The following is a 144179-nucleotide window of genomic DNA, read 5'->3' as shown; positions in this document are numbered from 1 at the left end:
GATCTCTCCAACCCCTCGGCCACCACGGAGGGTGTTGAAGACAGCCACACGGGAAATATGCTCTTACCTTCCGTCATATTGATGGTGTGGGGCTGTCTCGACGCGCTGACCAACGCGCACCGTTCTGCAGGACTGCAGGGCTCCGCGTGCAGCTCTCACGCTAGTGCAAACAGCTCGGGCTCTTCGTGTCCCGTTTATACTTCTACGGTCTCTACGTGGCGCTGCCTACGGCGTCCCGAGGAAATAAAGGTAGAGGATGAAATTGAGGGCTAAGGGAATTTGATAAAACAAACGAAAACTGCTTTCAGGAAAGGAAAGCCCCTTAAGTGTCTCACTTTTCACTGGAAACCAGAACCACGCTATGAAAGAAAGGATGAAGTTAATAAAAGAACCAAGGAAAAAAAATTAAAAATTTGTTTTGGGGAAAGGAAATGGCGCAGTGTCTGTATCGCACATCAGCGGACACCTCAACCGCGCCGTAAAGGAAGGGATAAAGGGGGGAGTAAGAGAAGAAAGAGAAAAAGCGGTGCTGCAGTGGAGGGCTCTAGAATAACTTCGACCCGCTGGGGATCTTTATCGTGCACTGACATCGCACACCACACTGGCACGTTTGTGTTTCGCCTCAATCGAAAAGACCCGCCGCAGTGGCTCATTGGTTAGGGTGGTGTTGGTGGGAACATCTATTGCCAAATACAGAGGGGGCAAACCCCCTAACATGGCACGAGGCAACCCTTAGGGGGCTGCCCTTACAGGGCAATGGACGGCCCTTGGAGGGCTATCTGCTGCAGGGCAGATCTGCGTCGGTAATTTTCCGGCGCTAGTCAGCAGCAGCGGAGCTGGCCAGGAGAGTCTCCCAGTATGACTCCGCCGTGGTTGGGAATGGAGGGTGTGGAAAGCTAGGACATGTGAGGAGGACATGAAGGAAGTCTCCCGGTTTCCCGCAGAGCTTACAAGAAGAAAGGAATTGATCGAGGTAGCGGGCATGAATAAGAATAGGGTAGGGAGCAGTTCGGGTCTGGAGTCGGCGCCAGTAGGAGGCTTGGATTAAGGTTAGGGACGGAGTCGGCGGTGTGTAAACGCGCGGAGTATCTCGGTAGTAGTTAATAATATCTTTGAACGTAAGCAAATGTTCCTGCGATGGTGGAGGAGGTCTAACTCCGGCCCGGAAAGTGAGACCCCGGGTGAGGGAGTGGACCTCCTCGTTACCCGGGAGGCCTGCGTGTGCGGGGGTCTAGACAATGGTTACGGGGCGGGTGTGGTGCCAGAATCGTAGAAGCGGAGCCGCGGTTCGAGATATCAGGCTTTTGGCGAAATTGGATAGGACGGATTTCGATTCGGAGATAATTTTGGTGGCAGAGGCGGATATGAGAGCGAGTGCAATGGCCGCTTCCTCTGTAAATTCTGATGAGTCTGTGGTGACGCATCCTGATGCAATTAGTCGGTCCTCAGAATTAGCGACGGCGAGAACCATGGGGGAGCCCGATGAGTACGCTGCCGCGTCCACGTAGGCTACCTCGGAACTGTTGGCGTACAGCTTGTGCAGGGCTTTGGAGCGGGCTGCCTTGCGTTCTCCGTCGTGCTCTGGGTGCATGTTCTTAGGGATTGAAAGGATGATGAGATAAGAGCGTAGGTCTGGATGTAGGGGAACACCCTCGGTAAGATGGGTGATCGGGGTATTACCTAGCTGACAGAGTAGAGTTCGGCCTGCCGCTCTACTCGGCAGGCGAGTCAGCAGTGCTTTTAGGGTGGCTTCTGCCAGTAGAGCGCTCGGCTACTCATTCGGAGTTCCCGGGTTCGAACCGGACCGCGGTGGCTGCGTTTCCAGGACCAGGCAGCAATTCACGCAGAACAGGTTGCCATTGCCCTGGCAGCCTCCGACTCCTCCTCCAAACGCATAATAACCGACTCTCAAGGGGCTTGTCGAAACGTCGAACAAGGCTGGGCTTCTCTCCTGGCTTATGCCATCTACCAAAACTGTACTGTGGCCAAGACTCGGATCCCACGCACCGATTTCTTGTTTGGGCTCCAGGTCACAAAGGCCTCCACGGAAACGAAGCAACTGACGACGCCGCCTGCGCGCTCTCTCTCCGGGCATTTCCCACGGGACCCGACGCTGACCAGGACTCCGATTTTAATCCGGTTTACACTTTTGAGGAAATATGCGATTATTACAAATCCACGCACACAACTCTTCCCACCCCGTGCGAAGGGCTGGGGAAGGCCAACGAGCAGGTACTCCTGCGCCTGCTCACTAACACGATGCTGTGGCCGGCAACCCTAAAGCATTTCAGTCCTCAATTCGACGGTCGGTGCTCGCACTGTGGGAGGTGTCTGATACCTACCACATGGTGTGGGCTTAACAGAAAAACCCATCCCTACCCCCATCCCAAACCCCACCCTGGAGGACTAGGAGGCGACCCTGTCCGGCAGCTGCACCCTCGAGGCCTAAAGGGCCTTAGCGCAGCGCGCCCGGGCTGCGGAAACAGCCAGTGCGGTGCCTGACTAGGCTTCCCACCTAGTAGTTGTAAGGGTGTGACCCTTGAGGTCACGACCCCCAACACCTCTTTATGATTAATAAATATTTTCACCACCACCTGCGTTTTTATGGAGGCAAACGCTAAGGCGCCCGTGTGCTGTGCGATGTCAGTGCACGTTAAAGATCCCTAGGTGGTCGAAATTATTCAGGAGCCTTCCACTATGGCACCTCTTTCTCCCTTTCTCATTTCACTCCCTCCTTTCCCCCTTCCCTTACGGCGCGGTTCAGGTGTCCGCCGATGTGTGAGACAGATACTGCGCCTTTTTCTTTCCCCCAAAACCAATTTTCCTCCATCGAAACGCGTCCGCCGTGATAGGATTCGAACCCGGGTACTCCGGATAAGTAGCCTAGCGCCCTAACCACTGAGTCACCGCGGCGAGTAAAAGAAAGAAAAGAGCAAGAAAGAAATAAATAAAAAAAGAAATAAGGAAGGAAACACGGAAGGAACAGAGATAGAAAGTTGAAAAGAAAGGAAGGAAAAGAAACAGAAAGAGAGAGAAAGAAAGAAAAGAATAAAAAGGAAGAAAAAAGATGGAATTAAGAAAAGAAAGAAACAATCAAATAAAGGGAGATTGGGCATCCATGGAGACCTGTGTCGAGCACTGATGTCGCAGAATCCACGGGCGCCTTTTGCGTTTTGCCTCCATCGAAATGCAGAGTCGACAGGCGAATTTTTGGTTCACTCAATAAACTAGTGAGGGTGCTAACCGGACTCAAAGCTTAACCCTTGGCGCCGTCCCCATAAGGCAATAAACCGGACTCGAGCAATTGAGCCCCAATCGTACAAGCAGCCGCCGTTTGCAGTTAAGGCAAGCTTCCTTGAAACGAAGAAAAACCAGCAGCAATGTTTCTGACGAGTCCTAGCGAAGTACTGTTAGCTCACAGGAAACGTATCACAAAGTGTTTGCGTTTATTCCTTTGAATCCGCCGCAGGAAACGGTTTGTATTTTCGTAAACATGTATATCATGGAGCCTTTGACACAAGAACCAAGGTGCAATTTGTCTGGACATGCATATTCATTCGAATGCACTGCGGCAAGAGAATTTTCTATAGGAATAAGAAGGTGCGTAGCAGATGTCAGTGCTCTCCTATTCTTGCATTGCAGCTGGTACTGGGGCAAGTCATAGCCCCAGCCAACACAACAGGAGTGGCAGGCTATGTGTACCCAGACCTTAAGCCACTACTGCATAAACAAATAATACTTTGCGCATGATTTTAAGACTCAAAATTATTTCAAAGACTGAGCCTTCACCTATTGTGCTCAGTTTTAAGGCAACTCACTCATTTCTGTGTAACCTTAAGGGTTTTTTTGTACCATACATTTACCATGTCGAACTTCTGGAGTCGAAGCCACATTATTGTTGTAGTAGATGTTTGGTTTATGGTTTATGGGGGTTTAACGTCCCGAAGCGACTCGGGCTATAAGGGACGTCGTATCGAAGGGCTCCGGAAATTTTGAGCACCTGGGATTCTTTAATGCGCACTGACATTGCACATTACTTGGGCCTGTAGAATCTTGTCTCCATTGAAATTGTGCCGCCGCGGCCGGGATCGAACCCTCGCCTTTCGGGTAAGCAGCTGAGCGCCACTGACACTGAGCCACCGCGGCGGCCGTAGTGAAAACGAGTGAAGCCCACAAACACGTAATGTTACTGGCACATCTTATTAATCCGCAGAATTTTTCACCGGGTCATCTTAGTTATACCACCAGGGTTTACGATCAAGGCAGAGTTCTTCCTTCGCCAGTGTTTCTCATACCGATCGCAAGCACACTAGAGATATTCATGCGCACTTACTACCGACGTGGACATTGCTCCTTTATTTTGCAGAAAAGATCGGTGTTTCAGCACAGTGGGAGTGTCTTGGGCATTAGCAACACTGTGCCTGGCACCTGTGTTCGTAAGAAGTCCCACGGGCTGTCGTGGTGAAGGGAAGGTAGCCAATGTCGACGTGATCGGCACATATTCAGTGTCTATGGTAGAGAATACGCGCCGTCCATTTAGTCCTCATCTTTTGCGCCTTGTATAACTCGCTGCAGCATCTGTAGAGACAAGGAGCCCCGTCTCAGAGGGCCTCCAGTGGTTCCAAGCAAGGTGGCAATGCAGCTCTGCAAGGACCGAAGGAAACCGAGTAAGAAGAGGATACGTGTGCAAAAAGCAACATGTACTGAGTAAGCACCCTACTTTGTTTCTGCGTTCGAATATTCCACTAAGCGCTTTGTACCATTTTGATAAGACTTTCGGACGTGTTTGCTTGCATGCTATGTCAGTTAGGATAGAGAAAGTAAAATCAACATCGCCGCCACGATTAGGACCCTGGTACAATATGACTATTCCGCTGCGAGTTGTTTATTGTAGCGTGAGCTACACTGCCCGAGGTTGGCCAGTTTCGCGTGGCTCCTGGAGAGCCGTGCTGCGCATGCGCCAGGGGCAGTGACGTCACACAGCACACAGCTGGCGCGCCGGAGCCGCCGCCGCAGCGCGCGCCTCGCCGGTCTGCGCATTCCAGAGGAGTGAAGTCACAGCCGCCGCAGACGCACTGGCGCCGACACGTGGCCAGCAGCCCCAGCTGCGCGCCTCCGTTGCGCAGTAGCCAAGTCTGACGCTGCGCCGGAGCCGTTTGATAGCCTCTCATTTTGTGCGCATGGGCCGAGGTATCAGCGGGGGTATACATACAGCGGCGCGTTTGCCAATGCGGTATAGCCATGGAGAAGGAGAGCGAAATTGCTGCTCATCGGCACGGCATAGCTCACACTACGTATATCCTGGCATAGCCGAGCTAAGCCAACGCTAATATTTCTTTTTTACAGTTTTTCGTAACTCGCCTAAGAGACTGCATTCGGTATTTCAGCACGTCAAGGTACAGCGACTCATTTCTTGTTCATTCACACGCCGTTCTCGTCAATTTCTTACAGCAGTGTCTTGTTCCACTGCACGCCAGCCATCTTTGTTCCGTTCACAAACCACTACACTACGAACCAAACGTAGCATTCATCATGACCGGACATTTTGCATAATCTTCGTAAGTTGTTCTAATTATCTCACCGAGTACTTTTCTAACAACACAGCGGCATTATTTTGTTTATTTTTATTTACATGATACTGCGCTGGAATGGTTTACTGATATATACATCATAAAAAGAAAAAAATACAGCTATAAAAAGACACGCCATTGCATGTGCTAAGCCGAAGGAATCTGCGGTGCACTGGACTACAGTGATGAGAGACTGAAATCAAGCCGTTCCTCGAGAAACCCACTGTAATGATTATCCCATGGGGCAGGAATTATCCAGAGTCTGTATGCTCGATTCTGGGGTACCCAACAGGCAAACTAATCTTATAAGCGCTTGGGTTCACAAAATTCATCCCATATTTTTTTGCCTTTTTATAATACGAAATCATTATGGTCCCATTACAAGAAAAGCCAGCGACGTGTGTGTGTTACTAGTACAGAAAAGCCACACGATGGCAAGAATATAGGGTGACGTACGTCATCAAGCAGCCGTATGACGCACACAGCAAGCCAACCACCGCCGCTTAATACTTAATACAATCGAATGCTCTCCTCTTGCTGACCTCAATGTGGCGCCAGTTTTCTCGACTACATCAGCGCACAAAAATGTGATGCAACACTTTTCGTCGTACCGCATTCCAGATGGTGTCATAGGATTTCTCGCGGCCTATTGCTTATATGTGACAGTAAAGTTGAAGACGAGCTTGTGACAGGGATTCGAGCCGATAACATATGCACCTTTGATTGTTTCTCTTTCGCAGACTATCGCTTTCCTTAAGGCACAGTTGAGGTGTCCAGAATTGTGACGCAACCGTTCGTCGTACAGCGCAGCGGGTGATGTCATATGCATGCGTGTGTGGGGGTGGTGTGTTTGGGAGTGGATGAGAATGCACTCAGGGACCGTCTTTGACTAAAACCAAGAATGTGACCTTTTGCACTTACGGCACCGCTGCGAAGAGGTGGCGCCAGTCAGCTCACGCAGTTCAGGTCAGACAAGGCGACGTAGGGTGCCAACGCTGCCTACGTTGCACATCTAAAGCGCCGATGGCTGCCTGCGAAGACAACAGGTGCACACTCTCAAGTGCATATCACATTAAGCGATGCAGAAACCAGCTGCTTCTGCTCCTGCTCAATTCCCTGCGTTTTAGTTGAAAATACAGCACAATATTATTAAACGCGAATAATTTCAATTCTTGCAAGTTTTCCGGTCGGTGCTCTTATTCATCGCATTCAAGCCGCCGGAGTGTCAGTTGAAGACAAAGCAACAGAGTCGCTCGTTATTAGGTGTGCTGGCCTGTTTAGAAACGGCTGAGCCGATTACATTTACAATTATTCTACCTTAAACGTAATTAATTACAGTGCTCAATTAGAGGCCCAGCAAAGTAACTGAACAATGACAGGAAGGTAATGGATTATTATTGCGTATATTTCTCCTAGCTTTTACTGCTATGACACAAATTTACTCAGACTACAATGAATTATCGCGGCCTGCTTGATGTTTTATTTCATGCTATTAATTTTCAATAGGCATTGTTTTCAAAGTCGTGCCGCTAATTTAATATCAGTAGCTACACTAAACACTGTCTCAATGTATCTGCTGGTGGTAAGGGCAGTACTGTAACTTATGAGCACTTTCTGCACCAGCTCATTGTTGCGAAACACTTCGTTGCTAGTGTCCAAGTCATCTAGTGTTGCTAGTGTCCAAGGCCTCAATGTTGCCCCGCGCTTTGTGTGGAAGGCGCCAAGATGGGTGCAGTGGGAGGAAAGTAGCGCCTTCACCTGACAGACGGTGGAAGGGGTACCTACAGAGCGGCAACATGATATTTCCTGGGACGAGAAATATACCCTAGAAAAACGGGTCGAACCGTTTTCGCGGTCCGGACAAGAATGTCAGCTGTCGCTCGTTCACGAAAGAAATATCCCCGCTAGCCCCAGCGTTTACGTTCAGGTGGAGGTTCTCATAGCTGCATCTTTATCACATCTTTCCTTTGGAAAACAAGAAACTAATTACCAGGAATCAGTTGCTGAAAAATGTAAGTGCATTAGCCGCAATGTTACCGTTTTCAAGGGCAATCAATTAGCTGCTACATCACAGGGAATTGTAATTGATTACAAGTAATCAATTGCTATTAACGCCTCACGCACAACTCTGGTCACGTTCTTGTAGACTAAGCCAACGCCGACATAGCAAAATCCATATCTAGGCTCAGACGCCAAGTGGGGCTGCACGTCCGAAATTTACCACCACTTGGCGTCGCTCGCCTTCTTTATTCGGAAATAGCTCATACGGGTGTCACGTCATGCTGGCTATAGGTAACAAGCCACACAACTTGACCAGGAATGAAACCAAATGGACCGTTTACTTTTGAGGAAGAGTGTGGCTAGCGCGTTCTTAGTACCTCGTAAGAAGAGCGTCCTTCGTTTGAGCAACCATGTTCAACATTCTTGGACAAAAGTTTCGAATACTGAAAAATTGTAAGTTATTTTTATGGAAATACTGAAGGTAAAGGTCCATTCTTCCGATGCGCAGTAAAATCTTCTACCACTCGCATGGAGCACTTAAGACTGCCACAGAAAACCAATGGTGACTGCTTTTGAATATAGCAACGATAATAGCAAAATTTAAAGCCTACCGATGGGACATCTGCTGATGTATTGATTGTTGTAGTTGTATCTTACAATATATATAAAAAATGTGGTGGTAAACACTTAACCGTTCAAAACTGCTTTTGTCCAAAATTATTGGGTACGGGTGAAGAGAAGAAACCTCAGAGCAAAAAGAAGCAAGCCAAGCCTAAGGTCGGTTGCACCCGGAGTGTGCTCCAGCAGAATTCCGCAGAGATGAGTGTAAAGAAGGGTTTTTAATTGGAACAGTGGTCAGTGCGTGACAATTAATGGACTTACAGAATGAAGGAGCGTCACGTTTCCTTTGTGCTGTCAATGCTAAGAATAAAATGATTGCTTCGGCGCATGTAAGCTGTGTAGCATTGGGGGTCTGAGATGAAGTAGCCACAGAGTGGTAGATTAAATGACAGCAGGACAACGCAGCAAGCTATGGACAAGATAATGATAGGTGTGATGCTAGGGCACAGTGAGTGAGGGAACAAACGATGGTTAATGACATCCTACACGAATTTCTACGATTTGCCTGGGAACCACTGACCGATGCTGGAACATATTATGTCACTAATGCTGAAGAATTCTTTAGTAACTGACACTGCCATTGATCTTTTAGTTGCAGAGAGAGTTTCCGATCATGAAAACAATTATTTGTGCGCAAATTCGTTCTCCAAGATTATGGCTGCAATTCTTTGAGCGTTCTAAAAGCTTTAAATCAAGCAAGGCGCATTTGAAGAACGAATTGCATGGTGCTGGGCTAGAAGTGGATCAATGTTCATATTGCCACTGACAAAACGTAGCAGGACGCGGGAAGTACAGCTGTTTACAGGGGCAAGGCTTGCCGAACGGCCACGCTCATTGAAGACAAAAGAAGACGTTTTGCCCCGCGCTGGGAGACAGGTTCGGCTACCAGATGGTACCGGCAGAATGTCAGCAGTGTGGCAATATTCCACTGCGGCATAGTAGTAAGTGTTTTTTTTAAGTAATAATAAAAAGAAGGATAAGATTTTTGCTAGCCCAGGCATCTGCCATCGATACTGAAGCACCTGAGCTGGGGCAGCGCAAATAAAGGATAGCAGGCATAATGGAGAAATGAAATGAAAGAGGTGAGGGGACAGGAAGAGAGGATATTGGGGATCAAGCTGTGTGGAAAGTTTTCAAACCCGCGGCGGGTTAACGAGCTGTACGCGCTGTCGTGTGAAAGAGCGCTAGAGCTTCCACAGGTTAACCTCCGTTGGACACCTCTCTGACCATGCATTCGGCATTTTGTTCTACCTTCTAGAGGCCCTTCCCACGTATTTTAATCGCTGCACAGCCATATGGCAAAAACAATGCACTGTAAAAAAACACCTCGCGGGAAAAATACAAGGCTTGGGAGCGCAGGTACGACGCGCCAGTATAAATGGAGCAGCTGCTTACCTTGATGTTGTCAGTTATGGACTCGTCCGGAGGAACGTTGTCGCCGATGGATACTCGGAGATCCTTGTAGCCTTCATCCGAGGTGTCGATGTCGACAGGCGCCGCAGTGCTTAGCAAAAGCAGTAGAGCAGGTGCAAAGCCGGGCAGCGTGCCCATCTTGATGTCTCCTGCGTGGGGCTGTAAAGCATAAAGCAATCGAAGATTTAAATGCGAAACAACTGCAGCGTATCCGTTCGCACTGGGTAGCAATGTTCCAAAAATGCAGAAAGGATCGCTGCAATAATGATTTTGCTCTGCACAGAGGCGCAAAGTGACGTTATTTTGTGCTCATGTTCTTCCAGTATGCCCCAAGAAAAAAAAAACTCCAGCATAAGAACCCAATTTTGGACTCATTTTTCAGTGCTACGAGGCAGATATGCAGACGTACATAGTGTCCGGACACAACTCCACAGGATATACACCGTTGGTCGCCTTTCCGTGTGCACCGTTCATTTAATTAAATTAGTTTCTCTCTGCCTCAGTAGGTTTTACTCCTTTAGGCAGCTTAGCCTTTTATAGGATACAGTCTCTAGGCACAGCACCATGCACAGTGTGACCTCCCAACGTTGCCTGGTTTTAACCGGCACTGCGATGGCAGGCAGGATTCCAGCCCCCTTTTAAAACCAGAAAACTGAGAAGTGAAGATTGAAGTAGACTCCGTAAAACGAATGCAAGATTTGTTGTAGGATTAAGCCTTCCGTTCACAATACCTTTTTCTGCCCAAGCTTATCATAATACCAATTTCAGCTCGCCAAACATACGAGTTTGTAGAACAATGAAAGCGTAATGATGGCGCCTTAAAATGTTATTACATGAGTTTTTTTTTGTTTATACCCCTGCAAACGTGAACATCGGGCGCCCTCACACCGCTGTCGGTTCTGCGTCTCACCTTTGACACCTCCTCTGGTGCCGGCAGTGACTCCCAGAGGAGGAAGTCGCACCCACGTGACAAATGCACCGTGCCGGCTGCAAGCATGTGCTCGGGATGACCACAGGCGCTGCTGAGAGTCGAGAGGAGTACACAATTGCACGGCGGCTTCAGTTACTGGATTGCGCAAAAGCTTGACAACTTTCCTGTAAAGGCCACATATAACCCTCATCGCCGTGTCTGACCATGTCCAGAAGCAACACTGTGCACAAGAGGAGTAAGGCCAATGTGGCCACTGACTGCTAGAAAAATGGGCCTTGTACACAAACTCGCACGGGTCGACTGGTCATTAGATGGTTCAAGAATGACAGATCTAATTACGAATGCCTTCTACCGAGGATCGAGCAGAGGTGTGATGCTCTAGAGAACTAAACAAAAAACCCTAGCAAGCATCACTAAATCAGATCTCCACACAGCTTTTAGAGCTCAGCTGTTCAGCTGAATTCCTTTCCTAGAGCTGAACTAGAATGAAGAAATGTGCACGGAGCGTAAAACCAAGTGCAATACATTTTTTCTTTTTGTTTCTCAACTTTTGTACTCAAAAAAAAAAATAGGCTGTTTACTGTGGGCTTGTTACCATATCTTCAACAGAGGTTTCACTTGGGTTGTGGTTATGAAGCAGTGTGTGCCAAATAAGAAAACGGCATAAAATTGCTTCGATAAAATTTGTTTGATTATCACCATCACTGCCGTCTTCTTAAAGCGCTTTTCACGCGGCCTATTTTATTGTGTACTTTCTTATCCCGTGTAGCCTACGGTTTATATTTCAATTTTCTACACAGTAACTGCGAATTCTTTTAGCACACGCGTTCTTCCATAATTGTGCCTGGGAAAGCTTGTATGGAGCACATGCGCAAGGCTCATTGAACCTTATGCATTCATAACTCTGGATTCCAGCAGAACATTGTCATTTGTCCTTGTGCAGTGCATCGACATGGCGCCCGCCATGACTGCTATTAAGGGTTTGGCTGCACATGTCCTGAAAAGCATTTCGGGTCCCCACAAAGACAAACATGAAAATGCGTATAACAGCACAACCACAAAGCATAAGGCAATCTCTCTCACCTGTTAAACCCTCCAGCGTCTGTCACAGGGGTGTGTTGAAGCCGCAGGCAGTGGTTGTTGATGTGGTGGTCGCACCTACATGACGAAGACACAACCGAAGCTGGAGGCTGCAATATAGAGAGGACCGTTAATATAGTTAATATGGATAGCAATAAGGATAGGATAATCTTGCCAAAAAAAAGTTACACATAAATCTATACAGTAGCCAATGTAATCAGGACGTCAATGAGAAAGACAGTAGCCTAGAACCAGTAACAAATGAGGAAGTAAAGTAAGCCTTACGAGCAATGAAAAAGAAGAAAGAGGCTGGTGAGGGTCAGGTAAAGGTAGATCTGTAAGGCCGGGGGTGGGGGGAGATTATGTTAGAAAAATTACAGGATTTCCCTTAAGTCTGCTTAAGAGCAGAAATGAGAAAGCCTTTCTCTGTCCAGTTTCTCTCTCCGTTTTCATATTTTTTATTTTTTTATTTCACTTACCCCAAGAGGGCGAAATAGGTGGAGCCCTTCACTATGGTGCCCCCCATTGCCTGAGTCGCTTTCGGGCATTAAACCCTACAAACCAAAGCAACCTTATGACCTCGAGCAAACAAAAATCCTCGATGCATGCCAACATCTTAACCCATAAAAAAGGGACAACAAGGGTTTCACAAATTCCTGTTCGATAAACTTACCGTTCATTGCCTATAAGGTGTTTACTAAGTTAATTTGATTAGAATCAGGGCAACCTTAAAACATCAATCAAGCAAATGATCGGGCAGGCGTTTGTAAATCCTACTGTACAATACATTATATATATACACAGTCGATCAGGGGACAGTCGATCAGTCAATCAGGTCAACCGACCCCCATATACAGCCTTGAAAAGCATATACAGAAAGCATATGACTCAGTCGAAATCTCAGCAGTCATGAAGACATTACAGAGTCAGGTTTTAGATAAGCCTGACTGTGTAATGTCACCATGTAATGTCACCATGTAATGTTTCTCCAGAAAGTAAGCAAAACGACTGCAAAACAGGGAAGGTACCAGGCAGGAAGACGATCTCGACAACGGTATTATTCTCCGCTGTTTACACGAGGTATACAGAGGCCTGGATTGGGAGCAATTTTGGATAAGACTTGATAGAAAATACTTCAGTAATCTCCGAGTTGCTGATCATATTGCCTTGCTAAATCATTCAAGTGATGAACTCCAAAACATAATCAGTGACACAGAGACGCACAGCAAAATGGGCCTAAAAATTCGTATGCAAAAATGTTCAGCAGTTTCGGCAGAGAACAGCAGTTTACAATTGGTAGCGTACCTGCCGCGGTGGCTCAGAGGTTAGGGCGCTCGACTACTGATCCGGAGTTCCCGGGTTGGAACCTGACAGCGGCGGCAGCATTTCTATGGAGGAAAAGCGCTAAGGCGCCTGTGTGCTGTGTGATGTCAGTGCACGTTAAAGATCCCCAGGTGGTCGAAATTATTCCGGAGCCCTCCACTACAGCACCTCAATTCTTCCTTTCTTCTTTCACTCCCTCCTTTATCCCTTCCCTTACGGTACTGTTCAGGTGTCCAACAATATCTGAGACAGATACTGCGCCATTTCCTTTCCCCAAAAACCAATTATTATTATTACAGTTCGTAGCAACGTGCTGAAAGTGGTAAGGTATACACCGTCTTAGGGCAGGTAGTGACCGCAGATCGGGATCACGAGAGTGAATCAACTAGAAGATTAAGAACGGGGTGGAATGCATTTAGCAGGTCCACTGACATCATGAATGGCAGTTCACCATTATTTAGCACCAGAAAAGTATATAACAGCACGAATATTACTGGTACTAGGTGTGGGGTATAAAACGCGGAGGCTAACGAAAAAGGGTTCAGCTAAAAATGGGGATAACCCATGGAGTGAGGCATGGAAAAGGAAGTAGATGTAGTGTTAAGCGAGAGGGAAAGGGCAGAGTGATTCAAGTGACAAACGTAGGTTAGTGACATCCTATTCGAAAACAAAATGAAGAAGGGGGCGTCGGCTTGTAGTGCGAAGGCAGGATAACCGGTGCTCATTAAAGGGAACGACTGGACACCAGGATAACGTTAGCGTAGCAAAAGCCGGCTCAAAGCTAGGTGGGCAGATGAGTTTGATAAGTTCTTTTTTTTAGGAAGGGGGGCCTAAGGTAGCCGCAGCTGTAAGTTATGTGTGAGAGAGTGCTTGTCCTCAAGTGGCCGTATTCAGGCTGATGATGATATGAGGATTATAAATTATGACTAAACTGCCCTCAGAAAAACAAACTGCTTGATTTCTCTTTGGTCGTGTACGTTATGATCGACAATTACGGAGACGTGCAAAAAAAGCATGTTTTAACGCGACAGCACTGAGGCTCCCGTTATGTACAAAATATGGTTTCGTAGTCATCGTGGGCACTGTGAGCTAAAAATTCCCGGAAAAACAACCTGGGTGTTTAGGACACGTGAACTTCGCTGACATCGCAAATTGTCCTATGTTGCTATCTATACGTCGACTACGTCGAATGGTTCGAGTGGTCTGCCCAAACCAGAAGCACCAACGTATTTTTTGCATGAAGTCGCCCCCTTCCTTTTCATTACCTCGCACCGTTGCCTCGCCACAATCGCAGAGGCAGGCACCCATGCTGGACATGTTGCTCGTGGTGGGCTCCGTGGACATCGACCGGGCATCGTTGCACAGATGGCGTTGCAGAGTTCACTGCAAGAGGAAATCGACTGTGCCCACTTCGTCGCTTATCTACTGATAAGCTCACGAATAACAAAGTTACTTATGCGCAATCGCAATTTTCTTAACGGCAGTTTGAGTGAGCAGGTAACAAACTACATCTGAAAATTTGGGCATCCAAGAAGCTTCAGGTGTAAGGATAGAAATAATAACCACACAGAAGTGACTGGAGATGTTCCAGGTATAAACCAATAGAAGTGTTCCCGAGCCTCCACGGTGGCTCAGTGGTTAAGGTACTAGGCTGCCGGCCCGAAATACGCGGGCTCGATCCCAACATCGGCGGTCGAATTTCGATGGAGACGAAACTTTGCTTACCCCAAGAGGGCAAAATTTCTGGAGCCCTCCACTATGGCGTCCTTCATAGGCTGAGTCGCTTTGCGGCATTAAACACTACAAATCCTACAAACGATGTAAATGCACTTTAAAGAACCCGGATGGTCGAAATTTCCGGAGTCCTTCACTGCGGTGTCCCTCATAGCCTAAGTCGCTTTGGCAAGCTAAACCGCCTAAATCAAATTAGTAGAGCTCTTTCCATATCGCTAACAAAAAACTACTGAGTTCGTTAAATCTATTTTCGTATTCCTGCTTTCACATATACTGTCTCAATGCCGCGATTCGCGTACCCACGATGTGTTTCAAGCAGTTCTCTTGCTGGTAAACCAGGTCGAAGCAGGAATGAAACACGGATTGCCATAATAAATTTCACAAACCTGTTTAGACATCTAGGAGCTAAGTACCGGAACTGCCTCCGAGAACTGCACATCGTGATTAATATAGTGCGTAGTGGTTGACAGACATAACGAGCTGTTTGTCTCGCGAAATTACTGAGGCTATCAAAATAGCCAGGTTGCCTGGCTAGTTCCGTAGAGCACTTTCCATATTGCTAACAGAAAAAAAAAGGACTGAGTTCGTTAAATTCATTTTCGTTTACTGCTTTCTCGAATACTGTCGCATGTCTGCGATTCGCATTCTCTCGAGAGTGTAAGTAGCGTGCGTCCCTTTCCAGTCACCACTGTTGAAAAGTCAATGCCTCTTGCGTGTTATTGCCCAGATCTCCTGAGGGGTTTCTGTGCTTTATTAACCTAAAATAACCACAATGCCGGAAATTCTTCAGAAACAAGTATCGCTTGAATAATTCGGCTTGGGACTTGAAAACCTGCATCATGCACTCGATCGCCATTGGCACGCTGGGACGTGTAATGGCCCTCATTAACCCCACCCTTCAAAACACCAAACAGCACGCCTCTCGGCACGAGCACTTTCGTAGTGGCTTTGTGTATGATGCCTCTACCTTCAGCAGGCCTCGAAACAGTAAGTTCTGATATTTCGGTGTGTTCATCAGCACAACACCCCGCAAAGCATTCTGGAAATATATCTATAGTTTGGTATAACTCTCCAACGAGGCAATAAACTCCCCTCAAAAGAGGCTTCCAGCCAATGGTGTCGGGCGGTTCTCACCGTTGAGCGATCCGAATGAAACAGCTACCGTGAAATCGCTAGTTGTGCCAGACAACTGGGGAATAATCACGGCTTAGTCGGATCAAATGCGGCGTCATAGAAATTTATCGACGCCATTGGCTTGAGCGCCTCCTCTTATGGGCGTTGGCCGCATCGCACTTGGGCAGCAGCCGACATCTGCACCGAAAATTGCCTGCAACAGCGAGCCTAAGGTGCATTAGATGGCTCTGTTATCCATGCAATTGCGAGGCTTGTCATGCACATCACATGCATCATGCAAAATGCAAGAGTGCACAAATATGAAAAGAGGCAGGTATTGAATTCCCAGGGTCACAATGTATTTGTTTCCATCGTGGTGATGTAGGGATTCCTAAAGGCATTTGCACTTAACAGATAAACGCCCTCTGACAGCGTCAAGTGAAGTAAGTGCGGAACTTTTGCTAAGTGTTAAAAGCAGTACACATGCTCTTTTCTGAGCTGAAGAGCTAAAATGGAGGAGACTTCTCAGTGCGAACGTGGCAGCCAAGTTTGATGTCTGGTTACATTCAAGTGGTAATGAACAATGTACTAAAAAGTCAATATTAGCAGTAAGTATGATTTCCTTGATTTGATTTGATTTATGGCGGCTTAACCTCGCAAAGCGACTCAGGCTATGAGGGCCGCCGTAGTGAAGAGCTGCGGAAATTTCGACCACCTGGGTTTCTTTAACGCACACATACATCGCAGAGTAAACGGGCCTCTAGAATGAAATTACGCGAGTAGGGCCGACATATGATATGGAGAACGATACAAAAATTCATGTGCTCTCATGTTTTCCACGTGATCGCCCAATCTGTTCTGCAGCATCACACTACACAAATTCTAAACGAATTCCAAATTATACGTGTATGGTCATAAGCCACATATGTTCATACGCGGCTAACGTCGTTGGGCTGAAGGTCATTCTCCAGTCCACGCGACGACTGCTTTAACTAGCGTAGTGAAGCTTGTCGCTTCAAAAAAAGTCGTCTCACCGACTCGCTGGCAAAGGCAGGAAGCAGGACAGCTCCTGAAGTTCAGAGTGGATGAGGCGACACCTGAAGCAATCACGTTGTGCTTATGCTCCACATCTAATGCGCCGAGTTCTTCCTGCGAAGAGCGTATTACATTGATATGTCGTAGAAACAGCGCAGAGAATACTGACGGTGGTTCTCTAATTAGTTCGTAGAATGTGGTTCCCATAAACAGAATGCAGTGGGTGTTTCTTGGACTATCCTCAACACCACAGACAATATCGGCACAATATTAGAAATTATTGGCAGAGGCCGGGCCAACAAACAGATCACAGTCAAACCAGGCATTTCCAATAATGTGCCAATTACCTGCACTGTTTGGGATTATCGACGTACCTTGTGTGGCGAGGAATAATGAGCCTGGCTGAATACAGTAGCAGCCCCCTGCAGATGACAATGACATGGAGATTAGTGGGGACAGATTATGACAAAGGATAGAAAATGCCTGCATTCCACATATCTTTGGTTTTGTAACACGAGCCACAACGACAGAGATTATTCCGGGGCCTGCTCTCAGAATTTTCTTCGTTACTCCGAAAGCCCGGACGCACCTTTTGCTGAGATGCCTATTACCTACGTTGAGCTACCTCTTCCCCAGCCAGGTCTGATGAATGAATCCAAGACACTGTAAATATGGACTCAGTAGAAGTTCCAAAGGGATAAATTGATCAGCAAATAAAAGCCGACAGACTTGCGATCTTTCTACGGCTGAATGCCTACGTATAGGCTAAGCGCCTACTGTGTCCAGCCGGATAGTAGGAGCGAGTCAATGGCAAGCACACTTTAGAAATATCGTCACGGATGGTCCAATGATGCGACACTTCGACCTGCAGCTTGTTTGCAATGCAGCAAAGCCAATGATACTAACTTAGTATTTCACAGTACCAGCGTTGCACGAGATGTGAAGCTGATGAGTACGCTCTTCAGCGACAATATGGACGTACTTTTGTGCTGTCAAAAACAATAATGAAAAGAATGAAGAAACCATAGCACAGTGCAGCTGCTTTTGTTGTAGCCATTTCAGTTCTTTTTTTTACAATACTGTTAGCCCCATGGTAGGGGCCATGGCAGAGGGGGAACTACATCAGTAGACATCGACATAGTACACAGTTAACAACAAAAATAGCTGCAACGTTTCAAAACGATGTTATGCATGAAATAATAAGCATGTGAATAGAAGTACAGGGCATTCAAAATCATTAAACGATAAGGAACAGACATGGCAACACCAATGTCCATTGAAATCTTTTAAGCGTCGCTTTAAGGGCATCACGTGAGAGCGCTAATGGGGCCGTTCAGCACATTGGGGTCCTCTTTGTGCATCACTTCACGGTCATGGACACTTTTTTCTTCACCACAACATGATGCTAGCCTACCTTCAAGACTGCAGTGCAATAGCATTAGAGGCCCTTCCCGCGAAAGCACTCCTCCATTGTGCCCAGGTTCTGTTTACTAACCCTTTCTTGTCATGCATATTAGCCTGCGTTCGGTGCTGCCACTATATGTCGCCTATCTACAATCGTTCGAGCTGCCCTGCTCCCAAAACGAAGCGATAATGTGCAAATAGCCGTATTCTGCCTGGAGTAGGTCATCGGTTACTTACAATTCAGATCGGTGCCATCGCCAGAACCACGGACGCTGCAATCGCGAAGGTTGTCTGGCACTGCGGCTCTTTCTTGGCAGGCCTCGATAGCGGACATGTTATTCGTGCTGGGCTCCGTGGATACTGACCAGGCATTGATGCACCGATAGCGTAGCAGCGGTGACTGCAAGAGCAAAAATGGTGGTCTCTTGTTAGTAGATCTATGCTCGCGACGCGCTTACTAACCATTAACACAGGCTATGATTTTTGTCATGAGATTCAAGGGGGAAGCGGGGTTTACCACAAAAAGGGCACTGAAAATTAAAATTGCAAATTAAATAGTAATACGTGCAATTTAACGTGCCGAAGCGAAATTTGGGCTATGAAGTAACAGTCTTGTTCAGGCGAGTTAGGTTCACCTTTGAACGGGTGCGTACTTGCGCGAAGAAGACGGGACATAACAAAGGAACACACACGACAAGCACCGAGCACAGCTTCCAACTAGTTTATTTTCGTAGAGGGCAGATACATTTATTTCCACGCTGGGCAATCACAAGATTAACAGGCAAAGACACGCACTGTTCATGTCAGCAGCCCACCGCCAAGTGTGCCACCAGATAGCATCACATGTAAAATTGATATAGAACCCTTTAGTACAATAATCATGAAACAAAAGAAAATGACAAAGACATAAGGAATGATGATCCATGAGGTGAACGATGAACATAGCTTTAAAACGTCTCTCAGCAAAAGCAGTGTCAAAGTAAATAAAAACAATAAAGCGGTAAATGCGTAAAATTTAGTCATGACAGCAAAAGCAGAGTCAATCAGACCTTGTTGAAAAAGCTGAAGGGTAACAAGGAAAACAACCAACCTCAAGAAAAAAAGCTGTTAAGGCCAGAAGTCGTACTTCACGTGCACCATACCTCTCACAACCTCAGGGAGGTGGCCAATAAATACGGGGCCGACGTGGTATTTTCAGCACCGCGAAAACTCGCCGGAATATGTTGACGCATTGGCAGGAAAAAAGTTCAAGAGTGCGCCACCAGACACCGAATGCCACATGTTGGTTGCAAGAAATGTGTGATATACGAGTTCCCACTTACATGCGGCAAGGTGTACGTTGGACAAACCGCAAGGTGTATTAATGAGCGCTTGCTTGAACACAAGAATTCATTAAACAAGAAAGGTGCCCATCTGCCAGACCACTGCCAAGCCTGCTCGAAACAGAGGCGTACAGTCTGCAAGCCTCAACTATAGGACTGGAAAGTGTTCTTTAAGAGCCGAGATAAGACAGAACCTGAGCTCGTGGAAGCCTTCTGTATCAAGAAGCGAGGTGGTTATTGCATTAGTGACACGCCAGTTATTCTTCCCCACAGTGAAATGCTGGTTCTTGATGCATCTCTGTGAAAGGTGAATGTTTATCAACTGTGATTAAGAGCATGGATAAGGGCAGAGGTTATATAAATGCTCTTCCTTGAATAAATTCTGTTGAAAGTGCCGCGCACGTCCTATTGCCTTACTCGTCCGTGTTGCCATTTTGCGCTCTCATGTCTTTCACTAATGTGACGTTCCCGGCATAAACACAAATTTTCAGACTAAGTTATCAGCACAACAACAGACAACATACAGAAATGCGAAATGCAGAAATGCGGTCGTACTTTCCCAAAGACAATCACCTCGACTATGCTCATTGTGTAGGCAGCCATTGTGTATACCTGTTTGTAGACTACCACTCGTAAGCACGCCTACCTCACTGTCTACTAATCTGGCGACAACAGCACTTTCAAATCGTTTAATATTAATTAGTACCACCATTAGCCCGATTGAATGTCGAGGGAGTATTCGTGCACTTTTCGTAAGCAGGGTGCACCAAAAAAGGAAAACAAAAGACAAATCTTATATATTGACGCCAACGCTTTCCCATAACCCGCCATTCTAGACAAAAGCATTTTTGAGCAAGAAACCACTTGTCAACGCAAGTTTATTCATATAATGTATGGTTTCACTATACAATTAATATATTTACAGATCACCCAACAGCAGTCTTCAAATTTTTTTTGCTAGTAACATTTTTGCTATCGTCAAAAGCGTTCCCCATTTGGTTTTCAATGGCAGTCTTAACTGTTAGATGCCACACATGGAAACACATTAAAATAAGGTTTTTGCTACATATCAGAAGAATTAACCACTGTATTCAATATTACTGTAAAACGTATGTTATAATTAAGCAATTTTCAAAATTTTGTACCAAAAATGGCTGGGCTTGCGCTTGTACTTTTTTCTACTGTGCTGGAGAAACCGGTGCAAGAACTTGTGACGGAAACACGATACGGTGCCGCGAGGAGTTTAACACAAGCTCTTCCTGCAAGCGGTCGTGCCAATCATCCTTTCCTTCACACGGACACTCTACACATGAGCGCGTGTCGTCCTGCAGCTCAACAGGCTCAAGACAAGCCGCTATATACATATACAGACGATAGTTATCATGGCGGCTGTCGTTCTCTCGCCCAATGAACTGATACGCAGCGACACGGTGGGAAGGTGGCAATCGCGTTTATTTAGTGACGTGAGCCGCCTTTTTGAGGACCTGGACTGGCAGACGGAAGATGGCTTTAATAGTGAACGGGAGATAGAATGCTACGGCGTTAAAATACCTTAACAGTTATAGTTGACTCTAGAGTGACAGAATGGCTACCGTTCTCTGAGTGCTTTTTTTTTTCAACTTTCAATGCGCTATGCACAACGAAGTGCGTATTCACCTTCCAATTCCTTCAACAGCAAGCTATAACAACGTGCTCACTACGTTAAGTTTAAAATAAATACTATACATATATGTACATTTCACATGAACCTTAGTTATTCTACGCACATTCAATAATTTGGTTTTAACTTAAAAGGCGCCCGGGAAAGAGAGCCTATGAGACACCCTGGAACCCTCTCGATTTTAGTGTCAAGCTTTCTCAACGCATGCAATGTGCTGAACAACTTCTCTTGTAGTTGTAACGCCACCCTTGGATTGGTAAAAAATGTTTGAATCTACCAGCAGCCCATAGACCTGTTAAGAAATATCACCACCATGTTTGATACTCCTTTTGGGACAAAAGACCCCTGTGTGCATACGATGTTATGCTTCCTCTGAATCTCACGATCTCACGTCAGGTAGAGGCAAGGTAACTTCTCATCTGACAGTATTCCATTGGGCTAGTGAAAAGCTCTGCCGGGAAGAAAGCTATTGGCTCGAGAACTTACCGGCTCTCTGGCAGCCGCGAGGATCGGAGCAGGGCTTGAAGCTCAGAACAGTCAAGCCGAAGGCTGTAGCACAGGTCCTGAAGTCCTGAAGCACAGTGGAGTAGTTCAGGGTTAGTTTGTTTATGGTGTTCAGGATATTAGCTTAAACTAGTGGACATGGACAGCGCATGCAGACAGCAGGAAGGCACACTTATAGAGTGCAATGATTAAGGGCTGAACTAAGGGGAAATTCATTGCAGAGTCGACAGAAACAGTGGAGGCTAATGGACATGGCGAGAAGGAGCCACACTCGTCGAGCGAAGGCAGAGGCAAAGGGTCCCTACAAGGAAGAAAACTAAACATTATAACCTAAAAGATACGCTGCGACCACCGTAGCATATTTAGAGACACCGCGACGAAAATCGCCTTGATATTTCCTCTTCACTTCGGCATCCACCCATTATTCCGTCACTCAAAATTTATTGACAAGGTGATTACCCTGCGCTGGATGCTGCCCGCTATAAGCCGCCTATGCCAAAATTTTTCGGCTGCCCCCTCTCAAAAAGAAGCAAGGATGTATGCACAAGCGCATTTTAAGCTTGGAGTCGGTCGTCTCGGTTACTCGCCACCTCGCCTCGGTCACTGCGCCAGAATCGCGACCATTGATGCCAGAGAGGTGGAATTTACTCTGAGGCTCTTTCTTGGCAGGCCCCGATGCTGGACATGTTACTAGTGCTGTGCTCCATGGAAGTTGAAGGAGCATCATTGCACCAATGGCGTAGCAGCAGTGACTGCAAGTGAAAGTAGTCTCAAATTAATTAATAGCTCTATGCTCGTGACGCGCTGCTATTTTTGTCATTAAAGTTGAAGGGAAAGGCGGTTCAACAAAAGAGACACTGAAAAATAGCATTGCAATTTGAATTGTAAATTGTAGAAATTAACTTGCCAAAAAAAAAACATGGACTATAAAGCACACCGTAGTTAAGAGCTACGGTATCGTTTTAGTCTTATGGGAGTAAAGTCCCAAAAGGACTCAGACTATGAGGGACACCGTAGTGGAGGGCTCCGGAAATTTCAACCACCTGGGGTTCTTTAACGTGCACCGAGACCGCCCAATATACGGGCCACTAGCGTTCCTCCTTCGTCGAAGTGTGACCGCCTCGGCAGGGACTGAACCCGCGTCCTTAAGGTCAACAGCCGAGCACCATAACTGAGCCACCGTGGAGGCATGATTAGGCTACAGCGAAATGCAGAGCCGAGCAGCGGTTAAGCAATGCGACACTGCCATGGCACGTAGCTATTACAAACACATCCACCTCGGAGGAGCTTATCAGACACATCCCGTGTATCCCAAGCTCTTGTAAGGCTTTTTGCACCGATATTTCTTCAGGCGGCTGTCGGTCTCTCGCCCAATGAACAGATCTGCAGCGGCACGGTAGGAAGGTGGCAATTGCACTTATTTAGTGACGTGAGCTGCCTTTTTGGGGACCTGGACGGGCGCACGGAAGATGGCTTTAATAGTGAATGGGAGTTCGCGATCGAATGCTTCGGCGTTAAAATATCTTAACAGTTATTGTTGAATCTGGAGTGATAGATTGGCAACGGTTCTGTGAGCGCTTTTTTTTCGACTTTCAATGCGCTATGTCCAACGAAGCGTGTGTTGACCTTGCAATTTCTTGTACAGCAGGCTATAACAACGTGCTCACTAAATTAATTTTAAAATACCTGGTATCCCTATATGTACATTACATATGAACCTTAGTAATTCTACCCACATTCGGTTAGTTGATTTTCATTTAAAAGGCGCCTGGGAAAGAGAGCCTATAAGACACCCTGGAACCCTCTCGATTTTAGTGTCAAGCTTTCTCAACGCGTGCAATGTGCTGAAGAACTTCTCTTGTAGTTGTAACACCACCCTTGGATTGGTAAAAAATGTTTGAATCTACCAGCAGCCCATAGACCTGTTAAGGAATATCACCACCATGTTTGATACTCCTTTTGGGACAAAAGACCCCTGTGTGCATACGATGTTATGCTTCCTCCGAATCTCAAGATCTCACGTCAGGTAGAGGCAAGGTAACTTCTCATCTGACAGTATTCCATTGGGCTAGTGAAAAGCTCTGCCAGGAAGAAAGCTGTTGGCTCGTGAACTTACCGGCTCTCTGGCAGCCACGAGGATCGGAAAAGGGCTTGAAGCTCAGATCACACAAGGTGACGGCTGAACCACAGGTCCGATGTGCTGAAGCAAAGTGGAGTAGTTCACGATTAGTTTGTGGTGTTCAGGTTACCAGCTTCAACTAGCGGACACTGACTGCGCAGAAAGCAGCAAAGGCACACATATATAAAGTGCAATGATTAATGGCTGTACTGAGCGGAAACTCATTGCAGAGTCGACAAAAACAGCGGAGGCTAATGTGCATGACGAGAAGGAGCCACACTCATCGAGCAAAAGCAGAGGCAAAGGGTGCCAACAAGGAAGAAAACTGCAGATTAAAACATAAACAAAATATACGTTGAGACCACCATAACATCTTTACAGACACCGCGACGAAGATTGCCTTGATATTTCCTGTTCACTTCGGCATCCATTCAAAATTTCTTGTCAAGGACATTAGCCTGTGCTGAATGATGCCCGCTCTATGTCGCCCATGTCGAACCACGCAGGCATGTAACGGGAAAACAAGGTAACCGATGGTCTCCGGAGACAAGGCACCAGATTTGAAGAGAAAGCGAGCATATCAGCAAGATTCAGGGCGTCTGGTGGGCGGATGAGGTTCAATAGTTTGCGGAGACAAGGTGGCCGCAGGAAGCACAGGACAGGAAAGTAAAACGGAGCAGCACTTGGCTCTACTTTTCGTGCAGTCTTTTTTTAACATGAAAACTACGGCTAACAAAGTATAGGATCTAAGACCAACCTTTCATAACGGCACGTGGGCTGCTCCCCCTGATATCAAAATTCTCCATTTATTTCAATTGTAGCGCATGACAGTGGCAAGAGCAGCTATGACGTCTCTTTCTCTTTGTCCCAATATGCACTACACAGCTATTTTGCTCACGTTATTCACGCATTATTCCTAATCAAGTGAAATACTTGGTTTCATATTTCTTCCTTCCTTAATTTTTTTCGCCACCCTAGACACTTTGGGGAGAATGCAACCACGAAAAAAGAACCGACCCTCAGTCGGGTAAAAGGCAAAACAGGGTTCATTCTATATGCCCCAAGAGTGCCACATAGCATGCAAAACTCAGCGACATTAGGATTCTTAAGATTAACTTCGCGCGGCTTTCGTTCTTTTTGTGAACGGATGCTCTCTTGAAACGAAAACCAATATGCATCATTCATTGCATGGTTTATTTTTTCATGAGAACGCACTGTGCCCTACGTTTTAAATTTGTAGGTCAAACAGAAAACCGAGGCACTCGCGGAGCTCCAAATGGAGGACTATTTGGGATCGGTAATGCCAGGTGGGAAGGAAGTTAGAACTACCTGAAGATTCTTTGGTCAACTTTTTTTTTTGCTAGCTGTAGTTTGTAACTCAATTGGTGTTGGCGGAAAGTAACTGATGAAAAGAATGTGGACCGAAAGTTTCTCTCGCGGCGACACTGACAAGTTTTTAAGCTTCCGATGTTTACACACTAAAGTGGCTGTGTCATGACGTGGTGACATAGCTGTGTTAGGGTCACGTCCCCGGCATGAAAACATTTCCAGACTCAGTTCATAGCACTACAATTGAAAACATTAAAACGTCCTTACTGATTATAGAGAAGAAATTGCGTCGGTACTTTCCCACAGACAATTACCTCAGCTATGCTTACTGTGTAGACAGCCATTCTCTTATGCCACTTTCTAGCCAGCCGCTAATATATGCACCTAATTCACTGCTGACCCATTTGGAGACCACAGTGGTATCAAAACTCGTAATCGTAATCAGTACCATCATGAAGACGATTGAACTTTCACAGTGAATTCATGTAGGTTTCATAATCAGAGCGACCCAGAAAAGCAAAAAAGAAGCTGTAAGGCACACTTAAGCTTGGCCTTAAAGGTATGATGCGATGACGTTTACGGGGCTCATACATTCAGAACTGGTCAGGTTTCTCTCTACATTAATAGATGGCTGGAAGTGCTCACACCACTTCTGGCGCAGTGGTGCAGCAGTGCAGCGGTTAAACGACGCGTCACCGGCCCAGCAAGCGGCTGTTTAAAACAGCCACCGATGGGGCTTGCGACAATGAAACCTCTTGCGACCATTCATTAACTTAAATGTATCCTGCAAAGGTGAGCAGTTTGTTTACAAGGTGGGCAGGCTGCCACCTGCCACGGAGTGCAGGTTGTGGTGACATGGCTGAATACTAGCGCTTACTTTTAGTCGTAAACTGGAACGGTGACTACAAGGAACCTTCAAATTACGGAGGCCAGCGTCAGAGTTACCAATATCATATGTGCTTAAATATGCATATAAGTCTGTATATATCAGCATATAACTATTTCTTAATTGCGCTGAGCATGTGCGAGAACCTGTTTTCGCTTTCCTCTGGCTGGCACGACTTATGTTCCAGATTTCCAGTTTGACTGGCCTGCCATTGCTATTAGCGAAGGGAAACCCTTTGCTTTCGTACCCCCCGTCCTCCTTTCGCCCTTTCGCTCCCTGGTATTTCGTTCGGCCTCAATTCTAAGTTATGTTCTAGTTTATTCATCTAAGCCCAACTAGTCATACCATGACACCATGTCGCAGCTCCCCACGTATGGACACACACAGCCCTTCAAGCTCGTGTTCGCTGTCTTCCATCCTCCCCACCATCATGATTCTTTCTATTGAACTGGCATATTTGTTTCCAAAGTTTTGAAGGTCAACTGGGTAACCCTGTTTAAGAGCCATCAGCTGGACAAGGTTCCTGACAAAATAAATTCACATGCAATAATTCCTTGCCCAGCAGTTGATCCCGCACTTCCTCAAAATTTTCCACGGGCTGAAAAGCGCGTTGCAAAAATTTTATCTCTAATACACATTAAACAATCATCTTCATTACACACTTTCAGAAAATCACTGTTTATTTTCCAGTTTGAATTATTGTTTTTTTTGTCCTTTTGGCTGTGCGATGCTGCTTATGCATGTGTAAGTGTTCATCGACAGCAGCTTTCAGCTTCTTGCATTATATCTTGTGTATTACAACCCAAATGTTGAATAATAAGAAAGAGATGGTGCTCTTAGCTCCGCCCTTCCCCCCTTTTTAAGCTTTATGGCTTTTGCCTCTGCATTTCACCGCTGTGAAAGGGAACAGGCATGCGAGACCAACCACCAACGAACAAAGTTCTTGTGCCAAAGCGACTCAGGCTATGAGGGACGCCGTAGTGAAGGGCTTTGGGAATTTCGACCCCCTGGGGTTCTTTAACGTGCACCTTCATCGCACTGTAGACGAGCCTCTAGAATTCAGACATCGGTTGCAAGGAACTCTCCTCTGTGGGATTCCTGCGTACGCTTCCCAGGCGTCCCTCTAGCCATGCATCAAAGATGTGCATGGCATTGCGTCAGTACAAGTGGGGTAGCAAAGGCTTTTGTCACGTAACAAGTACCACTGCACAGACGTGTACAAGGAGCTCAGTTTGAAGTGACCGCCACCAGGACAGCAGGCTTCGCGAAGCCCACAGTTTGCTGTTCGCTGAGACCTCTACTAGCAGGCAGCCGAGACAAAGCTCAAATTTCACAGCTGTCCCTTCACGCGCTGCGTCAGAATAACTGCACGGTATGAGTGCACTACACATAAACTGGCATTGAAAACTTATGCTACATAAACTGACGTGAAGCTCCACTGTAAATGCACACTTAAGACCATGGCAGTGCCAAATTCGGATGGTGCCAAGGTGCCCAATTCCCTACCGATTTGCAGTGGGGTGCATGGTGTGCTGTTAAACGAAGACAGCTCAGATGCCGCAGCAGTAGTAGCGGAGAATACGCGTCGAATGCAGGATGTGCGGGATTCGATATCCAGTGCCATCTGGTACCCATCGGGGGATTCAATGGGTAGAAGCTTTCGCCTAGCCGGGAGCCCGGCTTCTTTAGGGTGAAATGCTTGAGTAATGTGTCTTCGACCCTGCATTAAGACTACGAAAACCCCTTGTGCCATGGTGCTCTTTGGCCCCAGATGCCCTTGTGCCATAAAAATACACAATCATCATGAAGTTAGCTGAGAAGCCTTCCTTATGAAAGCGATAACTACTGTGCTACAAGAACTGACGGCATCGTGATACTCGAAGCGCTTTTTCTACCTTCAGATCAGACTTCCGCGATTTGCAAGTTGTTCAGTCAGGAACGATTTTATCGCAGAGACATGCATTATAGTTTTGGAGCGCGAGATTTTCGCGGACTTTATTTAGAGCCCGCGCTTCGCGACACAGATTTCGCGCCTAAATTGCAGGGCTAATGGATACAGGTTACTGCACGTCCAAGCTATCCTGCATAACGCCACTCAAGTCTTTGGTACACCGCATGAATGGCCGCGTAAAGAGCATAGGTAGGATGATGCGTAGTCCTTGCTAAGCAGACTAGCTGAGTAAATATCTCAACATGATGGTTTTGATGGGGTACACAAAGCTTGAAGGAGCAATTCGTGGGTATGCAGTTGTGCTGCATTTGCAGCGAGTGCTCCAGGTGTGCAAGTACAAAGTTTCCCATCGTCAGCGGTATCAATGCAATGAAGCACGCAGGTCAGTTATGTGCGTAATGTTATGCTATGCGTCTGGTGTTAGTTCACACTGGAGAATCTCCCTTGCCCCTTCTTCATACCTGATCACTGAGCGGGGAGCACCCACGTGATGACTGCACTCCACCCGTTGAGGCAGGATTCAAATTCCTTCCACACCGATGTCTGTTCCCGGTTATAAGTAGGAAAATAAAAAATAAAAAGGGCACACTGTTAGGAAGCTCGAGCATAGAAAATTCTTCTTAAAATCTTTTCGAGGTCATACACGTACCTGCTACATCAAGGAATGTCCGAGCCTGACAGGAGACGGCAGCGGTTGCCTGTAGTTGGAAATATAAAATGACCACCAATGCCGATCATGATGTCACTGCAAATAAATCTGATTATAGGGAGGGCTACGTACTCAGCGTTTTCAGTTTCTGCATACGTGTCTATCAAGTGTGAAAGCAGTAATCCTCTTAAACAGAAAGATCAAATGGTGTACGGCGTGCAGCCTGAAAGGGTGTCACGAACGGAAATGAAAGGCGCACAACTGGCTTCCTGAGTCAGTGGACACCTCAATCGTGCTTTCCGCTATGTGGAAGTGGTGATACAGATGTGCGCTGCTTGCCTTGGCGTTGACAACGTTCCAGAAAGAAATCCGGCACTGAAGGAATTGACCACCAACATTCATTGGCGCTGACCTTTTAAACTCTATTGATTATAAGGAAAGAAAAGGCGCATAAGTGGCTGGCTGCCTGGGTAAGTTCACACCTAAATCATGCTCTGGGGTATGTGGCGGTTGTCCACAGTGGAAAACTGTTTTCGCACAATATTTAATAATCATAATAATAATTGTTTTTTGGGGGGAAAAGAAATAGCGCAATATCTGTGTCATATATCGTTGGACACCTGAACCGCGCCGTCAAGGAAGGAATAAAGGAGGGAGTGAAAGAAGAAAGGAAGTAAAAGGTGCCGTAGTGGAGGGCTCAGGAATAATTTCGACCAACAGGGGATCTTTAACATGCACTGACATCGCACAGCACATGGGCGCCTTAGCGTTTTTCCTCCATAAAAACGGAACCGCGGCGGTCGGGTTCGAACCCGGGAACTCCGGATCAGTAGCCGAGCGCCCTAACCACTGAGCCACCGCGGCGGTTGCACAATATTTCGCGCTCAGCAATGCTAAAAAAATTGAAATTCAAAATTAGTTTTTGTGGAAAGGAAATGGCGCAGTATCTGTCTCAAAACTCGGTGGTCACCTTAACCGCCCCGTAAGGGAAACGATAAAGGAGGGAGTGAAAGAAAAAAGGAAGAAAGAGGTGCCGTAGTGGAGGGCTCCTGAATAATTTCCACCACCTAGGGATCTTTAACGTGCTCTGATATGGCACAGCACACGGGTGCTCTTGCATTTCGCCCCCAGCGAAACACTGCCGCCGCGGTCGCATTCGAACACGGGTACTCCGGATCAGTAGCCGAGGATTGCCTGTACCGAGGATTAAAGGATTACCTGATACCTGATTTAATATCTGCTGCTGGTCCTTGCACCCAAGATATTACTTATTTCTAGAATATGATGGAGTGCTAGACGCACTCTGGCACGGGTCGGCACGGTATTGCACTGCCTCCGGGATCTGCCCGGGGCCTACGCGTACCTATTAGCGCGCGGCGTCTTTTCTTTCTATCTTTCCTCTCCTATCCCTTAACTATCCTACTTTCAGCACGCGGCAGCGAGCGTGGCTCGGGTTGGGCCCGTAGGCAGGCCCCTGCCCTTTCCTTTTTATCTTCCTGTCAGCAGCAGTACAGTAAAGCCGAGCGCCCTAACCTCTGCAATGCTAAACCGGAAAGTTTTTTGCACATTACCTCCGTGGGAACGCGGTCGCCACCACTGAAACTCAATTTTGCGTCCTCGCGCTCAGCAGCCGAACGCAGTAACCACTGAGTTAACATGGCATACATTTCTGACACAAATCCTCTCGAAGGATGAGGTATTTCCATATCCAGTATTTGTACATAATTTTGCTTATAGGTTATGGAGGGAGGGGGGGGGGTAACATCTCAAAGGCACTAAGGCTATGAGGGACGACGTAACGAAAGACTCTGGAAATTTCGACCATGTGGAGGTCTTTAATGTGCACTAACATCGCACGATACACGGGCCTCTAGAATTTCGCCTCCATCGAAATTTTGGGCGCCGCGGCCGGAATCGAACCCGCGCAAAACGAGCACAAACGCTGACTTCTTTCGCAAGAGTTCGTGTTATTCCATTATGATTAACGCACTCCCTAAGGCGCCCTTGCATGGAAATAATTGCCTGGTGGTTTAAAATTGCTGAGCACGGTGTTTTTCATGAGGGCACCACCGCCACGTATCTCAAAGCGTGATTGAGGTGTCCACTGAACAAGGAATCCAGTTATGAAAGTGAAACTAACCCCACTGAACCTAATGAACGCCGGCGCCTTATTGAAAAAAAAATTAGCTGTGGTTGAAGTACTGCTAAACCTGGCTAGAGAGCGAAAGCTGTTCTTAATCAGTCCACTAGACGCGGCTTGGCGTTTTTAACGTTGAGTGCGTTCACTGGATAGGCCGCGTGTCCACCCTGGCAGGTGGCAGTTAAAGGTTGATCGCGAGAGGTTGGTCACACAATGAAGGCTACGGCGTAAAGCTGCAGTGCCGCGTGTCTGCCACAACATTGTCAGGGCTAATGCATGGAGCCCAGATCTCCCTCTCACCCCTGCCACATACCTAAAAGCGCGATTGAGGCATCCACTGTCCCAGGGAGTCAGTTATGCGCCTTGAAAATGATAATTGGTTTTGGGGGAAAACCCGCCGCGGTGGCTCAGTGGTTAGGGCGCTCGACTACTGATCCGGAATTCCCGGGTTCAAACCGAACTGTGGCGGCTACGTTTTTATGGAGGAAAAACGCTAAGGCGCCCGTGTGCTGTACAATGTCAGTGCACGTTAAAGATCCTCAGGTGGTCGAAATTATTCCTGAGCCCTCCCTCTACTACGGCACCTCTTCCTTTCTTCTTTCACTCCCTCCTTTATCCCTTCCCTTACGGCGCCGTTCAGGTGTCCAACAATATACGAGACAGATAGTGTGCCATTTTCGTTCCTCAAAAAACAATTATTATTATTATTATTATTGGGGAAAGGAAATGGCACAGCACCTGTCACATATCGGCGGGCACGTGAACCGCGCCGAAAGGGAAGCCTTGTCAACACCAACGGCAATAAACACAATGGACGCCGACAGTTCTTCAGTGCCGCGATTCTGCTACAACCTTGTGAATTCCAACGCCTGCAGCGCGCATCTGTCACTACCGCCACGTAGGTTACTGCGCGACTTAGGTGCCAATTATCCCAGGGGGCCATTTACCTGCCTTTTCTTTGCTTTCGAAGAAAATTGAAAATCAGTTTTGAAAATTGATTTTCGGGAAAATAAATGACCCAGTGACTGTCTCACATACTTTGATGCACACCCAAACCATGTCGAAAGGAAGGGATAAACATGGTTGGACTCAAGGTCGTTCAAGTTCGATCTCTAGCCCATGCGACGACCGCTTTACTTAGCGTAGTAAAGCTTTTCGCATAAAAAAAATGGTTTTTGAGGAATGACGCAGTGTGTCCTATCATGGTGGACAACCGAACAGCGCCGTAAGGCAAGGGAGGAAGGTGGGAGTGAAAAAAGAGCCGCCGGACTGGAGGGCTGCGGAAAAAATCAAGACTGACACCGCACAAGGGCGCATTCACGTTTTGTCTGAAGCGCGGATGCCGTGCCCGAGCGCCCAACCACTGAGGCACCGTGGTGAGTGTTCCACTGCCTGCCGCGTTTCTGCCACAACGTTGTCAATGCATGCAGCGCACGTCACGTACAGTACCTCAAAGCGCTGTTGAGGGGTCCACTGATCCAGGAAGCCAGTTATCTGCCTTCCCCCAAAATCAAATAAGTCTACAGCATTGTCAACACCAACGCCACTATACGCCGGCAGCCTATGGCTCTGCAGCGTTTCTGCCACAACGTTATCAACGCCAACGCATGCAGCGCACGTCTGTCACCACCGCCACGTATCTAAAGCACGATTGTGGTGTCCACTGTCCCAGGGAGATAGTTATGAGCATTTCGTTTCCTGAAAAAAAGGCTCTTATGGAGGCTCTTATGCTTATGGAGCAGGTTTTTATGTAGGCAAAGCGCTAAGGCGCCCGTGTGCTGTGCGATGTCAGTGCACGTTAAAGGTCCCCAGGTGGTCGAAATTATTCCGGAGCCCTCCACTTCGGCACCACTTTCATGCTTTCTTCTTTCACTCCCTCCTTTATCCCTTCTCACGGCGCGTTTCAGGGTTCCAACGATATATGAGACAGATACTGCGCCATTTCCTTTCCCCAAACACCGATTATTATTATTATTATTAATGGTGTCTTCGACTGGTCGCTTTAGATCGCTCTAGAGCACTCTGAGAGGCGACCTCACATTCGGCTGGTCGAAACCGGCCGCTCTGACTACATTCGGCTGGTTCCTTCTGAGCGCTCGCCTCCAGCTCAGAGCGCTCTGAGGCGCTCCGAGAAAAAAGTCGGAGCGGCTCCGAGATGAGTCCACGTGACAGAGCACTTCCGCCATTTCACCGGCGTCCCGTGCGCGTAGGCAAAAGCAAGTGTGGGCTTTTGACGCAGTCACGCTTGCTGCGTTGTGTTTTGCGGGTGCCGCGCTGTGTGAGGCAAAATGTTCAAGAAACGCCGGATAAGCATATACGCTAGGAACGCAGTCTGTGTTGCGGTCGCATGACAACAGCGATTGCAGCAGCAGCTCAGACGAGGACGACAGCGCTATCCACAAGGCGATGTTCGAAAAATGAGCGTCCCGTGGTACGGAAAGCCGGGGTAGCGATCGATACAGGCTAAGCGGTGACCGCGATGCAAACTGTGTGCGACCACGTGCGGCTAAAAGTAATCAAGGGACCTTACGTGCGGCTACTGTTGACGTATCAGCAGCGATGCCGCGTAGTGGTTCCGGAAATTACGTCCCCCTTCTGCCTCCTGCGCTTCCGCTCTAAATACTCGCTGACCATTCGGCTTGACTAGTCTCTCTATGCGCTCAGAGGGAGAGCGGCTCCCACTCTGCCAGATCATAACCGGATCGCGGGAGCGACCAGTCGAAGACACCATAAATAAAATCTCGCATAAGCTTGCAGGTCGGCGGCGGTGGGACGCAGACGGAGACGGGGGAGCCCACTGCAACTGAGCGGCGGAGTGGTGTCGGGGTGCGCGTCTCGTGGGTTCTTCGAGACGCCGAATTTGCTGTTGTTGCAGCGGAAACGAACGCTTCTCTATGTGCCCGAAATGTCGAGTTTCTGAGAAGACGCTTCCTAATCTATGTTCGACGCGGTCCACAAGGTGTCAATACGGAAACGCGAGGGAGGAAACTTGCGGCGGACGGAGCTTTTCAGGGAATGCGATTTCGGTCTTAACGAGCAAGTTCGCGCAAAGACCTATGCACGCGTACAGCATGCAGTGTAAATTTGTCCAGTTCAACGCTTTCGCAGTATTAATAATAAGGCCCACGGCTACTGCGCGCCGAGACCGCAACGACAAGCTGCATTTGCCCCGTCGTTGCGTTCTTCGCGCATCGTACGGCTTATGCCAGCGCTCACCGCCACCAAAGCTCGCGCCACTGTACGTACACGCGCGCGTTGTCATGGCACGCCATCCTCACCCACCGGCTCTCGGCCGGACTCGAGCGACTGCGACGACTCGACGGCCGTCAAAGGTGGACACCACAGTTGAATTTAGGAGGCGCACAAATTTGACCATTTCCGAGAACGCTTCCCATAGTGCAATATATTCGTGCAGACGGCCTACAAAGTACCCAATGAGAAAAATGAGCGGGCCCATGCACTCAACCCGTCACACAGCTCCATTACAGGCGCGCACGTACCTGTATAGTTGGGGTGGATGCTCTTGTTCTATTCTTGCTTCGTTTTGGTTTTGCTCTTGGCCCTCCATTCGTTCCGCCAAAATGAAGGCGCGCGAGGAGCAAACTGCAGGACTGCACAACCCCTCCCTTCGCCGGAGTTACTCCTTCTCCGGAGGTCTCCTCCGGATCTCACTGCCAATGTTGCCTGCAATCCGCGTTGACCTCCTGCATGTTTTCAAACAAACGAGGTGGCGCTGCAGCTGCTAGCGGGCTCGTGGTAGGGAAAAGGCAAGGGAGTGGCGTCGCGGAGAGGCGTTGATCGCGGGTTTCAAGGCTTGTAGGCGCTTTTGCAGTTTCTGCGAGTCACAGCAATGGTTCATGCTTTCAACTCAGTAATTTCTCGAAGTACATGAGCTCGCGTTGGCCACGTGCGGCGTATTGAGAAAGAGTTATCATAATTATTATTGCGTTATTTTCATTGCTCAAAAGCAGGAGGAAAGTTACATACAGCGATGTGTTACCCAACAATTAGCGCATTCTTGGTACGTAGAAAAATATGTGTCATGTCAGTGCTTCAAGTAGCTTCTGCGGTATCAAAACGAAATGCAAAGGCACCCGTGTGCTGTGCGATGCCAGTGCATGTTAAAGACCCCAGGTAGACGAAATTATTCAGAAGGCCTCCACTAAGGCACCTCTTTCTTCCTTTCTTCTTTCACTCCCTCCTTCATCCCTTCCCTTACGGCGCAGTTCAGGTGTCCGCCGAGATGTGAGAGAGATACTGCGCCATTTCATTTCCCCCAAAACCAATTTTCGTTTTAATTTTTATGAAAGCACAAGAAGCAGGTATTACTGGTAGATGGCTTCCTATGCACTGTCTGCACTGCCCCTTCCGAGGCCTAGTTAGAGAAAAGAATTGACAGACACCACAAAAAGTCTGGCCATGGCCCATAAAATCTTTTGCCATTACTATTTAATCATCTTTGTCACGCAACTAAATTCGTTGTTTATTAACTCAGCCCCACCACAGTCAATTCACATTACAGCAAAAATATTTCTGAGCCACAGGAAATATTTCTGACCCACACTCCCTCCTTTATCCCTTCCCTTACGGCGTGGTTCAGGCGTCCAACGATATATGAGATAGATACTGCGCCATTTCCTTTACTCAAAACCAATTATCATTGTTATTATTAGAACGCTGTCAACGCCAAAGCCAATGAACGAAATGAACGCCGGCGGCCATTCGCTCTGCTGCCGCGCTTCTGCCAGAGCTTTGTCAACGCCAACGCATGCAGCGCATATACCTGCCACGACTGCCATTTACACAGCAAAGCACGATTCAACTGGGAACTGAAACAGAAGCCGCAATTTACATGAATACGAGACAAGTCAGCTCCACCCCACTTTTTTGAGGAAAGCGCAAAAACGTCGAAAAAAGTAGAGGACGAGCCACTTATCTCCTCCTCAAAACTTGCCCTTTCCCTCAAAAAGTGGACAGGAGTCGACTTCTGTCGCATTCATGTAACTTCAGCTATGGAGGCAGTTATCCGCGCTTCTCTTCGCAACTCTCTCAGAGGCTTCACACAGGAGTACGAGGCTAATAGTGATTTCGCAATAAAAATCTCGTCGCAGCAAGTTAAAAAGTTCATTGAGTGTTAGCTGTTAGCTGCAGTAAGCGTCAAAAAGAACAGCAGTCGAAAACACGGACGATAGAGGAAAAACGCGAACGCTGCCTAATAACAAAGTTTTCAGTGAGCGTTTGTTTCTTAGTTTTCTACGATCCCCTAGCAACGTTAGCTTAACACAACGCACGGCAGCAAGAAACGTGTATAGTAAAACGCACAATACACTCCACAGAAAAATTAGCAGTACGTGTCGGCACGAAAAAACAAAGGCACGTGCCTATAGACTTCCGCCAAACAGGCCAATATCGCTGCCAGGTTCAGTTCAGAGAAATGGTCGTGAAAGACGCTTGTCGTGCCGCTGACGGGGCCTGAAACTAACAGGACCACGCCGCGTACGCGTGGTGAAAGTGAAGGGTGCTTCGAGGGTAAGAGCGAGTCTGCCATGATATCACGGACCACACAACAATGCCTGCCGGGACAGAAAACCGGAAAGAAGAGAAAAACTTCTGACCTTCTTAAACACATTCATAAAGAACGCGCACACCAAAATATTTCGAAACCCCTCAAATTTGAAAGCAGGCCTACGCCTGAAAAAGATATTAAGCCGGATTTAAGGATATTAGTGCGTTGGTTTGGTTAAATTAGTCGGATTTAGTAGGTGGATTAACGTAATTAGTGGTTTATGTTTTATGGCGTCCCAAGGAGACTCAGGCTATTAAGGGACGCCTTAGAAATTTCAACTACGGCTCCGGAAATTTCAAACACGACGGGTTCTGACTGGAAATTCGTAGGTGGAAAAGTGGATAGAGTTAGTATAATCCTATATGAGAATACATCAAAAGCAACCCGATCGTTCTAGTCCTCAGATTTTTCATATTTGCCGGTACGCACAGCTCGCGGGCGAGTCATGCGTTCCGCCGCCTTCAGAACGCGGCCTCCGTGGCCAGGATTGAAAACCCTTGTCCTCCGGATCACTAGCCGAACTCCGTAATCACTGACCTCTCACGGCGGGTAAAGCTACGCTTTGGATCAAGTGTAAAATCATGCTGCACAACGGAGCACACGCGCCTAAGCAATAGTCGCCCGCCTATGCTAAGTCCGACGGCTAGCCATCATTTCCGCTTAACACAAATAGCTTCGAATTTTACCTGCCGCTAGTCTCAGAGGTGCCCCAGTGCAGCTTAAGAATGTGCAAAAATGACGGCCTCGTGACACATATGCTCCGGGATGCCAGGCTAGAAAGGCAGCGACGCACGGCGAACGCAGCAGCCAACCTTGTCGACGCACTCTAGAACGCATCGCTCTGTCGAGCGAATCAACAGAAAAAAACCCACTTTCAACGGCGACCCGAAGCGCCTTTAGCCGAGACACAGTCATGGCGGGGTTTTTTTTTTTATGGCTTATGCCTTATGGGGGTTTAACGTCCCAAAGCGCCACAGGCTACGAGGGACGCCGTAGTGAAGGGCTCAGGAAATTTCGACGACCTTGGGTTCTTTAACGTGCACTGACATCGCACAGTACACGGGGCACTACAATTCCGCCTCCATCGAAATTCGACCACCGTTTTTTATACCTTCCGACTATCATTATGGGCACATATACACTGTCTTCATGAGTAGATATGATCGTTTAGAATCATTCGCCGTTCTCACCTTTCGTGATGCTTTGTTGCAGGGGCCTTCCTTGCAAAACTACAGCTGCCGGTTGCGTCCAGTCCGAGGCACTGCTCAGGTACTATGCCGCTGCCCCATCAATCTCTTCCAGGAGACGCGCGTCTGAAGTTCTGGCCTGCTCCTTCAGCAATGGCCTCCCTCCGAAGTGAGGCTGACGTGTGTGTTGGACAGCAGGTCACATGGGACCGAGCGCCAGCCACTCAGGCGCTTTCGCGTTTGCATGTCACGTGTCACGTGCTCCGCCTGGCGTCGTGGCCGTATTCTTCTTTAGGCTAGTGAAAAATTGGAAATGAAAATTGTTTTCTTTTGGGGGAGATAGGAAATGGCGCAGTATCTGTCTCACAAATCGGGCGGACACAGAACTGCGGCGTAAGGTATGGGATAAAGGAGGGAGTGCAAGAAGAAAGGCACAAAGAGGTGCCGTAGTGGAGGGCTCCGGAATAATTTCGACCACCTGGGGATCTTAGCCTGCACTGACATCGCACAACACACGGGCGCCTTAGCGTTTCGCCTCCATCGAATGTAGTAAGTGGTTTTATTTAAAAAATGGCTGTGGCTTAGTGCAGCTATGCCAGGATATACTTAGCGAGAGGTACGTTTCCCTGGCTGAGCCTATCATTCGGAAACTCGAATGGTGTGATCAGTAACGCGACGGGCCTTCACATCCTCTTCATGTTGGTTCCCATTGACTGACGCCTTCCGTAGTCTCCATGTCGGCGCCTATGTGCTGTCTATTATGCTCGGCAGCCTGGCATCTCCGTTTGGAAAGCCGTTGCTCTCACTGTTCGGGCGTCTCCGCTGCTCTCTTCGCCTTCTTACGCTCATTCTATCTTTGTTGAGTATCCAAGCGCCAGGCGACAACCTCAGGATCGGAAGGGTTAACATTATATTGTCTATTGCGCCGTTTAGCAGCGGCTGTACTCTCCTTCTCTGCATGCATGCCAAGCGTCGTGATACAAACGACCATTACTTCTGCGCCTTTTATATGAATTCTGCGCAAGCGACGTGCGGTTCGGGTGATAAAACGGCCAGCGGCGTGGTGACGTCGAAGAACGCCGCGCAGCTGTGGGGTCTGTCTGGTTAAAATGGTATCTGCGCAGGCGCAAAACTGCTCATGCGCGTGACGTCATTCTCGGCTCGACGGTGGAGCGGGCGCGCGGCCGCGGCGACGGCGAGTGTGTGAGTGAAAAACTTTTATTGAACATTTGCGTAGTTCGGCGGCAGCAGGATCCGCGTCGTCTTCATATCAGGCGATCCCGGATCCCTTCTACGCAAGGTCGGGCCCTCATTCCAGGGCTCCGCTGAGCCGCGCTGCCTCGTAAGCGTGCTGCACCAGGGTCCTTTGGACCGTGAGCTCGCTGCTGACGAGCCAGCTCTCCCATTGCTCCGCACTTGTGTGTTTGTGTTCGCTCACACTCCCATGTGATGTGGTACAGCGTTGGTACCGCCCCGCACCACGGGCATGTGGCTCTGTATTGTGTCGGAAACATCTTGTTTAGTATGTGTAGATTTGGAAAAATACCCGTCTGCAGTCTGCGCCACCCGGTAGCCTCTTCCTTTGTTAGTGCCTTGTGGGGCGGAGGATATTTATACCTTAAGCCCCTGTATAGGGCCATGTGCTCTGCATACCCTCCGTCGCAGGCTCGGGTGCAAAAGTCGTCCGGTAATCCCGCTCGGAAACTCATCGCTCGAGCATAGCCGTCCGCTCTTTCATTTCCCTTAACACCTGCATGTCCGGGTATCCAAACCAGGCTGTGTATGTGTTTTGTGTCTGAGACACGCGCTTTTCTGAGTATGTTCAAGGCCGCGGCACCTATCCTTCCCATAGTGTAGTTCCTGGCGACGGCGAAGCGCACGCCACACCTTGCGCCTCTCCGGTTGCCATGGTAACGGCGCATGCGCACATGAAGTACTCTGGTTTAGGCTAGTTGGTGCATAGCTTTTTGCTCCTGACATCTTCAAAAAGCATGCGCACAACTGGCCTCTCCCATGCACCGCGAAATTCTCGAGTGAATAAAAAACCACTACCGCCACCAGCCCAGTGTAGCTCTCGCTACAATAATAATAATGTCTACAATTCGAGTTTCGTCTTTATACTTCGTTCCTCCAGGGGGACATGAGGACATTTCCATAGTATGTGGTCCAAGATGGCCCTAAGTTCCCAGTCTGCGAATTTTTCTGAAAATTGCCCTGGGTACATAAGAAGCGAGAGGACCGGGTTTGGAAAGGTGTTTTTAACCGGCGCCAGTTTATGGCTTCGTATCTGGTCAAGGATCCACCCGCTGGAGTATGTCCAGCTCGTTGCAAACCACTGTGCTGTGTAGTTTCTCTTTATGGCACCATTTGATCCGTGTATGTGAAGACCACCTCGCTCGGGTCCGCCCTGAAGTAAAAGCCTCGGGCGAACTCGTGGGCCGTCTCATTACCTGGCAGGGATGCATGTGCTAAGGCGCCCGTGTGATGTGCGATGTCAGTGCACGTTAAAGATCCGCAGGTGGTCGAAGTTATTCCGGAGCCCTCCACTACGGCATCTCTTTCTTCCTGTCTTCTCTCAGTTCCTCCTTTATTCCTTCTCTTACAGCGCGGTTCAGGTTAGCGCCGAGAAGTGAGACAGATACTGCGCGATTTCCTTTCCTCAAAACCAATTTTAAATTTTCTAGATATTGTCAAAACCAACGCCAATGAACCAAATAACGCTAGTGGCCTATTGCTCTGCCATAACATTTTCAACGCGAACGCGCGTTCATCGCTCGCTACGACCACGCAGAAATGAAATGAAAACGACAATATGTTTTTGAGGAAAGGTCGATTCTATTCCTGGTAATTAATATTTATTTAATTCATTTGACTGTTTCGATTTTTTTATTGATTTAGTCTTCTCACGCCTATTCTTCCCCGCGCAAATGCCTCATTGGGATTATCTACTGAACCTTGGCCAATCCCCTGCGTGGGTATGTGCCATGCTTACTAAGTAGAAGAAGAAGAAGAGGAAAGGTAATAAATACCTCAGTAATTGTCCCACATATCTCACTGCACAATCGAAACGTGCCGTAAGGGAAGGGATAAAGGAGGAACTGAGACAACAGAGGAATAAAGGGGTGTCGTAGTGGAGGTCTCCGGAATAATTTCGACCACCTGGGCATCTTTAACATGCACCGACATTGCACAGCACACGGGCGACTTTTGCGCCACGCTGCTTGGTTTTCGTTTTTGGTATTGGGGGAAGGAAATGGCGCAGTATCTGTCTCGTATATCGTCGGACACCTGAACCAGGCCGTAAAGGAAGGGATAAAGGAGGGAGTGAAAGAAGACAGGAAGAGAGGTGTGCCGTAGTGGAGGGCTAAAGAATAATCTCGACCACCTGGAGATCTTTAATGTGCACTGATATCGCACAGCACACGGGCGCCTTAGCGTTTTGCCTCCATAAAACCGCAGCCGCCGCGGTCGGGCTCGATCCCGGGAACTCCGGATGAGTAGCCGAGCGCCTAACCACTGAGACAACCACTGAGCCACCGCGGCGGGTTAACGTCACGCAGCTCAAAGCGCGATTTAGGGGCAAGTTATGCACGTTTCCTTTCGTGGGTTTCTCAGGTTTTAAAAAATAATAATAATTGGGTTTTGGGGAAAGGAAATGTCGCAGTATCTGTCTCATATATCTTGAAAAAAATTGAGTTTCCTTTTAAGGAGAGGAAATGGTGCAGTAACTGCCTCACTAATCGGTGGACACCTCACTCAACCATGTCATTAGCGAGGGATGGAAGGTAGGAGTGAAAGAAGAAATATAAGACAGGAGCCGTAGGGGAGATTGATGCAAAACGCTGAGCCTGCGCGCTGCGCACGTGCACATAGGCACCCTACACGTGCGTCAACGCTCGTGCTGAGCTCTACAAAACAAAAAATGCGCAAAGAAGGCACGAGAAAATTGCAGAAAGTTCTCGAAAGCGAGACCACGTGCCACTTTGCGGACGAGGCATGCGGCGAAAGAAAAGAACACCGCATTCTTGAAACCCGAGCAGACTGCGACGTGTCCAGCATTCGAAGGGTGGCATGTGCCCAGGGCGGATGCATTCAACGCTGTTCGGTGCTGGTGGCAAGGCCGGCGTCGATGCTGGAGCTGATTTCAGATCTTCATCTATCCTCCAGCTTTGCAGTGATCGCCGTGCCATGTAAGCAAATTTTGACTGAGTTTTCACTTCCTACTGAAATCAGGTGTGCCGTTTGGAGAAATTACTTCTCATAAGAATAAGTCGCAATACGTTTCGGTTATTGGTTCTATATAACGATATCTATAGCCAGTCGAGTTGAATTACCGGTTAAAGTTAACCCATACGTTTTTCTCGCTTCTTTTTTTTCCGCTAACGTGCACTTTTATATCTCTCTGTTCTTCCAAGTTGTGCATCTTGAGCTGCTCTTTGTTCTGTGATAGAAGTCTTAAGCCAGTTTCAATACATGCACTCTGCTTGTTCGTCAGGTGGTGTAAACTCTATTACATACAGGGGAAATTAGGACGCGCAGATCCTTGGGCCCCCGCGCGGCCCCACTGCACTCAAACGTTCATGCCCCGGAGGCTCATAACGCTGGCAGCCCGGCCTGTGGCAACGGCTTGCTTGGCCGGGTCCTTGGAGCGCAGTAGGGTCTCCCAAGCCTCCCAAGTGGTAAGGTGCTCCAGGCCCCGCGGGGGAGGATCCGCCGGGCAGAGGAAAAGGATATGATCGAGACTGGCTTTGGGATGGTGGCAGAGGGTACAGGAGGGACTTGTGTGGACTTGGTGATAGCGCGAGCATATATAAGGGGAGGGTAAGGTACGTGTTTGGAGCCGCCTTCAAAGTGTCTGATGATAATTGTCGAGGGAGGGATGGGGTGAGGGGTACAGCCGACGCTCGGCTTTGCAGGCCTGCCTCAGTTCACTGAAGGAATGCATGCGCTCCCGTGAGAACCCCAGATCGGAGGCCGGCGGTGCCCGATTGAGAGAACCTCGGGCTAAAGCGTTGGCAGCCTCGTTTCCGGGATTTTCGGGGTAGGCAGACACTCATATAAGCTCCATGTGGCGGGGCGGGTGTGCGGCGAGGGAGTTCAATATGCGAAATGCAGGGACGTGAATTCTCCCGCGGGCGAAATTTAGTATGGCAGTTTTAGAGTCCGATAGTATATACCGGGCCTCCGTGCGCGTGATGGCTAGGGCAATAGCGGCCTCTTCAGCCTCCTCCGAAGTGACAGTGGGGGATATGTGAAGGGTAGCAATCGGTTGTAGGGAGGGGTTCGTGATGGCTACAACCACGTCGTCGCCTGTGCATGCGGCATCCACCCAAACGGCATCCGGTTCCATGCCATAGTTTTTGTGGAGAGCCCGTGCGCGAGCTCTGCGGCGCGGTTCGTGGTAAGTGGGGTGCATGTTTTTAGAAAGAGGTTTAATAAGTAGTTCGCGGTTAATGTGATGGGGGACCGGGAGCTGTGTGGGATCAGTGGCTGGTATCCTGATGCCGAGGGTGTGTAGGATGTGCCTGCCGGTGGTGGTTCTCGCGAGACGTATGTATTGTGTCGGTCGGTGGGCCTCGATAAGCTCTCCTGTCGTGTTGTGTATGCCTAGCTGGAGGTGTTTTTCGGCTGAGGTATTTAGGGGTAGGTGTAGTGCTGTCTTAAATGCTGTTCGGATCATGGCATCCAGGATGGAGATTTCTGTGGCCTGGAGTTTCATGTAGGGGAGCGTGAAGAGAAAGCGGCTGAGGACGAAGGCATGAATGAGACGACATAGGTCATGCTCCTGCATGCTCCGGTGGTTTCCAGAAACTCGGAGGATTAGGTGGGATATCGACACCGCCTTGTGCTTGAGTTTCTGGATGGTGAGAGTGTTTTTCTCGTTGTTCTGGATGTGGAGGTCCAGTACCCGGAGAATGTGTACCTCCGGGATGTACCGGTTTTCCTGTTTCACGGTTATGGGGGCTGTGGGGCAGTTTCTGAAATGTCGCAGTATCTGTCTCATATATCTTGAAAAAAATTGTTTCCTTTTGAGGAAAAAATTGAAAATTCTCTTTTGAGGAGAGGAAATGGTGCATTAACTGCCTCACTCCTCGGTGGGCACCTCAACCATGCCATTATCGAAGGGTGGAAGGTGGGAGTGAAAGAAGAAGCAGAAGACAGGGGCCGTAGGGGAGATTGATGCAAAACGCTGAGCCTGCGCGCAGCGCGCGTGCATATAGGCACCCTACCCGTGCGTCAACGCTCGTGCCAAGCTCTACAAAACATAAAAACTGCGCAAAGAAGGAACAAGAAAATTGTAGAATGTCCTCGAAAGCGAGATCACGTGCTACTCTGCGGACGTGGCATATGTGGCGAAAGAAAAGAATGCCGCACCCTTAAAACCCGTGCACACTGTGACGTGTCCAGCATTCGAAGGGTTGCATATGCCCCGGGCGGATGCGTTCAACGCTGTTCGGTGCAAGTGGAAAGACCGGCATCGATGCTGGAGCTGATTTGGACCTTCTACATCTATCCTCCAGCTTATCAGTGATCGCCGTACCATGTAAGCAAAATTTGACTGAGTTTTCACTTCCTACTGAAATCAGATGTGCCGTTTGAAGAAATAGCTTGTGATGTGAATAAGTCGCGCTACGTTTCGGCTATTAGTTCTGTATAACAATATCTATAGCCAATCGAGCTGAATTACCGGTTAACGTTAGCCCAGACGTTTTTCTCGCTTCTTTTTCTTCCGCTCACGTGCACTTTTAGATGTCTCTGTTCTTCCAGGATGTGCATCTTGAGTTGCTCTTTGTTCCATGATAGAAGTCTTAAGCCAGTTTCAATACATGTACTCAGGTTGTTCGCCACGTATTCGCATATTTACCCAACGAATTTTACAACAAAATTTAATGAAGAGGTCTTCAGTTGACAATCCCATTCATCCACGCATTACGTCCGCAATTCTTTTCTTTCCTCTCAAGCGTTCTTGCATCGTGACTGTTTCAGTACAATGCATGTGTTCACTCTCTATTTTTCGGTAAAAACTAAGCCTCGCTGCATATTAAGTGGCATTTCGTGCATCATTGTGACGCTTACCGCGTTTACATTAGTGTAGCACATAGAGGATCGTGAGAACAGAGGCGCGTTTCCACTGATCGACTGAGTGCATTGACCAGAGCCGGGTCGAACGGCATGTGGAAAGATGTTGGCAAATATGCTAAATAGCCTCTACGAAGGTGTTTAGAACGCGGGTCGACCACCCAAGCCGTCCTATTAAGTATACTACACGTCGCTACTTTTTCTTTCCTTAACAACCCAATTCCCCAACAAACAGCCCGGAACCACTATGGACTCATGGCTTTGCGCAGCATATCCCAGTCCTGGCCGGCATTTCGAAAAGCACTGGAATGCACACCATGTGTACGAAAGCAGGTTACGCAGCGGTGCGTGTGTCACTACTTTTGAGGCCAACGTGACCAGGGTTACTGCTCTTCCTTGGGAGTGACGTCATAACGCACCCAGGCGTATGAAACCGAAATCAATCAAAATGATTCAGCTGAAATAAAGCGGTAATAAATATTTACCGTGCATATATAGATCGCGGGGCACGTGTCATGCGTCCTGGGCCTAGGCAGTTTTATAACATCACACTCCAAACAAAAATTTGGTGCCTCCACACAGCAAGTTGTCTGAGTAAATAAGAATTTTTATCTGAAATAAGCATTTCATAAATCAACAGAGCTAAAAACAGGAAAACGAATGAGTTGAAACGTACACATCATGTTTCCGAGGCAGCGAGCCTTCTCTTGAAGCATCTCATTACTCACAACAGCACCATTTGGCACGAAAGATGGGAGTCCTGTGGGTCAGAAATATTTTTGCGGTAATGTGAATTGACTGCGGGACGGGGGGGGGGGGGGGGCTGAGTTAATAAACAACGAATTTAGTTGCGTGAGAAAGATGATTAAATGGATATGGCAAAACGCTTTTATGGGCTGGCCAGAGTTTTTGTGGTGTCCGTGAATTCTTTTCTTTAACGAGGCCTCGGTAGGGGTTGTGCAGACAGTGCATAGTATGCCATCTACCAGTAATAGCTGCTTGTGCTTTGATAAAAATGAAAATGAAAATTGCTTTTTGGGGAAAGGAAATGGCGCATTATCTGTCTCACATCTCGGTGGACACCTGAACTGCGCCGTAAAGGAAGGGATAAAGAGGGGGTGAAAGAAGAAAGGAAGAAAATGGTGCCGTAGTGGAGGCCTTCCGGATAATTTCGTCTACCTGGGGTCTTTAACATGCACTGGCATCGCACAGCACATGGGCGCCTTTGCGTCTCGCTTTAATACCGCAGAAGCTACTTGAAGCACTGACATGACACTTGTTTTTATACGGGCTAAGAATGCGCTAATTGGTGGGTAACACATCGCTGTATATAACGTTCCTCCTGGTTTTGAGGAATGAAAATAACGCAGTAATTATAATAATAATAATAATAACTATTTCTCTGAGTACGCCGCACGTGGCCAACGCGAGCTCGTGTGCTTCGAGAAATTACTGAGTTGAAAGCATAAACCATCGCTGTAATTCGCAGAAACTTAAAACGCGCCTACAAGCCTTGAAACCCGCTATCAACGCCTTTCCGCGACGCCACTCCCTGGCCTTTTGCCTACCGCGAGCCCGCTAGCGACTGCAGCGCTATCTCGTTTGTTTTCAAACATGCAGGAGGTCGGAGTGCAGGCAACAGTGGCAATGACATCCGGAGGAGACCTCCGCAGAAGGAGTTACTCCGCCGAAGGGAGAGGCTGTGCAGTCCTGCAGTTTGTTCTTAGCGAGCCTTCATTTTGTTGGCGGAAGGATTGGAGGGCCAAGACCAAAACCAAAATGAAGCAAGAATAGAACAAGAGCTTCCAGCCCTTCCAGAGAGGTACGTGCACGCCTTCAATGGAGCTATGTGACGGGTTGAGTTCATGGGCCCGCTCATTTCTGTTTGGACTTTGTACCGTGTGCACAAACGTATTGCACTATGGGAAGCATTCTCGGAAATGGTCAAATTTGTGCGCCTCATAAATGCAACTGTGACGTGTCCACCTTTGACGGCCGTCGAGTCCTCGCAGTCGTTCGTTTCACGCCGAGAGTCTGTGGGCGATGATGGCGTGCTATGACAACGCGCGCGTATACGTAAAGTGGCGAGAGCTTTGGTGGCGGTGAGCGCTGGCAAACGCCATACGACGCTCGATGAACGCGACTAACGAAGGGGCAAATGCAGCTTGTCTGTGCGGTCTCGGCGCAGTAGCCGTGGGCCTTGTTATTAATACTGCGAAAGCGTTCATTTGTCAACTCTACACTGCATGCAGCACGCGCGCATAGGTCTTTGTGCGAACTTGCTCGTTAAGCCCGAAATCGCATACCTTGGAAACCTCCGTCCGCCTCAGTTTCCGCACTCGCGTTCTTTGTATTGACACCTTGTGGCCCGCTTCGACAGACAGGCAGAAAAACTTTTTTGAGCAAGTGAGGTTTAGATGGCCCGCGTCGAAGAGAGATTGGGAAGCTGTCTTCTCAGACTCAGTTTCGGGCATATAGAGAAGCGTTCGTTTCCGTTGCACCAACCACAAATTCGGCGTCTCGAAGATCCCACGAGGCGCACCCCGACACCCCTCCACCGCTCAGCTGCAGTGGAAGTGGGCTCCCCTGTCTCCGTCTGCGTCCCACCGCCGCGGGTGTGCGATCTTGTGCGAGATTTCATGAAATAATTAGTTTTTAAGGAAAGTAAATGGCGCCGTAGCTGTCTCATATACCGGCGGACACCTGAACCGCGCCATAAGTGATAGAAGGGATAAAGGAGGGAGTGAAAGAAGAAAGGAAGAAAGAGGTGCCGTAGTGAAGGGCCCCGGAATAATTTCGACCACCTGGGGATCTTTAACGTGCACTGACATCGCACAGCGCATGGGCACCTTTGCGTTTCGCCCCCATCGAAACGCAGACCCCGCGGTCGTGTTCGAACCCGGATTTCAGGTAGTATAGCAGTTTCGCAGCGGCGATGAGAACGCGTTCAGTCCTTTAGGGTGCGTTCACACTTGGACTTTAAGGCGCTTTCACGCCTACGCTGCGATAATCCCGACGCTGCCACAACAGCGTGCATGTTCGCGCAAGCTATGTCTGGGCCCAAAAAGTGTTTCGGCATACAACCAAAGTGAACACGGGCATATGTAGTACATATTTCGTTGTAACAAATCTCAAGTATATACCTTGACTGGCGTCCTCCTGCGCTTGGTTTTACGTCTCGCCATATTTCCGTCCTGCGTCGGCTGTTATGTATGAAACGGAGTATAGTGCCTGCTTAATTACCGCGTTGGCCGCGATGGCCACTTCTTTGTAGCGCTTTCCGGATACAGTCCTAAAACTTCGTTTCTACGTGACGATTACATTCAGGTCACTATCTGGATCAATTGGCGACACGTGCTTCTTGAAAAAGTACCAACTCCATTCATTCGAAACGCGATGAACTAGCAACAAACGTTTGAGCTGCTCACGGCGGTAACCACGGTAATAGGGCCGCTACCCGTAATTAATAAGTGCATCGTGAAGAGTTCCCACCTACCGATATGACCCTGCGCCAATTTCCGTTTAATTAAGGACGACGGCGTCCAGTTTGAGGGTGAATAAGTGCATCAAGTCAGCCCCTGATATGAATGAGCGTCCGCGTTAGCCGCATCGTAAGTCTATCGATGAGGAGAGGCTGGCTACGACGAATCGCGAGGTGGGAGCGTCTTTTCAGTGAACACTGATAACAAGGCACGCCACAGTTCCCTTTTGCCGGCCTTATGGGCGCAGCTGCAGCCCGCATCCCGATGAACGTTTCCCACGGTTTCCTTCGTTATCTGGACAGCATTGCGAGGACCATTTGCGAGAGAGTGCGAGGGATTAGACCGAGTTTTGAAACCAAGCGGTTGGCTTGGGGCGGTTGTGGAAAACAGCAGACGGCCCCGTAGGGACGGAACGGAGGTTTCGAGGAGCTGGCGCCGCGAGCCCGCATCGCGACACCCGCCCGTGAGCCTTGTCTGACCAAGGTCACAAGTGGCCCTCTCTCTCTTTCTCCAGGCTACCAGGAACCAACTGCTCGGGATGCCCTCCTTGCTCCCCTTCCAACTGTTCCCTTTGTATTCTGCATGCGTTTTGCATTTCCAGATATCTGGACACTGTTGCGTCTGCTTCGCCTCGCGAGCAAAAATAGCCACCGTGTAAGCAATGAGCTGAACTGATTTCGTTAACTGATGTGTTTACACGGCTACCGCCATTAACTCCGAGCCAATGTGCTGTGCACACGCTATGTCTAAATAGCCCATTCGTTCATTCATGTATACCGCGTACCATGTTCAGTGAGCTGGCGTTCCAAAACGCATTTAGACGACTGGGGTGGAATTTTCTAACGTAATTAGCGTACGGCTGCTGACCCGAAAGACGCGGGTTCGATCCCGGCCGCGGCGGTCGAAGTTCGAAGGAGGTGATATTGCAGACGCCTACGTACTGTGCGATGTCACTGCATGTCAAAGAACCCCAGGCGGTCGAAATTTCTGGAGTCCTTCACTACGGCGTCCCTCATAGCCTGAGTCGCTTTGGGACGTTAATCCCCGATAAACTAAACTATCGTACGGGTTTTGTTAAGTGTTTTCGTCTGATTCATTGCTTTCTGAGCAATCCGCAATTTTTTAAGAGTGGTAGGTCTCACTACTTACGTTTCTCAGGGACGCGTCTGTGTGCAATGGTCAAATTGACCAAAGTTACCACGCGACCGCATCATTTTACGTAAGCCACTTTTATATGAACGCTACAGTAGTCGACGGCAGTCCCCTCTCTGTGGGAAAGAGCAGGTTTTGAGAACGAAAGCCTTGACTCGCCCTCTACTTGTCCCGCGATGTAGCGTCTCAATTGATACCTAATGGCTAGCTGCAATCGTCGAGTTCTCGCTGAAGTCGTCTAGATGGATCTGTTTATCTTCGAATTTTAATTTCCACCAATGCTGTCTGGCTAAGTATAGCGGCCATCGAAGTGGGACCCACAGGCACTAACATTTGCAAAAAATTTGGGGGCCACCCGTTTGACACAGAATATGTTCCCGAGGATAAAATTACTCTTTTGAAACCCAAAATATGTGGTGCATTCGCAATGACGATCTTTTTGTCCCCAAACCGTGCATGCCGAGGACTTTGAAAATTGAAAATTGGGTTTCAGGAAAGGAATTGCCGCAGTAACTGTCTCACATATCTCGGTGGACACCCCTAACCGTGCGTTAAGGGAAGGAATAAAGGAGGGAGCGGAAGAAGAAAGAAAGAAGAGCCGTAGTTTCGACCACCTGGGGCTCTTTAGCGTGCACTAGCATCGCACAGCACACGGGCGCCTTTGCGTTTTGCCTCCATCGAAACGCGTCCGCCGCAGTTGGGTTCTAACCCAGCATTTCGGCTCAGTAGACGAGCGCCTTAACCACTAAGCAATAGCGGCGGGACGATTCGAAATTGGAATCAAGCTGCCTCTATCACCCAGCGGGCGGACGTTGCTCGACTTGCAGAAGCCATTCTATGGAGGAATAAATCAGACCGGGCAACGTGCGGCGCTCAAAGTTATAGACGCCAAGCCGCGTGTACTTGCCCGATGCACCACAGCAGTAGTTAAACCGCAGCGAATTTTTTCCATAGGCCGCCAGTGTTCATAACATTATTGGCATTGACAACGTTGTAGACCACTGAGTTTAAAGAAAGTGAATGCGCATAACGAATTTTTGTATGGAAGTTTTAACACAACCGTTCGTCGTACACCTTTGCCGACGGTGATGCAAGATTTCTGGACCGCTGCATATAGCTTACGTCTCAGGTTCGAAGCTAGTTCGCGAGAGCGTATTCGAGTGTCCGAGAGTTTCGCTCGTAGTTTTGTGCATTCAGCGTTTGTGGAATCAATGTCCGGAAGTGCGTCGTTTCATTTCTCAGTGCACAAGCTGCGTCGAGGTCGAACGCTCACGATGAGAGTTTTGTGCTTCACAGCGCGTAAGCAGTTATAAGTGCCTTCTCAATTTTTTAATGTGCGTTAGCTCTTACATTCATCAAGAACGCGTCTATATGTAATGAAGGTCAAACATACCAAAAGAGCAGACTCTATTACATAGCAGCAGTCAGTGGACGCGTAGCGCCTCAGTGGATAGCTCTACTTTCGATCTCTTTTATGTGCCAGTATAGCGGCCATTGAAGTTGAACCCCCCCCCGGGACCACCATTTGCATAAAATTTGGGGGCCACCAGTTTAACGTAGAATGTTCGAAGTGGTTTTAAATGGTTTGGCAGATTCCTAAAGATAAAATTACTAATCGGGATGAAGCCCAAAGTATCTGTGGCATTCACACCGACGACCTTTTCGCCCCGAAACCATGCATTCCGAGGACCTTCAGGCGGCCATTACGGCCGAACCGTTCATCGCGGGGGGTTCCAAACTGGAGAACGATCCGTCGTGTTATCATACACACGTTTATGGTACTTATTAACTCATATAACGAGGAAGTGTGCCGGGTGTAGCGAAGGTATGACTGTAAATCGCAAAAGTACTGCAATACCCATAAGGTAGATGGCGCTGCTTGTGTCTTAGAAGAGAACATCTGCGGATGTTTGGATTTAGTCTCCTACACGTTTTCTGAGCCCACCAATGTAAACACTTGAAGCTAAAGTTCTTAAGTCGAATGCTAAGGCAGTGTTGGCGGAGAATTTTTTTTCTCGAACTGCTTCAACACGTCTGTTCTTTTGTGACGCGCTCTTTGCTGACACGTTATATCCAGCGTTTTGTTCCTAGTAGCAAGTACTGCATTATTGCATCCTTGTTCGCGCTTGCTCCTTTATTTATGTTAATGTTTCGCTCAAACTGACCCACCTATTGGCAGGGGACAATGCTGGCACGCTGTGTTGGTTAATTTGTTTTCCTTGGTTGTGTATATACTGCTTCGATGCGCCTTTGTTAATGCGTCGTGTGTTCCTTGTGTTCGTTTTGCGAAGGGCGTTCCGTTGCTGGTTTCCATTATTTAATTGACGCTCGTCTATACCTTTTTTACTTGTATCTGTGCTCACCCCTGCTTGGAGTCAAGCGACTCCGCAGTTTTAAATAAATCAATAAAACAACACAATTTATTGCATCAACGATAAGAGGGGGTAGTGCTGCCATGTTTTGTTCACTAATTATTGCTTAAATCCATGAATTTTTGTGCTTTCCTAGTCAGTCTACGTTAAAGATTGCCAAAAGGTCGAATTTATTCCGGAGCTCTCTCTCACGGCACCTCTTTCTGTTTTCTCTTCCACTCTCACCTTATTCCCTTCTGTCACGGCGCGGTTGACGTGTCCAGTAAGAAGTGAGACAGTCACCGCTCCTTTCACGTGTAAGACCTTTCCTCTCTGTGCGCGTTGTTGCACTGCTGCTTCAATTTTTTATTCAGAAATAACTGCCGGGCGCATTCCACGGATTTCAGCGGTGCCTGTGAGAACACTATGTCAGTAAGAGTAGGAATTGTGTAATTGGATCACTGGACATTTCAATCACGATTTGAGGTACGTGGCGGCGTTGTGCATCTGCAAACAACCATGCCTTCGTACAATATTTCGTACCTGACAATGTTAAACTTGCCAGCCAGTTTTAGCGAGCTAGCACTTATATTCGCCATTCCCCGCATTTTGGAGTTGTGCGTCTGTGTCAAGATGCTCACCTGCCCACCGATGGCAACATCTGCCATAGCACATGCCTTGTGGCACTGCTCACCTGCCCACCGGGTGGCTTACTTGCCAAGGTGTAGCCGGTGGTAACCAGGCGAGAACACGGGGCGCTAATTAGGCGGCACGTCCCCTAACAGCACCGAACGAAGCGGAATGAGCAGCACCGGTTAGGAGGAGAACGAGATTCGAATGATACTTGCATAGGAGCTAAACAGAAGAAGTCGGGGAGGGTGGGGGGGGGGGGGGCAGTTATTAGGCGGTAGTTTGGTACCCCCTGGTAGGTAATAGCTCTAAGCGACAGTTGACGTTATGCTAGCGCACATATCCGCATTTCTTTTATTGCCCATATCAAGTGACTTTTTTTTAGTTGACGCACAGTTTCACTGCGTCTTTGTTGGAGCGTTCTGCGTTAATTTTTGTCACCACTTTAAGTTGGGCACTCTATTACTGTCACGAGACATAGTGTTATTAGCAGGAGAGCAGAGAGGCGATGAAGCATAGGGAGAAAATGAAGCTGGAGTAAGGACTGAAACTATACAGAGGAAGAACAGGTAAAAAATTCGGCCAGAACGATGCAGGTGCTAAGGATTAGAAATAGGATTACTTGCAGTAAAAATATATATATATAGAAACACGGCTGTGAACAGGAGGGGTTGTACTACCCAGAGGAGAGATATGAAGAATCAGTACAAATTTGAAAGTAAATTTGAGCACAGGAAAAAATTATGGTGCGCACTGAATGTCCCTATATGCTGTGAGTGCGAAAGCATCCTTTGAAATACAGGCGTTTACCCTAAAGGCTCTTACTAAATAGGCCTGTACCCTAAAGGCAGTTAACCTAAAAGCCTTCATCCTCAATGCATTTAAGCTAAAGGCCTTCATCTTGAAGACCTTTACCCGGAAGGCTTACACTGTAAAGGCCTTCATCTTGAAGGTCTTTACCATAAAGGCCATCAAGCTAAAGGCTTTTATCATATTTGACCATAAAGGCTTTCAATCTAAAAGCCCTTATCATTGCCGTTGCCAGCAAAGACCCTCATCATTACTTAATAACGTCCTTTATAATTTCAAACTGCCGTGGTCACTATAACTACGCTATCCTCCAATGTCTGCTTCTTCGCCTATTATCAACCATTAGTATTGCATGCTACACTGCTCAGGTGATGTGATACCCTGCTGACACCATGAGGTTATCGGGCGGCACTTTTTGGCGGACATCGTGTGCAGCTGGTGAGCTTTTGCTTTAATGCATAATGCTTTTGGATTAGCAGTGTGCAGAATAACGTACGGCTTGAACCGCGCCGTAAGGGCGAGTAGAAAGGAGGGATTGAGAATATAACGGCGCCTCTCAGTCCCTTTTTCATCCCTTCCCTTACGGCGCCGTTCAGGTGTGCGCCGAGATGTGAGACATATACTGCGTTCTTTCCTTTCCCCAAATAATTTTCTGAATAACAATCTACGCCCGCCGAAACTTGGCCAATCCCCCAGTGTGGGCGCAAGCCATCTTTCCCAGCGTCAACAACAACAACCAAAGAGGAGACGTGGACTAGGGGCTTTTGTGTCTACGGGGTTTTGTGTCGTCTTCGTGCAGAGAACATGCACCTGCACACGCCTTAAGTTTCACAAAGCGTCCCTCATAGCCTGAGTCGCTTTAGGACGTTAAACCCCCGTCTCACTCACCAGAGCGCTCTCGTAAAAGAAAAGGAAACTACAAAAATCCATTCCTTACAATTTTATGGGGAATGCGTGCCTTTTCATTCTAGCGTAGAACTTGGAGAAGATATACCTGTTGACTTTTTCTCAGTTATAAAATTTGTAAAATAGACAAAGCTGCATATCAAGCTAAGACATGAAGCTTAAAGCTTAAAAAATTATTTAGTTCTTTCCCAGAGAGCCCACGAATCTAATTTTAGACAAATTCAGGGATGTGCTTCCCGCATAATATCTTTATGCAGTTATGCACCTACAAGACAAAACAACACTAACATTCTTACCGGATCCGACACCACAGGTATCCATCAATAGGATATGTAGTTCAATTCTGCAGCGAAATGAATAACTTGAGCGCTTAGTTTCTTCACTGAACGGGAAGTTTGCATGCGCTTCCACTTAACACCATTCTTCGGCGGTTACCTCTACCAAACCGAGCACCTTGCATTTTGACTGGCAGGCGCGACTGGCTCCTGAAGACACAATCCGGCCTAGAGAAGACAATCAGTAGCACTGGGTTGGTCACTCCAAGAAACTTAACTCATGGGAGCTGCCCGGCTCTCCCACTGTGTTTGCGGAATGCCAGACAAGATTCATGTTATCCATCTTTTCGTGTCGAAATTCGGTCACATGTATGCTCAAATTGCTACAATAACTTTATAAGATCCAAGGAAATAAGCTGGGCAGTAATTACATCATTTATTATCCTGGCACTTCAACATTGACACAGCACATTACTTAGCTTTACGAGAATCAATAAACGTACGAGGAAGGCATGATTACAATTACCGCTTTTCACACTCACGCATTAATGCGTACCCGCACTCATTTTTCTCTAAGACAATGACAGTGAATTCCTTGCCACCTGTTTTACAGAATCAGTCATTTTGTCATAATTAGAATATAGTACTATTGAAAACCTGTAAAATGCATTTTGTGTGGGTTGTAATTTGTAGTCCGGTTTGTGTAGTTTGTAGTGTAAGCTTGTTGTTTTTCTCGGGTTTTGTTTTTGTTATTATAAAGCGCGTTTTACGGCCTTTACCTACCAACAGTATTAGAAAACTTTTTCTCTCTCCAACAATATTTCGAATTCGGTGGAAATTCTCAATTGTCAGGCCTCTTAGCAATCGCGAGAAGGGTTTGTAGAATCATGAGAGTTAAAAGACCCCCTTGACTTCGAGAATGGGTTCAAGCGCTCCTACTTCCTTTTAACCTATCCTCCTTCAATCTACGCTTCCATGCATACAGTGCACGCTTATGAACACATGCGGGAATTTTTATTAACGCTATCACTTCGCACTTTATGACTATCCATTTATTACAATCATGTGATCTTAAACCTGAAGGTTATCGGAAAGGGTGCATTGCCAAATGAGTCAGTTAATGCTTCCAAGCTTTTTCACTGCACGAAAAGGTGCAGTGCGCTGAAAATTGTGCATCTATATTGGCATTTAATTGGAGTTTCTACTGGGAATTCTGCGAATGTTCGTTGCATTTGAGAACGATATGCAGTTAACATGCGGCAGAATGAACTGCCCGTATGTGGGTCCTCATTTGGTTCCACTTTGCGGTGCTGTTACAGGTACAAAAAGGGGTGCTCATACTTCGCTGTCATGGGCACACGGCCAGCAGATGCATCTGGCATTACTACACGCAAGCGCAGACCCCACAACATGTCCAGATGGACGTGCCTTGCTTGTCCATTCTGTGCCAAGGAAAACGCTTAAATGGTGCGTATTTGAGTATCTTGTAGTAAATGCCGCCATGATGGTTCAATGGTTATGGTGCTCAGCTTTTGGCCTAAAACACGCACGTTCGATTCCGGCTGCGGCGCCCGACTTTCGATGCAGGCGAAATGTTACAGGCCCGTATATTGTGTATGTCAGTGCATGCTTAAGAACCCGAGGTGGTTGAGATTAACCGAGCCCTCCGCTGCGGTGCCCCTCATAGCCTGTGTCGCTTTGGGACTTAAAAACCCCAGAAACCTTTCCATTTCCTGGTACATAAAGCGTGCCGCAGAGAAGCTGATTTCTACTCTTCAGGGTGATCTTTGCCTTAATTGATGAAGAAAAACTGGATACGCTTTCAAGATATTGCGCAAGTTGCGAAACTCGGCGAGAGCAAACGTAAAGGTATATTACATTGAATCAAGTCAGTTGCTCAGGTGGAGCTATTGCGGACAGGCAAGGTTAATCGCACTTAACCAATAACATTACCACCACAGGCAAGGTTAATCGCACCTGAGCAATAACATTGCCACCAAAGTAAAAGTCATAAAATTTCTTTTTAAGCTCTGTGTATATATTCTCTATCTTAATCCCTTATTTCACGTCACTCTGCAGGTGTGCACCCACTGTGAATGATACCATAACTTACCTTAGAACTGCTAATAAAGTCCACCGACACGCGCACTAGTCTTGCAAGAGGCTTGGCGAAGCGTTGGGCGGCGCCTTGTGACAGCGTTCCCACCCGGTGACAAAAATGATGGCCTGTAGCAACATGCCTGGGCTATATGCGCGGGGTGGTCACGTGGTCGCGGGGCACATTTACGCGTGGTCACATGATCAAGGATGACGCGCGCCCCACCCGAAAGCCAACACAGGTGGAGGGGAGGGGGGGGGGGGCGTGCGGGGGTGGTCACGGTGTCAGTATCGGTGGAAGTGCGTGACAGCATCAGGGACGTCACAACTACAGCTTTAGTAGCAAAGGTACCACTTGCTTGACACTTATTTACGCCAAGTAATTTCAACGCAGTTATACTAAAGCTCACATACTTGGTCACGTTTAGATGCCATTACTTTATTCTAGCTCTTTCCACTGGGTTTGAGTCTCTCTTAATCACTTTTAATGCGCACCACGTTCCATCAGTATCTCTCTTTAAGCTAATCAGGCATTAGCAACCCGATTTAAATGAAACGTGGTTTTGGCGTTTTTTGGCCTAAGGAGCCCATGCGTCATGAACCCTCAACCGCGGAGCAAGATAAAAAGCCGATTCTGCCACGCCGCAAAGCATAGGGCGAGCGCGATTTTTCTGCACGAACGCCCAGCACGTGTCCAGCAGTCAGCGTTGAACTTTACTCCCTACCACAGCTTCCCTCTGCTCGCCGACTTGGCTTTGTGCATGCTTCCCACCTTTCACTATCATCCTCGCAGTAATAACCTCATCCATGAGCCACGCGTTGATACTGCCGCGAAACGAAATGCTTTCACCAGGCACAGCAGATGCAGGCCACGTGCCAGTGCTCAGCCAGACAAATAACTGGAACATTTCCAGAATACCATGATTCTCTTATCCCCGCCGCCGGCTTTGGAAACTTCATGGCAGCCCTTGCATAAAATTCCCAGCATTCCAATCGCATCTGTGGTTCTCACCGTATGCGCCTCCGCAATATAGTTATCGTTGATGGCAAATTAAACTTCTGTTTGTTGGCGCATCTAAGTTAAAGATATCGTGAACGGACACTAAGAAAAAACTGGAAACTATAAGTTTTGTAGTTTGTTGCAGTAACGGCTTGCGAAGGAATGCATGCGGTCCTTAAGGAGAGACTAGGGGCATTAGATATGTGCCGCTCAGTGAAAATGGCTGGAAAATTTTGACGTTGGATGGTATGGCAGGGTGACAGGATTGCTGTACTCTCAGCCAGACTTTCTGTCTGACGACGCGACCAGATCTTGTTCGCCGCTCCTTGCAATGGAATCACGAGCATATCAGGCCCGCTGCGATCTGCGCAGCTATTGAATGCAGGAACACCATCTTTATCCTCCGCAAACTGGTTAGGGCGCTCGGCTGCTGATCCGGAGTTCCCGGGTTCGAACCCGACCGCGGCGGCTGCGTTTCAATAAAGGCGATACGCTAAGGCGCCCGTGTGCTGTGCGATGTCAGTGCACATTAAAGATCCCCAGGTGGTCGAAAATTATACCGGAGCCCTCCACTACGGCACCTCTTTCTTCCTTTCTTCTTTCTCTCCCACCTTTATTCCTTTCCTTACGGTATGGTTCGGGTGTCCAACGATATACGCGACAGATACTGCGCCGTTTCCTTTCCCCAAAAACCAATTATTATTATTATTATATGCGTGCTCGGCGCGATGGTTGGCAGCACCTAAATGTGTTACAGCCGCGAAGCAGACTGCAAACGCGACGCATTCCATGGCGCATGCTAACGCTTGCAGATTAATCTGGACAAGATACCCATCGCCGCGTAACCTGGAACCGCCGGATCGGCAGCGGTGCGGGAGCGTGCTACCAGTACCAAAGCCTAATCCAGCCGCCTCTCACATGACCTAGCGAACTTTCTCCGATAAAGCATGCTTGGTCCAATGTCTTGTCTCGTTAAAGAACCCGGGTGGTCGAAATTTCCGGAGCTTTTTACTACGGCATCCCTGGTAGCCTGGATCGCTTTGGGACGTTACAAACCCATAAACCATAAACAATCTTTGTAGAGTCTGCGCTCCAGTCTGATATCCCGTGCCTTAAACTAATGAACCAACCAAGAATTGATATTCGTCCCCATTCGTCACTGTAGCACCTAAATTAAAATGCACCGCGTTTACCTGACGTTATTTTCAGGCTTTGTCCCTCAGCAAACGTTTATCTGAAATCACAAGTGGGTTTAAAACGGTCTGAAAAACCGAGACCCGGGCAACAGGGTACGGATCCCTTCTTCATTATGAAAACGGATGAAGATAAGAATGATAACAGGGGCTAGCCGATACGAATAGATTTCTCAAGAAACTACAGCGCACAAGACTGGACGAAGGAGAAAGAAGCGGACAAACACAGCACTTTGTGTGTCGCTTCTTCCTTGGTCGAGTCTTGCCCTCTATAGCTTCGTCAATCACGGATGCGTAGTATTGAAACAACAGGATATGTAGCACAGCCAGGACTTTTTTTCGTTTTCTCTGCACAAATCTCAGAGCAAGAACGCCGGGAGGTGTCTTGGTCGTCGCCTCCTTTACATGACGCGTGCAGAGCCAGGGTCATTGACCTCTCGGCCACACGATCGATACGGCCTTATTACTAATCTGTGTAGTCAATGAACCATCTGGCACAAACATTGAATACATATACAGCTGGATCTAGGTATGCAGTCAGCTTCCTTGAGCGATCTTTTTTCCTCGAATCTGTGTGGCATCAACAGACATAAACGCAAATATTATACCTTTAGGGTTCCTTTGGGCCCTAAATTAAACTCTCAAGCCTTGCGACTGCACATCTCCCGCCTAATAGTGAACGCTTACATTGGACATAGGAGTATGTACCGAGGATATATGTGGAGGATATACGCAGCGAGCCGATAAAAATAATTGGAATACCTGCTGGAAGAAGTTCAATTCACATGGATAGAAAAAATTCGAATTAGGCACTTAGATATGTCTTAAGTGCGGGAAGGCGAAAGCCGTTTGCGACTCATTGTACTGATGTGAATTTGAATTTGCTGCGCTAGAATTCACTATCATTATCATTACTGTATATAAATCTTAACCAAACCCTGTACCAGCACCAGAGCTGTGTCCTATTTATTAAGATAGCTCGGGATACGCGTGGGAGGTAGCAGGTGGGTTGGAATTCGATGCATAAATGCCATGCACACCAGGTTGGCATTCCACCCTACCGAAAGACGGTAACTGGACACTGGCTCCCTCGCCGGGTTGCGGGTTGGGTGCGGTCCCCCTCTATCTCAGGCAACCATTCTTCAGCGGTTTTTCTGCTAACCTTTTTAGTTCCCGAGTTAAGACTTCCGGCACGTGACAAGGTCTCAAGTTTACAGGTCCGGTTGTGATCAAAGTGACAACAGACGGACACGGTCACGTGACCTAGGATGTAACGGAAGGACGCGAGTATGAGCCATTAAAGGCTTTCGCCTTATATACTTGTTGAATTCTGAAGCGGCACCGCTTATGGTTTGGCGTTATTTTCATCCTGATCCTGTCAGATAGCATGGTGAACAAAGGCACATTTGAAAGGGCTTCAGTTTAGCGTCATTTTAAATGGCTGCTACTAAAACTTGTTTGATTGTCTGTGGAACCCTGAATAACACTTTTCGTGTCTTATTTGAATCTAAACGGTCTTAGCAGAGAACCGGTCAATTTATAAGGATATCAAATAGTAACCTGAGCACAAAATGGGAACATCAACTTTAAATAAAGGTATACATGCTGGAACATCTATTTTCATATTTATGAAAAATTACGTGGGATTCACATCACTGTATTAAATCTGCATTGTCAATATGAGTTATCGAAGGGAGGCTGCGCTAAGGCTTGCAAGATATAACCCTTCACGTGAATTTGGCGATAGCTTCCTTATCTACACCAATATATAGCAGGTCCCTTTTCTGACTGACTTCGGGTCCCCCTATTGATTATGGTATGTCGGCTTGAAATAATGTTCACTTTTTATCCTTTTCAAATGTTTGAATGTTGAACAGCGCTACTTGGGTATTAACAAGGTTTTCACAATAATTAGTCTTCATAACTTACCCGTATACATTTCACTGCTTTCCTACAGCGCCGCCACTCCTTGCCGCACCTCACCGCCAGCCCCGCAGTGGCTGGCGTCCGAATATTCTCCTGCAGCAACCGGAACCTAACAGGTAAGTTTGCAGCTATATTATTATTATTAACCTTCGTTAGACAACTGCAACAGAAAAATATTTAGCTCCGGGGACACCAAGCACAAATGTAGCACACCTGTTCGTCGGTGCACACCTAAGCATTTTATCAGACATTTTGGTATTTAACTAAATAGTGTTCAGAACTTCCTATATACACAGGATTGATGAAAAAAGGAAAAGGAAGAAAAAACAATCGGTGCCATTCTGAGTTCAAACCTACGCACAGTCTAAAGCGGTAACTCGTCGATATCTTGTTCCTGGCTTGGGAGTAATCGCCGGCCATTGCCACTTCACCGTACTTCGAAGCTCTCTTAACTGGTCAAGTTTTCTGTGCGTGCGAAGCGGACTTTCTTCATTCAATAAATCGTCAGAGAAATGTGCTCCCATTGGGAGCGAGGGGCGTGATCACTTTGCTTGCACCGATCAGAAAACCGGAAGTGGGTAAGGCGAAATAAGTACTGAAGGTTTCGCCTTTTTTTTTCTTGCTACTAGCGTGAACAGCAACTACGCTTCACCAATTCGTCGGTCCAATTCCTAACCGTGCTTATCCTATTATATATGCCAAGGAAGAGGACGCAGCTTCTTCGTTGTCATGGAGACCACCGGCAGAGGCATCTGTCATCATGTGTAACGCCGCTGCGTGTTCCGGTCTCCGGTATCACGTGAGTAGAGATCGGCGGCTGAGACAGCGGTGCGGCGAGGCGTTTCCCGAAGCAGCCCGGTGCCGAGAATGTCCCCGGGTTGCCATGCTCCGGCACCGCATGTCGGACCAAGGAAAAGAGCCCATGGTAAGCGTCCGAAACTCTTTCAGACATGGGCTGTTGTCTAATTTCTAACTGATCAATACACTCCCTTGTGTCTAGTTTGTATCTATTTGTAGGGTAGTTTGCTTTGTTTTTCAGCGAAAAGTTCCACTATGCTAGGTATAGCAGTCATCGTGTAGGCAGCACAATGACCTAGAACGACCTTCAGCCCAACCAAGGATAGCCGTGTATGACCATATGTCGTGCAGTTATGGTGTCGAACCCTTAACCCCCTCACCTTGACCCATGAGCTTGAGCTGATCTTTGACCTTTGACATTGGGTGAGCTTTGTGTTGAGCTTTGACCTTATTAACAATCGACGGGCTGATGTGAAGCCTCGTGATGACATCCGATGGGGGTGTCGTAAGACCATGTGATGCCACGTCATAGCCACGTGGTCGTGCGGTTATATATAGAACGGTTGTCGCGAGCGGGTAGAGGAGCTGCTATGGACCAGCCTTAAACGCTTAGCAAGCATGCTTGCTTTTCGCTGAATTACAATGTTAGCCAAGTTGCGCCACTGCCAATTTTGTCATCGTTTTGTTTTTGCTTGTTATTGTTTTGCTTTTTTCAGCAGTTCTTGGTGACGTTTGCATGCTGATTTCAGAGTGGTCAGTGTAGACGCTGTGCTGTGTATGACGAATTTCTCACCAACGCGGTAGGAAGAAAATGCCTCTTTCGAAAGGATCACTATTTGTTCGCAGAAAGCTTATATTTGAGATTATAGACAGTCTATCCAGCTCAACGTGCTTGGAGAAAAAGTCTGAATATTAAAAACTGTAAGGCACTGTTATGAAAATTTAGCTAATGATCGATCCTATCTCAGTGAAGACTGTCATAGACAACCAATGGCGAACCCCTTTGGCGATGGCAAGAACGTCAATAGCAAAAAAATGCAATCCTGGTGATGGGAGATTTGCGGCTATGTGGATCGTTAACCGCAGAGGTGGCCAAGTGGCTGAGCATCCTCCTCGCATGCGGGAGGTGTGGGGTTCGATCCCCAGTGCAGCCGGGTACCCACCTGTGATACAAAGAAAGGGTGCAAGCTTTCCCCTGGTCTGGTGCTCGGCTTCTTTAGGGTGAAATGCTTGAGAAATGGGTCTGTGACCCTACCTTGAGAATGAAAAATACCTTGTGTCATGGCGCTCTTTGGCCGTAGATGCCCTTGCGCCATAAAAATCCATAATCATCATAAATTGATTGTTGTAGTGAAACCTTACAATATGTGAAAACGTTGCGTTCATAAACCCTTTCCCATTCAAACATGATTTCGTACAGGATTTTTGGGTGTGATTACAGCGTTTATAGACTGATTTTTTTCGTTTTTTTAGGTAAAGTGCCTCTGGAAGGGGTACTTCGTTTTGGGCGAGTAATTTAATTGTACAACCTTGCCTTTGCCTTTTGTTTGAATTAAAAATGAATTTTATTTCAAAGCACTGAGTCCATGCTGAGAAGCTACCTAGAAGGCTACATGCAAGTGGTCTGTAGAATAACCCTGTTTTTTAGACTTACTATCCCCATGTCTTAAAGAATTGTCCGGCGTTGGCATCGGCGACAGTTTGAAGTTTCGTAGCCCAAGCGCGCAAATAGAATGTGCAGCCTGTCTAATAGATCACGCGACCTTGTAACATCATGACAGCTTGCTCCCGGATAGTGAGCAAACGGCCTACCGTGGCAGGTGCCAGTTAAACAAATGATTGGTCTAGAGGCATTGCTGGATTTCGGATCGGATCGGAAAAACATTTACTGAGATCTAGACCGATCTCTTCGGCTTCAGGCGGCCTCTTCCGATGACGTCTTCCGCCTTCATTCACAGGGTTGGTGCCCTAGTCCAGGGCTCCACTGAGTATGGCCATCTCGCGAGCTCGCTCTACTAGGCACCTTTCAAGCTCACGCTGCAAAGCATACTCTCCCACTGCTCCACACTTGGGTTTTTCATTCTATGGATAGTTGGAGGCTCAATCTTTTTACAGGCCCATGATATATGGTACAAATCTGGTTTCTCTACGCACCATGGGCACCTAGCCTCATACTGCGTAGGGAACATTTTATTAAGAAGGTTTAGATTCGGGAAAGTGCCCATCTGCAGCTGTCGACATGCAACAGCATCCTCATGTGGGGGTGGATACTTCAGTCTGACCCCTTTATAATAATTTAGGATATCTGAGTAGGCCATGGGTACTGACTCGGGTTCCTCAAGGCTGGATGTGTCGGACGCCCGGTTGGTATGCCCTCGAGCTATCCTATCCGCCTCTTGATCCCCTGTTATGCCAGTGTGCCCTGGTACCCAGATTATGGTATGCTGAACTTTGTTTCCCGGGTCCCTTGAGCAGAGTATGTGGCGTGCTCTGCGCCCAATTCTGCCGTTTGTATAATTACGGCATGGTGCTTGAGAGTCCGTTTTTATTTATGGACCTGCCAGATCGGTAGCCCTCCAGTGCTGCCAGAGCTACAGCTGCCTCTTCGGCCTCGACTACCGCGCAGTCCTGTAGTGATGCGCTGGTGATTTCCTTGAGGTCCGAATTAACCACCGATGGTACTGCTCTGCTGCTTTGTCTTTCGCCTTTGTCAAACATTGCCGAATCCGTATACTTTGTGTTGTTCTTGTTTGCCAGGGTTTTCGGCACGTACTCCGCTCTTGCTTCTCTACGCTCCTTGTGCAGATTCGGGTCCATATTCTTCGGTATCGGTGCGACTCTCAGTGTACTGCGATACTTGTCCGGAATGTCTTCGGTACTTTCGATCTCTTGAACCGTGTTGCTGCCGCCGTATCTTCGCAGGAGCACCCTGTCCGTGGAGGTCTGCATCAACCTACACGCCTGAGAGCATAGTAGTGCTTCTATCAGTTCACTGAAGGTATTGTTCACTGAAGGTACTGTGCAGTCCCAGGGCTAGCAGTTTCTCGGCCGATGTGCACTGCGACAGGTGAAGCGCAGTTTTGTGCGCCTTTCGCAGTATGACGTCCGCTTGTTCTTCTTGCTTGATGAAATTGTGGTAGGGAAGGCTATACACCACTCTGCTAACCACTAGGCTCCCGACTAGCTTGAGTGTGTCACTCTCCTTCATGCCGTGTCTCTTGCTGGATATTCTGCTTGATCATACGGGTCAGCTGCATGGTGGCGGTCTTCAGCAGTGTCAGAGAATGATTGCACCGCTGATTGGACTGAAGCCACATCCCGAGGATCCGAATGGTTGTCTTCTCCGGAATGGGTTGCCCCTCGAGGTATGCGTTGAGTTTGAGCTCATCGCTTGTAGGGACCATTCGATTTTGTTTGCCTCGCCACACCCTTAGGAGCTCGTACTTCTCCGTCGAGCAGGCGAGGCCCCTGGTGAAAACGCAGGTTTCTTCGCAGGTGGCCGCTTTTTGCAGACATTCTTCTTTTTCGCTGAACGATCCCCGGTTCACCCAAACCGTAATTTCGTCAGCGTACATGGCGTGCCGTGTGCCTTCAATTTGTTTGAGTTGTCTTGCTAGCCCGATCATTGCAATGTTCAAGAGGATGAGGGAAATGACCGACCTTTGAGGAGTTCCCTTGTTTGGGGTGCGAAATTTCTCAGATCTGACTTCTTCCAGGCCGATAGTTGCTGTCCGGTTAGAGAGGAAGGCCTTGACGCAGCCATGAATCTTTCTCCCACAGTTCAGGCTATCCATTCCTGTGAGGATGGCTTCGTGGCTAACATTCTCGATGGCTCCTTTAATGTCCAGTGCCATGATGACGTGTTCGCCGTTCCACAGAACGTTGCTGAGCATCTTCTCCTTGTGCTGTAGGAGCACGTCTTGCGTCGATAATTTAGCGCGGAATCCAAACATGCTGCGGGGGTACAGCTCGTTGTCATTCATATAATTTTGCAGCCTCATAGCAACCACCCACTCGTATAGCTTGACTAAGCATGACTTGAGGGAGATTAGTTTAATATTTTCTACTTGCAATTTTTTCCCAGTTTTGGAATCATCACTGCTTCCGAATGCTTCTACTCGGTTACTGTCTTCGCTGCCCAGTGCTTGTTGAGGTAGTCAGTAACTTCGACTACCAGCTCATCACTAAGGTTGCGAATCAGCGCGTTCTTTATCTTGTCTGCGCCTGCAGCCGTATTCCTAGCAGAATTTCTTATTGCTGCATAGACTTCCTCTCTGGTTATAGGCCTGTCCAGATCAGAATTTTCTTTCCCCTTGTAGTTCCTTGTAGGCTGCTGGGTCGCCGTCCCCGAAGCACTTGTGCCTTGCTTTTTCTATGAGCTCATACTCTGGGCCCGGAAACTGGTGAACCAGCCTCTGTATGGCCTTGTTGTATGACCTTGGCATGAGTCAGTTAAACGCATGACTGGTCTATAGGCATTGCTAGGGAAGAGCAACATGAGTCTGGCGAGTCCCACCGGAGGCTGCGCTTGGAACATTAATGTTCCGGGGTAGTGGGGCATCTTGTAACCGCTACGCCACTTGGTAGTATGAGAGCACCCAGCGATCTATGCATATAAAGCAGAGAATGAGCAATTCTGGATATATGGGCATTAACTCATTAGGCTAACGTGTCATACCCTTTAAGCGGAACTTGTGTGTTCCCTTCATTTTTTTTCTCACGATTTCCAGCTTCCGCTCAACAGCACAGGTGTCACTCAACCATGAACTCACATACTAAGCAGTAGTAGTCATTCTAAGCAGCATCCAGTGACTCTAAGTAGGCGACACCTCTGAGTGCTCCCGCTCCGAAGGCCTGATTAACCTGATCAGGCCTCCTTTCTCTTGGCGATGCATGGGTCATCGGTAGACTGCGATCCATTTATACTTAAGTCGGTTAAGCAGCCGTCATTGTCGGGGCACATCGAGCAGGAACCGTGAACTAAAGGTCGGCCTTTGTATACGTGCTGTTCTGTCGCCGACTGGCTTTTGGCAGAACGCGGGTAGCACATGTTCCTCGCTTCCCAAGAATGGCGCCGCGGCTGGCGTCACACAAAGATGTCTTCCGGACTTCACGCGGCAGTTCCTGTTCCCGTTTAAAGATTTCGCTAATGTAAAGGTATTTTAAAGAAGTACGCCCTACGTTTGGTTAAAAAAAGACCAAATGTATGAATAAAGGGATAAACTAAGCATGAAGGCTTTCCATTACTCTATTGAGAAAGACCTCAGCAACATTAATCAGCCATTGCGTGCAAACAAAAAAATCTCCGGAGTTTCTTTTTAAGCACCAGATAATCAAGGCCTGTTTGATCCCTAAAAAAAAATCATTTAACATAGCAGTCTTAGCGTCGCTGCTTATTTCCTATTGAGTGAGAATTCGTCAGGTAGGATTTACCCTGTGCAGATGAGGTGAAGCCGAAGCCTGCTTCTTCGTGTGAGATACCTGCGTCGCGTGTGGATGCCCGTCCAGGGAACCTGGCCACCCAGCGTTTCTTCCACTACAGTCGCCGGGTGAGATTTTCCAACTCTTTCATCGAACAGTTAAGACTGCCGAAGACAACCAATGGGAAGCGCTGTTGACATGGCAAGAACGACGATAGCAAAAAAAAAAAACACAAGATTGCCGATGGAAGATTTGCGGATATATTGATTGTTATATTGAGGTCTTACAATATGTGAAAAAATTGCGGTTTTAATCGCTTTCCCATTCAAAAATGTTTTTGTCCAGGATTTTTGGGTGTGATTACACCGTTCATAGGCTCCGATTTGTTTTTGTTGTGTTTATTATGTAAACTGTCACCGGAAAGACTAATTTATGTGTACAAACTGGTCTCCGCCTTTTGTTCAATTAAAAGTCAGTTTGACATTCAAGCACTGAGTCCGTGCTTAGAATCTAGAGCAAGTGATAACCGCTGCCTGAAAGGCCGCATGCAAGCGATCCATAGAATTAATTTTAATTTTACTGTTACTACCCCCATTTCAGAAAAATTGTCCAGCTTCCGCATCGGCAACCGTTTGAAACATCGCAGCACAAGCACTCAAATGAAATGTGGCACCTGTCAAACATGTCACGTGACCATGTGATGTCATGACAACCTGCCCACTTCCTTGTGAGCTAACTGCCTACCTTGGAATGCGTCACTTAAACGAATGACAGGTGAAGAGCCATTGCTGGGGAAGAGCAACCTGGGTCTCAGAAGCTCCACCGGAGGCTGTGCTTGAAACAGCTACGTGCCGAGCAGTGGCGCATACTTTAACCGCTACACCACTTTGCGAACACTCAGCGATCTATGAATGTAAAGCAAAGAATGAGAAATTCTGGACCTAGGGCATTAACTCTACGCACTGTCGTGTCATACCCTTACAGCAGTCACCGCAGCGGTGGCTAAGTGGTTGAGCATCCACCTCGCATGCGGGAGGTGCAGGGTTCGATCCCTAATGCCGCCGGGTACCCACCGGTGATATAACAAGTACAAGCTTTCCCCTGGTCTGGTGCTCGGTGAAATGCTTGGAAAATGGGTCTTTGACCCCCCTTTGAGAAAAAGAAAAATACCTTGGGTCATGGCGCTCCTTGGCCTTAGATGCGCTTGCGCCATAAAAAAAACCATAATCATCACCCTAAAGCAGTCACGACGTCCAGCATCCGTTCAACAGCACAGGTGTCACTATACATGAACGCAAATGCTAAGAAGGAGTAGTCACTCTAAGCAGCATCCAGTGACTCTAAGTAGGCGTCACCTCTGAGTGCTCCCACTCAGAACGGCTGATTATCCTGGTGAGACCTCTTTTCTCTTGGCGATGGGTCATCGGTATAAACGGCGATCCATTTATACTAAAGTTGGCTAAGCAGCCGTTATTGTCCGAGTACATCATGACAGAACCGTGAACAAAAGGTCGGTCTTTGTATGCATGCTGTTCTGTCGCCCACTGGCTTTTGGCACAGCATGGCAATCTCGCACAAGTTCCTCGCTGCCCAAGATTGGCGCCGTGGCCGACGTCACACAAAGCTGCCTTCCGCACTTCACGCGGCAGTTTCTGTTCCCATTTAAAGATTTAGCTGATGTAAAGGAACTTTAAAGACGTATACCTTAAGTTTTGGTAAAAAAAGACCAAATTTATGGGTAAAAGTATAAACTAAGCATGAAGGCTTTCCTTTACTCTACTGAGAAAGACATCAGCAACATTAATCAGCCATTGATGCAAGCAAAAAATCTCTGCAGTTTCTTTTTATGCACCAGAGAATCAAGGGCTGTTTGATCCTTAAAAAAAAAGCATTTAGCATAGCAGTCTTAGCGTCGCTGCTGAATTTGTATTGAGTGAGAAATCGTCAGGTGGGATTTACCCTGTGCAGGTGAGACGAATCCGAAGCCCGCTTCCTCGTGTGAGATACCTGCGTCGCGTGTGGATGCCCGTCCAGAGAACCTGTCCACCCAGCGTTCCTTCCACTGCAGTCGGCGGGTGAGTGATCGTTGCTTAGAATGAGTGCACAGCGGCTGCGAATTGAGCTGCAGTGGTTTGGCAATGGAAGTATTTTATTCACCTCACAACTTGCCGGAAACATTCATAGCACGAACTCCATAGCATCGATGTTCAGTGGTGGATGGCCAACATAAAAACGACGGTCTGGCAAGGTGATTTGCGCATGCGGATTCGCGTGCGGACACACGGTCCTCCGGTACCGGTAAGGGTAACAAGGTACACGGCTCACTAAAGGCGTCTAATAATTGTGGCAATCGCCGTTCTGGCTCAGTGGTTATGGTGCTCGGCTGCTGACTCGAAAGACGCGGGTTCGATCCCGGCCGTGGCGTACGACTGTAGATGGAGGCCAAATTCTAGAGGCCCGTGTACTGTGCGATGTCAGTACACGTTAAAAAACTCCAGGTGATCGAGATTTCCGGACCCCTTCACTGCCCCCAAAAAAAACGCACAGTGCCTCCCGGTTCGAAATTTAGCTCTGGGGGCACAAAGCACAAGGGTAGCACATCTGTTCGTCGGTAGAGACCTAAGCGTTATATCAGGCATTCTGGTGTTATAACTACATGGTGTTCCAAGCTTCCTGTGTAAACGGGATTGATGCAAAAAAGAGGAAAAGAAAAAAAAGAATCGCTGCCATACAGAGTTCAAAGTTGGTGTTAACTAATCGATGTCTTGTTCCTATAGCTTGTGGGTATACTCTCCGCTCATTGCCACTTCGCCGTATTACGAAGCTGTGTTCGCTAACGGGTCTATTTTTCTATGCGCACGTAGCGGACTTTTGTCGTTCACTGAGTCGTCAAAGAAAGGTGGCGTCCTCGTTGAAATCTAATGGCGGGATGAATTCGCTTGCACCAACCACGAAACCGAAGGTGGTTAAGGCGAAATCAGTAGTGACGTCTTCGCGTTTTTTTTCCTTTGCGCTTGCGTGAATAGCAACTGCGCATCAGGAAACGTTTGGATTTATTCTTGACCATATTTCTCTTGTTACATATGCCGCGGAAGAGGACGCAGTTTCTTCGTTGTCATGGAGGCAAGCGGAAGAGGCATTCGGCATCGTGTGTCACGCCGCTGCATCTTTCGGATTCGGGTCTCGTGTTGGTGCGACCGGCGGTAGAAACAGCGCTGCAAGGAGGCGTTTTCTGAAGCAGCCCGGTGCGAAGAATATCTCTGCGTTGCCATGCTCCGGCAACGCAGATCGCACCAAGGAAAATAGCCCATGGTAAGCATCTGGAACTCCTGCATACATGGGCCGTTCTCCCATTTTTAGCTAAGCAATACATTCCCTTGTGTCTCCTTTGTGTCTAGTTGTCGAAAACTCACTTTCAGAAACGAAGATTTTTTGTCTCTCTGTTTCTAGTGTTGGTTCGTTTGTTTTGTTTTTTTTTGTCACGTTTCTTGCTTGTTGTTGTTTTGCTTCCGCCAGAAGTTGTGCCGAGGTTTACATGTTGATATCAGAGCCGTCAGTGCCGACTCTGCTGTATATGAGAATTTTATTGCCTATGCGGTAGGATGCAAATGCCTCTTTCAAAAGGATTACGATAGCATTGTTTGTAGACAGTCTGTCATGTCCTGCATTCTTGGACAAAAAGTTTTCAATATTAGGAAAGTGTAAGGTAGTGTTATGATAATATTGAAGCTAACGGTCCATTCTTCAGATGTGTACCAACATCATTCTCTTAAAGAATTTTCATCTCTCGCATCGAGCACTTAAGACTGCCATGGACAACGAATGGCGAACGCCTTTGACGGTGGCAAGACCGTCAATAGCAAAAAAAAAAATGCAAGCCTGCCGGCGGGAGTTGTGCGGGTGTATTTAATGTCAATGATTGATTGTTATCAAACTTCCCACCGTACCAGGCGCCAATTAACTGAATGATTGATTGGTCGCGAGGTGTTGCTGCGGAAGAGCAACCTGAGTCTCACCAGCTCCACCGGTGGCTGTGCTTGAAGGGTTGCCTCCCTGCGCTCATATGCCGGATCAAGATTGCTGTCCAAGTCTGGGTTTTCTTGGGAACAGCTACCTGCCATTGCGGGGCAGTGGCGCATCTTTTAACCCCAATACCAATGCGCCAGTTGTAGTATGAGGACACCTGGCGATCTATGAATGCAAAGCAGACAATGAACAATTCTGGATACATGGGCATTAAACGCGTTACGCTATCATGCCATGCCCTTACAGCGGAGCTTAAGTGTACCCTTAATATTTTTTCCACGACGTCCAATGTCCGCTCTAAGGAAGCGTGGAGTCTGTCCTTTTGTTCCGCTTCGATGTTTCTTTAGTAGATCTTGTGGCGCCCTGTTCTAATCGAAAGGACTCAACAGGCTTAGCCAAAAAACGGCAAAGAAAACTGCAGTTGTCTATTCGCGAGCCAAAGGAACGAACAAACTGAAAAGGAGAAAAGCTCCAGATGGCAGCTTCTTGTTTGCAGGACAGATCGAAAGTAAACAATTCAAACTACCTCAATCAAGTCATTATAAATTCTTGATGATTTCCATTCAGCCCCTCCCTGCTAGCGTGACTAGACACTAGTTTCTTGCGTGTTAATGGACCCAGTGCTTGCAAAGGCTGCTGCAGTGCAAGTTGCTCGTAAATTTCCGATGAGCACACTGCCAATTATTTTCTTTGAGTGCTCGTTATGATAGAGTGCACAGGCAGGCACCCTTAAGGCCACACAATAAGTGGCAGGTCGGCAGGCGGCTACTTGAGTGACTATCACTCATCCGGGATATTTGGCGAAAACTTTGCCCAGCTTTATGGCAATCCCTTGCACTCCTATGTGCATCCCCCTTAACTGACCAGTCAGTTAGATTTTAATGCGAAAGCATTATATGTCGCATTAGACCAGAAGCCGCCGTCCGCTGCCTAATGCACAAAATTCAGAGGCTGCCAGAACATCTTTTGACGTGGCACCTGATTTCATTTCTGTGCCGCGTCATCGTAGTCAACGCTCCTGCACATGACCACATTCATTGCTTGGACATGAGGATCAAGATTTTCGACCGCCAGCGTCCGCCACTTGACAGTGCATGCATCATCACTCTATGTCAACATGCGCAGAGTACTGTGCGCCGGGACTCCAGGGGGCGGTACTGTGCAGTCAAGCTATAATTGGGCCTCGCGCTGACTTCGCAGTCACTGGTCACGGCAGCATCAGAAGCATGCGTAACGCTAATCTGTTTATCTACCTTCTGTGGTTCTACATTGTGCACAGACACACGTGTGAGAATGCGAAGGGATTATGCAGGGTGCCTCACCTAAGAGTTTCCGCAATTTTTAAAAATGGGCTTTTTGAGTTTGAAGGGCGTTCTTTTTGTTCGGCGTAGCATTGTCAGAGGTGTAGAACAACAAAATGCACCTAAGACGTGCTAATTATGAAGCTAGTTAACTATATTCATTTTTAACTATTACTGTTATGCTCCCTAATTATTGAGTGGCGCGTAGCCCACTGTAAGTAATAAAATAAAATAATAAAAATAATAATAATAATAATAATTGGTTTTTGGGGAAAGCAAATGGCGCAGTGTCTATGTCATACATCGTTGGACATCTGAATCGCGCCGGAATGTAAGGGATAAAAGAGGGAGTGAGAGGAAAGGAAGAAAGAGGTGCCGTAGTGGAGTGCTCCGGAATAATTTCGACCACCTGGGGATCTTTCACGTGCACTGACATCGCAGAGCACACGGTCGCCTTAGCGTTTTGCCACCATAACAATGCAGCTGCCGCGGTCGGGTTCGAACTCGGGAACTCCGGAAGAGTAGCCTAGCGCCGTAACCACTGAACCACCGCGGCGGGTAAGAACGCAACTTTAAACTACTAAATTCAGGATAAAAAAGTGCAAAATATTGACAAATATCAACAATTTCGAGTATTATTTTCACGGCTTTATATAAATTGTTCTAATTATGGTCTGTATAATTTATAGCGCTAACAATCGGTAAAGTTTTTACTCTTGAGTAATACATTTCTAAATATAAAAATTTAGCCTAAATTGCACGAGAACAAACTCACGCGGAGAAATTCCGGAGGGCACCCACGTCCGCCCACGTGCAGGAATGCGAAAGCATGCATGGAACGCCGTTTTTTTTTTCCACGGTGCCTGTAGGCATTGAATTTTTTCCTGTTGTATTTCATTTATTTTATTTATTTTTGCATCATTAACTTATCATGATCATTGCATCATTAACTTATCATGATCCATGGGTAGCAACACAAGAACCCTGTCGCCTGTATTCAGATTTCTGTGAATGGCTTTCTTTTCATAACGTCCTTTGTGGCGTTCACGCGCCTTTTCCAGGCTTTGATGTGCAAGCCTGCATGTTTCCTTCCACCTATCCTGCAACTCAAACACGTATGTGTATGAGGTCTTGAGATCTCATGCAATCTCTTTATTAGCCCACAGCTCCTTGAGTATTGCAAGTGGACTTCTAACGGTTCTCCCATATAACATCCCAAAAGGCGAGAAACCAAGACTCATTTGCGGTACTTCGCGGTAAGCGAACAAAAGAGCTGGGAGATATCTATCCCATTCAGTAGGTCTCTCCTGGCACATTTTCTTGATCATGTTTTTGAGGGTGCCGTTGAACCGCTCTACAAGCCCATTACACATGGGATGGTAAGGCGTCGTCAGTAACTGTCTTACTGACAAAAGGCGGTTTACCTTTTTCATTAGCTCCGATGTGAAGTTCGAGCCCCAGTCACTCAAAATTTCCCTCGGGAACCCATAACGTGAAAACATTTCTACAAGACCCTTCGCCACTTGGATACTGTCAATAGTTCTCAGTGGAATAGCATCAGGATAAAGAGTGGCCACGTCAACTAGAGTAAGCACCTATCTATTGCCTTTGGCGGATACTGGAGAGATTGGCCCCACAATGTCAATTGCGACTCGCTGAAACGGTAGGTCGATGGGTGGCATCTTGCCAAGAGGTATGGGACCAACTCTTCCCTTCGGAACTGTGCGCTGGCACACATCACATGAGCGAACAAAGCGCTTAACATCACTCTGAACACCCGGCCAAAAGAGCTCCTCGGTGTTCCTAGACACCGTTTTTTGAACACCCTGGTGTCCGGCCATAATGGCGTCATGACCTAATCGCAACACGGTCTCTCGCATATCTCTCGGTAACAGCAGGTTGGACCCGCCTTCCTGAACTAAATACGCATTCCCTGTGCAAAAGACCATTTACCAACTGATACTCGAATGACGTCCGACTCTTCTTTCTTTTCACCTTTTCCCCGACTCTTTCGAAGCAAGCCTTCAAGCTCGGGTCTTCCTTTTGCCTAAGTGCAATTTCGCCCGGTGTTACGCTCAGGCACATTGTAACAGGAGCAGAGAGCAGACGCTGCGTTTCTTGGGCTCTCGCTTGAGCTCTTGTCTCCACTGCCGACGAAAAACTGACTGCACCCGTCTGAGCTGTCTCAGGCCTTTTCTCCTTTGGATGTTCTTCACCGTCGAGCATCCTCCACTCGGGATCGGGGTCTTCGACACCTCTTGCACCCGTAATGTTCCCCAAGATGAGATCGTAGCTGGGTTGGTCTACGCATTTTGCCACTACCTTCCCAGTATAATATGGCTTGGACACTAAAATCCTGGCTTCAGGAAGGCACCTTATTGTGCTGTCTACCAGAGTGATGGCCGACGCTTTCCCTGTAAGATCCTCGTCCTTCACCAGGCTTCTACGAACCAAGACTGTGTTAGCTCCGCTGTCTCTAAGCACCAATATAGGACGGTCCCCTATTTGCCCAACCACCACTGGCATTGCTGCTTTCGACTTGGGTGTTCCACTCACTGCCTCATTTTCCAGCGGCGTTTGCTCTCCTTTCACCTGTGGAACTTCGGGTGACGTGACAAGTTCTACCCTTGAGTCGACAACGCATGCAGCTCGGTCCTGCGTTTTGTATCGGCACTCACCCAGAGTATGACCCCTCCTCTTACAACCTTGACACGTAACCTGTGTTTTCTGGGCAGCGCTACTAGTCCGACAGTCACCTGCACGGTGTCCCACCTTGCCGCAGAGAAAACCTCTTACTGGGTCATTAGACGCACCGCCATAAGCTCTTGGTTTTGCCGCATCTGTCTCTAGGACCTTTTGGGTTTCCTCCTTTGCCTTACTCAAATTTCTTAGCCCTTGAGCCTCGAGAAATTGGTCTGCAGTGTCGGCGAACTCTTCTAATGAACACAACTTTCTTTCCTTCAGGAATAGCGCCAGCTTTGAGCTTCAACACACTAAACATTGCTTTGTGACCAGCTTGTCACGCACCCCTTAAAAACTCTTTTCTGTGTGTTGACATATCAAGCCACCTGTCTAAATAGTTGGTCAGCCTGCAGGAAAACTGCTTCGCGGTTTTCGAATCCTCAGGTTTCACGGTGCGAAATCTCTCACGAAAACCCTCTGCCGTAAGCCTGAATCTTTGGAGGAGTGCCTTTTTGACTTTCTCGTAGTCCATGGAATCAGCAGCGGGCATACTTCCAAACACATTCAGCGCCTCTCCGACTAAACACATGCTTAATGCCGTGGCCCATTCACTGCGCTCCCAGCCTTGCCCCAAAGCTATCCGCTTGAATCGTTGCAGATATGCATCCAAATCATCTCTCTTGTCATCAAAAGGAGCCATCAGCTTCCTTGGGCAAACTCTGGCTGGTCTAGGAGATTCTGTAGCCCCTAAGGAACGCTGATCATTGTCCGTGATCTCCTCATATCTTCCCGCGACATGCGCCTGTTTCCACAAAATAAACTCCTTCTCCCGTTCTTATCTTCTTTTCTACTGTTCTTCTGCCTCGCGAGCTCTTTTTGCCTCGCGCTCTTCTGCTTCACGAGCTCTTTTCTCCTCTCGCTCTTCTGCCTCACGAGCTCTTTTTGCCTCGCGTTCTTCTGCTTCACGAGCGTCTGCGCGTGCTTGCGCCCTTTCCTCTCTCTGTCTATCTGCCTCCTCTTTCTGTCTCTTTCCCTCCTTGTCATATAGACGCATCGCCTCTTCTTTGCTTAACCCCAGCGTGAGCGCCAGTTCTAACGTTTTTGCCAAATCCATACTTTCTGCCGTCGAGAGATCGGAAAAATCCGGGACAAAGCAAAAAAAGGAAAAGGAAATGTATCCTGGCAGGCTCGCCACTTATCTTTGTCAGAGATCACTCCGAAGAACACTCTGACCGAAAGAATGGACTAGGCGACGGGTGTACCCACACAAACGCTCATTTAATGCACCCTAGGTGTCGCACACACTAGAACACAAAACTAACCAAACTAACACAAAACACAGACTATAAATACACACGACCCGGTCACACTGCCACTAGCGTTTACTACAAGTGTTCTACTATTAGCGGTTGGCGTTCGTGCTTGCGGTTGGTTCGGTGTGGCTACGGCGTTGTATGGATCCAGTGGGCGGCGTCGAGGCGGCGTTCGCCGTGCTTGGGCTGGCGGTGTTCGACGTGCTCGGGCTGGCGTCGCTGGCTGCGTCGTACAAGCTCCCGGTCCAAGCGCCCGTGGAGATGATGCCGGTGTTGTTGGCGTTGGGGGTACCACCCGGATGGGTGGCAACAGCACTGGAGACACCCCTGGCCATAGCAGGTGGTAGCGTCCTCTGTTGACTCCCCAGAACGGGCTCAGGCACGGCAGGAAGTCCACGATGCGATGTCGTAGAACGCGGGCTCACCGGAGCAGTAGCCGGCGTCGCTCCCTTCCAGCCAAAGTGACCCTGACCCGCCGGGGCCTCCGCTTCTGTGCTGTTCCCCCCGTGCCTCGCTCTCGCTCACCTTTTTTTCGCCTCGGTGTTCGTCCACGTAAGCCTTGTCGTCGTCTTCTTCTCTTCTCCACCAATCATCTCTCTCCACGTCACTCTCGCCTGAATCTTTGGAGGAGTGCCTTTTTGACTTTCTCGTAATCCATGGAATCAGCAGCAAGGCATCCTTCCAAAAACATTCGGCGCCTCTCCGACTAAACACATGCTCAATGCTGTGGCCCATTCACTGCGCTCCCAGCCTTGGCCCCAAAGCTATCCGCTCGAATCGTTGCAGATATGCGTCGAGATCATCTCTTTTGTCATCGAAAGGAGCCATCAGCTTCCTCGGACAAACTCTGGCCGGTCTAGGAGATTCTCTACCCACTAAGAAACGTTGATCACTGTCCGTGATCTCCTCATATACTCCCACGACATGTGCCTGTTTCCACAAAAGAAACTCCTTCCGTTCTATCCTTCTAGCCTCTCGCTCTTATGCCTCGCGAGCTCTTTTATCCTCGCGCTCCTCTGCTTCGCGAGCGTCTGCGCGTGCTTGCGCCCTTTCCTCTCTCTGCCTATCTGCCTGCTCTTTCTGCCTCTTTCCCTCCTCGTCATATAGACGCAACGCCTCTTCTTTACTTAACCCCAGCTTGAGCGCCAGCTCTAACGTTTTTGCCAATTTTTGCCAAATCGGAAAACAACTGATGATTTGGAAAGAGTTTCGACTGTGGAAACTTTTCCTATGCAAGCATGACAGCTTGCCCAACATGATTGTTTCACTGGGAGATATACCGCGAGGCTACATGCACACAAATTCTGTACAAGCACAATTTTCAATCAGAAGTTTTTTGCTTTTTAGCATGGCTTTTTTCTCATACCCTTAAGTTTGCACTATAACTGATTTACCCACAGATCTCCACTCTGTAAGCTTCCATTTATTTGCTACTAACGTTATTGCGGTTGTAAAACTCGTTCGTCATACTAATGATGCACATTGAAGCTTTGGCCTTATGTAAGCATTAATGTCAATAGTTTATTATATGTCACCGTTTCTTATTTAATGCCCACAAAACATAGCCTCCTAAATGCAAAAGAACACGTTATATTTGTCTTTACGGAAAAATAATTTTACTTATTGTTACACCTGGAAAGACGGTTGACACAACCTACGCACTCTACCATACAGTGACTCGCCTGTCTGAATCGCCAATGAAGGCGAATTTTCTTTCCTCCTTCTGGAAACTATAGTCTCACACTTTGTAGTTTCAATGGCTACCTACCCTCCTAGCAGGTCACTATAAAGTGTGGTACGCCGCAGTGGTGGCTCAGTGGTTATGGTGCTCGGCAGCTGACCCGAAAGACGCTTGTTCGATCTCGGCCGCATCCGTCGACATTCGGTGACGGCGAAATTGCAGACGCCTGTGTACTGTGCGATGTAAATGCATGCTAAAGAACCACAGGTGGTCGAAATTTCCAGAGCCCTTCTCTACGGCTTCCCTCGGGACCTGAGTCGCTTTGGGACGTTGAACCCCCGCAAACCAAACTAAACCAATGTGTGGTGCTACATGCGATATGTATATGCACGTTTGCCGAACTCTCTACGTGCTTGTCAATATAGCGCACATAATGGAGCATTCGGCTAAGCAGGCGCACGAAGAGCTTTTGTAGCTCCTGTGCTGATGAGACGAGTCAGTTTTCTCTTTTGCCTTTTTGTCCAGAGGCACCAACGCCAGCGGCGATGGCCTGAGAGGAGCAGCGGCGGTAGCCTGGCATGGAAACCATTCAGTGCCTTCTTCATGTGGGTGTGAGGCAGGCCTACCGCAACGACCCGACTCCAAGCGCGTTAATGGCGGGGATGGGTGAGCACGACGACGCATCAGTTTTTCTCTTACAAAATTTGTCTATATACAGTCTACAGACTTCTTATAGGCTCCGTTTCCATCCTGCAGATATTTATTTTTGTCTATTGGTAATCTATAGACTGTCTGTAGACAAACGTCTACTAAAAGTGCAGGGCCATACATCTATAAAATGTCTATCGACTGTCTGTGGGATTTGCATTGCCTATAGACTGTTCTCTAAAGTTTGTCTATAGAGTCTATAGAATTTTGACAGAAGTCTGTGGACAGTCTATAGACTGTCTAAAAAATGTTAAAGGCTTAAGTGCCTGCCCCACGTGATCAGTCGTCGTCAGTGAAAGCGAACGAGCGGTAAACATATAAAATGGCAGTGTTGCAAGAGCCCAGATATGGTAAGTAGATATGGTAGTAGCGAAGTAGTAATTACTGAGCCTTTGTTTTCTTTTTGTATTCAAAGAATTGTGTTTTCATTCTTACAGTCGTCCCGACGTTTCATTGAACCTGTCTGGACTTCGAGGGTATCGTGTAGGGGTGCGCATTTTGCGTTTAGCAGAGCATTGCGAAACCTCTTTAACGCCTAACTCCTTGCCTTGTGCAGATATGTGAGTGACACTGCGTGACTGTGTGTGATGTGATGTATGGTCACACGCGCCTGGCACCGTCATGTGTGAAGCACACTTAGCATATGCATATAGCCGCACCCCTACGCATACCCTATATATGACTGGTTCTGCATAAGGCTGCTCCAATTGGATACTCATAACATTCACTATAAACTGATCCTTGCATCATTATTGCCATCGACAAAAAACATTGTAAATATAGCTTTTTTGCACTCTGTTCTGAGTGAATAGTACGCACGAGTCCGGCATTTTATGCTATCGGCACATTGCAAAGTCAAGTTCAATTTTGCAGGATATTTACACCTGCTTTTCTTGTCAATGAGGGTAATTCATGGTTATAGCAATCCGTATCTTACCAAAAATATTTCCGATCCCAACATCATAAACTGTCATTTCGAGTGCATATTTGACCTCAGACGCTTAATACTTGCTTCTAAGGTTCATAACCTTTGAACACAGCCACCTATTCGTATTCCATCTAACCAATAACTTGACGCGAGCAGAACCACCTGATTGCCGCACTGCCTGCTATCACAAACACCGATCATTTCCACAGGGCCCTTGGAGACGCAATATAAACCAGTTCCAGGCCTTCTTCTATGAACTGCGCTTATATCACGCTACTGTTCGTTGCTGTCGTTTTCTTTCTTTCATTTTTTTTTAATTCCCGTTTGAGGATTTTGTTTTGGTAATGTGCCCGTTTCTCTCTTGTTTTTTTTTTCTGGGGGGGGGGGGGGGGGGGCGTTAGCATCGCAGGCCCCAGCTCGGAATAAAGTATCCATAGGGGATTCTCCGAAGGGTCCACCTCCCACGATTTGCTGTGTAAATGGGGAAATTCCGCTTTCTTTTTTCATGGGAGAGGAGGGAGAGAAAGAAAGTTAGGAATGACGTAGAGAAGAAAGGCAACGATTAGCGGTTGGGGTAGGCCGTCAATATATGCCTCTCACTCATTGGCTACACAAAGAAAACATATAAACAGAATTAAAACCGTATTAGAAAAATTTGCCCCCACTGCCTGCAAGACGTTGAAGAAAGAACGTTAGCGGCTTGGTTTACTGGAATTCATATGAATTATATTAAAGTGAGGTACACCAATGGAAATACGAATTTCACGTCGTGCATTATCAGTGACGTCACCAATCAAACGTTAATTCTATATACTAATGACTTCACTAATCAATCACTAATTGGGCTGCTGTATGAAGTTTCTGCGGGGGCCGCCATCTTGTATTCCTTAGAATTTGAAAATTTCACGCCGACGTGAAGTAGTAGCAGACCCCAAGCAATCGAGAAACGTGAGGAGTAAGAGCTAACGCTCTTAAAAGAATTCGCCTAACGCATTTATTCCGCATTGGTCGTCTGATCTTTTTTTTTGTTAAATGGCATTTTCTTGTAGATATCTTCAGGTTATTCAGCCCCTGCCTTCTATAAAGCTTCCTCTTAGCCCTGAGCGTGTAACTAAACCCCTGGTCGTCGAAGCGAATGGAAAGCCTCCACAATGGCGCCTCTTTTCACTGCTTCTTTCACTGCTTCATGCTTCTTTAACGGAGCACTTAAGGTGTTCACCTAGATTTTATTCAGGTGTTCACCGAGACTGTTACTGCACCTTTTCTTCACCTGTAACCAATTTCCAACATCGCTGATACCTGTTAGGTACGCTCGGGAACTGAACAGGGGTGCACCGCGCACTGTTGCGTCGCTGTCTTAGGATGCTTTTCGGCGTATTCGCCGGGTTGCAGGAGTGCATGGATGAAATGCCTGATGTGCCTTTAGACAAAAATGGCAGGCAATCTGGCTGCCATATCGGGCAGCTGGTGCTGCATGAGAGTGGCGCATTGATGCTACACCCAAGCATGCGTGGTAATGTAAATCGATGTGTGAGGAATGTGGAGATGAGCTCAGGGTAAATCGCATCTCACTAATTTCGTGTTATTATGTTTTTGAAAAGCAGTGCACCTAAACAGGCCTTATACACGCTTATTATTTATACACGCTTGTTCACAATGCAAACACATTAAATCTCGCGTTGGCGCATGATATACTTTGGATTATTTGTCATTAAAGATTACACAGCCGCCGCGGTGGCTAAGTGGTTATTCTGCTCGGCTGCTGTTCCGAAAGATGCGGGTTCGATCCCAGCCGCGGCGGCCGAATTTCGCCGAAGGCAAAATTCTAGAGACCCATGTACTGGCGATCTCAGTGCACGTTAAAGAATTCCGAGTGGTCGAAATTTTCGGAGCCCTTCACTACGGCGTCTCTCATGGCCTGAGTCGATTTCGGACGTTAAACCCCCATAAACCGAACGAAACCGAACAGATTGGGGTACTACGGCTCCAGAGCCGTCTCTTACATGCGACGTGTATATGGTATATGCACGTTTGCCAAACTCTCTACCTGTTTCTGATTATGATGCACATAATGGAGGATTCGGCTGAGCAGGCGCCCGAAGAGCTTTTATAGCTCCTCTGCTGACGAAACGAGTCAGCTTTCGCTTTTGCCTTTCTGTCCAGAAGCAACAGCGCCAGTGGCGACGGCCTGCGAGGAGCAGCAGCGGCGGTATCCTCGAGTGCAAAACATGCATGGAAGTGTCTTCTTCACGTGGGTGCGAGGCAGGCCACCGCAACGGCCCAAGTCCAAGCACGCTTACGACGGGAATGGGTGAGAACGACGACGCATCAGTTTTTTCCTTACGGAAATGGTCTATATACTTTCTATAGACTTCTTATAGCCTCTTTCCTTCCTACAGAGATTTGTCTATTTGAAGTCTATAGACAAAATACTACTAAATGTGTATCAAGCATTAAATCTCGCGTTAGGGACAAGATAGCATATGGCTTATGTGTCATTAAGCCCAACATATGCACGTATCCTCCAACCCGTAGCTGTATGGGCATATATCTATAGATTGTCTCTAGACCGTCTCTGGGATTTGTACTGCCTATAGACTTCTCCCTAGGGTTAGTTTATAGAGTCGATAGACCTTATAGACCGAAGTCAATGGACAGTCTATTGACTGTCTAAAGAATTTTGTATGGGTGACTGCCCCACGTGTTCTATTGAGTCTACACACTTTATAGACAGAAGTGCATGCACAGTGTACAAATGATCTAAAAAAGATTTGTTAAGATTAAGTCACTGCCCCACGTGTTCACTCGTCATCAGTGAAAGTGAACAAGGGGTAAAGATATTATGGCGCTGTTGCAAGAGCCGAGATTAGAAAGTTTTTTTTTTAGGAATGAAGTTTTCATATGCTCAGCGTAGTAGTAATTACTGAGCTTTATTTTGTTTTTGTATTCAAAGCATCGTGTTTTCATTCTTACGGTCTTCCCTACATATCCCCGTACCTGTTTGAACTTCGAGCGTATCATGTAGGCGTGGGCATGTCGCGTTTTGCGGAGCACTGCGAAGCCTGTCCCTTTAATACCAAACTCGTGCCTTGTGTAGTTGGACGAGTGACGGTGTGTGACCGTGTGTGATGTACGATCGCACGCGCTTGGCACCGCCATGTGTGAGGCAGACTTAGCATACCCATGTACTGAAACACGCGACCCTACGCATAACCTATAGCGGGTGTTACAGAGAAGATTTTAAGTAATTTTGAAAAATAGGATTTTTGAGGTAAACATATTGCTTTTGCGGCATGGTATTGCCAGGCTTGGCGGACATAGTTATCAGAAAAACCAACTTAAGACATTTCTGCCGCATTGATCGTGTATTTCTTTTCTTCTTTATTGGGATCTCCTTATCGATATACTCAGGTTGCAGCCATTAGCCCTGCGGGTGTAACTAAACCCCAGGTAGTCGACAGGAATGGAAACCCTCCATTAAGTCTTAGATGTTCGTTCCTACTCTCACTGATTCATAATTATATTTCTTAATGAAGCGCTTAGACGTTCACCGAGATGTAGACTGTTACTGCGCTTTACTTCACCTGTAGCCGATTGTCAATATCAGTGATACCTGTTACAGTCGGGAGCTCAACTGGGCTGCACCGAGCATTGATGCATGGCTGTCTTAAGATGCTTTTCGGCAGCAGCAGAGCACGTCGGAAATGCCTGATGTGCCTCTAGATAAAACTGCGGGCAATCAGCCCACCATTTCGGACAGCTGGTGCTGCGTGAAATTGGCGCATCTATGCTGTCTATACTCCGCTTCATTCATTCTGTGCAACGCTGTCATTTATAGCGCTCTTGTTTGAGCTGCCTACATCCGTGATCAAAATGTAGTGCGTTCCTTGTGGCGAGCGAAACATAGTGAATGTTTTGCCTGCATGCTTATTACATGATACATTCGTCATGAGCATGATTAAACGCACTGTTATTGCTGACGACACGCTGTCGCCTTATCGGGCCGTAGATCAATGGGCCACGGATTAAACGCCGAGTAACACCTCTTCCTTTATTTTTTCATGCGGACCTCATCCACACCTTTGACGGCGTTGCACCTGATGTATGGAACGGAATATAACCTAAGTTTGCGTGGTAAGGTAAATCGATGCGCGAAGGACGTCGAGATTAGCTCACGATAACCCACATTTTGCTATCAGGTATGAAGCTCGAGAAACAGGAAAGAACCATTCAGGAGGTTTGGCAATCAAGTTTTTCTACCCCCTCCTGCTCCCAGGAGATAATGCACATGTCAAAATTTCGTGTTCTTCAGTTTCTGATAAGCAGTGCACCTAAAAAGCTTAAAATATCCAAAAAACATCCTATACAAGCTTATTCTGAAATCAAACATCAAATCTCGCGTTTGGTTTTTCATTTTCAGAAATTATATAAAGCGCACTTAGGACAACGGACAAGGGAGACCAAACAACACAATTGTTTGGTCTCCCTTGTCTGTTGTCCTAAGTGTGCTTTATATAATTTTGGAAAAGGGAAGATGGTACTGCATGTTTATGCTTCTTTTATTTCAGCATCTCAAACGCACTTCTGCTACTTTCAGCCGTCAGTGGCGCTCGGCTGATCGACAAAATAAGATGATCTCAATCCGCCTGCAATATGCCCGCTGTATAAGGAATCTACGAACAAATTTCATGTCAGCCAGGTGAGAAATTGCATATGCCTTCTGCTAGAAGGGCATAGAGTGTATTTTCTGACGACTTCCTCATTACGAATTCCGAATGCATCACTGACTTACTTGTCTGACCCTTTCGCCCCACCTCGCCGTAATATGCTGCGTCGCTGAGGTGCACGTCGAACAGAATTCGGCACGAGGTAATATACTGATAGATGTTTTCTACACCGATGACTGACATAGAAACTAGGATGAATATTAAAACGAGGAATTAGACTTCGTCATGTCTCGCGCAGGTATTAGCATATACATGGAAGTTTTAGGAGAATAAATGCTTGAGCGAGTGTTGAGACATGCTATGCGAAGAATGGCGCATTGCATCGACACACACAAGCATTTTGTGTGTGTGTCCTCTTCTGGTCCTTGCCAGTTCCTGCCGCGCCAATCTCCTCATAGTTTCAAGATTTGGTGGTGACAGGAGTACTGTGGTTGGAAGCGCACTGGCCAAACATGTGATTACTTAAGCCATCAAAACCTATTCAGTGTGTTAAAAATTGATATTGAGATACAAAGTAAGTGTGTAGAACACCTTATTATTATTATTGTGCCAATCTATAAGTTGTATTCACTGCGTGAAAGAAGCCCTCAGGACAACAATTTCGGAAAAAACAAGGTGTGAATTGGTCAGCATCCTCCGATTTCGTCATGATGTAGTCCGCCATCCATTTTATCGAATCTATTGCTCTCTACAGTCTACAAGGGCCAGCAACCTGAAGCGGATGGCCCACCACGCCAAGGAGTGCAACAGCAGGAGCTCCAGGGTGGCTTTTGTTGCCAGCTGGCCAGTTGCCAGGTAGGTAGTGTTCCACTGCAGCAGCAGGGAGGTTTCCTCCAAACCTCAGCGCCTCTGATACACGGTGGTGCAGGCAGCCAGAAGGCAGCCGACAGGCAGCAACAACGGGCCACGAGCATGATGGGTTTGATGGGCCCAGATCTTGGACGCAACAAAGTGCACATTCGGCGACAGCCAGCGGGAGCTGTCCCTATGGGAGGGGACCTCACTGGGTTGCCATCCATAAAGCCAAGCTCCATGCAGAATGAAGGTGAGCTTTCAGTCAGGTAGGAGCAGCAAAGTAAACATGCAAAACGCAAAAGTAAAAATCCAGCCCCTTCCCAAAAATGTGTACATCGTCTCGTAATTCCCTTGGGGCACTGTGAAAGATAAAGACCTCCTCAGCCAAACAGGAGAGCGCCATGAAAACTGTTCCTCCGTCCCTCGCCGTTTCTTGTCGTCTGCTTACGGCGTATACATATGTGGTTAGAAAAATAGAATAGGCGATGTCTATATATTCACGCAGATGCAGCGACACGTAGAGATAGAGCATCCGCCTCGCGTGCAAGACTACCGAGGTTCGAATAACGGTGCCGCGCAATTCTCCACCGGGTTAAAAAAAATCCCCTGCGTCGAAGTAGGTGCCTGGAGGATTAGTGCTCGGGCAGCTGCATTCGCAGCTTCGTTACCACGGAGTCCCTGCTGGGCCGGTGCCCACACGATGCGCCTAGGCGTGGGTTAGACGTTTACTAACGGCGTTCTAGAGTATATGTGATATGCTAGAGAACATACCTCGCCCTTGACATAGTTGTTGCAAGCGAAGCGCGAATACGTGATGGCAACCTTGCATTGGAGGTCTGCAACCTCGAGGGCGATAGCGACTTCTTCAGTCCGGTGGGTATTCTCGGCGTCCAAGGGGATCACATTGCAAGGAGAGCCCATTTCAAGTTCTGGCGGACTACGACTGCTGTCTAGTGGCCCAATAGAGTCGGACCTGCGACGCCAACATTGAACACGGCGGGATTACAACCAGTTTGTGCATCCAGCGGCCGAGCACGCGCTGTTGTCCGGCTTTCGTGTGTTTGTGTGTGTGGCAAGGTGTTGGCCCATAGCCTTTGCCACCACAACTCTGGGATATGGAATGGTTCCTCCAGGATAGAGGGTTTGTTATTTTTTGAGGCGAGTGAGTATACGTCCTCCTGGCCCCGTCTGCTGCAGCCTCGTGTATTGGCTAATGAGATGAGCCTCCCACAGCTCCGGGTAGGCATTGAGCACCCTCAGGGCCGTGAGGCGGGCCGTGGAGGTGGTAATCGGGAGGCCCAGAGCTCGGTTCACGACTTTGAGAATGCTGACGTCTAACTCTTTTTTGTTAGCTGCAATGAGGCAGAGGTAAGGCGCCGAGAACAGGATACGACTAGAAACACAAGCTTGAACTAGACGGAGCGCAGCGCGTCCGCGCGAGCCACCGCGTCGGTTAGACACGCGTCGTAGCATACGGCCTACCATTTCACACACGCGCTTGAGTTTGGCGATGGTGGTGTCTGAATTTAGCCAGCGATGAATGTGTAAGTCCAAGAATCTGATCTCGTCAACCTCGCAGACAAAACCCTCGCGGAGGGTAAGGCACATCGCGGTAGAGTCGGTCTTGCAGGTACGATTTTGTAGCAGCTAGGATATGGCTGGGCAAGAACGAGCCCGCATGAATTGACGTAAGTCTCGATCGACTATGGTCGTGGCTTGCTGGAGGTTGCCCTCCATCTCACCGGCGCTGTCTTGTTTGCCCATAGTGTTATGTCGTCAGCATACATTGCGCCGTACGATCTCTCCACCCACTCTAGCAGCGAAGGTAGCTCCATCATTGCGATGTTGAACAGCAAAGGCGAGAGCACAGCGCCCTGAGGAGTGCCCCTAGTCCCCATGCGGCAAGGTCCGTTCTTTTGGTCATCCATCCAGAGCAGGGCCTGCCGTTGGGAGAGGAAGTCCCGGACATAGCTGAACGCCGCAGCTCCGCAATTGGTGCGGCTGAGGTTGGACAGTATGCTGCCGTGTTTGACGTTATCGAAACCACCCTTAAGGTCTAATGAGAGAATAGCGTGACCTCTGCGTATGGTTGTTAGAGGAATGGTGATATCCTCGCGGAAATGTAAGAGTGCGTCTTGGGCCCACATGTGCGAGCGGAACACGTACATGGTGTCCCCAAACACACCATTGGGTTCGAAATAGGAATATAACCGGTCTCGAACCATCGTCTCAAGAGTTTCCCAATGCGAGAGGTTAGCGCAATTGGTCTCAAGTTGTCAAAGTGCACTGTCTTTCTAGGCTTAAGAATGAAAGTTACGAGGAAGGTTTCCCATTCCCTGGGGAGGGGAATCCCGCGCCAAATCTGATTGATATAGTCCAGGAGTTGAATATGCGTCTGGTCGGGCAGGTTCGCTAGCAGCGTAACATTAATGCGATCGCACCGGGAGCCGTACCCTTTCTCATTTTGTCTATGGCTACTTTGAATTCATAGAGCGCGAAAAGAGCGGCCAGGTACGTGTTGGGTTGTCCTGCATACTGGAAGTCAGGACCTTGTGGATCCTCTGTGCAGCTAAGGAAGCGCTCACACAGAACCTCAGCTACCTGTGCATTCGTGCCCGAGTATTGTGCAGAGCCCCCTTTAGGTTGCGTTGTGTTTCACTTCGCGTGTTGGACGAGTCGAGGAGAGCGCGAAAGAAGTGCCAGGTTCTCTTGGAACTCAGGTGTCCTGCAGCTTGGTTGCAGCGTGCGGTCAAGTTGGAGTCAACCAAACTCACAGCATATTCCACGGCCTGTGTAGTGAGTTGTGCTATGCGTATCCTGCGACGGCAGTTCGTCTTGTGTGTGCGCTTCCATCGACGGATGACACCGCAGCAGGCCTCCCACAGATGAAGTGGTCATCCACCAGCGGCCTGTCTTCCGCCAGCGCGCTGTGGTCGCGCTGCCGGAAGATAGGCCGCCGGTGGTCAGCGCCGTGTGGTCGCGCTGCAGTGCAGTGATGTCTGGCCCAAACGTTGTACCCCTCGGTTAGTAGGACGTTTGGGATCGGAGCCTTGCGGAATTGATGCCACTTTGTGAGTTGGGCATGGCCCCAGCGTTTGCGGGACGTGTTTGTGCGAATGGTGACACGGAGTATGCAGTGGTGCCTACCAAGGGTATTGTTAGCTTGCGTGTGCAGTGGATTTGGCGAGGATGAGGTTGCGTACCATGGACGCACCGACCCAAGTGGGGTAGATGGGGAGCATAAGGGGCGTCAGTTGGAACCGGGAAATTAGTTCGGACAGACGTCGACATCTAGCGTCGTCCTCACGGTGGCCCCACTAGATACTGTGGGCGAAGATAACGATTCGAGCCTTGCCTGCCAACCGGGTAGCCTTGTAGAGGATCTTGTCGAAGGCAACCCTAGTCCATATGGGCTGGACATATACGTTCAGCACTAGCAGGGAAAACTCCCGGCGTCGCAAAGGAAGGATTTGGACCATTGAACAGTCGGTGTAGTCGTCCTTGATCTCGAGGTCCTGTGAAAGTGCGTATGTGATTTGTGATTGAGAATGCAAGCTCGGTTGTGTGTCTGGTACGTGCAGTATCCCGAGAGACGAACATCAGGGTCTGCTTCCTGAAGGGTGAGATCAGCCGCAGGTGCCCCCACAGTGGCAAGAAACGCAGCCCGACGGCCACCGCGGAGGAAACTTCGAGTGTTACACTGTGTAATCTCTAAGGGCTCTGATTGAGGGGAACGGTTAAGTGTTTTGGAACTAGCCATGGTTATCGGCAGATGATCGAAAGCGAAATTCGTAGCCTTTCAAGAAAGCCACTCCAGAGTCAGGCAGGGCTGGGCTATGGAGGCGGCCGCCCCTTCTTGGGTATTAATGGAGCGTCTGACTTTACTCATGACCTCCCCTCGCGCAAGGTCCTGAAACTGTTACACTTGAGGATAAAATAAAGAAATAATTTATGCGTTAGATTGTCAAATAATGTTTCGTGTGCTAACCTTCTTATATAAAGAGCCTAATAAAAAAAAGCTGAGAATCTGAAAACCGTTCAGTTTCTACAAAAGCATTGTAAAGCACAGCCAACTGTAGGCATGGCTGTCAAATCGTGGTATTCGTTCCTTTTGCACGAAATATTTCAATGCTCGCATTTTGTCTCTTTTGCATCACAGCCCTCACTTGGCAATGTGCGTTTTTCTGTCAGTATTCCTTGCAGGACTTCTTTCGGTCGCTTGTTACTAAAGGATACTTCTGTTTTGGAATCGAAGGCACTGCCTCTTTTTTCGGCAAATGAAAGTGTTACGTTTGAAGCCAAAATAGTTTTCGACTGCGCGTGGTTCTTTAAAAGCAATAACGAAACCCTAATTTTTAACAATGCAAACGCAGTGCACCGCAGCGGGCAACCTATTGTGATGAACCAAAAAGGCCGAATGTTGATGAATGACGGCAATAAACAAAGTTCAGGTGTTGCGCGACACCAGCTGCGCCTGATTCACAAGCCCGCGCCGTTGAACTAAGGCGAGGTAGAACACTGTGCATCTGTCGCGATTATGGCAAGCGCTATGCAGTGAGAGCAACTATATGTAATGACATGGTCGTCTTGCGAAGATACCCTTGAGGAAACTTCAGCGCGCCCGTTTTTTTCTCCCCCTTGCAGCGTCATTGCTGTCACCTATAGGGCCCAAAACTGGGCACCTCAGGCCCGCTCAGTTGCGGCTGTCGGCCACCAGCGACCAAGACGGCTCTTATGACTCGCCTGGCATCCCCGCGACACCAGTGACGACCACCCCTGTTTCCACTGGATAAGTACGTACCCTCGAAAATCCCAGAAGAGGCGAAAGTTGCCGAAAAGTCAATCGATAAGTGTCGTGCGCTGACAGGCAGCTCTTCAAGCATGCATGTTGGCATTTTCCAGACTTATTTCTTTCCATGTCAGCAAAATAGGCAACAAATACATGGTCACCCGAAACCAACAGCTGTTTGTTGATCTAAAGAAGCGTGGTGTCTGTCCTTTTGTTCCGCTTCGATGTTTGTTTACTAGATCTTGGGGCGCCGTGTTCTAATCGAAAAGACTCAACAGGCTTAGCCAAAAACGGCAAAGAAAACTACAGTTCTCTATTCGCGAGCCAAGAGAACGAACGAACTGAAAAGGAGAAAAGGTCAAGATGTGAGCTTCTTGTTTACAGGACGTATCGAAAATAAAGAATTCAAACTACCTCAATCTAGTCATTAAAAATTCTTGATTTCTTTTCAGTCCCTCCCTGCTAGCGTGACTAGACACTAGTTTCGTGCATGTTACTAGACCCAGTGCGTGCGAAGGCTGCTGCAGTGCGAGTTGCTCGTAAATTTACGAAAAGCACGCTGCCAATTTTCTTTGAGTGCTCGTTATGATAGCGTGCACGGGTAGGCAGCCTTAAGGGCACACAATAAGTGGCAGGTTGGCAGGCGGCTACTTGAGTGGCGATCACTCATCCGGGATGCCATACAGTTTGCTATATTTGGCGAGAATAATAATAATTGGTTTTTGGTGAAAGGAACTGGCGCAGTATCTGTCTCATATATCGTTGGACACCTGAACCGCGCCGTAAGGTAAGGTACAAAGTAGGGATTGAAAGAAGGAAGGAAGAAAGAGGTGCCGTAGTGGAGGGCTCCGGAATAATTTCGACCACCTGGGGATCTTTAATGTGCACTGACATCGCACAGCACACGGGCGCCTTAGCGTTTTGCCCCCATAAAAACGCAGCCACCGCGGTCGGGTTCGAACCCGGGAACTCAGGATGAGTATCCGAGCGCCGTATTCAGAAATGACTGGCATTGCATTCTAGACCGCGGGATTGATGCTGATACTATGATTCTGAATTTATGGCCATCCTTTAAGGCTATCCTTATGGCAATTCCTTGTACCCCTACATGCCTCCCCGCTTAACTGACCAGTCAATTAGATTTTAAAGCGAACGCAATATATGTCCCTTTAGACCAGAAGCCGCCGTCCACTGTCTATGGCACAAAATTTTGAGGATGTCAGAACATCTTTTGACGCGGCACCTGATTCTGTGCCGCGTCATCGTAGTCAACGCTCCTGCGCATGACCACATTCATTGGTTGGACATGAGGATCAAGATTTTCGCCCGCCAGCGTCCGCCACTTGACAGTGCATGCATCATCACTCTATGTCAACATGCGCAGAGTACTGTGCGCCGGGACTCCAGGTGGCGGTACTGTGCAGTCAAGCTATAACTGGGCCTCGCGCTGACTTCGCAGTCACTGGTCACCGCAGCATCGGAAGCATGCGTAACGCTAATCTGTTTATCTACCTTCTGTGGTGCTACATTGTGCAGAGACACACGTGTGAGAATGCGAAGGGATTATACAGGGTGCTTCACCCAAGAGTTTCCACAATTTTTAAAAATGGGCTTTTTGAGTTAGAAGAACGTTCTTCTTTTTCGGCATAGCACTGTCAGAGGTGTAGAACAACGCAATGCAGCTAAGGCGTGTTTATTAGCAGGCTAGTTAACTAAAATTGATTCATTAAATTTTTAGCTATTACTGTTAGGCTCCCTAATTATTGAGCGGCACGTAGCCCACTATAGTATAATATTAATAATTATAATAATCAATCGATCAATCTTTATTTTTCGGTGCCCAGGAAAAACCCAAAGTCTTGATGCTGGTACATCATTCACACGCACAAAATGCAAATTTATTTCACCGCAAAGGAAGAGACTCAGGGAAGGTAATGCAGCAGTCAAGGTGATAGAAAAAAAAGACATATACTAGGCGTGACAGCAAGCATGAAGCAAAAAAAGCTTAAACAAGGAAACAGCTAGAGCAGCAGTAAATGAAAACAGCTAGAGCAGGCAACAGACATATAAATAACGAATGAAACAATAAACAAGGAGAATGAACACAGGAACGACCGATAACAGCCAAGTACAGCATATAGCAAAATGCAAATAAGAATAAAGCCAATACTAATATGAACGAATAAGAATCCTCTGAAATACAAGCTGGAAATACAATCGTACACAATAAGAAATGTAATTAGGGAATGCGTTAAAGACAATCAGGCGTGAGTACACAGTATTAAACAAATAATAATTATGAAAACAAGTAGACGTGATGAACAATTAAGGAGAAAAAAATATTAATAAATTCGTTTTGGGGAAAGGAAATGGCGCAGTATTGTTCTCATATATCGTTGGACACCTGAACCGCGCCGAGAGGGAAGGGATAAAGGAGGGAGTGAAAGAAGGAAGTAAGAGGTGCCATAGTGGAGGGCTCCGGAATAGTTTCGATCACCTGGGGATCTTTAACGGGCACTGACATTGCACAGCACACGGGCGCCTTGGCGTTTTGCCTCCATAAATACGCAGCCGCCGCGGTCGGGTTCGAACCCAGGAACTCCGGATGAGTAGCCTAGCGCCCTAACCACTGAGCCACCGCGGCGGGTAAGAACGCATCTTTAAACTATTAAATTCAGGATAATAAAGTACAAAATATAGAAAAATATCAATAATTTCGAGTATTATTTTCACGGCTTTATGTAAATTGTTCTAATTATGGTCTGTAATTAATAGCACTAGCAATCGGTAAAGTTTTTGCTCTTGTGTACTACATATATAAATATCAAAATATGGGTGAGAAAATTCAGCCTAAATTGCACGAGAACAAACTCGTGTAGAGAAATTTTGGAGGGCACCCACGTCCGCCCACGTGCAGCGATGCGAAAGCGTGCATAGAACTTTCTAGAACGCCGTTTTTTTTTCTCACGGCACCTGCAGGCATTAAATTTTTCCTGTTTTTAACTTATTTTATTTATTTTTTCACTTATTTTTGTATAATCTTTTTACTTATTTTTATGTAATATCTGTATCAGTTTTTAAAATTTTGAAAACGCGTTTACCCTCGGCTGTGGCCCGACAAATTCTGGCCTCATCGTTCCAAAATACATGCGCTTTCGACAAGGTTGCACGCAAAGCAAACTTTCCAGCGCACATAACTCGACGAAATAGCCGAAGTCTGTTAGGCCATAGCCCCGACAGTAACAGCGTTTTCGAAAATCTGATAACTGACATTGATATTACTTGCTGTGGACAGCACGCCTCTAAATAATTAAAAAGCAGTAATAGTTAAAAGGTCAACTATTCAGTATTAGTTAACCAGTTTCGTCTCTATTCTGATGTGCAACACTGTTGATAATGCTATGACAAAAAAGCACTCTTCTGGCCCAAAACGCCTATTTTTAAAAATCCTAGGTAAAACACCCTTTATAACACCTACGCATCCTCACATGTAAGCAGTCAATTACAATATTACAGAGGCATTCGTCATTCGCCACCTGCGGTGTAACGCTAGGGGCTTAACCACGACGTCATGACAGTCAACACCATTGGCTGGCGGGCTTCCTCTGAGGGGCCTTCCCACGCCGGATAGAATCGGCTGCTTAGAAACTGCGCGTGTGTCGCATCTGTGTCATAGTGTCATTTTCTACGAGTGCGGCTGCTCCGACTTGGTAGGAGCGTTTTCATGCTGTCATTCATTTTCTTTTTTTTTTCATTAAAACTCTAGTGGCAGACGGATTTTGTTAAACCCCCAAGAACCCCATAAACGTTAAACCCCCATAAGCCAAACCACACATAGCTAGCATAATGGTAATTACGTCAAGTGATTTTTATGGGTGCAATTCTTGTTTTCGGGGAGAAAAAAAAATGTGAGTTGAGTGCAGCAGATGGACTGTTGTCCCGCAATTCTGCTGCACTGCACAACACGTCGGCAGCGACGCTGCTCGGTATCCTAATCTTCCATGTGCTCTCACCGTGACTTTCACGTTCAGGCCAAGGGAGGAAAGCGCGAGCAAATTCCCTTTCCGGCTAATTGGAGAAACCTTCGCCTTTTGCATTATGATCAACCAACTAGCCCGACAAGTCCTGTTGAAACATCTTTCTAGTACCACGGGCTATTTTCTATGTACCCAAACAAGGCAAAATGCAGCGATCTCATGCACTTGTCTCATCGCCGTGGCCACATGTCAGTCCAGGTCTGCGTTAGTGTGTGTCTGCCTCCCTTTCGTCCGTGTTCTTGTTGCGCAGTTCGTCTTTTTTGCATTATGATCAACCAACTAGCCCGACAAGTCCTGTTGAAACATCTTTCTAGTACCACGGGCTCTTTTCTATGTACCCAAACAAGGCAAAATGCAGCGATCTCATGCACTTGTCTCATCGCCGTGGCCACATGTCAGTCCAGGTCTGCGTTAGTGTGTGTCTGCCTCCCTTTCGTCCGTGTTCTTGTTGCGCAGTTCGTCTTTTTTGCATTATGATCAACCAACTAGCCCGACAAGTCCTGTTGAAACATCTTTCTAGTACCACGGGCTCTTTTCTATGTACCCAAACAAGGCAAAATGCAGCGATCTCATGCACTTGTCTCATCGCCGTGGCCACATGTCAGTCCAGGTCTGCGTTAGTGTGTGTCTGCCTCCCTTTCGTCCGTGTTCTTGTTGCGCAGTTCGTCTTTTTTGCATTATGATCAACCAACTAGCCCGACAAGTCCTGTTGAAACATCTTTCTAGTACCACGGGCTCTTTTCTATGTACCCAAACAAGGCAAAATGCAGCGATCTCATGCACTTGTCTCATCGCCGTGGCCACATGTCAGTCCAGGTCTGCGTTAGTGTGTGTCTGCCTCCCTTTCGTCCGTGTTCTTGTTGCGCAGTTCGTCTTTTTTGCATTATGATCAACCAACTAGCCCGACAAGTCCTGTTGAAACATCTTTCTAGTACCACGGGCTCTTTTCTATGTACCCAAACAAGGCAAAATGCAGCGATCTCATGCACTTGTCTCATCGCCGTGGCCACATGTCAGTCCAGGTCTGCGTTAGTGTGTGTCTGCCTCCCTTTCGTCCGTGTTCTTGTTGCTCAGTTCGTCTTTTTTGCATTATGATCAACCAACTAGCCCGACAAGTCCTGTTCAAATTTAGTGCCCCGCGAGACCATAGCGTAGTGAACCTTTCGCTTCAAAAAGCCGCCGCGGTAACTCAGTGGTCATGGCACTCGGCTGTTGACCCGATAGACGCGGGTTCAATTCCGGGAGCTGCTTTTGAATTTTGATGAAGGCTAAATTCTAGAGGCCCTTGTAATGAGCGAAGAAAGAACATCAGGTGGTCAAAATTTCAGGAGACCTGCACTATACGGCATCCCTCATAGCCTGAATCGCTCTGGCACATTAAACCCCACAAAACCAGTAGGTTAGGAAGCAAACAAGAGATAAGTGTGTCAGCGCTTATATGGAGAGCAGGAAACTGTTGACAGCAGACGAACAGGAACTGGATATTCATCGGGACAATCTTCCAAAGTAAAGGAAGTGTAGCAGGTTTTGGTAGGGAGTACGGTGAGTACATTGGTTTCAAAACCACACTGGGGGAAAGCAGTCTTCCTCGGTGTGCATCAATACTTACGGCTCAGTGTTGCGCTGTTGTGGTCTCTGGGGAGGAAAATATAAACAGAATCAATTGGCAGTATTATCTGCACTGAAGCACTACGCACACACAGAGCAGTGCACTGGTAATGCAGTCTTAGCATTACTTGTGATTATAATATGTAATAAAGCCAGTGCCATAACAGATGGAAAAAAATACAGGATTGCTCTTGTCTGCTTAAGATCGGGAATGCGAAAGCCTTTCTCTTTCCTCTTTCTTGCTTTCTTTCTTCATTTTTAATTTCTTGTTTTATTCTTGAAATTTTTATTCTGTATTTTATTTTTGCTTTTATTTGCTAATTAAGCCTTCTCATGCACTTATATCGTTTTTCATCAGATAATGCACACGAAACCTGATTCAAACACAGCATTTATCATTAATTCAATTTAATTAACTTATTGCAATTCATCAAAGAAACTTTTCCAATTTCAAGATCTACTCTCGCAATACCTAAGACAATTAAACTTTTGCACATTTATCTCCGCAGAACGACGTAATCGTGCGGACAAAATTTGCCGACACTTTTTTGCTGGTGCGACATCACCATATCATTCTTTCGCATTAATAACCTGAAATTTCGCTGGACCCCAGTTAGGTCGGAATTGCTGACAACGAGCGAACGGAAGTGTGCACTGCACAAGCCCGCAACGAGGAACCAGAGAACATAAATGTGGCTCAAATAATTGCTTGAAGGTCATGATAGTCATTGAAGTTCATGGTGCTGAAAATTCCATGATTGTTAGTTAAATAACAAATTGTCTAGTTAGGCCCATAATATAGCACATTATCGTTTTATGCAGCAAGCTCGAGTCACTTAGGACGCTGCTCGCAACCTAATAATCAACGTCCCCAATCGCGTCAGAGAATACTACTTCGAAGAAAGCGCACTCGTTGGCGGCACTTCCTGTGTTTTACTAGTTTATAAGAACCACACATTCTGTATTTTTAATCTATTAAACCTTTAATTACTTTACGCAGTGCCGAAACAGCCTTGCGTTTGTTCCGTGATGGTCTCTGATGTCCCATGGTGCGGTACCTGCCACTTGACCAGTCACTGGCCTGAAGCAAGTGAGAGGCTTCTTCTCGGGCCTAATTTCTTCGGTCAGTCCACTACCCATTCTGTTGTGCAATACTGGTTTGGGACTGACCGAAGAAATTAGGCCCGAGGAGAAGCCTCTCACTTGCTTCAGGCCAGTGACTGGTCAAGTGGCAGGTACCGCACCATGGGACATCAGAGACCATCACGGAACAAACGCAAGGCTGTTTCGGCACTGCGTAAAGTAATTAAAGGTTTAATAGATTAAAAATACAGAATGTGTGGTTCTTATAAACTAGTAAAACACAGGAAGTGCCGCCAACGAGTGCGCTTTCTTCGAAGTAGTATTCTCTGACGCGATTGGGGACGTTGATTATTAGGTTGCGAGCAGCGTCCTAAGTGACTCGAGCTTGCTGCATAAAACGATAATGTGCTATATTATGGGCCTAACTAGACAATTTGTTATTTAACTAACAATCATGGAATTTTCAGCACCATGAACTTCAATGACTATCATGACCTTCAAGCAATTATTTGAGCCACATTTATGTTCTCTGGTTCCTCGTTGCGGGCTTGTGCAGTGCACACTTCCGTTCGCTCGTTGTCAGCAATTCCGACCTAACTGGGGTCCAGCGAAATTTCAGGTTATTAATGCGAAAGAATGATATGGTGATGTCACACCAGCAAAAAAGTGTCGGCAAATTTTGTCCGCACGATTACGTCGTTCTGCGGAGATAAATGTGCAAAAGTTTAATTGTCTTAGGTATTGCGAGAGTAGATCTTGAATTTGGAAAAGTTTCTTTGATGAATTGCAATAAGTTAATTAAATTGAATTAATGATAAATGCTGTGTTTGAATCAGGTTTCGTGTGCATTATCCGATGAAAAACGATATAAGTGCATGAGAAGGCTTAATTAGCAAATAAAAGCAAAAATAAAATACAGAATAAAAATTTCAAGAATAAAACAAGAAATTAAAAATGAAGAAAGAAAGCAAGAAAGAGGAAAGAGAAAGGCTTTCGCATTCCCGATCTTAAGCAGACAAGAGCAATCCTGTATTTTTTTCCATCTGCTATGGCACTGGCTTTATTACGTATTATAATCACAAGTAATGCTAAGACTGCATTACCAGTGCACTGCTCTGTGTGTGCGTAGTGCTTCAGTGCAGATAATACTGCCAATTGATTCTGTTTATATTTTCCTCCCCAGAGACCACAACAGCGCAACACTGAGCCGTAAGTATTGATGCACACCGAGGAAGACTGCTTTCCCCCAGTGTGGTTTTGAAACCAATGTACTCACCGTACTCCCTACCAAAACCTGCTACACTTCCTTTACTTTGGAAGATTGTCCCGATGAATATCCAGTTCCTGTTCGTCTGCTGTCAACAGTTTCCTGCTCTCCATATAAGCGCTGACACACTTATCTCTTGTTTGCTTCCTAACCTACTGGTTTTGGGGGGTTTAATGTGCCAGAGCGATTCAGGCTATGAGGGATGCCGTATAGTGCAGGTCTCCTGAAATTTTGACCACCTGATGTTCTTTCTTCGCGCATTACAAGGGCCTCTAGAATTTAGCCTTCATCAAAATTTAAAAGCAGCTCCCGGAATTGAACCCGCGTCTATCGGGTCAACAGCCGAGTGCCATGACCACTGAGTTACCGCGGCGGCTTTTTGAAGCGAAAGGTTCACTACGCTATGGTCTCGCGGGGCACTAAATTTGACCTCCACCGAGTTAGAGGTAACTTATGGCTATAAGTCGCACCACAGCTAAGCACTTCAGCCTAACCTTGTGGACCATCATTGTGTTGCACCACCTACTCATGACCTTCGACCATTCGATTCATACATACAAGCTTTATTTTCCACAAAGAAGCGGAAGGATGCGGAGGGAATCTATATGACAACGACGGTGTTCGCAAGGCATCATCTTCACGCACGGACCGGTCCAAAATCGGGCCCGCTAGGGGTGGTGGGCGCATGCATCGTTGTCCGCCAGCTGTGCGCATGGCAGCGCGCAGCGCTTTACTTTCTTTCCGTACGCCTTTCTTTGCTATTGCGGCGCGTTAAAATTGGTTGCGCTGCTGGTCCGCAATGGTAATGGTAACCGCAGCGCTGAACCAATATACAGAGCACAGGGAACTTATTTTCTAAGCTTTTATTGACACGTATGTCATTACCATTACTTTCAGTCTAAAAGAGATATTTTCCAAAATAAACTTATATGTCCATGTTACAGCATTCCGTACAATGCAGATAATGTGTGTCAATGCACCACAGACGTTTTCTCTCAAACGGCGTGGCTGGCGTTTTCAGTGAATCATTTCGCGCATCACTCACGCAATACATGTGCATTCATTCCATGCAAACTTTTCACACGATACATAACGATCATTTAAGCTCATGAAAGCAAACCACTAACAAGATATGGCCTTCGCTGTCCATGGTACTATATGCGATATCAAAGTTAGTTTACGGGGGTTACTGTCCCGAAGCGACCTAAGCTACGAGGGGCGCCGCATAGCGGAGGGGTCCGGTAAATTTCGATCACCTGAGATTTTCTCACTTGCATTGATATCGCACAGTATACGGGCATTTAGCATTTCGAATCCATCGAAACGCGACCGGAGCGGCCCGGATCCAAATACAAATGGAATTCAGTTAACATATAGCTTCATAATCGGTCCCCCTGATTTCTGACTCTTCTGCGGACAAAACATAATGACTGCTTCGTCAACAGCAGTAATTAAATCATAGTTCATGTTCTACGGTGTCGAAATGAGCGGTGGTTCCCGAGAAAGAAACAGCAAGTAGATGTTTTTGTCGTATCCTTGCGGGTCTCACAAAAATTTGTCGCATGCAATTTCTAAGGTCACGAGGACAAAACCAAACACTACCGTAGCTGTCGCAGCGACGACAACACATGAAGGAGCACGAGGCCAATGCGTCTGTAACAGGCGCCGGAAACCAGGCGACAGGGCCCGAGATAATGAGACGGACCGAGTTCGCGAAACACGCAAAGAATGCGAGGCGGTTACAACGGCCGCGCAGGTCAGAAATTAAAAAGGGATAGAGAATGTGAGAGAGAGATCCATCTTTTCTGGTTTCAGAAACTTCTTGCGGTTATACCTCGCTATTTATCACAGACGCTAGCGCCAGTTCCTCCGTCAGTTACGTTCATAGCGGATAGCGGACCAGTTGCGGCTTCAGCGAAGGTTTCTCCAATTAGACGGAAAGGGAATTTGCTCGCGCTTTCCTCCCTTGGCCTGAACGTGAAAGTCACGGTGAGAGCACATGGAAGATTAGGATACCGAGCAGCGTCGCTGCCGACGTGTTGTGCAGTGCAGCGGAATTGCGGGACAACAGTCCATCTGCTGCACTCAACTCACATTTTTTTTCTCCCCGAAAACAAGAATTGCACCCATAAAAATCACTTGACGTAATTACCATTATGCTAGCTATGTGTGGTTTGGCTTATGGGGGTTTAACGTTTATGGGGTTCTTGGGGGTTTAACAAAATCCGTCTGCCACTAGAGTTTTAATGAAAAAAAAAAGAAAATGAATGACAGCATGAAAACGCTCCTACCAAGTCGGAGCAGCCGCACTCGTAGAAAATGACACTATGACACAGATGCGACACACGCGCAGTTTCTAAGCAGCCGATTCTATCCGGCGTGGGAAGGCCCCTCAGAGGAAGCCCGCCAGCCAATGGTGTTGACTGTCATGACGTCGTGGTTAAGCCCCTAGCGTTACACCGCAGGTGGCGAATGACGAATGCCTCTGTAATATTGTAATTGACTGCTTACATGTGAGGATGCGTAGGTGTTATAAAGGGTGTTTTACCTAGGATTTTTAAAAATAGGCGTTTTGGGCCAGAAGAGTGCTTTTTTGTCATAGCATTATCAACAGTGTTGCACATCAGAATAGAGACGAAACTGGTTAACTAATACTGAATAGTTGACCTTTTAACTATTACTGCTTTTTAATTATTTAGAGGCGTGCTGTCCACAGCAAGTAATATCAATGTCATTTATCAGATTTTCGAAAACGCTGTTACTGTCGGGGCTGTGGCCTAACAGACTTCGGCTATTTCGTCGAGTTATGTGCGCTGGAAAGTTTGCTTTGCGTGCAACCTTGTCGAAAGCGCATGTATTTTGGAACGATGAGGCCAGAATTTGTCGGGCCACAGCCGAGGGTAAACGCGTTTTCAAAGTTTTAAAAACTGATACAGATATTACATAAAAATAAGTAAAAAGATTATACAAAAATGTGTGAAAAAATAAATAAAATAAGTTAAAAACAGGAAAAATTTAATGCCTGCAGGTGCCGTGAGAAAAAAAAACGGCGTTCTAGAAAGTTCTATGCATGCTTTCGCATCGCTGCACGTGGGCGGACGTGGGTGCCCTCCAAAATTTCTCTACACGAGTTTGTTCTCGTGCAATTTAGGCTGAATTTTCTCACCCATATTTTGATATTTATATATGTAGTACTCAAGAGCAAAAACTTTACCGATTGCTAGTGCTATTAATTACAGACCATAATTAGAACAATTTACATAAAGCCGTGAAAATAATACTCGAAATTATTGATATTTTTCTATATTTTGCACTTTATTATCCTGAATTTAATAGTTTAAAGATGCGTTCTTACCCGCCGCGGTGGCTCAGTGGTTAGGGCGCTAGGCTACTCATCCGGAGTTCCTGGGTTCGAACCCGACCGCGGCGGCTGCGTATTTATGGAGGCAAAACGCCAAGGCGCCCGTGTGCTGTGCAATGTCAGTGCACGTTAAAGATCCCCAGGTGATCGAAACTATTCCGGAGCCCTCCGCTATGGCACCTCTTACTTCCTTCTTTCACTCCCTCCTTTATCCCTTCCCTCTCGGCGCGGTTCAGGTGTCCAACGATATATGAGAACAATACTGCGCGATTTCCTTTCCCCAAAACGAATTTATTAATATTTTTTTCTCCTTAATTGTTCATCACGTCTACTTGTTTTCATAATTATTATTTCTTTAATACTGTGTACTCACGCCTGATTGTCTGTAACGCATTCCCTAATTACATTTCTTATTGTGTACGATTGTATTTCCAGCTTGTATTTCAGAGGATTCTTATTCGTTCATATTAGTATTGGCTTTATTCTTATTTGCATTTTGCTATATGCTGTACTTGGCTGTTATCGGTCGTTCTTGTGTTCATTCTCCTTGTTTATTGTTTCATTCGTTATTTATATGTCTGTTGCCTGCTCTAGCTGTTTTCATTTACTGCTGCTCTAGCTGTTTCCTTGTTTACGCTTTTTTTGCTTCATGCTTGCTGTCACGCCTAGTATATGTCTTTTTTTTCTATCACCTTGACTGCTGCATTACCTTCCCTGAGTCTCTTCCTTTGCAGTGAAATAAATTTGCATTTTGTGCGTGTGAATGATGTACCAGCATCAAGACTTTGGGTTGTTCCTGGGCACCGAAAAATAAAGATTGATTGATTGATTATTATAATTATTAATATTATACTATAGTGGGCTACGTGCCGCTCAATAATTAGGGAGCCTAACAGTAATAGCTAAAAATTTAATGAATCAATTTTAGTTAACTAGCCTGCTAATAAACACGCCTTAGCTGCATTGCGTTGTTCTACACCTCTGACAGTGCTATGCCGAAAAAGAAGAACGTTCTTCTAACTCAAAAAGCCCATTTTTAAAAATTGTGGAAACTCTTGGGTGAAGCACCCTGTATAATCCCTTCGCATTCTCACGCGTGTGTCTCTGCACAATGTAGCACCACAGAAGGTAGATAAACAGATTAGCGTTACGCATGCTTCCGATGCTGCGGTGACCAGTGACTGCGAAGTCAGCGCGAGGCCCAGTTATAGCTTGACTGCACAGTACCGCCACCTGGAGTCCCGGCGCACAGTACTCTGCGCATGTTGACATAGAGTGATGATGCATGCACTGTCAAGTGGCGGACGCTGGCGGGCGAAAATCTTGATCCTCATGTCCAACCAATGAATGTGGTCATGCGCAGGAGCGTTGACTACGATGACGCGGCACAGAATCAGGTGCCGCGTCAAAAGATGTTCTGACATCCTCAAAATTTTGTGTCATAGACAGTGGACGGCGGCTTCTGGTCTAAAGGGACATATAATGCGTTCGCTTTAAAATCTAATTGACTGGTCAGTTAAGCGGGGAGGCATGTAGGGGTACAAGGAATTGCCATAAGGATAGCCTTAAAGGATGGCCATAAATTCAGAATCATAGTATCAGCATGAATCCCGCGGTCTAGAAAGCAATGCCAGTCATTTCTGAATACGGCGCTCGGATACTCATCCTGAGTTCCCGGGTTCGAACCCGACCGCGGTGGCTGCGTTTTTATGGAGGCAAAACGCTAAGGCGCCCGTGTGCTGTGCGATATCAGTGCACATTAAAGATCCCCAGGTGGTCGAAATTATTCCGGAGCCCTCCACTACGGCACCTCTTTCTTCCTTCCTTCTTTCAATCCCTACTTTGTACCTTACCTTACGGCGCGGTTCAGGTGTCCAACGATATATGAGACAGATACTGCGCCAGTTCCTTTCACCAAAAACCAATTATTATTATTATTCTCGCCAAATATAGCAAACTGTATGGCATCCCGGATGAGTGATCGCCACTCAAGTAGCCACCTGCCAACCTGCCACTTATTGTGTGCCCTTAAGGCTGCCTACCCGTGCACGCTATCATAACGAGCACTCAAAGAAAATTGGCAGCGTGCTTTTCGTAAATTTACGAGCAACTCGCACTGCAGCAGCCTTCGCACGCACTGGGTCTAGTAACATGCACGAAACTAGTGTCTAGTCACGCTAGCAGAGAGGGACTGAAAAGAAATCAAGAATTTTTAATGACTAGATTGAGGTAGTTTGAATTCTTTATTTTCGATACGTCCTGTAAACAAGAAGCTCACATCTTGACCTTTTCTCCTTTTCAGTTCGTTCGTTCTCTTGGCTCGCGAATAGAGAACTGTAGTTTTCTTTGCCGTTTTTGGCTAAGCCTGTTGAGTCTTTTCGATTAGAACACGGCGCCCCAAGATCTAGTAAACAAACATCGAAGCGGAACAAAAGGACAGACACCACGCTTCTTTAGATCAACAATCAGCTGTTGGTTTCGGTTGACCATGTATTTGTTGCCTATTTTGCTGACATGGAAAGAAATAAGTCTGGAAAATGCCAACATGCATGCTTGAAGAGCTGCCTGTCAGCGCACGACACTTATCGATTGACTTTTCGGCAACTTTCGCATCTTCTGGGATTTTCGAGGGTACGTACTTATCCAGTGGAAACAGGGGTGGTCGTCACTGGTGTCGCGGGGATGCCAGGCGAGTCATAAGAGCCGTCTTGGTCGCTGGTGGCCGACAGCCGCAACTGAGCGGGCCTGAGGTGCCCAGTTTTGGGCCCTATAGGTGACAGCAATGACGCTGCAAGGGGGAGAAAAAAACGGGCGCGCTGAAGTTTCCTCAAGGGTATCTTCGCAAGACGACCATGTCATTACATATAGTTGCTCTCACTGCATAGCGCTTGCCATAATCGCGATAGATGCACAGTGTTCTACCTCGCCTTAGTTCAACGGCGCGGGCTTGTGAATCAGGCGCAGCTGGTGTCGCGCAACACCTGAACTTTGTTTATTGCCGTCATTCATCAACATTCGGCCTTTTTGGTTCATCACAATAGGTTGCCCGCTGCGGTGCACTGCGTTTGCATTGTTAAAAATTAGGGTTTCGTTATTGCTTTTAAAGAACCACGCGCAGTCGAAAACTATTTTGGCTTCAAACGTAACTCTTTCATTTGCCGAAAAAAGAGGCAGTGCCTTCGATTCCAAAACAGAAGTATCCTTTAGTAACAAGCGACCGAAAGAAGTCCTGCAAGGAATACTGACAGAAAAACGCACATTGCCAAGTGAGGGCTGTGATGCAAAAGAGACAAAATGCGAGCATTGAAATATTTCGTGCAAAAGGAACGAATACCACGATTTGACAGCCATGCCTACAGTTGGCTGTGCTTTACAATGCTTTTGTAGAAACTGAACGGTTTTCAGATTCTCAGCTTTTTTTTATTAGGCTCTTTATATAAGAAGGTTAGCACACGAAACATTATTTGACAATCTAACGCATAAATTATTTCTTTATTTTATCCTCAAGTGTAACAGTTTCAGGACCTTGCGCGAGGGGAGGTCATGAGTAAAGTCAGACGCTCCATTAATACCCAAGAAGGGGCGACCGCCTCCATAGCCCAGCCCTGCCTGACTCTGGAGTGGCTTTCTTGAAAGGCTACGAATTTCGCTTTCGATCATCTGCCGATAACCATGGCTAGTTCCAAAACACTTAACCGTTCCCCTCAATCAGAGCCCTTAGAGATTACACAGTGTAACACTCGAAGTTTCCTCCACGGTGGCCGTTGGGCTGCGTTTCTTGCCACTGTGGGGGCACCTGCGGCTGATCTCACCCTTCAGGAAGCAGACCCTGATGTTCGTCTCTCGGGATACTGCACGTACCAGACATACAACCGAGCTTGCATTCTCAATCACAAATCACATACGCACTTTCACAGGACCTCGAGATCAAGTACGACTACACCGACTGTTCAATGGTCCAAATCCTTCCTTTGGGACGCCGGGAGTTTTCCCTGCTAGGGCTGAACGTATATGTCCAGCCCATATGGACTAGGGTTGCCTTCGACAAGATCCTCTACAAGGCTACCCGGTTGGCAGGCAAGGCTCGAATCGTTATCGTCGCCCACAGTATCTAGTGGGGCCACCGTGAGGACGACGCTAGATGTCGACGTCTGTCCGAACTAATTTCCCGGCTCCAACTGACGCCCCTTATGCTCCCCATCTACCCCACTTGGGTCGGTGCGTCCATGGTACGCAACCTCATCCTCGCCAAATCCACTGCACACGCAAGCTAACAATACCCTTGGTAGGCACCACTGCATACTCCGTGTCACCATTCGCACAAACACGTCCCGCAAACGCTAGGGCCATGCCCAACTCACAAAGTGGCATCAATTCCGCAAGGCTCCGATCCCAAACGTCCTACTAACCGAGGGGTACAACGTTTGGGCCAGACATCACTGCACTGCAGCGCGACCACACGGCGCTGACCACCGGCGGCCTATCTTCCGGCAGCGCGACCACAGCGCGCTGGCGGAAGACAGGCCGCTGGTGGATGACCACTTCATCTGTGGGAGGCCTGCTGCGGTGTCATCCGTCGATGGAAGCGCACACACAAGACGAACTGCCGTCGCACGATACGCATAGCACAACTCACTACACAGGCCGTGGAATATGCTGTGAGTTTGGTTGACTCCAACTTGACCGCACGCTGCAACCAAGCTGCAGGACACCTGAGTTCCAAGAGAACCTGGCACTTCTTTCGCGCTCTCCTCGACTCGTCCAACACGCGAAGTGAAACACAACGCAACCTAAAGGGGGCTCTGCACAATACTCGGGCACGAATGCACAGGTAGCTGAGGTTCTGTGTGAGCGCTTCCTTAGCTGCACAGAGGATCCACAAGGTCCTGACTTCCAGTATGCAGGACAACCCAACACGTACCTGGCCGCTCTTTTCGCGCTCTATGAATTCAAAGTAGCCATAGACAAAATGAGAAAGGGTACGGCTCCCGGTCGCGATCGCATTAATGTTACGCTGCTAGCGAACCTGCCCGACCAGACGCATATTCAACTCCTGGACTATATCAATCAGATTTGGCGCGGGATTCCCCTCCCCAGGGAATGGGAAACCTTCCTCGTAACTTTCATTCTTAAGCCTAGAAAGACAGTGCACTTTGACAACTTGAGACCAATTGCGCTAACCTCTCGCATTGGGAAACTCTTGAGACGATGGTTCGAGACCGGTTATATTCCTATTTCGAACCCAATGGTCTGTTTGGGGACACCATGTACGTGTTCCGCTCGCACATGTGGGCCCAAGACGCACTCTTACATTTCCGCGAGGATATCACCATTCCTCTAACAACCATACGCAGAGGTCACGCTATTCTCTCATTAGACCTTAAGGGTGGTTTCGATAACGTCAAACACGGCAGCATACTGTCCAACCTCAGCCGCACCATTTGCGGAGCTGCGGCGTTCAGCTATGTCCGGGACTTCCTCTCCCAACGGCAGGCCCTGCTCTGGATGGATGACCAAAAGAACGGACCTTGCCGCATGGGGACTAGGGGCACTCCTCAGGGCGCTGTGCTCTCGCCTTTGCTGTTCAACATCGCAATGATGGAGCTACCTTCGCTGCTAGAGTGGGTGGAGAGAGCGTACCGCGCAATGTATGCTGACGACATAACACTATGGGCAACCAAGACAGCGCCGGTGAGATGGAGGGCAACCTCCAGCAAGCCACGACCATAGTCGATCGAGACTTACGTCAATTCATGCGGGCTCGTTCTTGCCCAGCCATATCCTAGCTGCTACAAAATCGTACCTGCAAGACCGACTCTACCGCGATGTGCCTTACCCTCCGCGAGGGTTTTGTCTGCGAGGTTGACGAGATCAGATTCTTGGACTTACACATTCATCGCTGGCTAAATTCAGACACCACCATCGCCAAACTCAAGCGCGTGTGTGAAATGGTAGGCCGTATGCTACGACGCGTGTCTAACCGACGCGGTGGCTCGCGCGGACGCGCTGCGCTCCGTCTAGTTCAAGCTTGTGTTTCTAGTCGTATCCTGTTCTCGGCGCCTTACCTCTGCCTCATTGCAGCTAACAAAAAAGAGTTAGACGTCAGCATTCTCAAAGTCGTGAACCGAGCTCTGGGCCTCCCGATTACCACCTCCACGGCCCGCCTCACGGCCCTGAGGGTGCTCAATGCCTACCCGGAGCTGTGGGAGGCTCATCTCATTAGCCAATACACGAGGCTGCAGCAGACGGGGCCAGGAGGACGTATACTCACTCGCCTCAAAAAATAACAAACCCTCTATCCTGGAGGAACCATTCCATATCCCAGAGTTGTGGTGGCAAAGGCTATGGGCCAACACCTTGCCACACACACAAACACACGAAAGCCGGACAACAGCGCGTGCTCGGCCGCTGGATGCACAAACTGGTTGTAATCCCGCCGTGTTCAATGTTGGCGTCGCAGGTCCGACTCTATTGGGCCACTAGACAGCAGTCGTAGTCCGCCAGAACTTGAAATGGGCTCTCCTTGCAATGTGATCCCCTTGGACGCCGAGAATACCCACCGGACTGAAGAAGTCGCTATCGCCCTCGAGGTTGCAGACCTCCAATGCAAGGTTGCCATCACGTATTCGCGCTTCGCTTGCAACAACTATGTCAAGGGCGAGGTATGTTCTCTAGCATATCACATATACTCTAGAACGCCCTTAGTAAACGTCTAACCCACGCCTAGGCGCATCGTGTGGGCACCGGCCCAGCAGGGACTCCGTGGTAACGAAGCTGCGAATGCAGCTGCCCGAGCACTAATCCTCCAGGCACCTACTTCGACGCAGGGGATTTTTTTTAACCCGGTGGAGAATTGCGCGGCACCGTTATTCGAACCTCGGTAGTCTTGCACGCGAGGCGGATGCTCTATCTCTACGTGTCGCTGCATCTGCGTGAATATATAGACATCGCCTATTCTATTTTTCTAACCACATATGTATACGCCGTAAGCAGACGACAAGAAACGGCGAGGGACGGAGGAACAGTTTTCATGGCGCTCTCCTGTTTGGCTGAGGAGGTCTTTATCTTCCACAGTGCCCCAAGGGAATTACGAGACGATGTACACAGTTTTAGGAAGGGGCTGGATTTTTACTTTTGCGTTTTGCATGTTTACTTTGCTGCTCCTACCTGACTGAAAGCTCACCTTCATTCTGCATGGAGCTTGGCTTTATGGATGGCAACCCAGTGAGGTCCCCTCCCATAGGGACAGCTCCCGCTGGCGGTCGCCGAATGTGCACTTTGTTGCGTCCAAGATCTGGGCCCATCAAACCCATCATGCTCGTGGCCCGTTGTTGCTGCCTGTCGGCTGCCTTCTGGCTGCCTGCACCACCGTGTATCAGAGGCGCTGAGGTTTGGAGGAAACCTCCCTGCTGCTGCAGTGGAACACTACCTACCTGGCAACTGGCCAGCTGGCAACAAAAGCCACCCTGGAGCTCCTGCTGTTGCACTCCTTGGCGTGGTGGGCCATCCGCTTCAGGTTGCTGGCCCTTGTAGACTGTAGAGAGCAATAGATTCGATAAAATGGATGGCGGACTACATCATGACGAAATCGGAGGATGCTGAGCAATTCACACCTTGTTTTTTCCGAAATTGTTGTCCTGAGTGCTTCTTTCACGCAGTGAATACAACTTATAGATTGGCACAATAATAATAATAAGGTGTTCTACACACTTACTTTGTATCTCAATATCAATCTTTAACACACTGAATAAGTTTTGATGGCTTAAGTAATCACATGTTTGGCCAGTGCGCTTCCAACCACAGTACTCCTGTCACCACCAAATCTTGAAACTATGAGGAGATTGGCGCGGCAGGAACTGGCAAGGACCAGAAGAGGACACACACACAAAATGCTTGTGTGTGTCGATGCAATGCGCCATTCTTCGCATAGCATGTCTCAACACTCGCTCAAGCATTTATTCTCCTAAAACTTCCATGTATATGCTAATACCTGCGCGAGACATGACGAAGTCTCATTTCTCGTTTTAATATTCATCCTAGTTTCTATGTCAGTCATCGGTGTAGAAAACATCTATCAGTATATTACCTCGTGCCGAATTCTGTTCGACGTGCACCTCAGCGACGCAGCATATTACGGCGAGGTGGGGCGAAAGGGTCGGACAAGTAAGTCAGTGATGCATTCGGAATTCGTAATGAGGAAGTCGTCAGAAAATACACTCTATGCCCTTCTAGCAGAAGGCATATGCAATTTCTCACCTGGCTGACATGAAATTTGTTCGTAGATTCCTTATACAGCGGGCATATTGCAGGCGGATTGAGAAGATCTTATTTTGTCGATCAGCCGAGCGCCACTGACAGCTGAAAGTAGCAGAAGTGCGTTTGAGATGCTGAAATAAAAGAAGCATAAACATGCAGTACCATCTTCCCTTTTCCAAAATTATATAAAGCACACTTAGGACAACAGACAAGGGAGACCAAACAATTGCGTTGTTTGGTCTCCCTTGTCCGTTGTCCTAAGTGCGCTTTATATAATTTCTGAAAATGAAAAACCAAACGCGAGATTTGATGTTTGATTTCAGAATAAGCTTGTATAGGATGTTTTTTGGATATTTTAAGCTTTTTAGGTGCACTGCTTATCAGAAACTGAAGAACACGAAATTTTGACATGTGCATTATCTCCTGGGAGCAGGAGGGGGTAGAAAAACTTGATTGCCAAACCTCCTGAATGGTTCTTTCCTGTTTCTCGAGCTTCATACCTGATAGAAAATGTGGGTTATCGTGAGCTAATCTCGACGTCCTTCGCGCATCGATTTACCTTACCACGCAAACTTAGGTTATATTCCGTTCCATACATCAGGTGCAACGCCGTCAAAGGTGTGGATGAGGTCCGCATGAAAAAATAAAGGAAGAGGTGTTACTCGGCGTTTAATCCGTGGCCCATTGATCTACGGCCCGATAAGGCGACAGCGTGTCGTCAGCAATAACAGTGCGTTTAATCATGCTCATGACGAATGTATCATGTAATAAGCATGCAGGCAAAACATTCACTATGTTTCGCTCGCCACAAGGAACGCACTACATTTTGATCACGGATGTAGGCAGCTCAAACAAGAGCGCTATAAATGACAGCGTTGCACAGAATGAATGAAGCGGAGTATAGACAGCATAGATGCGCCAATTTCACGCAGCACCAGCTGTCCGAAATGGTGGGCTGATTGCCCGCAGTTTTATCTAGAGGCACATCAGGCATTTCCGACGTGCTCTGCTGCTGCCGAAAAGCATCTTAAGACAGCCATGCATCAATGCTCGGTGCAGCCCAGTTGAGCTTCCCGACTGTAACAGGTATCACTGATATTGACAATCGGCTACAGGTGAAGTAAAGCGCAGTAACAGTCTACATCTCGGTGAACGTCTAAGCGCTTCATTAAGAAATATAATTATGAATCAGTGAGAGTAGGAACGAACATCTAAGACTTAATGGAGGGTTTCCATTCCTGTCGACTACCTGGGGTTTAGTTACACCCGCAGGGCTAATGGCTGCAACCTGAGTATATCGATAAGGAGATCCCAATAAAGAAGAAAAGAAATACACGATCAATGCGGCAGAAATGTCTTAAGTTGGTTTTTCTGATAACTATGTCCGCCAAGCCTGGCAATACCATGCCGCAAAAGCAATATGTTTACCTCAAAAATCCTATTTTTCAAAATTACTTAAAATCTTCTCTGTAACACCCGCTATAGGTTATGCGTAGGGTCGCGTGTTTCAGTACATGGGTATGCTAAGTCTGCCTCACACATGGCGGTGCCAAGCGCGTGCGATCGTACATCACACACGGTCACACACCGTCACTCGTCCAACTACACAAGGCACGAGTTTGGTATTAAAGGGACAGGCTTCGCAGTGCTCCGCAAAACGCGACATGCCCACGCCTACATGATACGCTCGAAGTTCAAACAGGTACGGGGATATGTAGGGAAGACCGTAAGAATGAAAACACGATGCTTTGAATACAAAAACAAAATAAAGCTCAGTAATTACTACTACGCTGAGCATATGAAAACTTCATTCCTAAAAAAAAAAACTTTCTATATCTCGGCTCTTGCAACAGCGCCATAATATCTTTACCCCTTGTTCACTTTCACTGATGACGAGTAAACACGTGGGGCAGTGACTTAATCTTAACAAATCTTTTTTAGATCATTTGTACACTGTGCATGCACTTCTGTCTATAAAGTGTGTAGACTCAATAGAACACGTGGGGCAGTCACCCATACAAAATTCTTTAGACAGTCAATAGACTGTCCATTGACTTCGGTCTATAAGGTCTATCGACTCTATAAACTAACCCTAGGGAGAAGTCTATAGGCAGTACAAATCCCAGAGACGGTCTAGAGACAATCTATAGATATATGGCCATACAGCTACGGGTTGGAGGATACGTGCATGTGTTGGGCTTAATGACACATAAGCCATATGCTATCTTGTCCCTAACGCGAGATTTAATGCTTGATACACATTTAGTAGTATTTTGTCTATAGACTTCAAATAGACAAATCTCTGTAGGAAGGAAAGAGGCTATAAGAAGTCTATAGAAAGTATATAGACCATTTCCGTAAGGAAAAAACTGATGCGTCGTCGTTCTCACCCATTCCCGTCGTAAGCGTGCTTGGACTTGGGCCGTTGCGGTGGCCTGCCTCGCACCCACGTGAAGAAGACACTTCCATGCATGTTTTGCACTCGAGGATACCGCCGCTGCTGCTCCTCGCAGGCCGTCGCCACTGGCGCTGTTGCTTCTGGACAGAAAGGCAAAAGCGAAAGCTGACTCGTTTCGTCAGCAGAGGAGCTATAAAAGCTCTTCGGGCGCCTGCTCAGCCGAATCCTCCATTATGTGCATCATAATCAGAAACAGGTAGAGAGTTTGGCAAACGTGCATATACCATATACACGTCGCATGTAAGAGACGGCTCTGGAGCCGTAGTACCCCAATCTGTTCGGTTTCGTTCGGTTTATGGGGGTTTAACGTCCGAAATCGACTCAGGCCATGAGAGACGCCGTAGTGAAGGGCTCCGAAAATTTCGACCACTCGGAATTCTTTAACGTGCACTGAGATCGCCAGTACATGGGTCTCTAGAATTTCGCCTTCGGCGAAATTCGACCGCCGCGGCTGGGATCGAACCCGCATCTTTCGGAACAGCAGTCGAGCAGAATAACCACTTAGCCACCGCGGCGGCTGTGTAATCTTTAATGACAATAATCCAAAGTATATCATGCGCCAACGCGAGATTTAATGTGTTTGCATTGTGAACAAGCGTGTATAAATAATAAGCGTGTATAAGGCCTGTTTAGGTGCACTGCTTTTCAAAAACATAATAACACGAAATTAGTGAGATGCGATTTACCCTGAGCTCATCTCCACATTCCTCACACATCGATTTACATTACCACGCATGCTTGGGTGTAGCATCAATGCGCCACTCTCATGCAGCACCAGCTGCCCGATATGGCAGCCAGATTGCCTGCCATTTTTGTCTAAAGGCACATCAGGCATTTCATCCATGCACTCCTGCAACCCGGCGAATACGCCGAAAAGCATCCTAAGACAGCGACGCAACAGTGCGCGGTGCACCCCTGTTCAGTTCCCGAGCGTACCTAACAGGTATCAGCGATGTTGGAAATTGGTTACAGGTGAAGAAAAGGTGCAGTAACAGTCTCGGTGAACACCTGAATAAAATCTAGGTGAACACCTTAAGTGCTCCGTTAAAGAAGCATGAAGCAGTGAAAGAAGCAGTGAAAAGAGGCGCCATTGTGGAGGCTTTCCATTCGCTTCGACGACCAGGGGTTTAGTTACACGCTCAGGGCTAAGAGGAAGCTTTATAGAAGGCAGGGGCTGAATAACCTGAAGATATCTACAAGAAAATGCCATTTAACAAAAAAAAAGATCAGACGACCAATGCGGAATAAATGCGTTAGGCGAATTCTTTTAAGAGCGTTAGCTCTTACTCCTCACGTTTCTCGATTGCTTGGGGTCTGCTACTACTTCACGTCGGCGTGAAATTTTCAAATTCTAAGGAATACAAGATGGCGGCCCCCGCAGAAACTTCATACAGCAGCCCAATTAGTGATTGATTAGTGAAGTCATTAGTATATAGAATTAACGTTTGATTGGTGATGTCACTGATAATGCACGACGTGAAATTCGTATTTCCATTGGTGTACCTCACTTTAATATAATTCATATGAATTCCAGTAAACCAAGCCGCTAACGTTCTTTCTTCAACGTCTTGCAGGCAGTGGGGGCAAATTTTTCTAATACGGTTTTAATTCTGTTTATATGTTTTCTTTGTGTAGCCAATGAGTGAGAGGCATATATTGACGGCCTACCCCAACCGCTAATCGTTGCCTTTCTTCTCTACGTCATTCCTAACTTTCTTTCTCTCCCTCCTCTCCCATGAAAAAAGAAAGCGGAATTTCCCCATTTACACAGCAAATCGTGGGAGGTGGACCCTTCGGAGAATCCCCTATGGATACTTTATTCCGAGCTGGGGCCTGCGATGCTAACGCCCCCCCCCCCCCCAGAAAAAAAAAACAAGAGAGAAACGGGCACATTACCAAAACAAAATCCTCAAACGGGAATTAAAAAAAATTAAAGAAAGAAAACGACAGCAACGAACAGTAGCGTGATATAAGCGCAGTTCATAGAAGAAGGCCTGGAACTGGTTTATATTGCGTCTCCAAGGGCCCTGTGGAAATGATCGGTGTTTGTGATAGCAGGCAGTGCGGCAATCAGGTGGTTCTGCTCGCGTCAAGTTATTGGTTAGATGGAATACGAATAGGTGGCTGTGTTCAAAGGTTATGAACCTTAGAAGCAAGTATTAGGCGTCTGAGGTCAAATATGCACTCGAAATGACAGTTTATGATGTTGGGATCGGAAATATTTTTGGTAAGATACGGATTGCTATAACCATGAGTTACCCTCATTAAAAAGAAAAGCAGGTGTAAATATCCTGCAAAATTGAACTTGACTTTGCAATGTGCCGATAGCATAAAATGCCGGACTCGTGCGTACTATTCACTCAGAACAGAGTGCAAAAAAGCTATATTTACAATGTTTTTTGTCGATGGCATTAATGATGCAAGGATCAGTTTATAGTGAATGTTATGAGTATCCAATTGGAGCAGCCTTATGCAGAACCAGTCATATATAGGGTATGCGTATGGGTGCGGCTATATGCATATGCTAAGTGTGCTTCACACATGACGGTGCCAGGCGCGTGTGACCATACATCACATCACACACAGTCACGCAGTGTCACTCACATATCTGCACAAGGCAAGGAGTTAGGCGTTAAAGAGGTTTCGCAATGCTCTGCTAAACGCAAAATGCGCACCCCTACACGATACCCTCGAAGTCCAGACAGGCTCAATGAAACGTCGGGACGACTGTAAGAATGAAAACACAATTCTTTGAATACAAAAAGAAAACAAAGGCTCAGTAATTACTACTTCGCTACTACCATATCTACTTACCATATCTGGGCTCTTGCAACACTGCCATTTTATATGTTTACCGCTCGTTCGCTTTCACTGACGACGACTGATCACGTGGGGCAGGCACTTAACCCTTTAACATTTTTTAGACAGTCTATAGACTGTCCACAGACTTCTGTCAAAATTCTATAGACTCTATAGACAAACTTTAGAGAACAGTCTATAGGCAATGCAAATCCCACAGACAGTCGATAGACATTTTATAGATGTATGGCCCTACACTTTTAGTAGACGTTTGTCTACAGACAGTCTATAGACTACCAATAGACAAAAAGAAATATCTGCAGGATGGAAACGGAGCCTCTAAGAAGTCTGTAGACTGTATATAGACAAATTTTGTAAGAGAAAAACTGATGCGTCGTCGTGCTCACCCATCCCCGCCATTAACGCGCTTGGAGTCGGGTCGTTGCGGTAGGCCTGCCTCACACCCACATGAAGAAGGCACTGAATGGTTTCCATGCCAGGCTACCGCCGCTGCTCCTCTCAGGCCATCGCCGCTGGCGTTGGTGCCTCTGGACAAAAAGGCAAAAGAGAAAACTGACTCGTCTCATCAGCACAGGAGCTACAAAAGCTCTTCGTGCGCCTGCTTAGCCGAATGCTCCATTATGTGCGCTATATTGACAAGCACGTAGAGAGTTCGGCAAACGTGCATATACATATCGCATGTAGCACCACACATTGGTTTAGTTTGGTTTGCGGGGGTTCAACGTCCCAAAGCGACTCAGGTCCCGAGGTAAACCGTAGAGAAGGGCTCTGGAAATTTCGACCACCTGTGGTTCTTTAGCATGCATTTACATCGCACAGTACACAGGCGTCTGCAATATCGCCGTCACCGAATGTCGACGGATGCGGCCGAGATCGAACAAGCGTCTTTCGGGTCAGCTGCCGAGCACCATAACCACTGAGCCACCACTGCGGCGTACCACACTTTATAGTGACCTGCTAGGAGGGTAGGTAGCCATTGAAACTACAAAGTGTGAGACTATAGTTTCCAGAAGGAGGAAAGAAAATTCGCCTGCATTGGCGATTCAGACAGGCGTCACTGTATGGTAGAGTGCGTAGGTTGTGTCAACCGTCTTTCCAGGTGTAACAATAAGTAAAATTATTTTTCCGGTAAAGACAAATATAACGTGTTCTTTTGCATTTAGGAGGCTATGTTTTGTGGGCATTAACTAAGAAACGGTGACATATAATAAACTATTGACATTAATGCTTACATAAGGCCAAAGCTTCAATGTGCATCATTAGTATGACGAACGAGTTTTACAACCGCAATAACGTTAGTAGCAAATAAATGGAAGCTTACAGAGTGGAGATCTGTGGATAAATCAGTTATAGTGCAAACTTAAGGGTATGAGAAAAAAGCCGTGCTAAAAAGCAAAAAACTTCTGATTGAAAATTGTGCTTGTACAGAATTTGTGTGCATGTAGCCTCGCGGTATATCTCCCAGTGAAGCAATCATGTTGGGCAAGCTGTCATGCTTGCATAGGAAAAGTTTCCACAGTCGAAACTCTTTCCAAATCATCAGTTGTTTTCCGATTTGGCAAAAATTGGCAAAAACGTTAGAGCTGGCGCTCAAGCTGGGGTTAAGTAAAGAAGAGGCGTTGCGTCTATATGACGAGGAGGGAAAGAGGCAGAAAGAGCAGGCAGATAGGCAGAGAGAGGAAAGGGCGCAAGCACGCGCAGACGCTCGCGAAGCAGAGGAGCGCGAGGATAAAAGAGCTCGCGAGGCATAAGAGCGAGAGGCTAGAAGGATAGAACGGAAGGAGTTTCTTTTGTGGAAACAGGCACATGTCGTGGGAGTATATGAGGAGATCACGGACAGTGATCAACGTTTCTTAGTGGGTAGAGAATCTCCTAGACCGGCCAGAGTTTGTCCGAGGAAGCTGATGGCTCCTTTCGATGACAAAAGAGATGATCTGGACGCATATCTGCAACGATTCGAGCGGATAGCTTTGGGGCCAAGGCTGGGAGCGCAGTGAATGGGCCACAGCATTGAGCATGTGTTTAGTCGGAGAGGCGCCGAATGTTTTTGGAAGGATGCCTTGCTGCTGATTCCATGGATTACGAGAAAGTCAAAAAGGCACTCCTCCAAAGATTCAGGCGAGAGTGACGTGGAGAGAGATGATTGGTGGAGAAGAGAAGAAGACGACGACAAGGCTTACGTGGACGAACACCGAGGCGAAAAAAAGGTGAGCGAGAGCGAGGCACGGGGGGAACAGCACAGAAGCGGAGGCTCCGGCGGGTCAGGGTCACTTTGGCTGGAAGGGAGCGACGCCGGCTACTGCTCCGGTGAGCCCGCGTTCTACGACATCGCATCGTGGACTTCCTGCCGTGCCTGAGCCCGTTCTGGGGAGTCAACAGAGGACGCTACCACCTGCTATGGCCAGGGGTGTCTCCAGTGCTGTTGCCACCCATCCGGGTGGTACCCCCAACGCCAACAACACCGGCATCATCTCCACGGGCGCTTGGACCGGGAGCTTGTACGACGCAACCAGCGACGCCAGCCCGAGCACGTCGAACACCGCCAGCCCAAGCACGGCGAACGCCGCCTCGACGCCGCCCACTGGATCCATACAACGCCGTAGCCACACCGAACCAACCGCAAGCACAAACGCCAACCGCTAATAGTAGAACACTAGTAGTAAACGCTAGTGGCAGTGTGACCGGGTCGTGTGTATTTATAGTCTGTGTTTTGTGTTAGTTTGGTTAGTTTTGTGTTCTAGTGTGTGCGACACCTAGGGTGCAATAAATGAGCGTTTGTGTGGGTACACCCGTCGCCTAGTCCATTCTTTCGGTCAGAGTGTTCTTCGGAGTGATCTCTGACAAAGATAAGTGGCGAGCCTGCCAGGATACATTTCCTTTTCCTTTTTTTGCTTTGTCCCGGATTTTTCCGATCTCTCGACGGCAGAAAGTATGGATTTGGCAAAAACGTTAGAACTGGCGCTCACGCTGGGGTTAAGCAAAGAAGAGGCGATGCGTCTATATGACAAGGAGGGAAAGAGACAGAAAGAGGAGGCAGATAGACAGAGAGAGGAAAGGGCGCAAGCACGCGCAGACGCTCGTGAAGCAGAAGAACGCGAGGCAAAAAGAGCTCGTGAGGCAGAAGAGCGAGAGGAGAAAAGAGCTCGTGAAGCAGAAGAGCGCGAGGCAAAAAGAGCTCGCGAGGCAGAAGAACAGTAGAAAAGAAGATAAGAACGGGAGAAGGAGTTTATTTTGTGGAAACAGGCGCATGTCGCGGGAAGATATGAGGAGATCACGGACAATGATCAGCGTTCCTTAGGGGCTACAGAATCTCCTAGACCAGCCAGAGTTTGCCCAAGGAAGCTGATGGCTCCTTTTGATGACAAGAGAGATGATTTGGATACATATCTGCAACGATTCAAGCGGATAGCTTTGGGGCAAGGCTGGGAGCGCAGTGAATGGGCCACGGCATTAAGCATGTGTTTAGTCGGAGAGGCGCTGAATGTGTTTGGAAGTATGCCCGCTGCTGATTCCATGGACTACGAGAAAGTCAAAAAGGCACTCCTCCAAAGATTCAGGCTTACGGCAGAGGGTTTTCGTGAGAGATTTCGCACCGTGAAACCTGAGGATTCGAAAACCGCGAAGCAGTTTTCCTGCAGGCTGACCAACTATTTTGACAGGTGGCTTGATATGTCAACACACAGAAAAGAGTTTTGAAGGGGTGCGTGACAAGCTGGTCACAAAGCAATGTTTAGTGTGTTGAAGCTCAAAGCTGGCGCTATTCCTGAAGGAAAGAAAGTTGTGTTCATTAGAAGAGTTCGCCGACACTGCAGACCAATTTCTCGAGGCTCAAGGGCTAAGAAATTTGAGTAAGGCAAAGGAGGAAACCCAAAAGGTCCTAGAGACAGATGCGGCAAAACCAAGAGCTTATGGCGGTGCGTCTAAGGACCCAGTAAGAGGTTTTCTCTGCGGCAAGGTGGGACACCGTGCAGCTGACTGTCGGACTAGTAGCGCTGCCCAGAAAACACAGGTTACGTGTCAAGGTTGTAAGAGGAGGGGTCATACTCTGGGTGAGTGCCGATACAAAACGCAGGACCGAGCTGCATGCGTTGTCGACTCAAGGGTAGAACTTGTCACGTCACCCGAAGTTCCACAGGTGAAAGGAGAGCAAACGCCGCTGGAAAATGAGGCAGTGAGTGGAACACCCAAGTCGAAAGCAGCAATGCCAGTGGTGGTTGGGCAAATAGGGGACCGTCCTATATTGGTGCTTAGAGACAGCGGAGCTAACACAGTCTTGGTTCGTAGAAGCCTGGTGAAGGACGAGGATCTTACAGGGAAAGCGTCGGCCATCACTCTGGTAGACAGCACAATAAGGTACCTTCCTGAAGCCAGGATTTTAGTGTCCAAGCCATATTATACTGGGCAGGTAGTGGCAAAATGCGTAGACCAACCCAGCTACGATCTCATCTTGGGGAACATTACGGGTGCAAGAGGTGTCGAAGACCCCGATCCCGAGTGGAGGATGCTCGACGGTGAAGAACATCCAAAGGAGAAAAGGCCTGACACAGCTCAGACGGGTGCAGTCAGTTTTTTGTCGGCAGTGGAGACAAGAGCTCAAGCGAGAGCCCAAGCAACGCAGCGTCTGCTCTCTGCTCCTGTTACAATGTGCCTGAGCGTAACACCGGGCGAAATTGCACTTAGGCAAAAGGAAGACCCGAGCTTGAAGGCTTGCTTCGAAAGAGTCGGGGAAAAGGTGAAAAGAAAGAGGAGTCGGACGTCATTCGAGTATCAGTTGGTAAATGGTCTTTTGCACAGGGAATGCGTATTTAGTTCAGGAAGGCGGGTCCAACCTGCTGTTACCGAGAGATATGCGAGAGACCGTGTTGCGATTAGGTCATGACGCCATTATGGCCGGACACCAGGGTGTTCAAAAAACGGTGTCTAGGAACACCGAGGAGCTCTTTTGGCCGGGTGTTCAGAGTGATGTTAAGCGCTTTGTTCGCTCATGTGATGTGTGCCAGCGCACAGTTCCGAAGGGAAGAGTTGGTCCCATACCTCTTGGCAAGATGCCACCCATCGACCTACCGTTTCAGCGAGTCGCAATTGACATTGTGGGGACAATCTCTCCAGTATCCGCCAAAGGCAATAGATAGGTGCTTACTCTAGTTGACGTGGCCACTCTTTATCCTGATGCTATTCCACTGAGAACTATTGACAGTATCCAAGTGGCGGAGGGTCTTGTAGAAATGTTTTCACGTTATGGGTTCCCGAGGGAAATTTTGAGTGACTGGGGCTCGAACTTCACATCGGAGCTAATGAAAAAGGTAAACCGCCTTTTGTCAGTAAGACAGTTACTGACGACGCCTTACCATCCCATGTGTAATGGGCTTGTAGAGCGGTTCAACGGCACCCTCAAAAACATGATCAAGAAAATGTGCCAGGAGAGACCTACTGAATGGGATAGATATCTCCCAGCTCTTTTGTTCGCTTACCGCGAAGTACCGCAAATGAGTCTTGGTTTCTCGCCTTTTGGGATGTTATATGGGAGAACCGTTAGAAGTCCACTTGCAATACTCAAGGAGCTGTGGGCTAATAAAGAGATTGCATGAGATCTCAAGACCTCATACACATACGTGTTTGAGTTGCAGGATAGGTGGAAGGAAACATGCAGGCTTGCACATCAAAGCCTGGAAAAGGCACGTGAACGCCACAAAGGACGTTATGAAAAGAAAGCCATTCACAGAAATCTGAATACAGGCGACAGGGTTCTTGTGTTGCTACCCATGGATCATGATAAGTTAATGATGCAATGATCATGATAAGTTAATGATGCAAAAATAAATAAAATAAATGAAATACAACAGGAAAAAATTCAATGCCTACAGGCACCGTGGAAAAAAAAACGGCGTTCCATGCATGCTTTCGCATTCCTGCACGTGGGCGGACGTGGGTGCCCTCCGAAATTTCTCCGCGTGAGTTTGTTCTCGTGCAATTTAGGCTGAATTTTTATATTTAGAAATGTATTACTCAAGAGTAAAAACTTTACCGATTGTTAGCGCTATAAATTATACAGACCATAATTAGAACAATTTATATAAAGCCGTGAAAATAATACTCGAAATTGTTGATATTTGTCAATATTTTGCACTTTTTTATCCTGAATTTAGTAGTTTAAAGTTGCGTTCTTACCCGCCGCGGTGGTTCAGTGGTTACGGCGCTAGGCTACTCTTCCGGAGTTCCCGAGTTCGAACCCGACCGCGGCAGCTGCATTGTTATGGAGGCAAAACGCTAAGGCGACCGTGTGCTCTGCGATGTCAGTGCACGTGAAAGATCCCCAGGTGGTCGAAATTATTCCGGAGCACTCCACTACGGCACCTCTTTCTTCATTTCCTCTCACTCCCTCTTTTATCCCTTACATTCCGGCGCGATTCAGATGTCCAACGATGTATGACATAGACACTGCGCCATTTGCTTTCCCCAAAAACCAATTATTATTATCATTATTATTATTATTATTATTATTATTTTATTTTATTACTTACAGTGGGCTACGCACCACTCAATAATTAGGGAGCATAACAGTAATAGTTAAAAATGAATATAGTTAACTAGCCTCATAATTAGCACGTCTTAGGTGCATTTTGTTGTTCTACACCTCTGACAATGCTACGCCGAACAAAAAGAACGCCCTTCAAACTCAAAAAGCCCATTTTTAAAAATTGCGGAAACTCTTAGGTGAGGCACCCTGCATAATCCCTTCGCATTCTCACACGTGTGTCTGTGCACAATGTAGAACCACAGAAGGTAGATAAACAGATTAGCGTTACGCATGCTTCTGATGCTGCCGTGACCAGTGACTGCGAAGTCAGCGCGAGGCCCAATTATAGCTTGACTGCACAGTACCGCCCCCTGGAGTCCCGGCGCACAGTACTCTGCGCATGTTGACATAGAATGATGATGCATGCACTGTCAAGGGGTCGGACGCTGGCGGGCGAAAATCTTGATCCTCATGTCCAAGCAATGAATGTGGTCATGTGCAGGAGCGTTGACTACGATGACGCGGCACAGAAATGAAATCAGGTGCCACGTCAAAAGATGTTCTGGCAGCCTCCGAATTTTGTGCATTAGGCAGCGGACGGCGGCTTCTGGTCTAATGCGACATATAATGCTTTCGCATTAAAATCTAACTGACTGGTCAGTTAAGGGGGATGCACATAGGAGTGCAAGGGATTGCCATAAAGCTGGGCAAAGTTTTCGCCAAATATCCCGGATGAGTGATAGTCACTCAAGTAGCCGCCTGCCGACCTGCCACTTATTGTGTGGCCTTAAGGGTGCCTGCCTGTGCACTCTATCATAACGAGCACTCAAAGAAAATAATTGGCAGTGTGCTCATCGGAAATTTACGAGCAACTTGCACTGCAGCAGCCTTTGCAAGCACTGGGTCCAGTAACACGCAAGAAACTAGTGTCTAGTCACGATAGCAGGGAGGGGCTGAATGGAAATCATCAAGAATTTATAATGACTTGATTGAGGTAGTTTGAATTGTTTACTTTCGATCTGTCCTGCAAACAAGAAGCTGCCATCTGGAGCTTTTCTCCTTTTCAGTTTGTTCGTTCCTTTGGCTCGCGAATAGACAACTGCAGTTTTCTTTGCCGTTTTTTGGCTAAGCCTGTTGAGTCCTTTCGATTAGAACAGGGTGCCACAAGATCTACTAAAGAAACATCGAAGCGGAACAAAAGGACAGACTCCACGCTTCCTTAGATCAAGAAACAGCTGTGGGTTTCAGTTGACCATGTATTTGTTGCCTACTGCGCTGACATGGCAAGAAAGAAGTCTAGAAAATGCCAACATGCATGCTTGAAGAGCTGCCTGTCAGCGCACGACACTTCTCGATTGACTTTTCGCCAACTTTCGCCTCTTCTGGGTTTTTCGAGGGTACGTACTCGTCCAGTGGAAACAGGGGTGCTTGGCACTGGTGTTGTGGGGATGCCAGGCGAGTCAGGGCAGCCATCTTGGTCGCTGGAGGCTGACAGCCGCAACTGAACGGGCCTGAGGTGCCCACTTTTGGGCCCCATAGGCGACGGCAATGACACTGCAAGAGGGAGAAAAGAACGGACGCGCTGAAGTTTCCTCAAGGGTATCTTATCGAGACGACCATGTCATTACATATAGTTACTCTTACTGCATAGCGCTTGCCGTAATCGCGATAGCTGCACAGTGTTCTAATTCGCATTACTTCAATGGCACGGTCTTGTGAATCAGGCGCAGCTGGTGTGGCGCAACACCTGAACTTTGTTTATTGCCGTCATTCATCAACATTCGGCTCTTTTGGTTAATCACAATAGGTTGCCCGCTGCGGTGCACTGCGTTTGCATTGTAAAAATTAGGTTTCGTTATTGCTTTCAAAAAAACCACGAGCAGGCGAAAACTACTTGGGCTTCAAACGTAACACTTTCACTTGCCGAAAAAAAGAGGCAGTGCCTTCGATTCCAAAACAAAAGTATCTTTTAGTAACAAGCAACCGAAAGAAGTCATGCAAGGAATACCGACAGAAAAACGCATATCTAGGAGGGAGGGCTGTGATGCGAAAAAGATAAAATGCCAGCGTTGAAATATTTTGTGCAAAAGGAACGAATACCACGATTTGACAGCCATGCCTACAGTTTGGTGTGCTTTACAATGATTTTGCAGAAACTGAACAGTTGCCAGAGTCTCAGCTTTTATTAGGCTCTTTATATAAGAAGGTTAACACACGAAGCATTATTTGACATTCGAATGCATAATTTATTCCTTTATTTTATCCTGAAGTGTAACAGTTTCAGGACATTGCGCGAGGGGAGGTCATGAGTATAGTCAGACGCTCCATTAATACCCAAGAAGGGGCGGCCACCTCCTTAGCCCAGCCCTGGCTGACACTGGAGTGCCTTTCTTGGAAGACTACGAATTTCACTTTCGGTCATCTACCGATACCCATGGCTAGTTCCAAAACACTTAACCGTTCTCCTCAAGCCGAGCCCTTAGAGATTACACAGTGTAACACTCGAAGTTTCCTCCCTCGGTGGCCGTCGGGCTGCGTTTCATGCCACTGTGGGGGCACCTCCGGCTGTTCTCCCCCTTCAGGAAGCAGACCCTTATGTTCGTCTCACGGGATACTGCTCGTACCAGACACACAACCGAGCTTGCATTCTCGATCACAAATCACATACGCACTTTCACACGACCTCGAGATCAAGGACGACTACACCGAATGTTCTATGGTCCAAATCGTTCCTTTGCAACGCCGGTAATATTCCCTGAGAGTACTGAACGTATATGTCCAGCCCATATGGACTAAGGTTGCCTTCGACGAGTCCTCTGCAAGGCTACCCGGGTGATAGGCAAGGCTCGAATCCTTATCCTGGCCGATTTTAACGCCCACAGTATCTAGCGGGGCCACCGCGAGGACGACACTAGAGGTCGACCTCTGGCCGAACTCATTTCCCGGCTCCAACTGACGCCCCTTACGCACCCCATCTTCTCCACTTGGGTCGGTGCGTCCATGGTACGCAACCTCATCCCCACCAAATTCACTGCACACGCAAGTTAACAATACCCTTGTTAGGGACCACTGCATACTCCGTGTCACCATTCACACAAACACGCTGGGGCCAAGCCAAACCCACACAGTGCCATCAATTCCGCAAGGCACCAATCCCAAACGTCCTAGAGGGGTACGCCGTTTGGGCTAGACATTACTGCACTGCAGCGCGACCACACGGCGCTGACCACCGGCGGCCTATCTTCCGGCAGCGCGACCACAGCGCGCTGGCGGAAGACAGGCCGCCGGTGGATGACCTTTTCATCTGTGGGAGGCCCGCCGCGGTGTCATGCGTCGATGGAAGCGCACACACAAGACGAACCGCTGTCGCAGGATACGCATAGCACAACTCACTACACAGGCCGTGGAATATGCTGTGCGTTTGGTTGACTCCAACTTGACCGCACACTGCAACCAAGCTGCAGGACACCCGAGTTCCAAGAGAACCTGGCACTTCTTTCGTGCTCTCATCGACTCGTCTAACACGCGAGGTGAAACACAACGCAACCTAAAGGGGGGTCTACACAGCAGTTTGACACGAATGCACAGCTAGCTGAGGATCTGTGTGAGTGCTTCCTATGCCACACAGAGGACCCACAAGGTCCTGACTTCTCGTATGCAGGATAACCGAACACGTACCTGGGCGCTTATTTCGCGCCCTAGGACTTCAATGTAGCCATAAAGAAAATAAGAAGGGGTACGACTCCCTGTCGCGATCGCATTAAAGTTACGCTGCTAGCAAACCTGCCCGACCAGACGTACATTCAACTCCTAGACTATACCAATCAGATTTGGCGCGGGCTTCCCCTCCCTAGTGAATGGGAAACCTTCCTCGTAACTGTGTCCTCTGGCAGAACAACAGAGCTCCCTTGCCACTGAGCCACCGCGGTGGGCACAGGCAGAATAGTACAAAAGATGCGCATGCACAGTGCTGTGCGCTTATACTGATTACTAAAAGGCAGGGGAGGCCCAAATTAACCGGGACCATTAAACGATGACGCTCTTTTTTGCTTCTTTTACTCCTACTTTCATCCCTTCCTTCAAGGTGCGGTTCTTGTGTCCACCGCGAGTTGCTACATGGTTACTGCTGTGAGTTTTATTTTTTCATAATCTTTTTGTAGTTACTACTGAGACAAAATTGTGTCACTTTTGCTAGGCACCCCATCTCAATGTGCATAGTCGGACGAAAGGTGTGAAAACAATAAGAGGAGGGATTACAGCTACTGGTTGGGGGATACGTGTGTGTGTTGGGTTTAATGACACAATCCAAAGGCTATCTTCCCCAAACGCGAGATTTGATGTTTGATTTCAGAATAAGCTTGTATAAGACATTTTTGGATATTATAAGCTCTTGAGGTGCACTGCTTATTAGAAACTGAAGAACACGAAATTTCGACGTGTGCATTATCTCCTGGGAGCATGAGATAATGCACATGGAAAATCTGTTGATTGCCAAACCGCCTAAATGGTTTTTTCCTGTTTCTCGAGCTTCGTACCAGATAGCAAAATGTGGGTTATCGTGAGCTAATCTCGACGTCCTTCACACATCGATTTACCTTACCACGCAAGCTTAGGTTATATTCCGCTCCATACATCAGGTGCAACGCCGTCAAAGGTGTGCATGAAAAAATAAAAGAAAAGGTGTTATCGGCGCTTATTCCGTGGCCCGTTGACCTATGGCACGATAAGGCGACAGCGTGTCGTCAGCAATAACAGTGCATTTAATCATGCTCATGACGGATGTATTATGTAATAAGCTTGTAGGCAAATCATTTACTATCTTTCGCTCGCCACAAGGAACGCACTACATTTTGATCGAGGATGTAGGCAGCTCAAACAAGAGCTCTAGATATGACAGCGTTGCACATGATGAATGAAATGAAGTATAGACAGCATAGATGCACCACTTTCACGTAGCACCAGCAGTCTCAAATGGTGGGCTGATTGCCAGCAGTTTTATCTAGAGGCACATCAGGCATTTCAGCCGTGCACTACTGCTGCCGAAAAGCATCGTAAGACAGCTATGCAACAACACCAGGTGCGCCCCAGTTGAGTTTCCCGACTGTAACACGTATCAGTGATATTGACAATCGGTTACAGGTGAAATAAAGCACAGTAGCAGTCTCGATCTAGGTGAACGTCTAAGCGCTTCATTAAAAAGGGAATTATGAATCAGTGAGAGTAGGAACGAAACGCGGCGCTTTAGTGGAGGCTTTCAATTCGTGTCCACTACCCGGGGTTTAGTTACGCCCTCAGGGCTAACGGCTAACCTGTGTATATCGATAAGCAAATCTCAATAAATAAGAATAAATATACACGATCAATGTGGCAGAAATGCGTTAAGTTGGTTTTTCTTATAACTATGTCTGCCAAGCCAGGCAATACAATTCTGCAAAAGCCATACTTTTCAAGTCAAAAATCCTATTTTTCAAAATTACTTAAAATCTTCCCTGTAACACCCGGTATAGGGTATGTGTAGGCTTGCGGCTGTGAGTATAAGGGTATGCTTAGTCTGCCTCACACATGGTGGTGCCAGGCACGTGTGATCGTACATCACACATGGTCACGCACCGTCACTCGTCCATCCCCACAAGGCATGAGTTCGGTATGAAAGGGAAAGGTTTCGCAGCGCTCTTGAAAACGTGAAATGAGCACGGCTACACGATTCTCTCGAAGTCCATACAGGTCCACGGAACCATCAGGAAGACCATAAGAATGAAAACACGATGCTTTGAATACAAAAACAAAAAAGCTTAGTAATTATTACTTCGCGGAGCTGATGAAAACATCACTCCTAAAAAAAAACTACATCTCGGCTCTTGCAACATTGCCATATTACGTTTACCGCTCGTTGACTTTCACTGACGACGAGTAGAAACGTCGGGCAGTCCATTAATCCTTAAAAAAATTTTAAACCATCTATGGACTATAATGTCTATAATATCTATAATGTCTATAGACTCTATAGTACACGTGGGGCAGTCACTTAACCCTTAGAAAATTTTTAAACAGTCAATAGGCTGTCCAGAGACTTCTGTCTATAAGGACTATGCATTCTATAAACAAACCCTAGGGAGCAGTCTATAGGCAATACAAATCCCAGATGCAGTCTAAAGACAATTTATGAATATATGCCCATACATCTACTCGTTGAAGTTCACGTGCGTGTGTTGGGTTTAATGACACATAAGTCAAAGGCTATCTTGCCCCAAACGCGAGATTTAGCGTTTGAGTTAATGTTTGATACTCTTTTAGTGGTATTTTGTATATAGACTGCAAATAGATAAAAACAATTCTCTGTAGGAAGGAAGTAGAGTCTATAAGAAATCTACAGAAAGTATTTCAGTAAGGGAACAACACATGAGTCTGACGTGCTCACCCATCCCCGCTGTAGGCCCGCCTTGAGTCGGGTCGCTGCGGAGTCCTGGCCTCGCACCCACGTGAAGACTGCACTTCTATGCATGTTTTCCATTGGAGGGCACCGCCGCTGCTGCTCCTCCGAGGCCGTCACAGCTGGCGATGTCGCCTCTGGACAAAAAGACAAAAGCGAAAGCTGACTCGTCTCATCAGCACAGGAGCTATAAAAGCTCTTCGGGCGCCAGCTCAACCGTATGCTCCATTATGTGCATGATAATGAGAAACAAGTAGAGAGTTTGGCAAACGTGCATATACACATCGCACGTAGGAGACGGCTCCGGAGCCGTTGTATCACACTTTGGTTCGGTTAACGGAAGTTTAACGTCCAAAAGAGACTCACGTCATGAGGGACGCCGTAGTGAAGAGCTCCAGAAATTTCGACCACCTAGGATTCGTTAACGTGCACTGACATCGCACAGTACACGGGCCTCTACAATTTCGCTTTCAACGAAGTTCGACCGATGTGGCTGGGATCGAACCCGCGTCTTTCGGGCCAGCAAGCCAAGCCCCATAATCACTCAGCACTAGGGTGGCGTACCACACTTTGTGGTGGCCTACTAGGTGGGTAGGTAGCCACTGAAACTACAAAGTATGCGATTATAGTTTTCAGAAGGAGGAAAGAAAACGCACCTTCTTTGAGAATTCAGACAGCCGAGTTTCTGTAAAGTAGAGTGTGTGCATTTTGTAAGTGTTGTTGCAGCTTTAACAATAACTAATATTACTTTTCCTGAAACACAAAGATAACGTGTTGGTTCGCGTTTATGAGGCTATGTAAACAGTCTAATCAGCAATCTGAGCTGCATGACTGGAATATTAAATCGCAACCACTATACTCTTCGAAAAAAAGTTAAACTAATTGTCTACAACACTATCTTTGTCTCCCACTTAAACTACTCTAATTTAGTTTGGGGAACATCAGCAAAAACTGATGTGTTGAAGCTTAAAACGCTACAGAAAAAAATAGTACGAATAATTGAAAACGTTGAATAGACAGCACCTTCTTGACATATCTTTGCTTCGCTTAATTTATTCAAAGTAGGAAATATATACGAATACAAATTATGCAGGCAGTATCGTTTAAGTGTCCAACGAGAGAGTAGTTTTTAGGGAAATGGCAGAATTAAGACCCAATTATCCCACCTACAGCACCCGAACTCCAGAACGATGGAAAGTTCCAAAATGTCGCACTGCCAATGGACAACAAACACTCCGGTATAATCATCCGCGATTGTTGAATGCTGCAGAAAATGAAGGTGCTGATATATTCAATATGTCTCTTCCAAATCATTTACTATATACGAATACAAATTATGCAGGCAGTATCGTTTAAGTGTCCAACGAGAGAGTAGTTTTTACGGAAATGGCAGAATTAAGACCCAATTATCCCACCTACAGCACCCGAACTCTAGAACGATGGAAAGTTCCAAAATGTCGCACTGCCTATGGACAACAAACACTCCGGTATAATCATCCGCGATTGTTGAATGCTGCAGAAAATGAAGGTGCTGATATATTCAACATGTCTCTTCCAAATATGTACAAATATTTCGCTACTCATACTTTTTTTGTGAATGAATGCAAAGGTCTTTCTTATGTTCAATTACATTGTTTCATTTACGAAAAAAAAAAATTTTCCAGGCGTCCATATTCAGTGCTGTTTTCTTTTCTCTTTGCAACAAAAAAATGTGACTGTCTACTGCCCCCCTGTGCTGCTCGGGTAACATTGTGCTGGTACAGGAGCACCCAGCGAGAGGGCCTTGGTGCCACTCATACCATCGTGATGGAAAGAAACGCGAACAATACGGCGCCTACGCGTTCCACTGTTCGAATTTCTTTTGGTCGCCCTTTTACCTGGGCAGCCGCAGCGGTGGCGTAGTGGTTGAGCACCCCCCTCGAATGCGGAAGGTACGGGGCTCGATCCCCAGTGCCGCCGGGTACCCACCAGTGATACAATGGGTACAAGCTTCCCCTGTTTGTCGGGTTTCGGGTCTGTGCAGTTTACGCGGCCAGGCCTCTTCATGCTGACGCAGTTTTGCCATGCGGGGCTTGTGTATTAGGCATCGCTAGTTTTCGTATTACTAACTGCCATGCATCAAAGTGCGTAGTCAGTGTTGGTGTTCATGTGGCTTTCTTCGCGTTGCGTGTTTTACTCCAATGCTCGCTGCTTACGCTCACCTTGCCGCTCTGCCCATCAAGCTCTCACGGTTATAACAATGCCACCGGTGCTACACATGGGATCGGGCGCCAAATAGCTGCGCTGCAAACATCAAATATTGGTGTCACCCAATTTGGCAGGTTTCAGAAGCAAGCTATCAAGATATTGTTTTTCTGTACGGATCAAGCAGGCAAGACTGCATTGTTATTAACTTGTGGAATTCTGTTCAGGCCATCAAGTCACGAGTTTGAAAAAGGGGCGGGAAAATTTTAAAACCTGATTCTCTCGGCAATGCACGCATGATTTTCTACCGCAGTAGATACATCAACAAAGCCACGAACAGCGATGCCAGAAAAGATCTACTCTCCAGTCTGCCTTCCTTCCAAATCGGTGTTGTCAACCGCGCTGTTGTCAACTATTAATCTGTAGCAACTTGTCTTCAAGCTCAAACCCAAAAATTCTGGAACAAAACTTTATGAGTGGGATACCGTTTATGAACACAGTTTTTTCACATGAGATTTCGCGATAACAAGCAATATATTCACGGATTACCCGGCGGAAGTCTTGTATTTTTTTCTATCACGTTTTTCTTATCATCAAAAGCGTTCAAAATTGGTTTTTATGACAGTCTTAGATGATCAATGCGACCGACGGAAAACACTTTAAGGGAAAAATATTGCTAGATAGCAGAATAATAGACCATTACCTTCAATATTTTCATAAGAGTGTTACAATTTTCCAAATTCCAAATTTTTGCCAGAGAAAGCTCGACTTGGCACAGGTGCCATCCTTTTGGAAATGCTTAAAGAATATTCAACGTCTTTTTGCATCTCATTGACATAGTACTTTGGTTCAGAGAGAGTTTTTCCGCCAGTCACTCAAGGTGTCAGCAGGCTCCAGGCAACAGTCTATAGAGAACACTGCTTGACGCACTCTTCCCTAGGCTCAACGGCGCGACCATCTTTTAACGGTGTTCCAATAATGAAATCTGTTCTCTCAAGGACTCATGTATTTCAAGAGTAAAGAAGAGAGCGCATCCGCTCTGTGCTACATTTGTCCAGAGAAGCAGGTGCTCACCGCTTGTAATCCGCTCTTTCGGGCGAAGGTTAGCGGTCGTGCGATGTGAACATTTTCACCGTACTGCGCTGGCTCGAGCGACGCCATGCTGACAAGCTTGGCCGTCGCTAAAGCCTCTCCATGCACGTACCAGAAGAGATAAGCCCCTTGTATCCTAGCCTCCGACAGCGTCTCCAAGACAACGAAGAAACAGCGCCAATGGCCTGGGCTGCGAAGAGCGTGTGATACGCAAAAAAGATTAAAAACCGGCAGCGGCTTAGCGCTTGTTAAACTTAGTGATGGGAGCGAAAGCTCTGTTAAGCGTGGTATACCCATGGTTTGGCGCCGGAGTCGGTCCGGCAAGCGCTTTCATACCCTCCGCTAGTTGCGTGGCACAGCAGTGGCGAGGATCCGAGCGAGCGCAGCTGCTGCCCCTCCACACAGCCAGTCACGTGGTATGACGTCACTTGCCTCACCTCCGCTCTGCCGGCTCAAGGTCAAACACGCGCAAAATTTGACCTTAGGAATTGTAGTCCCAAGAGTAGAGCTTTCGCTCTAAATGCTCCTCTGTACATACGTGCCTGTCACAAATATACGAAACAGTCCAAGCTGACACCTAATGTTTGTATATATATGCTTCGGTTGCAAACGAGAATATTGTAGATAAGTGATGGTTTTCCTCTATGGAGCGAGCCGTGCATGAACTCGATGTAGCAGACTGAGCGCCACCTCCGTGTTCCCCTACACCAATTTTGCCTCTATGCGTGGCCGTGTGGGAGGAGTGCTGACTCTGTTGACCTTCCCTTTCTGAAACCATACTGCGCATCCAAAATAACGCTTATTCTATTGAAATGTTATTTAATATCGTGTATAAAATTTTCTCAAAGCCCTTCGAGAACACGGGCAGAAGAGATATAGGTCGATAGTTTGTGGGTTCTTTCGTATCACCGCCTTTATACAACACCGACACTCTAGCTCGTTTCATGGCACTGAGAAATTCGCCAACGTCAATGGCAAGGTTAAAAATATAACTAAGTACTGGAGCAATGATCTGAATGACTTCTTTTATTGGCTTGATTTGCAAATTGTCTATGTCCAATGATCTACTTTTTTTAGTGACATGAATGTTTTATATACTTCAATCTCATCTGTGGAAGTAATAAATAGGCTATCAATAGAATTCGAAGCCGACTTATTATGCCGTGAAAGCGAGGGATTGTTTGGCTTAGCTATAGTAACAAAATGTTTGTTAAAAAAATCCGCCAGCTCTACACCGGAAAGTACTCGTTCATTATGTTTAATGCAGTCAGGTAAAGCGTCTTTCCTTTTATCCCGGCCTAGTAGATTATTTACCACTTTTCAGGCAGCTTCAGGGTGTCTTTTAGTCACATTGGAGAATAATTTCTCCAGATAATTTTTCTTAGAGCTCCGTAGTTCGCAATTTAGCTTATTTCGGAAAGCCTTAAATTCCTTTAATGCTGCTTCGGTTCTAGTGCTAAGAATATAAAAAGCCTGTTTTGCGTTTTAATCATCTTAGCGTGAGCTAGGGTTACCCAGGGTTTCCGGACTTTTTTTGATGGCAGCGGTGCACCACAGAGCAACACCTAAATCCTGTACCTTCTGCAGCTTTCGGCCCGTGCCCATCTACCGTGCAGAGCATCGCTTCGTCATTGGACCGGTGCTATCAGCGGCCGTCAGCGGATAACTGCAAGCATTGCAAGCTTCGAGGGGTGAAACAAGGACGCCCCCGGCGGACAAAACTGCCTATATTAGAAGCGACGCCTCAGCTGAGTCTTCAGGTCGGCAGCGGTGCACCACAGAGCAACACCTAATTCCTGTATCTTCTGCAGGTGAGCAGTATTCTTTTCTATTATATAAAGCCTGAAATCTCAATTGACTGTGCCCTGCTGCCGAACACAGCAAACATTATATTTGATACTGCCTTTGCTTTTGTTGGGTAGTTCTTTAAGGCACTTGCGCTACTTAAAACGTAAATGAGTAAGGACGTGAAAGATATTGCCAAGGCCCTCGAGGACCTGAGGCGAGAACTGAGGACAGATCTCAGGTCATTGAAAGAAAATGTCAAAAACTGCAACGGTACCTGTGATGGCGTCAATGAAATCATAAGTGAAATGAAAGAACTTAGAAAAGAAGTCCAAAGTCTTTCACCGAAAAACAAAGAGCTGGAAGCTCAGAACTGCAGACGGAGTGAAAGGATAGATCAATTAAAACAGTATCAGAGGATGAACAACTTGGAAATAAAAGGAGTGCCTGAGGAAGGTGACGTCGTCGAAGTTGTGAGGAGGATCGGGAGTACTCTGAATGAGCCGATTGCTGATTTGGACATTGATATCTGCCATCGTGTGCCCACATCAAAGTCTTCCAAAAAAACATTGTTGTCCGCTTTGTACAACGCACAAAAGGGGACAAAATTCTGCAAAAAGCGAGAACGCAGAGGATGACTACAAAAGATCTTGATTATGGTGGAGACGACATACCCATCTACGTGAATGAGCACCTGACCCGCTCAAACAAGATAATTCTGGGTGCTGCGATCACGCAGAAAAAAGCAGCAGGATGGAAGTTCGTGTGGGTGGCTGGCGGGAAAATCTTTGCCCGCAAGGACGAACGAACCACAAGTCACAGAATTTGCAGCATTGCTGACATTGAGCAGATAATTGTATAGAAAAGATGTATAAGCTGTACAGTGCAAAACAGCTATAATGGAAGACATACCACAGGAATGCCACTATTATGAATGTGATCATTTCAATGAAAAACATAAAAAAAGCGAAGGAAAGTTTTCAGCAATTCATTTAAATATGAGAAGCCTTAAAAATAAGGTTCAAGATCTTGAAATGTTTCTGCATTCACCTAGCTTAAAATTTACCGTTATAGTGCTTACGGAAACTTGGCTAACAGAAGAAAACGAACCTCCTTACCTTCAAAGATGATTTCCCGCACAAGGTATCAGGTAGCATGTGCAGAATGGATGAAAATGTCGAGAACTTATCGGTAAAACTGCTTAACACCACTGTCTGTGCTGTGTACAGGCCACCATCTGGCTGCGTATCTGAATTCATGTCGTTTCTTGAAACTTCACTTTGTTCTTTTAGCTCGGAGAATGCGCCGTTTATGATCCTTGGAGATATAAATATTGACACAATATCCGGTAACTTACACGCCAACACATTTCAAGACATTGTTCACCAGTACATGTGCCACAATGTGATAACACTGCCCACTAGGATGACCATTGACACAGCCACATCCTTTGACAGCTGCGTCACAAACATAGATAGCGATGGTCTTTCCACTGGTGTAACCTTAAATGACATCAGCGATCACCTGCCCGTGTTCTGTCTAGCAAGCACATCCTATAAAAAACAGCATAATGATGAAGGAAACCTGTTCCTCCGCACAATAAACGAAACTGCGTTAAACATGTTCAGCTGCCTTATCTACCAAGAAAGCTGGCAGGCTGTCTACAATGAGCATAACCCAGCAACTGCGCACAAGATTTTCTTGGATAAATTCAAACAGTGCCACAATACAGCCTTCCCTCTGCGAAAGCAGAAAAAAAGAAATAAAAAAGTTAGAAAGCCATGGATAACTGCAGACTTATACAAAAGAATACGCAAAAAGAATAAAATGTACCACAGATTCATTAGCTCTCGAAATTGCGACATATTGAGAGAGTTTAAAAAATACAGAAACAAATTAACATTCGATCTGAAAAAGGCAAGGGATGATTATTACGAAAGAAAATTTTGCAACATTCGAAACGATCAGCGTAGACTGTGGAATGCTGTGAACGATATAACTGGCCGAGGGCGAAAAACACATATCGTGAATGAAATTATAATCGATAATACCAGTGTAGTTGGGAAAGAGCTTGTTGATGAAATAAATCGACACTTTGTTAACACAGGGGCATATAACGGACAAAACTCAGAAGTGGATTGTTTTATGACTACAGGGCAGATTGATTCCATTATGCTTACACCAGCAACCCCTACAGAAATTGAAACAATTATCAGGGCCCTAGAAAACAAAGCTGCATGCAGGGAAGGCGAAATCAAGGCCTTACCTGTGAAGTATGTCACTCATCTTATTAGTCCTGTATTAACCCATATAATAAATGAGATGCTTACAGGTGGTGAGTTCCCAGATGAATTAAAAATAGCTAAGGTCACCCTTGTTTACAAAGGTGGTGATGAGAAAAAGCTTACCAACTGTAGGCCGATATCTGTTTTGCCGGTGTTCTCCAAGATATTTGAGCATGTTGTTAATGATTGGCTTACGGCTTTTTTTCATAAACTTGGAATAATCACGAAGTCGCAGTATGGCTTTCAAACGGATAAGTCTGCAGAACTAGCTTTGATAAACATAAAGGACAAAATAATTGAAAAAATTGAGAGCAAACTGCTTACTCTGGGGATTATCTGGGATTTGAAAAAGGCATTCGACACTGTACAACACGATATCCTTCTTAAGATGCTTGCTGCGTATGGTGTTCGAGGTGTAGCGAAGAATTTAATTATACCTTTCCTCTCAAATCGGTATCAGTATGTATGCGTCGACCATCTGGTATCACAAAAATTTAAAGTCGAATATGGCGTCCCTCAAGGATCAATCTTAGGACACCTCTTATTTCTTATATACATAAATGATATAATGTCAATACCAAACTCCCCTGAAATAATAATGTATGCTGATCTTCTTCACTGGCGCGACAAAAGAGGTCATAGAATCATCAGCTAACAGTTACCTCTTACACCTCTCCAGGTGGCTTAAAAGCAACCGGCTGAGTTTAAACACGAGCAAAACCAAATATATAATTTTTAAGCCAGCAAATAAAAGAGATCCCTACTGTGTTCATCTGAAATTTGAGGACACATTACTGGAAGAAGTTACGGAGCAAAAGTTCAGGGCCTAACATGGAATACTCATGTTAACAAATTAAAAAGTGAGCTATCTCGAGTTAGTGGCTGCATGTATAGAATACAAAATATACTACCCACCTGGTTGAAAGAAGCAGTATACTACTCACTCTTCTATTCAAAACTCAGTTACGGCATTCTAGTATGGGGAACTACGACAGCTTCAAACTACAACAAACTAATCATTGTAAAAAAGAAAATATTGAGAATGTGTGAAAACTATGTGGGAAACAAACGAGGACTCCGAACAAAACCGCTCTTCATTAATTATAACATGCTTAAAGCAGATTAAGTTTATTATTTCAAACTACTCCAGTGGATTTTTAAAAATAGGCTGCATACAATACCTGTCGACAGTTGCACTTCATACCCAATACGTAGACCACACCATCTAGCCTGCCACAACAACTAATTACGGAAGGCAAGCGTTAAATTATCAAACGATTAATATATTAAACAGTGATCAGTTTAACATACAATACACACAACCCTTTCGCAAATTCAAAAAAGACTGTAAAAAGCTATTAGTGGGAAGTGATATTGCATTTTCACTTTGTGTAACTTGATCTCATCCCTAATAACACAAGTAACCCCAGTTATGTTGCATTATGTTGTGCTATTTCTATGTTATTATTTATGTTATTATCTATGTTATATATTATATTATGTTATGTTATTTCCCTAAGCGCTTGTAAAATATATTTGCCATTGTCTCAGCATTTACATTGCACATCTGTCTAAACCTTGTTCTTTTCTGAAATGTCTATATGTACTGATCTATTTACTTCATATGCTATTTATTTTCAGACCAGTGAATTCTATGATTTCCTTTTCTTTCTTGACTTCTGATGCAAGTGAATTCTAATGTTACATAATATTTATTCTTTACGTATCTCCTGCCTTCTAAAAATCATTTTCAAGCACAGGAAGGCTTTGAAGGCACACGTACTCAATAATGGAATTTTTCGTTGCTGTCTGTTGTGTGTTGAAGATATGTTTTCCAGATATCTGAGTGAATGATACGTTATGCTGCCCTCAACTGTGGGGGCGCAGAGGCTCTGTCAGGCATTTTGCCTTTACCTCTGCCCCGTACACGGAGAGAATCCGTGAACCAATAAACATTCAATTCAATTCAATTGTTTTTATGGGAAAATGTTTTTTACAAAGTTGCAAAAATACTTGCATAAATTTCTGATATGCGTCATTAACATTGCATGCATCCTGAACAAACGACCAGTCACATGCCTCGATGTCATGCCGGAACCGCAGATTGCCACATCTGAAATACACTGCACTGTAACAATTTTATCTGCACAAGTATTAGCCAGGTCAAGAGGATAGTAAAACATGAATACAGGACAGTGGTCAATGATGTCACATGCAATTGAACCGGCATCAGAGATTACAGTTTCAGCGTTAGTTATCAGGAGATCTAAAACAGATGACGTAGACAGAGTGACACAAGTGGGTGTTGTGATTATATTAGTGAAACCTGATGAAGAGAGCCTTGAGGTGAAGTCACGTGTGATCGATGTATGTTGTAGAAAGTTAATGTTAAAACAATATCGCCAGAAGTTGTATACTAGAAATTATAAGTGGAATTTGAAAATAACTGTTAGTGAGGGGGAGTGGGAGCAAGGGCCGGCAATTTGAGGGTGAGGGCGAGGGAAGGCCGGATAACTGCTCAAAATGAGGGCAATGTTAAAATCGCCTCCGCATAATAAACGAAAGTTATTTGTGCGTACATAATCTAAAAACATTTAAAAAAAGTCAAGGAAAGACGGCAAGTTTCCACTTGGAGGTCGGAATTCAACCGAAGCTATTTTGTTTCTATATTTCAGTGTCAAAATTTCACAATCGTCACTGGATATAGAAAAATTTGAAAGTAACTCGCAATCATGACCAGTTTCGACATACAGAGCGACGCCACCTCCTCGGCGGCCCGCAGATTTAAAAAAATTTCCAATATCCTTGTGGGCTAAAAACATCAGAGTTATCGCACTATCATGTCTCGGTTAGCGTTATTATGCCAGGTTTAAAAGAAAGTTGGCCAAAAAAACACTCCAGATCTTTTTTGCCTACCGCAGAATGAACATTAAGATGCAAAGCAGAATGCACAGCGGGTGACGGAAGGAAAATATTCTGGGCTACAACGAAGTTATGATAGTTCATGACTATTCACGGCTTGCTGCATGAAACGATAATGTGCTATATTATGGGCCTAACTAGACGTAATTTGTTATTTACCTAACAATCACGGAATTTCCAGCACCATGAACTTCAAGGACTATCATGAAATTCAAGCAATCTTTGCGAGCCACATTTATGTTCTTGGGTTCTTCGTTGCGTGCTTGTGCAGTGCACACTTCCGTTCACTCGTTGTCAGTAATCCCGACCTAACAGGGGACCCAGCGATATTTCAGGTTATTAATGTGAAAGCATTATATTGTTCTGTCGCGCCGGCAAAAAAGTTTCCGCAAATTTTCTCCGCACGATTATGTCATTATGTCGTTCTGCAGAGATAAATGAGCAAAAGTTTAATTTTGTTAGGTATTGCGTGAGTACATATTGAAATGGGAAAAGCTTGCTTGGTGCATTTCAATAAGGTAATTAAATTCAATTAATGAAAAATGCTGTGTTTGAATCAGGTTTCTTGTTACTGATCCGATGAAAAACGATATAAATGCAAGAGAAGGCCTAATTAGTAAATAAAAAGCAAAAAATAAAATACAGAATGAAAAATTGCAAACAAAATTTCAAAAATAAAACAAAACATGAAAAAAGGGGAAAGAAAAAGAAAGAAAGAGGAAAGAGAAAGGCTTTCGCATTTTCCTCTTAAGCAGACAAGTGCAATCTTGTAATTTTTTCCATCTGTTGTGGTACTGGCTTTATTACGTATTATTATCGGAAAGTAATGCTAAGACTGAATTACCAGTGCACTGATCTGTGTGTGCTTAGTGCTTCAGTGCAGATAATACTTCCCCTTGATTCTCTCTTTTATATTTTCCTCCACAGAGACTACTATAGCGCAACACTGAGCCGTAAATATTGATTCGTACCAAGGAAGACAGCTTTTCCCTAGTGCGGTTTTGAAACAACGTACTCACCATACTTCCTACCACAACCTGCTACACTTCCTTTCCTTTGGAAGATAGTCCCGATCACTATCCATTTTCTGTTCGACAGCCGTCATCAGTTTCCTACTCTCGATATAAGCGCTGACATACTTAGCTCCTGTTTGTTTCCTAACCTACTGGCTTTTGGGGGGTTTAACTTGACAGAGCAACTCAGCCTATGAGGGACACCGTGTAGTGAAGGGCTCCGGAAATTGAGACCACCTGATGATCTTTCTTCGCACAGTACAAGGGCCTCTAGAATTTAGCCTGCATCTAAATTCGAAAGCAACGGTTGGAATTGAACACGCGTCTATTGGGTCAATAGCCAAGTGTCATAACCCCTGAGTCACCACGGCGGCTTTTTGAAGCGAAAGGTTCACTATGCTATGGTCTCGCGGGGCACTAAATTTGACCTTCACCAAGTTAGAGGTCATACATGGCTATAAGTCGCACCACAGCTAAGCTTCTCAGCCTAACCTTGTGGACCATCATGGTGTCGCACCACCTCCTTATGACCTTTGACCTTTCGATTCATACATACAAGCTTTATTTTCCGCAAAGAAGTGGAAGGAGGCGGAGGGGAAAGCCGTACATTCGTGGCTTGAGAAATTCTCCGCCCCCTTACAGTGTACATAGCAACAGAGTGGGGCAATAGACGACGTCACATTTTTTTGTTGGAAAGAGAAAAGAAAAAGAGCACTATATCGCATCAGAGAATAAAATAAGCATAAATAAAAGTTTCAATAGAGCACTGTTTGTGGATGCCTGGAAAACTTTTTTTTCAAATATAAAAGAATGTAATGTAATTGAACATAAGACCTTTGCATTCATTCACCAAAAGAGAACATTCGCCTGTAGAGAGCGGTCGATTGCTTACGTGACAATCGGATGATGTCGTGCGATCGAAACTGCCATTGTGACGTCGGTGTGGGGCAAAAGCCGGAGCCGTGCGCTTGACTTACACAGGCACCATGCAGGAGTGTGGCGAGGAGCGCACGTATAGCGTTCATTGGGCGACCAACCTCTCTCGATTAACCATTAACTGCCACCTGCCAGGGTGGCATGGTGAGTGCTGCCTTTCCAGTGTGCGGAACGCACTCAACGTTACAGACACCAAGCCACGTCTACTTGCCCGAAACGCTGCAGGTTTCGCTCTCTAACCAGGTTCAGCAGTAGTTAAACTGTCTTTTATATCGTTAGACGCTATTTCTAGTATCGAATCTTTTATATACATTGTGCTTAACACTGGTACGTGTTTCACTAGCGCTTGTACTGTCAACAAGACGCACCAATGTCCAGTGCAATGTGAAGAGAAGCTGACTTGCACAGACAAAAGAACGCTGGACATCAGCGACCGGTTCGAGCCAACGCCAAGAGTGGACGAAATTTCTCCTCCTCTGCGGGCGCTATGGCAGGACCGGGCATTTTCTGCCCATCAACGGAAAGTCTCGCCTCTTCTTTAAACGGCAATAACATCATCGGAGACCCACAGAAGCCACATTTATCCAAAGAGCCAGATAGATACTCACCAACGTCAAGTTGCTGAGTTGCTGCACGGGCTGACGCGGTTGGCACGCTTGGACATGTTCTTCTTTCTGAGCAGAATGCAGCCTCTTGGTGCGAGAATGCATCGAGGCCGCCGTGATATCCACGGAGGTTCACCACGTGTATTTGTAGCCTGTTTCCATGACAACCAAGGAACGGCATCCTCTTTGAGACCTGCAGTCGAGCAGGAATGAATTAGCGCCTTTGTAAGCATAGTAATTTGTCCGTGTCGAAGCAACCGAAAACGTAGTACTGCTATCTGCCGACGAGTGTACTGTAGGGGAGTATTTCTGCGACAGACACAACAGATAACAGTTTGAGATAACAAAGATCTTTAACGTAAAGTCTTTAACCTGAAAGATTTCTACTGACAGACCTTTGACCTTAACGCCTTTAGCCTACAAGCATTTGCGACATTAGTCTAGTACTGAACAGTAAACAGGTGCAGTTAACTAGCAGCCCACGAGAGAAATGTTTTCGCATTCACATCGCGTAAGTATAGTCTCAAGTGTCCTCCGTATCTTTAGCGTCCACTGGCATCAGACAAGGCGCCCGTGTTATGTGCAATCGCCACGTGGCGGAAATTATTCCGGAGACCACAGCTACGGCATCTTTGGACCCTTAACTCACGGCGGGGTCTTGATGTCCACCAATGAGTGAGGCGATTAATGCAGCTTCCTCTCATCAAATGCAATTTTGAGATGCGCAGCGAGTAGTGACAATGTCATTCCACATTGGTTTATAAGAAAACAGATTTGATGTCACGGAGGCTCAACGGTTACGCAAGCTTGGTTGCTGCGCTCAAAGACACGGGGTCAATCCCGAATGCGGAGGTAGGATTTAAATGGATTCGGAAAGCTAAAAACGCCCGTGGGCTGTGTGCTGAAAGCACCCGTTAAAAAAAGAGAGGCGGTCGAAATTATACTCTCCCCCCCCTCCCTCCCCCTACGGCGCTTCATTTTAAAGCTAGACCTTTACTACGGCATGTCTCCGCGAGTTTTAAGCTGTGCTTACTAGCAGACTTGTTAACTAATAATGAATGGTCAACTTTTTAACTATTACTACTCGGCTCGTTAATTATCGAGAGGCATGAAGCCCACCGTAAGTAATACTGATATCAGTTTAATTTCGAAAACACCGTCACCCTCAGCGCTGTGGCCCAACAGATTTTGACTATTCCGAAGAGTACGTGCACTGGGGAGGCGGCTTTGCCTGCAAGCTTCTAAAAATCGCATGCATTTTGGCACAACGTAGCCAACATTTGTTGGGTCACAGCGCAGAGTTTAACCACATTTTCGATATTTTAAAAACTGATATGGCTATTACTTACGGCAGGCTACACGTCTCTCAATAACTAAGGAGCCTAACAGTAATAGTTAAAATTTTTACATAAAATTAGTTATCCAGCCTGCTAGTTAGCAAATTGTTAGCACATTTTCGGACAGAAACAGAAGATTGGAAAATTCCAAGATACTGATACGGTAATATTGAAGGTAATACCTTATGTAAGCAAAATGTAAAGCGTTTCCATAGATAGCATCGGACAGTGTAGATGGCCATGGAAAACAAATAGGGAATATTTGACGATAGCAAAAACGTCAATTGGAAAAGAATGCAACACTGACGTCGGGTGACCTGCGAATATGTTGTTATAGCGAAATCCTGCATATGAAAAAAATGCATTCATAAACGGTTTTCCCGCTTAAAAATGTTTTTGTCCAGATTTGTTTTCATTGATACAGTGAACCGACGCTCGCAAAAAACGGGAAACAGTAAACTCGTTGGAGCAACACCTTGGGAACGAATTTCATATTTCTTGTGTATTTCTTCCGAGCTCGACGGGGCGGGGAAAAGGAACGCCGTACTGTAAAACTTATCCAGTGACTCTCTGGTACAGATGAGGTCGCTTTTGAAGCGAAAAGCTTTCCTACCCAAGGTAAAGCAGTCGTCGCCTAGGCCAGAAAGTGACCTTGAATGACCTTCACCTCAACCACTTTTATCCTTTTCTTCGTCTTCCGGAAAGACAGTTACTGCACCATTTACTTTCCTCAAAAACACTTTTTAAAACCAGACCAATTTTCTTCGAATATCTTGTTTTCTTCCAAATCAAAGGAAAGGCGCATAACTTTCCCCTTGGAATAGTGGACACCTCAGTCACGCTTTAACCTTGTGGCGGTAGTGACAGATGCGCGCTGCATGCATTGGGACTCACAACGTTGTAGCAGAAATGCGGCATAGAAGCTATAGACCGTCGGAGTTCATTGTGTTCACTGCCGTTGGCGTTGACAGCGTTCTAGACTCCGATGATTGCGCATAACAGGCTCCCTGGGAACGTGGGCGCCTCAATCGCGTTTTGAGGTACGTGGCGGTGGTGAGAGATGTGGGCTGCATGCATTTGCGCGGAAAACGTTGTAACCGCCGCGGTGGCTTAGTTGTTAGGGCGCTCGGCTACTGATCCGGAGTTCACGGCTCGAAACCGACCACGGTGGCTGCGTCTTTAGGAGGCAAAATGCTAAGGCGCCCGAGTGCTGTGCGATGTCAATGCACCTTAGTTTCCCAGGGGATCGAAATTATTCTGGAGCCCTCCACTACGGCACCTCTTTCTTCCTTTCCTCTTTCACTCTCTCCTTTATCCCTTCCTTTATGGCGCGGTTCAGGTGTCCAACGATATATGAGACAGATACTGCGCCATTTCCTTTCCTCCAAAACCAATTATTATTATTATTTTGGAATCGTTGTGGCAGACACGCGGCGCTGCAATAATGGCCGCAGCGTTTATTGGGTGACCAACCTCTCGCGATCAACCATTAATTTAACTGTCACCTGCCAGGGCGGCAGGGTGGGCGCACTGGTTGCCCAGTGTGCGGAACGCACTCAACCTTATAGGGAGTTTGCACGAAAGCCGGCGGCGCTATGCATTCTGGGTAGTCCGCCATTTTGTCGTCCTTGTTAGCAGCCGACGCACCCAGGCCAGGCAGCAGTGTTTTTGTCCGAGTGCCGTATCGTCTTCTACAGTCATCAAAACTAACAAGGGGTTGCATATTCGCCGCCCCGGCGTGCTTTGAAGATGTCGGCAGTTTCGTCAGAGACCTACATGTCGACTCTGTGCCCGAAAGACCGGGCGCGCTACGAGGAGAAAACAAAAGTGCGGCGTGGACCCATTCACGCTACGCGCGGATGACTGCACTGTCGATTTCAACTTGTGGCCGCCCGTCGACATCGCCGATATTCAGGATTTTCTAGTTCTGAGAACTAGTTTTGTTACTCGGCAGCATCTTAAGGCGAGAAAAGCTTTGGAAGGGCACAACGTCCTCACAAGTGGATGGGTACGCAAGCCATGCATGAAAACGTTCGTAGCCGACACAGTGATACTCAAAACACAGGTAAGCACAAAAACCCTTTTTTTTTTCGTGAAGTACTAATTCCTTTCTTCGCCGTTGTCATTTGCGCCCAGGTGAACCACTCGCAAAGTTTTAATAAGGGACGTGTGGGTCCTCGCTGAAAGCGACGGTCACATTGTGTCGGCTCACTGTACCTGCATGGCCGGCAACGGAGAGGCCTGCTCGCATGTTGCTGCCCTGCTATTTTATGTGGAGTGTGGTGTGCGCGCACGTCAAGAACAATCCTGCACAGACGGCCCCAACGCCTGGCCGCCGGCCACCGTCAAGACGATTGGTGTGCGCCCGGTGTCGGAAATGGACCTGTTGTCGTCGACCATGAAAAAACGCCGCCTTAACGACAAATCCGAGGTACGCGTGTAACCAAGAGTGATCACTTTCGGCAGCAGTTCCTAACTTTCAAATACATTCGAGGCGCATGCTTAGGGAAAACTAGGAAGAGACGCGTCGCGAGGTGCTTGTTTTGCAAAGCGTAAAGCGCGGGTGCAGAAGTA

The 144179-nt window shown here is 47.0% G+C and overlaps 3 protein-coding genes and 5 long non-coding RNA genes across 8 annotated transcripts in view; 1 reads left to right on the top strand and 7 right to left on the bottom strand.

The window, feature by feature from the left end:
• Positions 1 to 14236: 14236 nt before the first annotated feature.
• LOC144101617 (uncharacterized) lies at positions 14237 to 17283 on the bottom strand. The gene is made up of 3 exons (XR_013308019.1): positions 17196 to 17283; positions 16821 to 16935; positions 14237 to 14322 (listed from the first exon to the last, which is right to left on the bottom strand). It is a non-coding gene; the product is annotated as an uncharacterized LOC144101617 (long non-coding RNA).
• A 1133-nt stretch (positions 17284 to 18416) lies between these two features.
• On the bottom strand, positions 18417 to 22438 carry LOC144102516 (uncharacterized). The gene is made up of 3 exons (XM_077635772.1): positions 22360 to 22438; positions 21694 to 21778; positions 18417 to 18625 (listed from the first exon to the last, which is right to left on the bottom strand). The coding sequence occupies exons 1-3, from the start codon at positions 22436 to 22438 to the stop codon at positions 18466 to 18468; spliced, it is 324 nt and encodes a 107-aa protein (XP_077491898.1). The 3' UTR covers positions 18417 to 18465.
• Positions 22439 to 23837: 1399 nt separating this feature from the next.
• Positions 23838 to 34475, bottom strand: LOC144100462 (uncharacterized). The gene is made up of 4 exons (XR_013307664.1): positions 34286 to 34475; positions 28646 to 28694; positions 28458 to 28539; positions 23838 to 23911 (listed from the first exon to the last, which is right to left on the bottom strand). It is a non-coding gene; the product is annotated as an uncharacterized LOC144100462 (long non-coding RNA).
• A 29957-nt stretch (positions 34476 to 64432) lies between these two features.
• On the bottom strand, positions 64433 to 65239 carry LOC144102515 (uncharacterized). Its single transcript, XM_077635771.1, has one exon. It carries the CDS (start codon positions 65237 to 65239, stop codon positions 64433 to 64435), a length of 807 nt encoding a protein of 268 aa, XP_077491897.1.
• An 18731-nt stretch (positions 65240 to 83970) lies between these two features.
• Positions 83971 to 96341, top strand: LOC144100461 (uncharacterized). Its single transcript, XR_013307663.1, has 5 exons — positions 83971 to 83997; positions 84720 to 84820; positions 84894 to 85070; positions 89465 to 89613; positions 96255 to 96341. It is a non-coding gene; the product is annotated as an uncharacterized LOC144100461 (long non-coding RNA).
• A 75-nt stretch (positions 96342 to 96416) lies between these two features.
• On the bottom strand, positions 96417 to 108219 carry LOC144100460 (uncharacterized). The gene is made up of 3 exons (XR_013307662.1): positions 108149 to 108219; positions 103605 to 103753; positions 96417 to 96547 (listed from the first exon to the last, which is right to left on the bottom strand). It is a non-coding gene; the product is annotated as an uncharacterized LOC144100460 (long non-coding RNA).
• Positions 108220 to 108235: 16 nt separating this feature from the next.
• Positions 108236 to 130889, bottom strand: LOC144100459 (uncharacterized). The gene is made up of 8 exons (XM_077633414.1): positions 130705 to 130889; positions 127435 to 127583; positions 122422 to 122570; positions 114886 to 115026; positions 111612 to 111759; positions 109222 to 109323; positions 108399 to 108499; positions 108236 to 108325 (listed from the first exon to the last, which is right to left on the bottom strand). The coding sequence occupies exons 2-6, from the start codon at positions 127525 to 127527 to the stop codon at positions 109303 to 109305; spliced, it is 552 nt and encodes a 183-aa protein (XP_077489540.1). The 5' UTR covers positions 127528 to 127583; positions 130705 to 130889; the 3' UTR covers positions 108236 to 108325; positions 108399 to 108499; positions 109222 to 109302.
• A 9394-nt stretch (positions 130890 to 140283) lies between these two features.
• LOC144100458 (uncharacterized) overlaps positions 140284 to 144179 on the bottom strand; it is a 7952-nt gene continuing 4056 nt past the window's right edge. Inside the window, exon 3 of the long non-coding RNA XR_013307661.1 lies at positions 140284 to 140461. This is a non-coding gene — a long non-coding RNA (uncharacterized LOC144100458). The remainder of the gene's footprint in view (positions 140462 to 144179) is intronic.

Source organism: Amblyomma americanum, chromosome 8 (assembly GCF_052857255.1).
Source record: "Amblyomma americanum isolate KBUSLIRL-KWMA chromosome 8, ASM5285725v1, whole genome shotgun sequence".
Lineage (NCBI taxonomy): Eukaryota > Metazoa > Arthropoda > Arachnida > Ixodida > Ixodidae > Amblyomma > Amblyomma americanum.
This window is presented reverse-complemented; position numbering and strand designations above follow the sequence as displayed.

Bases quoted from the DNA above. Each gene is read 5' to 3' on its own strand.
- LOC144102515 (XM_077635771.1), bottom strand. From the start codon at position 65,239: ATGAGGCTGCAAAATTATATGAATGACAACGAGCTGTACCCCCGCAGC.
- LOC144100459 (XM_077633414.1), bottom strand. From the start codon at position 127,527: ATGGAAAACATGCATAGAAGTGCAGTCTTCACGTGGGTGCGAGGCCAG. The intron at 115,027-122,421 runs GTACGTACCCTC...CTTTTTGTCCAG, and splicing joins CCCCTGTTTCCACTGGACGA to AGGCACCAACGCCAGCGGCG. The intron at 109,324-111,611 runs GTGAGAACGACG...TGCTACTTTCAG, and splicing joins CACGCTTACGACGGGAATGG to CTGTCAGTGGCGCTCGGCTG.
- LOC144102516 (XM_077635772.1), bottom strand. From the start codon at position 22,438: ATGATGCTCCTTCAACTTCCATGGAGCACAGCACTAGTAACATGTCCA. The intron at 21,779-22,359 runs GTAAATTCCACC...ACTGTGCTTCAG, and splicing joins TGCCAAGAAAGAGCCTCAGA to GACTTCAGGACCTGTGCTAC. The intron at 18,626-21,693 runs GTAAGTTCTCGA...TTGCTCTTGCAG, and splicing joins TCGCGGCTGCCAGAGAGCCG to TCACCGCTGCTACGCTATCG.